The sequence below is a fragment of the Canis lupus genome, chromosome 2 (genome assembly GCF_003254725.2).
Source record: "Canis lupus dingo isolate Sandy chromosome 2, ASM325472v2, whole genome shotgun sequence".
In the NCBI taxonomy this organism is placed as follows: Eukaryota; Metazoa; Chordata; class Mammalia; order Carnivora; family Canidae; genus Canis; species Canis lupus.
In genome coordinates, this window is record NC_064244.1 from 52,062,970 (window position 1) to 52,207,148 (window position 144,179).

The 144,179-nt window shown below is 44.3% G+C and overlaps 1 protein-coding gene and 1 long non-coding RNA gene across 17 annotated transcripts; one reads left to right on the forward strand and one right to left on the reverse strand.

Moving 5' to 3' along the window:
* Positions 1–24,605: 24,605 nt before the first annotated feature.
* PIK3R1 (phosphoinositide-3-kinase regulatory subunit 1) lies at positions 24,606–105,624 on the forward strand. 7 transcript variants are annotated; one of them, XM_025447655.3, is made up of 17 exons: positions 24,638–24,758; positions 26,045–26,172; positions 33,982–34,704; positions 79,356–79,448; positions 79,883–79,957; positions 84,806–84,937; positions 85,762–85,963; positions 86,165–86,244; positions 97,106–97,208; positions 97,888–97,986; positions 98,088–98,268; positions 98,473–98,598; positions 99,303–99,445; positions 99,646–99,822; positions 99,920–99,988; positions 100,573–100,743; positions 101,294–105,624. In XM_025447655.3, the coding sequence occupies exons 3-17, from the start codon at positions 34,368–34,370 to the stop codon at positions 101,481–101,483; spliced, it is 2,178 nt and encodes a 725-aa protein (XP_025303440.3). In that variant the 5' UTR covers positions 24,638–24,758; positions 26,045–26,172; positions 33,982–34,367; the 3' UTR covers positions 101,484–105,624. The 7 variants fall into 7 exon arrangements, with proteins under 7 accessions (XP_025303441.3, XP_025303440.3, XP_035569820.2 ...); XM_035713927.2 differs by having other exon boundaries at positions 26,045–26,151; XM_025447656.3 differs by lacking the exon at positions 26,045–26,172 and having other exon boundaries at positions 24,606–24,758.
* LOC125753927 (uncharacterized) lies at positions 34,665–44,594 on the reverse strand. Of its 10 annotated transcripts, none has more exons than XR_007406871.1 (5): positions 39,919–44,594; positions 38,773–39,356; positions 37,734–37,818; positions 37,122–37,466; positions 34,665–35,332 (listed from the first exon to the last, which is right to left on the reverse strand). It is a non-coding gene; the product is annotated as an uncharacterized LOC125753927 (long non-coding RNA). The 10 variants fall into 10 exon arrangements; XR_007406864.1 differs by having other exon boundaries at positions 37,734–37,958; XR_007406868.1 differs by having other exon boundaries at positions 34,762–35,332; positions 38,783–39,356.
* Positions 105,625–144,179: the final 38,555 nt, after the last annotated feature.

Genomic DNA, 144,179 nt, shown 5'->3' on the forward strand with positions numbered 1-144,179 from the left:
CCGATGTGGACATCCGTAAAATCCCTTTTGCCAGATAGCATTACATGGTCACACACAGTGGGAAGGAATCATACAAAGGGGTCTTTAGGGGTCATCATAAAATTCTGTCTGCCTCATGCAACAGAAAGTTCTCACCTCCCAGAGTAAATGATATCTGGAAGATTGCTGCAATGAGCTGTGGGAAACTAGAGAGGCAAGTCAGCCTGGTGGAATAGATAGAGTTGGCATAAGGGAAGAGGTCCAGTTTGAGCTGATTGGAAAGAATGACTAGGAATGCAACAGGGAGAGAAAGGCCAGGCTCTTTGGCTTACATGCACCTGTTTTATTTTTTTCCTTGAGGTCATGGACTGTGCCTCCCTTGGAGACCCACTGCCCTAAAAAATATTAGACAATTAGTGAAACCTGAATGTTGATCTGATATTTAGGAGTCATTAATTTTTAAGAGTGATAGTGATAGCATGGATTTTTAAAAAGACTATATCCTGGCAATACATATAGACACATTGGTAAATGGAATCATAGGTCTTAAAAAATTAAAATAATAAAATTTGATTTTGAAAAATATGTTCAGGTCTTTGAAGATAAACATGTGTGCATGTACCCTCAGCCTACATATATCAGTTGCACAGGCTGTCAATTCTTCTTGGCTGTATGTGTTCCATGTAGAATCACTGAACGTTGGAACAGTGGGAGAACGTTGTGTCATGTACTCTACTACTTTTTTTTTTTTTTACATAGTGGGTAGAATTGAGGCCAGGGAGCTGAAATGACTTTGCCTAAAGTCATATAGCTATAGGCAGTGCTTAAACTAGAACCAGAGTGTGCTTTGGGCTCCACTTCTCTGGTCCATAGCATAGTGTTGTTTGAGAGTTCTGATTTTGGAACCACACTGCCTGGGGTCAGTGCTTGGCCCTGCCACTTACTAAGGGGGTAGGGTAAATTAATCTTTCTGGACCTTGATTTCCCCATCTGTTAAATGGGGCACAGTAATAGCATCTATCTCTTGGATATAAACCACATGAAAGAACATCATAAATGTACTGAGTGCTGGGTCCATCCTACCATCTCCAGCTCATAACTCACTACTTCAATGGCATCGATTCTTTTCCCATCCTGACCCAACCTGGAGCACCTCTCAGGAGTCTAATAGTCTGGTTACATCCAGTATGAAATAAATCACAATCTGTCAACCATCTATCTATATCTGCTCCAGAAAAGAATCTCTGCTGATGATGGTATGGGAGAAGAGAGTCCCTAATTTTACTCCTAATCTTTCTAACCTTTAGTTTTCTCTTTTTGCTTTTCCTGACTGTTGATAGATGCTGAAGGAGCAGGGTTCAGTGTTCTCCTCTTTCTACCCGCTTAGTATTGAGATTTGCCACCAGGAAAGGATCAGATAAGCTCAGTCAGTGGCAACTTGCTGATAAGGCTTAACCGGTGACCTCTGCTCTTAGCTGCATTTTGTACTTTTACCAAAAGTTAAAGCCTAAACCAAAGGATCTGTAATGTTACAGTTTTAGTATCAGTTAAGAGTGGGACAGGTTTGCATTTTCGTTGTGTTTTGCTGGTGTGAGATAAGGGACTAGGAAAGGGAGGAAACCCATGTCTTTCTTATGAATACAGGTTCCACGCCCCAGGCTGGGATGGAGCTAAAGCTAACTAGGTGAGCAGGTAGGAAAGGAGTGTTGCATTTTCCCCAAGACTTCCTGAGGCAGCCCAGCTGGGGTAAAAATCAGCATTGCCTTCGGGGGACAAAAGGGTTGGGGTGGAAGGCAGATCTGCCAAGAAGCAAAGACTTTACTGAGAACAAAAAAGCATGCATCATCTCTAAAATGCCACAGAAGAACAGAGTGCCCCATGAGTGACCTTAGGAGTGAGTCCAAACCCAGAGGTCACACCCTTCTTTTACTTGAGCTTGGTTGGTGCAATGGGACACAGACAAATGCAAGACTGCCGAGACACTAACACTCCTTTTTCCACACTCTTGGTACTTTTGGACTTGGTACACTGTCCCAAGAGTTGGGGGGTGGGAGTTGGGAGATACATTGGCCTGTGTGACCAAGAGTTGGTTGGACTCTGGAAGAGCACCGGAACTACGGCCAGGTCAACACAACAGCCCACATGGAGTTCCATCTGTACTTCCTTGTCACACAGTTCTCTGGAGATAGGAGTAAGTGGACCCATAGAAACTGGAAGACTAGATGTAATAGCTCATCTGCTAGAAGAGAAGACCTAGGTCAAGAACCTAGCAGTGACATGGAAGGAGGGAAGGGTGAGGAAGCAGAAGTTTATGTCTTCATGTTGAGGGGCCCCAGAGGTTATTAAAAGGCCTTATGCACTTTCTACAGACTTAATAGACACATGTTTTCACACCTATATGCCACTGCTTTTCCAAATGTATATGGGAGCTATAGATAGTATGGTCATGTGATTAATATCATCCCTAATTTATAAGTCCTTATTTTATCAATGAATACAGCTCCTATCTTATGGGGACCTGTGAAATATTTTTGACTTTCAAAAGAGATTCTTGTTCTTGAAAATATATGAAACATTGGGCTGTATCATTGCCTCTTCATGACCACTACCATGGGCTTCAATCATGCACCAGGTTTATGAATACAATCCCTTTGCCTACCACTTCCACCACCAGAGAGTATCTATTAGGTGTCCTGTTTGGAACATTGAATAAAATAAACGTGTCTGTTAAAAATTTCCTTTAAAATATCCCTCAGTGTATTTCTATTAAAGAAAATAATTTCTATTTTTCCCTTGAGTGAATTCACGGAACCCATCTTCCCTAATTCATCTTTCTCCATATATAGATTTGGAGGCAGATTCTTTTGGATCAGATTGAACTCTGCTTTATGAATCTTCCCTCTCCAAAAAAAAAAAAAAAAAAGGCAAATGTGACCTACAGGAAAGATACACCTAAGTAATCCGGGATCTTGATAAGACATTAAAAGTTTGGTCCTCAGATTACTAGTTAAATAACAGTTCAAGGTCAAAGGCACACTGCTGATTTTGTCCATTTTTTCCCCCACTAAAGTAAGCTGTCAGACAATTTTTAGTGACATTGCTAACATGGCGACAAAGTTGTTGTAATTTTTGTAATTTATGAAAATACACTATAAAATACTTAAACAAGATGGAAGTAAACAAAGTGGCCTCGTTAGTCCGGAGACAGAGGTGATTAAAATTTTGTGTCTCGCTGGGTAACAGTTGTGCTTACTTACACCTGAGGTTATTTTATTTATTTTTATTTTACAAATACTGTAGACATCAAACAAATGTTATGTATGTACAGGGTAGAAATGTGTAGTGTGCAGTGAGTTTGACGTACACCTAACTCCTTTCCTCCATCATCTTTGTCCTCCTGTTTATCATCACAGAGTCAGTTGCCCTTTGTGGGTTTTTTGGAAAATGATTCCACCTCATCTGAATTTTTCTATAATTCCCTGTAATGAAGAGTAGATATTGTGTGTATAAGTCATGGGCTTACTCTGTACTCCCATGGCCAATTCATCTGTTCTGGGCCACGGTCACCTGGTACCTTGAATTGAAAGTGGACAAGGCATAAGCTGTGTGTTTCCCCAAGAAAGAGGAAAAGTTGTTATTAGCGTCATACCAAGATTGGATTTTGGCTGTACCATTTATAAGCTGCATAATCATACTGAACAAAGTACTAAACCTTTCTGACATGCCTTTTTCTCTTCTGTTAAAAAAGAAAAAAAAAAAGAAAAACAACAACAAAACCTTGCAGGGCTGTAGTGAGCGAGGATATGAACAGAGTACCTGATGCCATTCCTAGCACGTGAAAGCTCTCAGGAAATGAGAGTTATTGATAAAGGTCGCCCTTGGCCCTGATCAGGAGAAGACAATCTCCTTGGTTGCACCGAAGTGCAACTTAGATCAGGAAATGAGAGTCATCGGGGATCCCTGGGTGGCGCAGCGGTTTGGCGCCTGTCTTTGGCCCAGGGCCTGATCCTGGGGACCCGGGATCGAGTCCCACGTCGGGCTCCTGGTGCATGGAGCCTGCTTCTCCCTCTGCCTGTGTCTCTGCCTCTCTCTCTCTCTCTCTCTCTCTCTGTGACTATCATAAAAAAAAAAAAAAAAAAAAATGAGAGTCATCAGTAAGTGTGGCCCTTGGTCCCGATCAGAAGATAGTCTCCTTTGGTTGCACCAAAGTGCAACTTAGATCAGGAAATGAGAGATAAAGTTCGCCCTTGGTCCTGATCAGGAGAGGACAGCCTCCCTTGGTTGCCCCCAAGTGCAGCCCAGAGCTCCCTGCCCGCAGCCCCCTGCCCCTCTGACCCAGGTCTTTAAGGCTCTGTGCGGCCCCTGTGCCAGCCGGGGTGTTTGTCGTCGTTGTCCCCCCACCCAGGAGGCCCAGCCGCATCCTGCAGCCGCCCGCAGGGGAGGGACACGGGCCAGCCAGGGGCAGGCGGGCGGGGCACCTGGCATCTGTCGCCTGTCCCTAGCCGGGATGGCCCAGGCTGGCCCCCGGGCGCCCCACCCGCCGCTAGGAAGGGTCCACGGAGAAGGTGCGCCCGTGGCCGAGCCTCAGGCCTTGGGGGGGGGGGGCTGGGAAGGTTCAGCCCCATCTGTGTTTGCACCCCGACCTCCAGTCACGATGGAGTGGCTTGAGCCTGGCTCCCTCCTGGGCCCCAAAGCCTGTTCTCTGACCCACGGACAGGAGCGAGTTGAGTACATACCTGTCCCTTTGCTTTTGCTGGTGTTGGCTCGCAGGGCCCCGGGGAGGATACACTGGGGGGGGGGCGGGGGGTGCCGGGCACAGGCCTGGGGACACCAGGTGCTGTCTCTCGGGGCGGGCCTCCTGAGGCTCGGCGGCCCTGGAAGCCACCCCCAGGAGAAAACCCGAGGGAGACCCCTTAGAGTAGATCCGAACAAATGAAAGGACGACTGGAATCCCTAACAACACAGAAGTGCTTGGAAGAAAAAGTGGGGACGGGGAAGATAGAGGAGGGAACCGTGGGAGTGGGGTGTTAGTGGGGTAAGACGGGTGAGCGATGGGCACCTGACACCTTACTATGCTCTTGTCCATGCTTGAGAATTTACAAAGTGAACGCATTAAAAAAAATACTACAGTAAAATGCCCCTGTGGTCCTCCCTTCTCTCAGGCTACAATGCAAAACGTGGGTTTTCTTTTCTTTTTTTTTTTTTTTAAGATTTTATTTATTTATTCATGAGAGACAGACAGAGAGAGACCAAGACATAGGCAGAGGGAGAAGCAGGCTCCTTGCAGGGAGCTCGACATGGGACCGATCCTGGGACTCCAGGATCATGGCCCACACAGAAGGCAGGTGCTAAACCCATTGAGCCACTCAGGGATCCCTGGGTTTTCTTTTAAATGTCCACTCTGTTCTGTTTCTGATATTTTCAGTTATCTTTCTTTAGCATGTCAGAATTTGGGTTTTTTTTTTTTCTGGTGATAGAAAAGTATGTTATAACTGTGATAAATTGAGAAATGCAGAAAAGAAGTGTAAGGAAGAAAGTGTAAGCCCCATGTCCTTGAATTGGTGTTGATTTTTTATGTATTTCCGTTTCTGTCTTCATATATGCGCACATACACAGATAGAAAGATATTTTCAGTATACTTAAGTGGAATCCAATTCTCCTTAACTTTATACCATGCTTTTTTCCACTTTTGGTGACCATTTTCCACACCATTAGATATTCTTCAGAAAATCACTTGTAAAAAAAAATCACTTGCAAGGACTTGGGAATATTTTTACCGTATGTGTCTTGTCGCCAGAAGAAGTTCAGAACAGAGTTTTATATATACCATGTCATACTTAAACAAAATCAAACAGGATTTTTATAACTAGCGATCACAAGGAAATTTATTTTGCACTAGATAGACGGCCTTCTTCAGAATAATTGAAGAATTGTGGCCAGATTCAGTGGAGTATTTGGCAACTACAAGTAAATAGTAAGAGGCCCGTTTTTCAACCTTCAGATGTGCTCCAAAAGGGAAATGAGAAGAAGGAATGAAAATAGAGCACAAGGGTGGGGTGTGGATGTGAAGAGCAAAGGCAGAGACAGGAGGTAGTGACTCAGCTCTCGTGCACATCCGCGGTCTCAAGGCCTTGCAGCAGCGGAAGTGATCTTGTCTTTTAATTAAGGACTGTAGAAGCAAAACTCAAAAGACTTCAGCAAAAATCACAAATATTAAGAGGAAAAGATATATTACATATGAGAAATGCAGAGGAAACAAAGTGATGGCAGGCAGACGCAAGGACAGGCCCTTCAGCAGCGATCGAGCACCTGCTACACACCTGGCCATCGCTGGGTATGAAGACGGGTGCGTCAGCCACAGGCTAGGGAGGACTCTGGATAGAAGGGAGCCATCTCAGCTCCGCGTTGGAATTGCATAGGGAGAGAAATGGTTGAAGTCCAGTCAGAGCCCGGCAGAAGACCAAAGAGGTTTCACAGAAGATCAGAAGGTCTCAGGGAGAAAGCAACTTTGCAGCCAAGTTGAGAAGAATGAGACCTCACAGCATAGGAGAACAGATGTCACTGGGGGACTTTGCACACTTGATTAGCAAAGAAAAGCAACTGTATTTTAAAATGTTTTTTCCTCATGGGCTTAAGACCCAAAATTATTTGAAACAGGTATGCATGTATTTATTTATTTGTATTTATTTATTTATTTATTTATTTATTTATTTATTTATTTATTTAAAAAGAAGTATTCCTGAAACATTTTGCACTGGATGGACTTTGATATTTCTAAGTATATTTCGATTAATAATGGGACTTGATATTTAAAGAAGGCTTATCGTGTATTTGTTGATCAAGATGACCCCTTATTTTCTGGGCTGTTTTCTCATATAGGACTTTCCATACCATTTGTGGTTCGTGCTACCATGTAAACAGATGTCGCCCCACTTGTTCCATTCGTTAGTTCCAAGCACAAAAGGACCCTGAGTTTTATGTTTATTTGCTGCCACCTTCCCCCCTATCCACACACATGTGCTTACTGTGCTCTTATGGTGAGTATTAAAATTCAGGTGACCAAAGGGAGGCCCTCGTACAGGCAGATATGGCCAGAGTGAATGCAAAATTTCAAACATGAGCTTAAAAATAAAGTTTAGTTTATTTTGAAAACCCTCACACTTGCAAAGCTGACTCAGTGTTCTTAAGTCTCAGGATTTTTTTTTTTTTTTTTTTAACGTGTTTGCAGCCTCCCTCGACTGACGCAGTGACTGTTACAGGCAGGCCAGGGGTATAATTACAGCTTTGCAAATAGAGAACCCAAAATGAAGAGGTGAGGTCAGCTGCTAGCTGCTGTGCCAGGTGGGCCCCTAAATTGTCACCTGTTGAAATGGAGCTGTTTTTTTTGCAGTGACTAGAAGCTGCGTCCTCAGCAAGCTTCAGGTCCATCAAGTCACGAAGCTCTCTTTTTTAGGAGATGCCTCATGCTCCACTCACCACTTCAGTTAGAGCACTTGACCCTTGATGGTGTTGAAAATATCTGTGCATTTATGATGGGAAGATCATAAATGATCTTCTTCCGTGAAATCTATCTGAAAGGGTAGGAGGCAGAGAGTCTATTCTTACCTTCCTGTATTTTTCCTCTGATCACCAGGCCAGAATGTGTTTCACTGTGGTTAGAGTAAATAAAGACTCAGGATGACTTTTTTTTTTTTTCAAACAAAAACAAAAAAATCAGTTGTCCTGAGGAGCACTGATAATATGAAATAGTACAACTGTAGTTGTTATTCAAAGGGTCATCTTGATTTCACACAAAAAATAAATAAATAAAATTTTTAAAAAGGGGTCATCTCGGTTTCAATTCTATTAAATGTTTGTTTTTCAGAATATAGTGTTCCGTGGATCTGTTTCTAGTTTGAGCAAAGACTACTTTTCAAGGCTATGTTTTTAAAAAGACAAAGATATTTTAGAGCGTTGCATGATTCCATTCACGAAGGTTTTAGGTCCCTTGTACCGTTGTTCTTCCTCTCCTTAAGTGTGGACTTCATACCCACTGGAGGAGCCTCTGGTAGTAGAAGTGTTGCTGTGTAACTGCGATCTGGATTAATGATCTCAGGAGTGATTTGGGTGAGGATATTGTTCTGGGTGCTATTGCTGCATAACAGATCACCCCCAAACCAGTAGCTACCACTACCCCTTAGTTCTCCCAGTCTTGGGGGCTGGGAATTCAGGAAGAGCTCAGCGTGGGCAGGTGCCAGCGCTGTTGCAGCCTGGTCCTGGGGAGGCCTGCTGTAACCCAAGCTGCCCTGTGCTCGCTCCCAGGCCCACAGTTGAAGAGTCCCCTGGGAGCCAGCAGGGGTGGTAAGCAGAGCCCTTCCGTCAGCATAGCGGCCTCAGGAGGGTAGTCAGACTTCCCACGTGGTGGGAAGTTTCTGCCACGGTGATTGTCCCAGAAGAACCTTCCATCCTTGCCTCCGCCACAACACAGCATCACTGCTGCAAGACTCCTTTGGTCACAAACGAGTTGCAAAGATTGGCCCCCTCTTGTTGCAAGGAATAGCAAAGCCATTATTAGGCTGCCCTCTGTGGGCTTCTGTGTTTTTCTCTGAGAATAACAGCTTAGTGTGTATTATCTTAAACGGTAGCCTGGATCCTCCTCCAGACCCCACAAGTTTGTGCATCCAGAAGCTAGTGTGGGTCTGTGTTCTAGCAAATGCTCCAAAGTATCTGTTAAACTAAACAGAGGGCCGACAAGCTCAGAACCCTGCCATCCAAATAAAGAAGTGACTTGTGGGCTACCAGCTTTTTACCTTCGATAAGTTGAAAGGCTTATCAGGCCGATAAAACCACCGTAATATGGAGATAACAGAAAAGCATGGGTTTTTAAAGGTCAAAGAGTCACAGAAATCCTGTGGTCCCACCCTTCCCCCCACCCAGGCCCTTCTCATAACCCCTTCCCCCTCTCTAGGCCCTCCTCACACCACCTTCCTCCCCCCTCTAGGGCTACCTCACCCCACTCTCCTCCTCCCCTCTAGGCCTGCCTCACCCCCCTTCTCCCCCCCTCTAGGCCCTCCTCACCCCACCCTCCTCCCCCCTCTAGGCCCTCCTCACCCCACCCTCCTCCCCCCCAGGCCTGCTTCACGCCACCTTCCTACCCGGCTAGGCCTGCCTCACCCCACCCCCTGCCCCCTCCCAGCCCTCCTTACCCAACTCCAGTTGTTCAGCTGAGGTCCTGGGAAGTTAAGTGACTTAACTAAATAACAGAGGTAGAGTGTCTATTTGTAAATGCCAGCCATTGCATCTTTTCCAAGATAAAGATAAAACATTTTGTCCGTCATCAGTCAGGTTATGACTTTATCAAAAATGGGGGGGGGGGTGACTGAGGTTTAGATCTTTTTATATATGAGGCTGAGTGAGATGAGCCGAGAGGCCTTTCCTCCTCAGCCTTTCTATCCATTCTGTTGGTCAGACAGAAGAAGGTCTCAGAAAGATGGCACCTGGGAGCCATGAGACTCCCAAGTCACCTTCTTCAGATACAGGTCAGAAAAACCAACTCTCTGGCCCTTTCCTCCTGTCTTCCAGGAAAATCTTGTCGTTTCTACACTGGGGTGTTGCTAAGTCTGGAAGGCTTCCTGTGATTTACAAAACTGCCCATCAGGAAACGGAGATGTCCCTGAGCCTGCATAAATCTGTGACAGGGGCCTGTGGGATTTCCAGGGGTGACCCCATGTGGTCCTGTGATGTGGTAAGACACCAACCCAGCTGTTGTGGGTCAGGAAGGCAACACGTCAAGCCACCTTTTTTGCATCACAAAGGTGCAGTTTTGTCAAGAAGAACAGCATTTTTAACATCCCTATTCAGTAACTTAACAACGGAAGAAATCACACCTTCTCCTTTGAAGTTTCTATGACTTCCCTGAGCCAGAAAAGGCTCTTACTGCCTTAGCCTGTGTCAGGCCGGGCCTTATCGGAGGCTCTTCCAATTTAGTAAATTCCGTAAATTCCATATTTACCGGGCAAGACGAGTGATGGAATGAGGACTTGCTCTTAAGCTAATTCCATAGGCCGGTAGATTCTGCTTTAATTCATGAAGTCGCTGTTTGTGGAAGTCACAGACTTAGAGTGAGTGTTCGTACATGTTAATTCCCCTTTTGTTCCCCTCCGCACTGTGTAGTCAGTGACTCATGCGCACAATGTCGAGTGTTTCTTTAAAATCCTCTGAATCTTGGTTAGCAAGAAAAAAAAAGTCATGCATTTGGCCTCCCAAAGTTGCTAAGCCAGAAAAAGCTTTATTAAGGCTTTCTCTTAAGCTCCATGCCTTGGTCAGGGATCTCCGGAGAACAAATAGAATATATGCCTGTGCAAGAACTAGACACTTGCATATGTATACACACACACACACACACACACACAGAAAGACATTTATTTTTTATTTATTTTTTAAAAGATTTTATTTATTTATTCATGAGAGACACACAGAGGCAGAGTAAGAAGCAGGCTCCCTGCAGGGACTCGATCCCAGGACCCCGGGATCACGACCTGAGCCGAAGGCAGATACTCAACCACTGAGCCCCCCAGGTGTCCCTAGAAAGACATTTATTTATTTTTATTTTTTTTAAAGATTTTATTTATTTACTCATGAGAGACACACACAGAGAGAGAGAGAGAGAGAGAGACAGAGAGAGAGAGAGAGAGGCAGAGACACAGGCAGAGGGAGAAGCAGGCTCCATGCAGGGAGCCCGATGTGGGACTTGATCCTGGGTCTCCAGGATCATGACCTGGGCCAAAGGCAGATGCTCAACCGCTGAGCCACCGAGGCGTCCCCAGAAAGACGTTTAATATAAGGAATGGCTCTTGTGATTATGGAGGCTGACAAGTCCCAACATCTGTGGTCAACAAACTGGAGACCCCAGGAGAGCCAGAGATTTAATTCCATTATGAGTCCAAGAGCCCGAGAACAGGAGTATAGTTCCAGGCCGAAGCCCACAGGCTAAAGACTCAGGAAGGGCCAGCGTTACAGTTTGAATCTAGGGAAAAAATAGCACTCCAGCTCAAGGTGGCCACTCAGGAGGAGGAAACTGCCTCTTACTGGTGGGAGCCTTTTTGTTCTAGTCAGGTCCTCACCTAACTGGATGGGACCCACACATGTCAGAGAGAGACAGTGTGCTTTACTCAGCCTACCAATCCAGAACACCCTCACAGACCCAGCCAGAATGACGTTTGACTACCCCACGTCCCAGGCCAGCTGACATACAAAATGAACCATCACTCCTCTGACAAGTGCTGGTCAAACTGGAATCGTAGATGAAATTTGCATGGTTGTAACAAAAGTGATCTTCTGGTTAAAAAAGCACGTTTTATCAAAATATGTAACATATCCAGTTCTCTGAGCCTTCGGGTGTCACCGTGCACTCAGCACTTCCCATTCCAGAGCACGTGAACAAATGGGATGCCCCTTGTTCGTGTCTCTGGCAATGCATTTGCAGTGATCGTGGGGGGGGTCAGAAGGAGGGGGATGTTCTGTGTCGCATGTTGCCTCTGTGACGCTCCAAGACAGGGGTGTTGGTGAAAGCTTTCTGTCTTCACTCCAGAAGCTGACAGACATGCCTGTAGAGGTCCTACGGGTCATGGAAACGTTAGCACAGCTTCATGGATAGTCTCAGCAGTGACATTCCAGTGCACAGAGTTGGGAAGCACACCATCTGCACAGTTACGATTTATCTAAAATTCAGAAATCGTCAGTGTGTTGCACTTTGATCACATTCAGAAACCGGTAGCTTTTTCCCCATTTGACAGTAGACGGTTTGGCTTGCACGGTGGAAGATCTACAACTGCAGATCTGTCAACACAGAAGCAAAAATGGGGAACCTTGCGGAGTTCTTAGAGCAGGAACAAAATTATAAGCACGATGGCTGAGGAAGGCTCGTGTTAGCGAGAATTCATGCTTCTGTTGGCTGGAGTGCGTATTTTTTTTGTCATTACCATGATAAAGAGATGATATAATCTTATATACCTGCCGTGAGGCAGGTTTTGTTATCGTCCCTATGGTACAGTCTGGGAACAGAGGCCTGGTCGTGTACCTGATTCTGAGGTCACACAGCAAGCAAGGAGCAGAGCTACCTGCAGGGATTCGAAACTGAGGAGTCCAGTTTCACGTCTAACTACCAAGCGAGGTGTCCAGTGGGGTGATTTCTACCTTTGCCACCCAGGCAAAGCCATGTGGGCTCCAGTGACCCTGCAGGGCTGCTGGGCAAGTGCTCCCTTTTCCTGCTTTCAGGACATGCTTCTTGAGCCACAGGCAGAGGTCTAGGGGGACGAAATGAAAGCCCAGACTTAGCAGAGGGCAGAGGCTTCTCCTGCAGTCACCTGTCCTCAGAATTTTTCTTACACCCCACCCTCATCCATCATGCAACCTGCCCTCAACCACATGCGCCTTGGAGTATTGTATTGTGCATTCCACTCAAGACTTGGGCTATGCTTTGAAGTTTTTGCTACCTTTGTATCAAAAAAATTTTTTTTTGCGCAGAATTTTAATTTCCACAGCCAGGTAGCCTGCTCTGAGTAAATATCCCCCTTCTCTTATTGGTCTTCATCCACATATCAAGAGGGGGCCCTCTCTCACAGGTGGAGTTGGGGGCTGGGGATGGCGAGGTGAGCGGAGCAAACGTGGTCTCTGCCTCCACAGAGGTTAAATTCTGCTGGGGAAGCCGAGCAGTGCTCGCAGATCATTCACACGTCGTAGAAAGAGGCACCGTGACTAGGGTGTAAAGGAAGAGTGTGCTGAGCCCAGAGTGGGGGGCTGGCCTAGCCGAATATTCCAGGGGAGCCTTCCCGGAGGTGGTGGTACATGGTGCAGCTCTGGGGAGGAAAGGGGACGCCTCAGAGGATGAACCTGCTTAGAGGCCCTCTACCCAGGCAGGAAGGAGTGTGGGGATTTTGAGGAACTGAAAGAAGGCCCGCGTGGCCGGAGAACAAAGGCTGGGGACGTGGCACAGGGAGAGGGAAGAGAAGTCAGCCAGGCCGGAGACTGCCCGGCCCGTGGTAAGGATTTTGGCCTACACACGCAGAGTGGTTTCCGCAACTCTGGCTGCCCATCAGAATCACCTGGGGAGCGTTTTAGAAACACTGACCAGAGAATCTCATTCCAGAAAATTAAATCCAAACTCCTGAAAGTGAGACCTGAGTGTAGGTTTTTTGTTTGTTTTTTCATTTTTAAAGCTTCCAGGTGATTGGAAATCATGACCCTCCACTCGTGGATAAACACAAGGTGTTTAAAAGAGACCACGTGTACCACGTGCTTTTAGGGCGAGAGGCATGTCATCATAGGATCGATGTTTCAGAAGCCTTCCGGGGCTGGGACCCTGGGGTTGGGAAAGCTGGGTCTGCTCTCCAAAAGAAGACAGGGCGGCCTGGGGGGCTCGGTGGTTTAGGGCCGCCTTCGGCCCAGGGCGTAACCCCAGGGTCCTGGGATCGAGTCCTGCCTCGGGCTCCCTGTGTGGGGCCTGCTTCTCCCTCTGCCTGGGTCTCTCTCTCTCTCTTTCTCTCTCTCTCTCTGTCTCTCATGAATAAATAAATAAAATCTTTTAAAAAAGAGAGAGAGAGAAAGGAGCTGGGTTCCGTGGCTGCTGGGTGGCGCGACTTTGGGTTGGAATAGCAGCAGTGGAGCTGAAGAGACAGAGGTCGATCGGTAGGCGAGTCTGTTGGGTGCAATGCGACGCCTGGGGCTGGCGTGCAGCCCGAGGAGGGAAGCGGTGCAGGGGCGCGGCGGCTGACAGCGGGGTTGTCCTTAGGCCGAGCAAGAGCCAGAGCCACACCTGGTCTGAGGGAAGGCGGACGCGGGCTTCGGCAGGTGCAGGTGTCGGCTCCTTTCCTTGCTTCTCTCTCCTCTGGGCCTCCCCACCCCTTGCTGCTTGTTATGCACTAAAACGATGGCAGCAGGAACATCAGGAAACTACGAACCACTGAATCCAAGTCAGTGGCTTGATGGATGGGCCTCGGATCGTCCTAGAAGCAGTTCAGGGACCCACAGCCGAGCCTTCCGAGTGGATTCACGTTTCCCAGCAAAGTTGTGGCCCTTTCCTCTCCTCGGAATTGTCCGCGTTCCTCCGTCCTTCAGGCGTCTGGTGCCGCCCGACAGAAACCGCAGCGGAGTGAATGGGTGACGGGCACTGGGTGTTATTCTGTATGTTAGTAAATTGAACACCAATAAAAAATAAATTAAAAAAAAAAAAAAAAGAAACCGCAGCCCAACAAGCTTAAATAAAAGGAACATTTTATTCCAAGAGGCTATAGATGCGTCACGCAGGTTACAGAGAGGAACTGGCAGCCGGGTTCCACGAAAACCTAAAATCACAAACTGGTGACTTTAGGGTCTCTCGTTCTTCCAATCTGCTCTGGCCTCCCTTCTCCTCACAAACTGATCCCAGGCCTCTTCTTGTCACACATGAAGGGATCAGCAGCTGTTGGCTTGTCGGTCCCTTGGTTTAGAGCTCAGACTTCAGGGAAGCTAATCTGACTCTCATCACAGACTCCAGAGTCCCGGGGAAGGCACTCGCTGGCTCACCTGCGGCTAGTTGGGATTGGCCCACGTTGACTCATTGATCCCACGTCACTGTGGTTGACATGGGTGCTCCTGGACTAGTCCTTGGGAACCGTGGTAGGACTAGGGATGGCAAGTACTGGAAAAGCAGGGGCTCGGCAAGTAGTACAGGTTGGCCACTACATCCCAACCAAGGGAATGAACCACAAGACGGAAGCGAAAGCAGTTCCAAACAGGTTGATCATTTTTACGAAATATTCCATCTCTCTAGACTGCAGTTGTTACTGGCGTCTGAAGTTCCCGAGATTTCTAGAATTTTATATTAGATAGTGATGAACGTCAGGAGACTGGTGTATTATTTGGATTGTGAAGTTTTGAGCTGATTCAACAAAGCAGGGCACTAGCTCTGAAATCATACTGATTTTAAAACTATCATTTGCATTTCTGTAGTTGGATAATTATGTAGCACAGCCCAGCTCTTCTGATTCTCCTCAGTATCTCCTTAACGCTGAGACTCCCCAAAGCCCAAAGAGAAGCAGCTGGAGTTGAGCTTTCAGTCGCACTGGGGCAAAGTATGTACTTTATTCCCTAAGAAATAAAGCAGAACGTGCTAGAGGAAAAGTCATGAAGAAGCTGGTTTTGACAGTGCGTTCTTTGGAAGCTCCAAAATGAAAATGAGGTCTGAGCAGATTACTGGTGATGAAAATGATCATAAATAAAGATCTTCCATGAGCTTTCTTATGAATGAGCGTCGAAAATGACTAGGAAATAACCAGGCCCAGTATTTGCATTCGGACTTCCTAGGGTACGGCCCGCTTTGCAGACCCTATACTTCATGTGTTTGTGACCTTTGGAATTTCCCTTCAAGAAATGTAAAGTTAGGACTAACCGAATAACATGGTTAATAACATTTATAAACTCCTTGATTCTTGACTGTCCAGTAGGCAATTTCTGTTAGTTGAGCGAGAAGTCAGGGGCTGGGAGTACAGGCAGGCTTGAGTAGCCCTGCCTGGACTGGCTCCTGACAAGGCTGTGAAGTAGGTGCAGTTGGCCTTGGGTGGCCTTCCTCCTCCATCAGCAAGGACTGTGTTTGCTCCCCTTTGGCCTCTCTATACTTCCCTTTGGCTTCCACCTACTAGATGGTACCTGTAATTTGTTCCAGTCTTGTTCTTAACTCATTTTCAACTAATTGCTGCTGAGGTGTTAATTGATAATTGACAATTATCTCAGACACAGCAGAACTGTGTGGTAGAGATTCAGATTCTAGACCTGGCTCTGCTGTTATCACTCAGGGTGGGCAAAATTTTTCCTGTCCCAGATGCGTCTTCTCATCTTTAAATCAGACACGAAAGAATTAGATTGATGCTAAGCTGTCCTCCAGATATTCAGTTGTTGGCTTCTATAACAAGAGGCTCCAGGTGTACTTAACATCTTTAAAAGGTGTGAGATGGACAGTCCTTCTTCTTCCCCAGGGTAATTCAGAACAAGGGTCAGCTCACTTTTCTGTACAGAGCCAGAGAGTAAATATTTTAGGCTTTGTGGGCCATGTAGTCCCTGTTGCAACTATTAACTGTGCTGTGGTGATGTGAAAGCAACCATAGACAACTGGACTTGTTTACACAAGCAGGTGTGGCTGGAGTTGGCCTGCAAGGTAACGACGTAAACCCCCTAGTTTAGAATAAGTTGTCTGGAACCAAGTTGCTTGAGTTCAAAGCTCATCCCTCCCAGCTCCCTAACCTTTCTGTGCTCCCCAGATGCCTTTATCTGTAAACAGTGAGAGAAACGATACTAGACATACCTCCTAAGGTGGCTGTGGGGAATCAACGAATTCAGATGTGCTGTAAAGCACAAGGCTCAATTTATAAGTGCTGTTAACTCTTATTGTCCTTCCTCTGTTCCACCTCATTTTGTGTTTCTGTTGATGAGCTTGGCCCAACAACCTCTTCTGCAGGGAGGTGATCATAGGGCAAGAGCCATTCACCTGCTGGGGGAAGAAAGACCTATTCTTGTAAGGAAACTTCTCTATTCTTGAGCTTTCTGGTGGTGGAAAGTCCTAGATACAGCTAAAGCTTCTTACCAGAGCAAAAGCACATCAACGTGGCCCACCTCAGAGTAAAAGCTCTCGTGCTCACTTGTATGATACTGCTTTGAATCTAGACAAATGGCCTTGTAGCCTTCTGCAGGGTAGCCTGTTGTAAGCCAGGGAGCCTCATGTGAGGGAGAGAGTGAGCTTTTCAGACTTAGTAACCCTGGGATTTTAGTATTGCACAGGGATTGGTGAGGGAATATTCCCTGAATGAGAGGAATATTAGGATATGATTTAAATGAGCTCCACCATGGATTGAGGCACGGAGGTATGGTGGGCATGTGGGTGTGTGTGCTGACATTCATAGTTGGGTAAACAGCTTGGGAATGGACATGTATCTTTTTTTCTCATCAAATTCAGTGATTTAAAAAATAGCAGGTGCGGGGGGGGATGACTGGGTGGCTCAGTCAGTCAAGCATCTGCCTTTGGCTCAAGTCATGATCCCGGCCAGGGTCCTGAGATAGGGCCCTGTGTCAGGCTCCCTGCTCGGTGGGGAGTCTGCTTCTGCCTCTCTGTCTGCCCCTCTCTCTCGCTCGTTCTCCCTCAAATAAATAAAATCTTGAAAAAAAATAACAGGAATTGCCTCCACCTTTGCCACAGAATTGTGTGGTCAAGTATCTTACGGCATTTCAGGTTTGAAGAAGTCCTGCCTTAGGTTGCATCATCAGCCTGCATAGCTTCTCCGGCTTTTCAAGTGGCACAGTGCCTAAGTTATGCACAAGATTAGTCATCTTTACAAGGGCATTGTTGACAGGCCTGCCAGCATGTATACGAACCATAAATCTTTAATAACTCAACAGTGCCTATTCTATTTGGCCAGTATTTACCAGGCACTAGCTAAACTGGATTGGTACCAGTGAGGCCACAAGCTACCCCAGTGAGGCCTGCGCCCAAGTCAAGGAGCCTTAGGTACTTGTCACAATGCTGTCACTCAGGAGCTGGTGGCTTGGAGCATCAAGTAAATTTATAGCACAGAGTAGTTACCCAACTTCTCTAGGCCTCGGTCTCTGTATCTGAAAAGGAGAGGGGGTACGCTAGAAGCAGCAGGCTGCTCTGTGATTCAGGATTACCCGAGGAGAGAGCTCGAGTGGCCCCAGAGGTCTGGAATTCTGTGTTGATGAACCCAAATCCTCTGGGAGCTCTTCAGAGTTTCTCTTTGATGGGTAGTGATGATAGATGAGTGGATAATCGCAGTGGAGAGTTGCCTCGAAGCAGCCTGTCACAAATTCAGGATAAGGTGTGCATTAACGGAAGGGGGAGGGATACTGAGCACAGAGGCAGCAAGAACCATAGTCCTCAGGCGGGAGGCCCAAGTGGAGATTTGCTCCTGCTACTGGGACCTGGGCCACATCACACAGGCCTCGAGAGTCTGTTTCTTCATCTATAAGACAGAAATTGTGATGCGTGCTCTGTCTGCAACCCAGGGCCAGTGCATCATATTAAACGATTCATGGGAAAGTCCTCTTTAAACGTTGAAATCCAACACAAAAGCCATCGTAAGCACAGCTCCCTTCATAAAACGGAAAACAGAAGACATTAGTGGCTAAAGAAACCGATAACCTAGAAAGCATCCTAAATCATGACTGCTCATCCATTCCTTCAGGATGCATTTTATTCATCACCGAGGAAAGGAAATCCTTGTGAACATTATGATGTATCCACCCAGCAAAGACTTGGGGTGTTAAAATAAAAGACCGTAACCGATTTTAGAAGGATCGGTCCTGTCAGAATGCAGCCTTACCTGATCTGCAGTGTTTTCTCTGTCTACACAGCTTGGCAAGACCCAGAGGCAAGGCTGTGGGCTTGGAGCTGGCGTGGGGAGGCTGATGGTAATGGGTTTCCTTTATTCTGCGAGGCTGTCTGAATACTCGGGCTAGGCTCTGTCAGAAGCACTGACAGTTCTGGACCTCCTCCAGTGGAGGGAACAAAGGCTAGGGTTTCTTTTGAAAAATTCTTTCTGAGCAGTGAGATTGTCCAACACAGTTCCCTTGATAAAGGGCTCATTATCTATCGGTATGACTTTGCCCTTAATTTTTATGCTGGCAGGGCCAACATGAGCATATTTAAGCAAATCCTTTTACCCAGACAGCTGTAATAGCACCCTTGCAATTTGTGCCTGCGCTCAAAGCTTTGGGTGTGGAATATCCTCAACCATGGGTTAAATTTCCAGTTATTCGAATCAGCAAAAAAACAAAACAAAAAAACCCCACTTTATTTGCTTGCTTCTCATTGTATTTACACTTGTCACTCTTCAAATGCAAGCTCAATTTTCAAATAAAAAAAATAGAATGTCTCAGGATTGTTTTCTTAGCTCTACTGGCACATGCTTATGGATCTAAGTGAGTTGCTTGTATTGGAATACGGTGGCTCCAGAAGGTTGAGGAAAAGTGGCACTCAGAGAGAGAAATCTGTTGTTAACAACACATGATGTAGCAGCGTGTGTGTGTGTGTGTGTTTCTTGTATGTGTGTCACGGAGAGAGAGACAGAGAGGGAAAGCCTGTAAATAGTGGTGAAGAAAATCTTGTATCAACCAAGTCTAAGCAAGGTGATTCTGTTTTAGTGCCTAAGAGGCAAGCCCGGAGTGTGATGTTAGTTCAGGGAGCTGAAAGCTAGGTGTCCCGTAAGCTCTGTAAAAGATTTTTAATCAAAGTGAGGTAGCTTCACAGAGCCCATGCCAAGGAGTGTCGGGAAGGCAGAGGAAGACAGCCCCCAGGAGAAGGTTGCTGGGGCGGGAGGTATAGACGTGCTGCTTCCCAGGGAGGGATGGGAGGTATACTCCGCTGGGCGCCCAGGACATTTCAAGGAGGCTTTCCAAAGCCGGGAGGAAATATTCCAGAGTTTACACTGAATGTTTCCAAGGCTCATCCACATCGTGACATGGATCGGAGCTCCGTGCTTTTTTTATGGCCACGTACTATTCCATTGGGTGCACATATACCACGTTTGTTCATCTCTTCTTTAGTTGACGAACACTTGGGTTGTTTCTGGCTTTTGGCAACTTTCTGTTTGAGTCTCTTCTTGTGGTTTTAATTTGCATTTTTCTAATAACTAAAGATGTTTAGCTTCTGTGCTTGAGTTTGTCATTCGCATATCTTCTTTGGTAAAGTGTTTAAATCTTTTTCCATTTTAAAAAACTGTGTTGTTTCTTTTCATTAGTGTGCCGTGAGAGCGCTAATGCATTCTCAATACAGGTCCTTTGTTGGATATACATTTTGTAGATGTTTTCTCCCAAGATGTGGCTTTTTATTTTCACAGGTGTCATTTGAAGAGCACAAGATTTCAGCTTTATTTTAAAGATTTTATTATTTATTTTGAGAGAGAGAGAGAGAGCAAGCAAGCAAATGAGGGGGACAGTCGGAGGGGGAGAGAGTGTCTCCATCAGACTCCACACTGACCGTTGAGCCCAACGTGGGGGCTCAATCTCATGACCCTGAGATCAGGACCTAAGCCGAAACCAAGAATTGGATGCCCAGCCAACTGAGCCACTCAGATGCCCCCAAACATTTCAATTTTGATGAAGTTCAGTTTATCGTTTTTTTTTTTCCTTTGATTGTTGATGCTTTCTGTGTCCTAATTTTTAAGAAATCTTTTCTAAATCAATACCCTCTTTTAGGAATTTTGTAGGCTCTGAAATTTTTAGGTCTTTAATCCATTTCCAGTCAATTTTTTATATGGTGGCTATCAGTACTGAAGTTCATTTTTCTTTGCATGTGGTTGTCTCATTGTTCCATGCCTGCTGATGTTTTAGCACCAGTTATAGACTGGCAGCCTGGGGGCCTTTCACTCTGTCCCCAAATCTGGCTCTGACTTCCTCAGACTCTCAGAGGTTCTTTCTGAATCACACTTGCATACTATTGTTTCAACAATCACAAATACAGGAATTTGTATTGCATTTCCTTGAATCTTCCAGCCCTTTCTCCCTTGCTGAGTGCCCACTATGTACCAAGCAGTCTGTTAGCTGCTGGAGTTACACAAAAATAAAAAGAAGCTGTCCTTGAATTCAAGAAAATAACTACACAAAAATTTGTTTCTGTGTTTCACATTTTATCAACTCTGAGATTATTATAGTGTAACCTTTTTTTTTTTTTTTTTTAAGGCCAGCTTCTTATTTCAAGGGATTTTGAGAGCAGATACTGAGTAAAATATAACCAACACTACTAATCAAAGTGACTCATTCAGTTGCATTTCATACTGGTTGACTTATTGAGTCTTCTTCCCAACAGTTTATGAGGGTTAGACAGGGATGCCCAGAGAACAGATGATGATCAGAGAACTTGGGGTACAGGTGATTATGATCGGGCACGTTCTCTGGGTACAATCAAGAAGTTGCCACTCTTTCTAGTACTTCACCATGGTTAACAGCTTGTTCAAGCTCAGAAACAACAGAACAGGAAGTATAGTACTGGTGGCCTTATGAATTCTCTGCTTGGAAGCTTTCCAGCATTTTTTTTTTCATGTTTCTTTTAGTATGTGTTTAATCTAGTTAACCCACAATAGTGGAAGATCTTAAGCTAAGTAATACAAGGTTTGACACTCCCCCACCACCACCCTACCAAGCATTTCAGTTACCAAGGCAGGAGAGAGGAAGAATTAAAATAATAGGCCAAATTTCTTAGTGTTGGGCCCCAGTGTGGCTTGCACAGGGATCTCACCCACTGCCCTTTCTCAGCGGTTGAGTGCCTGCAATGTTTGGTGCCGTAGAAAACAGAAGACTGAAAATACATGGGCCTGTAGACCAGCAGTTTGACTTTCCAACAAGTTAGTTGTCCTCTTGGGTGTCCTTTTTCTGATTGAGGTCCACTTAAACCATAATTGACCATAAACTGGTGGTCATCGCACATATGTGGCCTAACCTAGGTTTCAAAAAATGCTGAATTAATCACCAGCACTTAGTAATTGAGAAATTGCCAATCAGATTTTGGGTTTCCAGCTTCTCTGTGAGAATTAGAAGGTCTGCAAATCTGGGCTCACGTTCCTGTGTGGTATGCTAGTACCAGCTGCTTCCCATAAGCCCAGTCATTCGTGCTCCGGTCTCTCCCAGCTGGCTTTCCTGATGACCTTGCTACCTTGCTACCTGGGTCCCCCAGGGCAGTGGTTCTTAGTCCTGGCTTCACATTGGAACCACGTGAGGGACTACAAAGGCCACAATGATGCCTGTGTTCTGCCCACAGAGGTTTTGATATAGTCTCTCTGGGGTACAGACCAAGGCATTGGGATTTGTGAAAGCTCCCCAGGCAGTTACAAGTGCTGTAGCCAGATTTGAGGACCCCTGCTGAGACAGAGCATTGCAAACTTTAAATTGCACATCAGTCACCTGGGGATTTTGTTAAAATGCAGATTGTGGCTGAGTAGGTCCGGGATAGTGCCTGGGATGCTGCATATCTAACACGCTCCTAGATGGTGTCAGCGCTGCTGGTCTCTGGACGTCTTGTTGAGAAGTAAGGTTCTAAGGCATTTGTTGTATTTGTTTTATTTTACTTTTTGAATTCTAAACTACATCCTTGGGTTTAGAGTCTGAAGGAATTGTATTCTAGCCCTCACTTTATTACAGTAGCTGGGTGATGGTGGCAAATGAGGGTATCCTACCAGTCGACTTTGGAGAGGACACTTAGCTTGCTGTGGCTGCTGGAAGCCTTTCAGGGTGCTTGGGGGTCCTTGTCTCTCTTAGGTCTGACTTCCAGTTGCCAGTTGTATATGACATCCCTGTCTTCCTTTGGGAAATTGTACATCCTCTGACACCTTGAGCTCTTTGGTGGTGGCACCACCTGCCAGCCAAGCCTTTGGCTGCTACTGATGGAAGGGTGGTGTTTCTGGGCCCATTTGAGCATTTCCTTGCAGCGGATTTCAGCCTGTGTTCCCAGATGCCCTAGGCCCAGAGCAAAGTCTTCCAAACCTTAGCTTCCCTGAGACTACTGGGAAGGCTTATTTAAAAAGATTGCTAGGCTCCAGCCCCAGCATTTCTGATTCAGTAAGGATAGAGAAAATGCATTTGCAACACACCCCAGGAGAGAATAACGTGGATTGCACAAAGACCTTAGAGGTTCTTCTTGACCTCACCACGTGGCTTCATATCCCAGTTACATCTTGCAAGTCCAGATAAGATTTTATTCAGGAAAAAGGTTTACTTTAAAGTTTGAGTACTGGTGTTTTGTTGCTTTTTATTATTTCATAGAAATCGATGGAAAATGAAAATTAAGAAAGCTAATGTTAGTGATACGGGGGGCAGATGTCAATATGGATGAAACAAAGACTGAAATTACTGAGTTTGTCAAAAAGAGAGCCCCATTGTCCTCCCAAGGCACACTCTTTGGACTTAGGCTCTGTGGTTCAGTGCGATGGAAAATATTAAATATAAATTGCTGAAGACCATCTTTAAAAATAAAAAGGAAGGGACCTCAATTAAAGATTTCATGCTTTTTTAAGTTTGAGGGGAATAGATCCCCAACCTAACGGTACATAAGTACCTTTCCAGGAACTCATCGTGTGTCAGAAGAGGAGGCGGCTGGCAAGGTTTCTTCAGATGAAAGCCTAAAGGAAACTAAACATCACAGCAGTTACAGCTCAACTTATTGGGTTGGGTCAAAGTAATTCTACAGGGTGAGACGCTTCACTTATGGAGCGGAGGCAAACAACACATGAGGCCCTTCATTTCATAGAGTAGGTGGAAAGGCCACGGCTTGGGTGAACTTTTAGATAAAGTGGATTCTTAAACATGAAGGTAGCTCTCTATTTCTCTGTCTGTACAAGAGACCCGTTGGAGTTACAGAAAGGCCAGGACCCAAAACCTCAAGTAGGACTCACTTTCCTGTTAAGAGTGTGAGTCGCCTTTAAAAATGATTTTATTTTTGGACGATACTCAGGTTTCAGGATATTCTTTACTTCTGACACCCACAGGAATAAAAGCACCAAGTTCAGGGTTTGACAGAAGTCTAAATGCTTGTTAAAGAAAAAGAAAAAAAAAAGAATATCCTTGCAAGAAAATTAAGAGCTGTAGAAAGGGCTCAGAAGTGCTGATAGAGGAATCTGGGAATAGAGGTTTAAAAAGCAGACCCCTACCCAGCCTAAGAGTAAAGGGCAGACTTAACACAGGTTGTTGGCCTTCCACCTTGGCCTCATTGTTAGGTCTGAAACAACTTCAGGGTTTTTTGTTTTTGTTGTTGTTGTTGTTGTTGTTTTAGCAACTTAGTAATGATTCTTGGTGGAAGAACCTGCATTTGACATCAGATTTTCGGGACGTTGTAATTCCCGGGAGCTTGCACTGCCCGCACCCTGAGCAGCGAGAGGGGCCGCGGTCCGCCCGCCCGCCGCACATCTGCTGGCGGAGCCGAGGCTGGAAGGCACCGGCCGGCGCGCGCCCCCGTCCGCAGACGCTTCCCTGTCCGCGGGCCCGCCTGGCTCCCGGCGGCGGCGCGGGCTGCAGGGGCTCGCGGCGGGCAGCGGCGCCCGCCCCTCCGGCTCCGGGTCCAACCCTGCCTTCAGCCCCGGGCGCCACGGGGCGTCCCCGCCGCCGGCACTCCGCTGGGCGCTGGGGGCTCGTCTGCCGACGCCCCGGTTAGGGACGCAGCCTGCAGGTCGGGGCTCGTCCTCCACGTCCTCCGGGCCCGGACACGCCGGCCGCGGCCGTGGGGCGGGCGAGCGCGGAGCAAGGCGCTCCCGGCGGAGGCAGCGCGCGGCCCGGGTGCCCGGGGCATCCCCGCGGCGGGGGGGCGGGGGGCGGAAGGCCGGCGGGGCGGGCGGCAGGAAGGGTCGGCGGCGCCCGAGCTCCGCCCCTCCGGCCGCCAGCCCGCGGGCCCGCACGGTGAGTGGCAGCGGCCGGGGGGCGGCGCCAGCGGAGGGGGCGGGGCCGCGCGCGCTGATTGGCGGCGGGGCCGGGGGCGGGGCCGGCGGCGGGGCGGGGGCGGCGGCGGGGCGGGGCCGGGGCGGGCCGGGGGCGGGGCGGGCCGCGGGCGCTGGAGCTGCGGGCGGACAGGCGGGCGGACGGGCTGGCGGCTCGGGCCGCTGCAGCGGAGTCGGAGGAGGCGGCGGGCGCGGCGAGCGCGGCGGGCTAGCGGGTCGGAGGCGCCGCGCTCGGACCGGGGACGGCGAGCGGGTCGGGGCCGGGTCAGAGGCGCGTCGGAGGCCGCCGCCGCTGCAGCCCGGGCCCCCGCGGAGGAAGGAAGCCGGCCGGCGGGGGAGGTAGGCGGCGGCGGCGGGTCCGGGTGTGTGTGCGCCCGGGAGGGGGAGGCCGTGCGTGCGCGCGGCGGCGGCCGCTCTCTTCCTGTCACCAGCCGCCGCCGCTGCAGAGCCGAGCCGGGAGGGAAGCGGGCCGCCGGCCTCACGGGTTCGCGGCCCGGCCCTGCGTGCTCCGGCCGCCCCCGAGCTCCCGAGTCCCGGGCCCTGTTCGGCGCTGGCCCTGCACGCCGCCGGGCTCCGAGCGCCCCGAGTTGCGGGCGCTGCGGGGCCCGTCCGCACCCCTCCGCTCCCGCGCACTTGGGAGGATCCTTACGGTCGCCGGCTGCGGTTTTCCGGGGTCCTTCACCGAGGAGAGCGCGCAGCCCGTTGCCCTGGAGTTAGCGGCGGGAGCGGAGCCTTCCCCGCGTCCTCCAGCTGCAGCGGGGTCGCTGCCCGGGCCCTTCCGCGGGGCGGCGGGGGTCCCCGGAGCTCGCCCCGAGCCCCCGCCCTCCGGAGCTGCCGGCCTCGTCTTCCGGGGTGGGGGAAGTGCGCCTCGGGGCGTCTGGGGCGGCCGGGCCTGGGCCGGTCGCAGGAGGCTCACATCGAGCGGGGTCCTCGGAACTGCCCGGAAATCCAGCTCCCGGGCGCGCGGGGAGAGCCTGGAGGGAGCTGCCCGGCGCCCTGGAGCCGGCCGGGGAGGGCCGGGCCGTCGTGGGGGACCGTCGGGCCACCCAACCCTGGCATTCGGTCCCCCAGGGCAGGAGGTGCCCCGCAGATCCCAGGACAAAGAGCCCCGGGGAGCCCAGGCCGGCCGCTCCGCACGACCCCACAGGGTCCCCGGGATCCACACGCCGGTGGCCGGAATTCCAGCCCGAAATGCGAGGGTGGGAGTGGAAGGGCTGTCACACGAGTGCACAGCGCGTGTGAGCTGGACCTGGGGGACAGTCTTCGGCTTCCCTGAGTGCTATTAATATCAAAAAGGTCTCCCTCCACCCGTTAATCCCCGGTGGAGCTGCAGCACCTTTGGTGGTTTGAGTTTATTCTTCATCTGGGGGCTTTGGAAGCGACATGTTGGGTTGGTTTGTTTGTTTGTTTTTGGTATTTTTTCTATTTTCTTTTTCTGTCCCGTTCCTCTCCTCTTTGTCATTCAGTGCGAAGTAGGACTGGATAAAGCAGTTCCGGGTTTTGAGTGCAGCAGAAGACTGTCATTTCAGTGTAATGAGGTTCAAGTTTTTAGTTATGAGGCGGGACATTCGCCAAGCTTATTGACCCGGGCTTTTATGTTGGATTCTATTTTAATGTTTCATTAGCTTTGGGTCGCGTTTTGCAACTTTAAAGACGGGTAGAGAAGATGGGAGAAGACGGGAGAAGACAAGTTCATTTCTAAGGCATGCTGATACGGTAATGGATCTTCAAGGTGGGAATCATTGGGAATTTGGTGAGTTCTCCCCAGAAGGCCACAGATGGGTTTTTATCTTTAAAAAAAGAACCTCCTCCCCATATGGGTTTTGATAGGTTACACTGTTCTTGAAATAAAACAGCTAAAAATCAGTAGAGGGTAGTTTCTTAGAAACAGAAGTTGCCTACACTTGGGGGAGCAAGTGTTTTTCGTTGTTACAAAGAAAATACCCTACGATTAGTTTGAGGGGCGGGGGTGGTGTCCCTCAGAAGTTTGAGAAGGTGTGTTTGGTTCAGAATCAAGCTTTTTTACTGGAAAGGTCAGTAGAGGAAACTACCTGCTTTGCAGAATTGTTGGGTTGTGTCACTGCTGGCCTCTTCAGCTTTTATATGCCAGTTGCAGGTAGGTCGTAGATAGTGATCATTTTTTTCATGACAATGTGTATAGGTTTTTCGGTGATTGGAAGGAATATACCGGTATATCATATTGGCTTTCCAAGTGTGACGTGCTTTTGCTTTTTAACTTCCATCTTGATTTGGAACCTGTTCTTGTCAGTTGCATAACAGAACTCTAGTGTACACATGTCTATCTGCTCTTTTATCTGCTTTTGTAAAATGATATTATCACTGTGTCTTCACATCTGTGATGCTGATAGTGTGAAAAAGCACTTCACTTCCCATCAATTAATTGTCTTAACCATTTTTCGAAATTTCTATTTATTAAGATCAGGAAATCCCCGTAGCATAAAGTTACTTTTGGGGGACAGAAGTGATACAGATATGTTATAGTGAATACATATTCTGGTTTGGTAGTGGTGCCTTGTAGTATGTGTGCATTTATCTCCTGGAAATGCCGAGTTTTGAGAGTTTTGTATCTTAAATGCAAACATACACCAGCTACCCAAAACTCGTGTTATTAAAAGTGACCATACGTGTAATTATACTTTAACACGAATTCCGTGTAATTTTAAAGGTACCGTGTTGGTTAGAATGTCTTTTTTTTCTTAGGTAGTTCAGGGATCAGGTTCTAAAAAGATATCCACTCTGAAAGATTGTCCACTTGCTCATTAAAACAGGGACAATTTCAGTTCACCTTTTGTTGTGTTTGCATTTTGTGATCTCCAGAATGCATTGTATTTAATAAAGAGATGATGAATGAGCATATTTAAAGAAACTGATTTTATGGTCAGGTATGTGATAAAAAGCTGAGATAATGGTTGCATTTGTGGTTTTGTTTTTAATTCTCTCACCTGTGGGCATACACCATGCAGAAGAAAATGGAAAGTGCTTTTCTCTGTACGTTACACGTTTTAGACAGGCTCCCCACAGATCTCTCTGTTTGGAAGGGCACAGGGATTTGCCAGTGAACTCAAGAGAATGGAGCCTCTTAGTGAAGCTCTCAGAAAATGAGGTTTTTTCTTATCAGTGGAAGGAATGGCTTGTCAATTCAGTTTTTTACCTTAGAAGGCACAAGATAAATTCTATAAATTTTTAATCAGAAACTTGGTTGTAAGTAATTTTTAAAATATTCATATTATTTATTGCTTTTTTTGTCTGGCTCCTCCACCTACATCAGTGTAATTTCTTGCTATGCCTCAGCCATCTCTCTTACTGGAATTATTTGCCTAGAAGAATGGCGATTAAAGGCCATTTCACGTGCATTATGCCAAATGAGCTGAAAAATAGGCGACGTAATTACTCATAAACTTGTCTGGCTTATGTTAGTTTTTTTTTCTTTCCCCATGTATACAGTGAGCATAGCATAGTTTTTGCTGAAAAAAAAAATACTGCTATAAAAACATCTTTGGAGATTTTACCCTCCCAGCATTGTTTTCCTTAAAGTAAACCAAATACATACCCACAGGCACCGGTAGTCAAAATAGGTTCTGGTTAAGGATCACCCCCAGAGGGTACTGGCCGAAGTGTGAGGAGACTCCCCCAGTGTTCAAGAGTGAGTTAATAAAGCGAGGTGCCTGTGCAGGCAAGCCTTGTCCCTCCCCTTCCTGGCTGGACCTCATGGTCCAGACCCTGAACCCAGTGCCCCCCAGGAGCTAGGGCTGAAACCTCAGGCGGCAGCTACCTTTAGTCCCTGGAGGACCTTTTCTTTCCTCCATGAGGGCAGCTAGGGAGCAGCCACCTAACCCTGTTGAAGAGCAGCATTGGCCCCTCCCCTGTTTCCTTTGCCCTGACCTCTCTGGAGCCACCCCTCTCCCTGGGGCTCAGAGACAACTAGGTGGGCAAAGTCCACAGGCAGCCTTTTTGTCTCTCTTAATTCTGAAAAAGGAGTTAAAGGGACAGCCGAGAGTTTAATTTGGGGCTAACTTGAGGATTCCTTTACAAGAATTTGCAAGCTTTTAGAAGCAGTGCAAAAAAAAAAAAAAAATCCTAGCAAATATTTCTGTTTCAAATATGAATTGTATATTTGGCAGTAAGAGATGCTGGATACTAGTAGTGACGACAGTAGTAATGGTGGCAGTAATGACACAGCTGTGTGACATCAAGCAGATTGTTTAACTTTTCTGTGCTTGTTTCCTCATCTGCAGAATGGGGATGGTCATTGCAGTAAGGGTTCATTGAGTCCATCTGTGCAAAAGTCTTAAGAGCTGCGGCTGGCCCCTAGTAAACACTGTGGTAGTGTTAATTATATTAAGCTCTAATTATCAAGACAGAGCTAAGTACTTTACATACGCAATTTCATATAATCTTCCTAGTAACCCTGGGAGGTGTAGGTTTGCTTATTGTGTGTTTCACAAATGATAAAATTGTGCCACGGAGAGATCTGAGTAACTTGCCCAAGGTTAAAAATCCCGACAGGGATGGGGATGGCTGCCTGCATCTGAAGCTCAGTGCTTACACTAATCTTCTCATTACTTTAGAGTTGATCTAACTTCGCTCTAACTTGGATTTTTATGATGTCCAGGACACCGTATTTGAAAGGTGAAGGGATTTTTATTTTTATTTTTAAAATATTTTATTTATTTGAGAGAGAGAGCGCGCATGAGCAAAAGGAGGGGCAAAGAAAGCAGCAGATTCCCTGCTGAGCTAGGAGCCCAAAGTGGGCTCCATCCCAGGATCCTGGGATCAGGACCTGAGCCGAAGGCAGATGCTGAACCCACTGAGCCCCGCAGGTGCCCCAGAAAGGTGAAGAGATTTTTCAATGATGGTTTGGTTTTTTAGGACTCTGAATTTAGGCTGAGAGCCTGCCCTGGACTCAGAGCTAGCCTAGGGAGGATGGAGAAGTAGAAGGTAGGCAAGTGTGGGTTAGGGCCCAGGAAGCCTCCATGGTTTTTGCAGCTGAGATGTAGACCCAGTGTGTGCTGGGACCCAGTACCAAGCTGCTCATTTAATCACAGGAATAGAATCGTATGCTTGGAGTGAATTCCTGATTGATTTAAAGTGATTTAAAAATATCCTGTATCCCTGTCTCGCCACCAAGTTTGCTAAATCCTTGTCCTTTGTAAAAGGAGAATGAGTAAGTTAGCAAAGTCAGAGGACTTTTCAAAGAATTTGGTTTGGTTCTTTGCCAGAATGCCTGCGGGTTAGAGGGTTCAATTGAAAATTCACATCCAGGCCCTTGTATGTTAAGAAGTCACGGGTTGCTGATTGTCAGGCATCAAACACAACTTTATTCTGAGGAACAAAATAAGAATGGCACAGTATCTTCTGTGAAAATATACATTGATTAGTGGTGTGGCAGGCAGGCAGCCTTTAAAGGGATTGAAAGACTAGAACACAGTAGTTACCCTTAAAGAAATTTCTAACTGTTGCATGTGATGTTATGTAAGAGTAAGTTAGTTATTTGTTTATAAGATTCCTTTATCTCTTTTGTTACAATAACTTACATATGCACCAGCTTGGCTCCTAGATCCTAAAATCCACATTGCTTATTTGAAAACAGTGAATGATGGACGGGTGGGTATTAGCCACACACAAAACCCTTACTATGTTAACAATTATGTTGGAGCTAGGTGGAAGTAGTTCCTTGGACCCGTAAATGTAGCCAAAGAGATTGGAGGCATAGTGTTGTGAATCTGGGCCACATATATCCTGTGGACCTCGGTAGTTCAGGCTCCTGATTGATCCTGGGAGGGTTACGTTGCCCAGGGACTGGCAGTGTCTGAGGCTGCTGAGCCTTCTGCAGTCCTGGGGAGAACTTGAAGGTGAGAGGAAAAAAAAAAAAGGGAATTGGCCAGTTGTCTAGATGTGATAATTCTTGTGACTGTGAATTAATGCTTCGCGTATTCCCCTGTGGAGGAGCTGAGCTGTTAGGAACCGTGCATTCGGGGTCTGGGATATCGGGAGGGGGGCCTAAATGCCAGGAGGAGTACAGGTGGCAGAAAGCTTCAGCTCGGAGAGCAGAAGTGGGCAGGATTCCAGAAGTGGGCAGCCTTCCAGAAGTGATGTGCCCAGTATCCTCTCATTCACTAGTTTATAGACTTCGTTGGCAAGGAGGCGCTTTACTGAAGTCTCTTTGAAAGAAAAATTTGCATTGTCCAAGATACTGGGCCCTGAACTCGATGGAACTGCTGCCAAGTTGTGGTGGCTTTTTTTGGGCAGGTGTGTTTGTAAAAGAGCCACAAACACTACCAGGCCACCCTTACAGAGAGTAAATAAAAAGCAGACATTTAGGGTTAAGCTGAGGGGTCAGAAGGTGCAGGCAAAAGTACCTGCATCGTGGACCCCGTGGACCTACCTGGGCTGTCCTTGGTCATCAAAGCAAGGTGAATTTGGGCAGTAGATTCTGGTGATGGCGAAAGCGGTGGCCTTGGAACCCAACTTCTTGCATGAGAATTGTGATTCCACCTCTCCATTGCTGAGTTTAGTGATCATGGCCAAGGTACTAAATTCTCTGCACCTCAGTTTCCTCCTGTGCGAGGTGAGAATGCTGGTAGCACTGCCTCAGGGCTCTGCTGAGTATTGAACTTGCTGATACGCATGCAGTTCCTAACCCGCAGTAGGTGCTAATGGTTTAGGGGTTAGTACACAGGGCTCCCACCACGCGTTAGATGAGGATTGAATAGATGAGCACATGCGGCACTTCCATGATGACCACGGTGAAGGGGACAGTCATCGAGATGGGCATGTGCCTGCCTCCTCCCCGGCCAAGGCCTCTCTGCACTTTGCCACGGGACACTGTGCAGTCTCTGCCCAGATGACTAGTCAGCTCTCCATTCTCTTACAAGGTTGCTCTCCATCCACTTAGTTGGCACTGACTTTTGGCCAACCTTGAATTGTTTTGATTGATCTTCCGGGCCTTGACATCGTGGAGTCACAGAAGACATGAATGGTGTGTTCTTATAATCCTAGCATCGTAGAAGATGAGGGCTTTTGTTGATTTGGGGTTTTTTGTTTTTTTATTGTTTGTTTTTTAAAATCAGATGCAGGCCCAGAATTCTGTACGGGATTCCTCTCACACAGAAAGTAAGGTTCTCCTTTTAAAAACAGTGGGGGGTAGGAATTCATAATCATGTAGGTCTCTGGCACCTGGGTTGGGGATTGCTACCCTCCGTCATCGGGCTCCTTGTGGAGTCTTTTCTTTTGGGGGTGGGGCACAGGTTTAGCTTCAGGCTGACATCCACACAGTTTTCAGGTTTGTAAAACCTGGACCAGACGTGGGGCCTCTCCTTAGTGTAGTGCCCCCTGTTTAGGAACATGAACATCTGCACAGGTGTGCTGTGATCAGGGGCCCGGTGGTTGCCGAGGGCCTTGTAGGGGAGAGAGTAATTATGAGAGAGAGACAGGGAGGGGGAGAAGGAGGATATAATAACTCTCCATTCTGTTAATCTCACCAAACTGGCCCACTGGGTTGAAATAGAACAAGCCATAGGCAGCAGCTGGTGGAAAGATCTATCCAACCTACTAGTTGAGGATTTTTTTTTTCCCCAAAAAAAGACCTACATTGCCAGGAAAAGCTAACAAAAATTTCAAGGCAGATTTGGAGGAATTAAATTATTCTTAGGCATGTTGCCTGGTTTCCAGGCATTTAGGGATATGTAAATGTTCATGTTCTTCAGAGTTCTGTGTCTCATTTGTACAGAGTACATTAGTACTAAAAATGAGATTTGCTAGTTCTACATTTTTTATGTGAATTTCTGCAGTGGATGTTTGATTCAGGATCCATCAAAAGGAGAAGTTGTCTTCAAACATAATATAGTTTATTTTTCTAATACACCCTGCTGGTTGCTTTAGGTTTTGTTTTGTTTTCCATTTAATCTGATAATGAAATACAAATAGAATACTATCTCAAATTAATATTCTTACTACTCAGAAGTTTCCAATGTTTGTTTTTTGCTTCTTTTAATATTAACTCTCCTAGGAGTGTCATTGGACTCCCACAGAGAGGCTCTAACCACGTACAGTTCGGTACTTGACACTTCTGAATGCCAACGTCACTAGATGTGGTTGGATTTTGTGCATTAAGATGCATATACCGACAAGTTCCTAGAATACTAAACTGGGTGGCTCAGCGATTGAGCACCTGCCTACAGCCCGGGGTGTGATCCTGGAGTCTCGGGATCGAGTCCCTCATCGGGCTCCCTGCAGGGAGCCTGCATCTCCCTGTGCTTGTGTCTCTGCCTCTCTCTCTGTCTCATGAATAAATAAATACAATCCTAAAAAATAAAACCTAGGAAGCTCCCTTTGATGCAGCGCACTGATTGTATGTGGCCGTCGTTTATTGCTTCACTGCTGGGCTAGCTTAACTGGACCCTTTAAGTTGCTTTTACTCTCTACAATAAACCTAGGGTTGAGAAATGACCGGAGTGCAAAGCGTGTACATGTACACCCTGTTCTGTTGGCAGACCACGTGCTGACTTGCTCTCTAGCGAGTCTTTAATTCCTCTGTTAAAAAAAAAAAAAAAAAAAAAAGCAAAAACTTGCCCTACTTGTTTCCCCCCACACCAGGGCTATCTTTCCAGGGTGATCTGCAGCAACCATTTCTACTTCCTCTTCAGTTCCTTGACTCCTTCAGTTCTAGGGACTGTCCTCACTCACCTCTAGCCCGGGGTCTGCTGGTGAGGATACTGTGGTGGGCAGGGCCCCGGGTCACCTAGCCTTGCCTCAGTTTCCCCCTGCTGGAGGTCCCTTGCAGGATTTGGTCTTAGGGATCGCCTTTCACCACCAGACTCGTCTTACCCATTGTTCCCCAACATAGTGTGTCTCCAGACCTTCTCTTGGCTTTTGAGGTTGCATTCAGGGACCCCCTCCTCCGTGTTTGAGCCTTGAGCCGTCCTTGCACTGGCAGTGTTTCTTCCCTGTGAGTGCCCCCTCCACGCTGGCGGTTGCACAGCCTGGCCTGCCCTCAAGCCCCCCCAGGTAAGCTCCGGGTTGGCCTTTTGCACCTGTTGACTCCGGCGTGAGCAGCAGCATGCACACTCGTGCAATCCCTGTGCTGTCGTTCCATCCGTGCCCTTCCATACCCCGTGCTTCCAATGCTTGTGCTAGCTCTTCCTAGAACGTGGCATCTGCTTAGTCACCTCGGCCCCTGAGGTCGTGCCGCACATTCCGCTCCGTGTTCAGATCCTGCGGCTGGACGCGGCCCCTCCTGCCTCGGAACCCAGCAGCGATCCGGCCCGGCCTCTGCTGTTTGCCTGGTGTTCTGGTCCCCTGTGGGCCGTCCCCCCGGGGGCGCTGCCACGTGCCAGCACACCTCCGGGCCCTGCCTCACCTTCCTGGAAGGCAGGGACGCTCTTCCTGAGCCCTGTGTGTATACCGCGTTGAGCAATAGTGCGCTGGCCCGTGCGTGGATGCCAAATTGATTAAATACTTGTTGAATGGAAATAGAAATTCAGATTCACACAGATGGCAGAGTGTGATGTTCATTCATAAGTCTTGTTTTTCCTTTTGCTAGGTGAAGCTCGCGTGCGGAGTGACACAGTACAAATCAGACGCCAGATGGACAGTGTGACAAGAGTGTCAGAAAGGATTGGGCCTCGCTGCGAGAATCAGCCTGGAGGCCAAGTGTTGACAAGCTGCTGAAAAGGAAGCCAGTGGGAGGACTGTGGGCCGCAGAGGAAGTGGACCCCGTCTTCAGTCACACCATTGATGGAGGACAGATGGACAGCCGGACATCCAGTCACCTCTCCTCTTAAACCTTTGGAGAGCTGTCCTCTGTCCTCTACTGGACACATATTACGAGTCTTAACATCCTCTCTGAATTCACTTTCCATAGAAACGTAAGACTAGACTTGAGTGTGTGACCAGACTCTTGAGTTGCATGGTCGCAGGTTCGCAGACATGAGTGCCGAGGGCTACCAGTACCGGGCCCTGTACGATTACAAGAAGGAGCGAGAGGAAGATATTGACCTGCACTTGGGTGACGTCTTGACTGTGAATAAAGGGTCCTTAGTAGCTCTTGGATTCAGTGACGGACAGGAAGCCAGGCCTGAGGAGATTGGCTGGTTAAATGGTTATAATGAAACGACGGGGGAAAGAGGGGACTTTCCGGGAACTTATGTTGAATATATTGGAAGGAAGAAAATCTCCCCTCCCACACCAAAGCCCCGACCCCCTCGACCCCTTCCCGTGGCACCAGGTTCTTCGAAAGCTGAAGCAGACTGTGAGCAACAGCAAGGTCAGTATTAGCGAATGATTGCTTTGTGACCTTTGTGTGTGTGTGTGTGTGTGTGTGTGTGTGTGTGTTGCTGGATTTTTTTTTTTTTTTGAGAAGCCTGAGATTTGCGTCGGGCTGTAGTGCTCTGTGAAGAACTCATTTTGGCCACTTTATCTGAATTTATGTATGGTATATAAAAGCTTGATCAATCATGACAAGACTAGAAGTTTGTGGGGTAGAGAGTTGTAAGACGAGGAAGATGGTGTATGAGAACTTGCTTCGTGGGCGCCTTTAAACCCTGTTATTATTCTTGCCATGGAGTTAAACATTTACTACATTCTTCCTCTTGCAACAGGCATTAATATATTTAAATAATCACTTGGGGGAAAGTAGAGGGTAAGTCTAATGTTCATATATTTCACATTAATTTGATTTGTATGGGAAAATGTAAGAGCCATAAAGTGACCACAGGACTCCGCAGAGAAGAAAGCCTTGTTTTTATAACCTGGTATCTCCTTCTTGGTTTCCTCTCCAGAAACACGGTGGCTGAAGCTGACACCTAATCCTGTGCTCAGCATAGATGGGGAGACAGTTCTCTTCCTTCACGGGCAGTGTGATTCGTAGCATTATTGCCTCTAGTGTGCTTGGCCTTCATGAGAAAAGAAAAAAAAAAAGACTGATTGTTTTTCTTAAATGGGAACCACCTTGATTGAAAACCTGCTCCTTGTTTTTTATTGGAGCTGGTCCATGCTCGAGCTTTGTGCACAGCTGGTCATTTAAGGTTTTTCTGCTGTTCAGTGTCCCACAGAGACAAGCCCTTTGCTCAGCTTTACTGTTACGACCTTTGTTAAAATGCTCATTTCCTCATTAGTACATTTCAGGCTTTCTTTTGTCTTACGTAATTTTTTTCCCCCCTCAGGCTAAGAAAGGTTTGGAAAGGTAGGTTTAAAACAGGTGAGCCCGGCTGCAGTGGTTGCACGTTAAGTACAACCTGCCTATGGCATTACAGCGTATTTCTGGAAGGGATTCTGATACTATTATGCCTTCTTAAATGTTGGCTTATTCTAGCACATAGGAGTGAAGTGACGTGAGAATAACAGAGCAGAATGCAAGGATAAATATCTGCCTTTTGGCACTGAGTAATAATACGATAGCCAATATTTTGTAGAAGTTAAGTGTTCCTGCCTAGAGACACCTGAAGGGATGTGCTCTTTCCTCCCTGCCCGACCCTGAGGGGTAGGGGTACTTGTTTGATGAACATTATACTGTTACTTTATAAGTAATGTCCAAAAAATGTCTTTTGCTCTATAGCTGAAAAGCAAAAGTTACTTTTTCTTTGCAGGTTTAAGTCAGAAAAGCTTGACCACTTCCGTATGTGTAGTTCTGCACACCATTGCATTGCACTGAGCAGATGGAAAGTGGATACGTTCTTGTTTTTTTTTCCCCACCAAACTACATATTTTTAATTTGGCTGTTTTATTTTTTAAGTTAAAAAGAAAACACTAAAGTAGGCTAATTCAAAAGGCAAAATTACTTAATTTGTCCCAGAATACAGAAGATCACAGAATCCTACAGGTATCTGTGTTGGATTAGAAAAGATTAGTTAAAACGTGGAAAAAAGGGGGTATCTTGTCAAGATTAGTGACACAGAGATTAGGAAAAAATAGTTGCTAAGCAAAATTGCATTTGATAACTACTATTAGGTGTAACTCTCATTATAAGCAAAAGGATTTTTCTCTTTTTTCATCCTAACCTATTTTACAGTGCTTTCTTTCTCATGTGATATGGTGACATTTGAGATTTTTCACAGCCTTTTCTTTTTCCTTTGTAACACATGAAAAGGCAGAGTAATTGAAAATTTTTAGCAGAATTTAGGAAAGAAACCCATAATCATGTGTGCATTCAGGTATTAGAAAGAGTGGGCCTAAATATAAATGCGAAATTAGGAGTAACCAAAAGGCAGCATCGGCAGTATGGGCAGGTCGTGAGGGGAGCGTAGAACTGAACATTAGATTTTCTGGAAATGCTGGTCTTCCATTCTGCTTTAAGTAGAATTTGTCTGAAACGAGAATTCAGTAGCTCGTACTAAGTGCATGTCAAATTGATAAGGAAAATAGTTGTAAGGATGAATATGTTGGGACACTGGGATTCTGGTGTCTTGTGCCCACGTGGATGTTTATTTGGAGGCCTTCGCAGCGAGCAATTGTGGGACAGCAAGAGAAGAGGGTTCTTTTCTTACCGTAATTGTATTTATTCTTCAGCACTTTTTTACTCCCCTGACTTGATTTAGCCTGTTTTTCGTGTTAGACTTTATGTTACTTAGAAGGTCACCCCTGAGGCCTAAGGTCAGATGCAGGTCTCCTGTGGAGATAGTGTCAAATGGAGAGTTGGTGCTCCGCCCGCCCCCAGCGGGTGTGGGATAGATAGAGGGTGCTTACATGCCTGGGTGCGTGCGAATTGTGTGGTTCTTGGCTCCTGCTCTGCTAACCTTCTCTCTCTAAAAAGTGGTGACTGGACTCTGGCCGGAAGTGGACTGTGTGAGGGATTCCTCACGTGAGAGAAGCGTTGTTTCCTTGAATGTTCTTGGAGAGAAAGCTGTGAAGTTGAGCTCTTGAAACCCATTTGAAAATCTCCTAAACCTTCCACCAGCACATTTTGCGTAAAGTCTCTTAGGAAGCCCGGCCTGTCCATCGAATTGCATTTGTTCCCTGGACATTGTTGTATTTACTGGCTTTGGCATCCTTCATTCAGTTGGCCTGGACTGCGTCCCTCCCTATTTTGTGCTGGGAAGTAGTGATGAAGAATGAAATCAAGATTGAGAGAGAGCAAGCATACCTCGTCCTTCCTCCTTCCACCTCAGGGCTGTGCTCCCTTCCCCGCTCTGGGGCGGCTCTGCCTCAGACATCCCTCCGGCGACCTACCCTCAGGTCTGCTCCGACCTCACGACCTCACGACCTCACGGAGGCTGGCCCTGCTTACCTGTTTCACGTGGTGACCTGCCCCTCTGCGTTTGCAAAAGCATTTCTTACCTCACCTGCTGTAGAATTTACCTGACGGTTATTCTCTGTTCCCTTCGGTAGATTGTCGGCTCCGTGGTGGCGGGCATCTTGGTGGTTCCTCTGTTATCCCAAGGATCTAGAATAGCGCAGCAGGTTCTTAGTGGATCAGAGGCTTGCTTTTGAGGTTCATCCTCTAGCTATTACACAGCCCAGGTGACTTGAAAGGAGAGCCACGTCCTCTGGATGTGCAGGCGCCCAAGGCCCTAGTAGCCCATCCTGTTGTTAGAATCACAGTTGTCAGAATTCGCATCACTCGCCTCTGAGGACTCTTGCAGCCTTGGCCTTGACCCTTGCATACGGTCTACAAAACTATTCTACTCCAGCGCGTAGGGTATAGGCAGTTCTGCTAGTGGGAAAGTGTGCTGAGCTGATAGTGGGTTCTCTTAGCCGCGTGAGCAAAGTGATTAGAACATGTGTCAAGATGAGCGAGTGTCCTCAGGCACAGATCCTGTTCCCTCACCCCTCCTTTCATCTCCCTCCCTTTGCTTGGGGGCTGAAGTTGCCACCAGGAGTGTCGCATTACACTTTCCCACAACCTAGCGAAGCCCTTCTTGACCTTCTTTGGAGAGAATGTCTGCAGTGTTCTGTACAGGTGAAGGGTGTGCAAATTGGGTGTCGCATGGTCCTTAGGGGAGCCATGCTGTGGAAAGACAATACCCTAGCTCTTTCTGCATTAGGCTCTTCAGACCCTGGAACTCTGTTCCCAAACACACAACCCCATTCATCCCTGGTCCCCGTTTCCTCTGTATGCAAAGAAGGGATGGAGGTGGAGATGTGGGCATAAAGGAATGGAAGTGTATTCCTTTCTTTCATAAATAAGCCGTCCAGTGGGCTGTTGCTTGAGACAGTATTTTGTGATTCTTTAAAGTCATGCTAACGGAGAATATTTAGACTAGGGCCAAACTAGCATTTCATTACACAGACTCGTAACCATCTTAGTTTGTATGGAACACTGGAATCTGCTAACTTGAGAGAGCACGTAGGGATCCGAGTTCATACCAACCCCATCCCCCATCCACATACCCCTTACCAGCTCCCACCTCTGTCCGGACCCTGACAGCGAGTCCCAGATAGCTGGTTCCACACGTAAAACGTAAAGCACACAACGGATGAGGCCTGTTTTGAATTCCGATCACAATTCTTTCTGAGCAGAGAAAGAAAAGAGCCCGTAACCTGTCTTTGCTTTCAGGGTTTCTGCGGCCAAGTTATTTTTAGTTGCCACACTCAGCATTTGAGTCTTCTCCCTGGTTGTCGCTCCTCGTCTAGAAAGCAAGGCTGCAATAAATCACATATGTTGACCACACAGTGCAGTGGTCACCGAAGAGAGCGACGCGATCCCAAATCACACACCTTCGCTGATCCTCATGGTCCTAACGTGTATTGCTGTTGCTCAGCCATATAGTGCCTGTGGAAGTACTTTGCTTCATGAATCCCTGCTTGTAGGACTTCTGCTTTGGTTGAGCTCGTGCCTGGTCATAACGGTCTTCACCTTTTGTCCGACGTCAGTGAGACTTTGCTTGAAGTTGGAGGATCGTCCTGTTGAGCTCCCGTGGGTTGATTGGGTAAGCTCACCTGCCTCGGGTGCTCACTGCCTAGGGACCGGGGCTGAGGCTGCTTTGGTGAGAAAAGCGGGGCTGGTTAGAGGGTTTTTGAAGATAAAGGCCTCAGAGCCCTGCCATCTAACTGCCCCCTGGAAAAACTCATCAGAACACTAGAGATTTTTACCCAGGTGTAAAAATTTAAGCATTTGGCCTCTGTGTTTTAATATGACATGAAACACATTTAAGTTTATTTTATCTTCCCAGAAATGTGAAGAGCAAAGAAAGTGACGCTAACCATTTGCATGTCCTTGGTTTACTTGAGAAGGAAATTGATGGAGAAAAGATTCTCACATCTTTGCTGCTTTTTAGCTGAAAAGTTCTGCCCTGAGCTGGCTGGCCATGTTAGGAATTATAAACAAACCCTGAGGGAGGATAAGTAGGGAATTCCTCTTGATATCCCCAAACCGAGAGGGAGACATTCCTCCCTCCTTCCTCCAGTCTCGGTGTTTTTTTTGTTTTTTTTTTTTTTTTAAATTTAAATTCAGTTTGCCAACATATAACACCCAGTGCTCGTCCCAACACTGAGGGTGCCCTCCTCAGTGCCCGTCACCCCGTTACCCCAAGCCCCTACCCACCTCCCCTTCTGCAACCCTTTGTTTGTTTCCCACAGAGTCTCTCATCGTTTGTCTTCCTCTCCAGTCTGTTATTTGATCAGGAGTTGGGTTTTTTTTCTTTCCTGGATCTGTGGTGACAGTTGAGTTCAAGGTCCCAGATAAGACCTGCCTTGAGAAAGAGTTGTCTGCTATGTTACCGTGACCCGTGTCATTTAGAATCACAGGGCTATGGTATGGTTATATTTTCTTAGGTGAGATCTATGTTTAGATGATTTCATTCAGGCTTCTGGCGTTAGACATTTCATTCTGTGCTTTTTTTTTCCCCCAAAGTGGGTGTAAAGGGTCCAGCATTCATATCTGTACAGCCTAAATAAAGCCTTCACACCTCTGATTCGAACAGGAGCTCTGTTAAGCGGAGTAAGCCTATTTAATAGTTTCCTAGCAACCAAGCTGATGATGATGTTCTGATGAAACTTCCCTTGTCATAAAAGTAGAACTCTGTATTTCGAAAATGTTTCTTACTTTAGTTGTCAGTAGATTCTTTGATACCTTTGACGTCCGCCTTCTCTGGTTTCTAGGTGAACGCCGCTTTGTCTAAAACAGGAGAAATTCCGATTAATGAGCACTTCTCCAGTTAAGTCAGAGTTTGAGAAAATAAACAATTGAAATTCTTAAATTCAACGACAAACGGTGCCTTACATCTGCTAAGTAGCGTCCGAAAAGGGGAGGATTTTGTACCTCTGGCAAAAAAGAATACCAAATACGTGATGCCCATTTACATATCCATATTTTTCCTAGTAAAAGAAAACAGATGTTCGCAGTACAGCTGGCTGTTGCATATATGTGTGTCTTTGTTGCGAACAAATTTCCATGAGGAATGACATAAAATTGGTTTGAAGGCTGTAGTGGGAGAGAAAATAACTTGGTGTGATAGCTAGAAATGAGGAGCATAATTGCATGATGGATTATATCTAATGTTTTGAGGTCTTGGTTGATTTTATAGCATTCTGTACCAAAACAGTTCTTAGGCTTTCATTGAAACTAATCTAAATAGAGGAGGTCAGGGTGCACTAGAAATTGGCTTTATTTTCATTCCTTGGGTATAATTTCCCTAAAATGTCAAGTTTAACAAAATATTGTCAGAATACTTGATAAGTGTGTTATTCTTACTTACTAATTTCTATTAACGACCATGGAATTTATTTTTACTATGAGAATCCCACGCACTCCACGTTGTTAAAATGATCTGATAAAACATAGCCTCACAATTGAAAATAAAAACAAGCAGCAGATTTTCTATTCAGTTCTGTAGGCAGAGCTTTGTCCCAGTGGCTTTATGCCAGTTCGAGGATGGCTGTCATTTTCAGGAATACCTTTTCTGGACGCTGCATTGCTTGGAGGTGTTTGCTCACCTGCTTGCACTTGGTAGCATGTGCATTATGTGGTGCCCATAGGTGGTTCTAACCTGTCACCGTTTCTGATGCATATTGACGTTCTGACTGTGAATTCATTACATTGTATTGTGGGAGACTGTGTGTTAATTTGATGATCAAATTTGATATCAAGACAGTAAAGATGTTGGTATAAGTGAAATACAGATGTCTGTGATACATTTTTTTGAGTGGGAAATTCCACTCTGCTTTGCTTCTCCTAAATTCCTTAACCCGCCCCTTTGTTTTTTTTTTTTCTTTTTTTTTTTTTTTTTTTTACTTCCGTAACCCTTCTCATCCCAGTATTTTCGAGTTGTCAAATAAGGAGACACTGTCTCTTTTGAGTTTCGACTGTATTTTTATTTTAAACTTGCTGACACTTGATCAAATAAAGATTTCTCTATTCCTACTCGTAAGAATGGTTAAGAGACAAAAATCCAGAAACCCTGAGTTGTCACTACTAGTGTTTCCCCAGCACTTCAGCCCAGAAGCCAGAAGCAGCGTAAGTGGTGAAGGGATTTATGTAGAAAAACAAGCGAGGACGGTTGGGCAGACATGCTTGCGTGACCTCGTTGCAAGATCTGATGTGGAGGTCGGGCTGTGAGATCAGATGGGACTGTTGCTAATGAAAGTGCCAAATTGGTAGCTCGATTTTGCAAAACCACGTACTGTATGATCTTAAGATGCACTTCACCAGTATGAGAATTTATGCTCTCCCTCTGTTGGAGGCCGCTCCGGAATTGCTGACCGCTAAATGAGTTTGTGACTTCCAGTTAGACACCTTGCGGTTCACCAGTGAATTAGGAGATGTGCGTGGAGTAGCCTCCGTTGTACCACATCTGGGTGGTGTAACTAGACTTGTTGACATGATAGGAGCTCAGAGTTCCTAAGGATTTGTCTGGTGGGTGTTTTGTTGAATCCTCCAAGGTGGGTGGGTAGAGAGTGTGATGGTTAAAACGTTGGTCTGTTCGTGTGATAAAGATTTATTCAGAGCTTTTCAAATTTATGTGATAGAGGTATTAGAGTATGTGCTCAAGGGGTAACACGTTAGCGTAGGCATTGCCCAAGGCTGCATTGTGGGAAAGTTAGCTAGGTTGTTGGGGTGGTCATCCTCACCCTCCAGGCTTTACCCCGACAAAGGAAACTGCCCTAAGGCCCTCAGATGTACCACTGTCATTGCGAGAAAAAGTCAGCATTGGTTCCCACTTGTTGCTCGGTCTTGGAAGATTCAGTTGTCAAAATTATTTCAGGTTGTAAATAAGATAATCTATTGTGAAATCCACATCAGACACCACTGGGTTTATTTTTTTTTATCCAATTAAAAAAAAATAACTTTTCACGTTTAAGAATGTTGCTTCTTTATCAGTGAAGGGTTCACCCGAAATACATCTTTCTATCCCTGTGTCCTAATTGTAGAAACATAGTGGAATGTTTGTATCCGTACTCTATGATTTAAAAGTATTTCACAACATCACCAACTTGCTTTTTTAGGTAGTGAGAAAGTAAATTCCCCATTGTTGAAGGAGAAAGATTGATTCAGAAAAGTTAGAGCAAGATGACTGTTTCACAGCTAAATACTATTGATCATCCACTAAGGACCAAGGAATGAGATTTAGTGAATGTGGTCAGGATATATCAAAAGTATGTAGCATGGTCTTTGTACCACACTTGTCCAGAGTTGTTTTTAAATGTTGAGGAGGCGTTTTTCAAAATGTACCTTAAATTAACGAAATAAGTATCATCAAGGCCTTAAAATTAAAGAGAAAAAAAGGACTTTGAAAATGTGCAGACTTACTGTTTGCCACACATTTTGCTAGGCCTTTCGTAGACATTTTTCATTTGATTCTTTTTTTTTTCATTTGATTCTTATATCCACACTGCAGAGATTGCATTGTTATAATCATTTTCGAGATTAAGAAGCTAAAGCTCAAATGATTGTGTAAATATTTAAAAAGAAAGGGGGGTGCTCCCTCAGAGAGGCATTCAGAGGGTCCGGATCCTTCCAGCAGGCAGCTATGTGGGTCTTATTAAGCAGTCTTTTGTGAAGTTATCAGTTAACTGAAGAAAGAAGATAGTTTCAGCTTTTTGGGTAGTCTTTAATTATGCGTATCTTTTAAGTTTCATTGGCTGTTACATTCGTACAACCACACAACAAATTACCTTTGTTTTACATACGACTCTCCTCTTGGCATTTTCAAGTGTCTGTTAAGTATATTAAAGGGTTGAGTTACAAAAAGACTGACCAGGCCATGAAAGGAAGACAGTTTTGAGTACGTGTGTATACGCGGTTTTTGTTGGGAAGAAATAAAACTTGATCAGATCCTCAGAAGTTACATACCATCAATAAATGGTTTTCTTCCATGTCTGTTATTTTGGAAGAAGTTGCTGTCTGTTTCAGATGTTTCCCTGAATTTCAGATTTTCTTCTTTCTGACTTATAACTTACATCATTTTGATTAAAACGGAGCACAGGCTGGTTATTAGCTGTTTAAAAGCCAGAAAGCTGAGGATGTCCAGCATCCGAAGTAATGCATTTTGGCAGGTAGATAGTGGCTGCTTGAAATCCCTAAGTACAAGAAATCCCAAGTTGACTCAGATGAATCTGAAATCTTCAAGCTAGGCCTAAGGTCTGTCAGAGTTAGCAGTAAACGCCACTTTAAAGACTGGCTAAATGGCTAAATTCCTTTGAATGTCAAACTTTATTTCTCAAGAAAGTCAGTCACCGCCAAGTTTATAACATAAACATTGTGTTTCTGTTTCCAGAATTCCAAGGACAAGAGGGCAGATGAGGGCACGTGAAAGGCACAGGTGAATTTTATTTCTGGGTGTTTAAAAGGACGATATGACATTGCACGGGAGGGATAGTCTCTCAAAGGCGATGAGTGCCAGCAAAACCTCTTGGATTTTTTTTTTTTTTTTTTGGCTTATGCTTTTTCCCCTTGAAACATTTGAAAGTTTCCTGACTTAAAAAAAAAAGGCCTCTGCCTGGTGATCCTGACACCACCTCTTGAGACTTCTCCCTAGAGTTCCTAAGAAGGCAGAAAAAAAGCACTTCATATTCTCAAGAGTTAGGAAAACGAGAACTAGCAGGGAAAGTACAGTAAACTACATGGAGCTGGGTTTACAAACCCAGAGGACGTTCTGAGCACCTCTTAATAGGGGAGGCTCCCTGGCTCTCCGTCCGTAATTCAGAAGGAGCCTAGGCAGCTGTCCCCAGAATGCCCTTCTCTTCCTCTTTCTGATTTCCCCCAGTGGTGCTTTTTTATTCAGTGGAAGATCATAACTCAGAAAATAACCAGGTAGGGCTGAGGTGGTGGGACAGGGGCTGATCCTCTTACATCCTGAGAATCTTCCTTCGTAAAAGTAAAGTGTTGGAGGTGGGGAAGGGTTCGAAAGACATCTATTGACTGAGGGTTTGAATTCTGCACCATTCAGGGCCTGAGAAAGCCAGCCGGTGAAGGCAGAAGGAAGTTTCCTTCTAGGCTAGTGGAACTACACTGGAATGAAAACCACATGGGGAACTGGGCTGGGAGCTCTTTATCCTCACTGGCCAGCCAACTCTAGGTTGGAAGCCAGCACCTGGTGGATCCGGGGTAGCTCCCAGCAAACACCAGGTCTGGGTAGATTTCTCCTTGCTGAGTGATCACTAAACAGGAAAAGTACAGCTGAGCCTGCTGAACGGCATTACTCCATAAAGGAAGGGCGGGGGGGGGGGTGGGGGGGGGGGAGATCAAATAGAAGATTCGAAGGAAGATCAGACCTCCAACAGTGATTTATTACTTCGAAATGACACGGCCCTAATGAAAGAGGAGCAGAAAGCAGTTAAATGTTCATGAGTTGAAAAACTGATAGGATATCAGTTGATATGAAATGATATGAAATGGGAGTGGAACTGTAAAAAGAGTGATTGCAAAGGAATTAAAATTGCAATAGCACCTTAAAATCGATTTGAGAGACAGTAAGGAGTAGAGTTAACACAGCTAAAAATAAAATTAGTGTTGTGAACAAGCAATGTAGATAAAACTCTTCCAGACTCCAAAGAAAAAGAAAAATAAGGGAGAAAGATGATAGATACATAGAAAGAAGATCTTAACATGAGAATTGTTAAGTGCTAGTAAACAGGAAATCCTATCAAGTGAAAAAGAGCAACATAATAAAAATAACCTTGCATGCGTGTGTGCACAGTGTGCACATTTGAATGTGTCCTCCACCTCGTTCATAGGAACGAGTGGAAAGCCAGCTCTAGGTATTTGTGTGTGTGGGGAAAAGTTTAAAGTATAAAAATGTCATTAAAGCATCTAGTCATAATACCTAGTTAAGTACGAAGGAACAAAATTCAGGCTTCCTCCTCTTTTGTAGCAGTAAATGCCAAAAAGATAGTAGCAGAGTTTTGAGGAGAAAAGATGGTGACTTGAGAACTCAGGGTCCTGCTTCCTTATATTTGTTTTTTTATCTTTTTTTAGATTATTTATTTATTTATTTATAAGAGACACACACACACACACACACACACAGAGGCAGAGACAGGCAGAGGGAGAAGCAGGCTTCATGCAGGGAGCCTGACACCTGCTTCCGTACATTTCACATGGAGAGGCAGGTGAGAGATACCCTCTGATATCAGCAGGAGCTCAGAAAGAGAGATTAAACTTCCCATGTCACGTGGGAAAACTTAAACACTGCTTCTCATTTAACCTTTGTGATGAGAAAGGCGGAGGCAGATGACCTTGAAGAATAATTACCCGAAGAGTAAAACTCTAAGGTGTATATTTTCCAAATACCTAGAAATAAAATGCATGTTCCAAAACACAGACTACAGAGAAAGCGTGACAGTATGATTGGTGTGGGGAAAACACCTAACCTTGGAGAACATTTTAAAGGAATACATAGATACACATAGCTGTGTAGCTGGTATCTGTACACAAATACAGACGTGTGGGTTTATGTCTACCTATATTTGTGTGTTCAACAAATGCTAGTTCTGGGTCAGGTGCCCTGCTAACATCTTACTACATTAACTTGTTACTTTTCATAAGAATTCTATGACACTGGCCGCCTTCTTATGCCTGTTGTAAAGGAAAAGAAGTTAAAGTTTGGTTAATTGATAGCCCAAGCTTACCCAGCTGGGGGAGGAGTTGGGATTTGACCCCAGACGGTCTGCCTGTTGCCCCAGTGTGTTTAAGCAGCTGTGTCCTCCTGTGAATGGCCCTCGGGTAGGAGTGTCTGTGGACACAGCCCACCGGCCGGGAGGGCACCCCTGAGCCAAAGGCAGATGATCCCCTGGCTCGCCAGTGACCTGGGATGTGGTCTGGTATTAGGCAATGAGTTCAACATCCAGATTTTTCCACTTTCAGGAAATAGACCCAAGAACAACTCAAGAGAAATGAAGCAGTGGTGTGAGTTACTCTTCCTTTTCAGCAAAAGACCTCATCAGAACAATATGCTGGGAAGAGGTGATTAAAGTCACGTTGGAATCTCTGGGCCATAAGTGGTTAAAATAATACCCTTCAAGTTAGCACTCACAGGACTAGCGCCTCTCAGAGTGTTACACACCTATATATGTGACGTCACGTGTTTGTGAGATGACAGGTGTATGCATAAAACAGCATTCACACTTCAGGTTGTGCGTAAACGTGTCTGATAGCACATCATATAAAGCAGCATAGACAAGTCGTCGTAGATTTAGCGATACCAATGTACCTGTGTAATTGAGTTGGCTGATTGCACTAAAATCAGCTTTTCTAAAGGATTAAAAGCTAGTTGTAACTTGTACCCCACTAGCCATCATCAGACGCTTGTAGTTACTTGTACCGGTTATATCGTAACGGTCATTTGTGGTCTCCTCTTCCCCATCAGGGAAACTTGAGAAACCCAGTCAGCTTTAACATTTAGAGGAAGTTTAAACATCGGAGCATAAAATTCACAGTTGTTTAGGTTGAAACTCTGTTTCCTGTCAGACCACATCTATCCAGCTCTTGTGTGATTGGGATCGTCTAACTGTGGCCTGCACTCAGGACAAGTTTCACAAGATGAACCCAGTGTTTACCCTTGTTGTCTTTGCTGGCTTCCGGAGTCTGTGCATTGGACCCTGAGCCCTCCGCCTGTCTGATGGCAGTGTGGTCAAATAAGGGAATTTGCCTAATTACATAACTATTTTACTCCCTTAACTGCTTTTGGTGAATTCCAACTTAGCTGTTACATCCTTTTAGTACTTAGTATTTTAGTATTTAGTATTTAGGATCAGCTCTAAGGGTGAAAAAACTTTTTTTTTTTTTCTGGTGCGCATTGGGGAGGCCAGTAGTGTCAGTTATGGCCTGGCTCTGAGACTAGTTGCCTTTCATATACTCTGAAAGAGAAAGATGGGGACAGTTTTACAATGACCTTTTTTCCCAGAATACAAGAGCACTGTCCCTGCCACCTCTCAGGTAACACCCCCACACAATCCGTTTTCTAAAGCCCGTTTGAAATACAGCTGAAGCTTTTGCTTAAGAATCTCTTGATTGAATGAATCACTAAGGGACCATCTTTTGCCAGCCTCAGGTGCTATGTGGAGTTCACATTCTGAAATGTTTAAAATTCTATATCCTAGCAAATTATAGTTAGGAATCTCCAAATTATGTTATCTCCCATGTAATGTATCATTTGCTAAGAGAAGGAAATGGAGAAGGCCGGGAGCAATAATACTTCTACTAACCAAAGCTTAGAATGAAGGCAAAAATACTTTGCTTATAGGAGTTGGAAAGAAGAGTCCTTGACTGATTGGTTTAGCCTTTTCCCAGAAATTCATCGGACAAAATTGATATTTAATGTTTTAGGCAAAGGCACTGTAGGCTCTGATTAATCCCGTTGCCTTATTCTGGACCTTTCGTTTATAGGCATATCACTGAATTTTTTATTTGCTAAAATGGTTGTCTTTGCTTTTTTTTTTTTCTTAATACTACCCTTTTTAGTTCATTGCATCTGGTTGCTGCCTTTTTCTTTTCTTAAATACATGTAGGATGAAATGTTTTACCTCTGGAGTGAAAAGTTGGACATTTCTTCCTCATGATTCTGTGGTCTGCTGGCATGCGTTGAGCATCTGCTTTGTGCAGGGCACCATGTTGTGTGCATCACCTGCATCATCTCACTCATGGTTGTTTTCAGGTTGAGTCTCAGAGAGAGAGAAACCTGCCCAAAAGCAAACGCTAGTCAAGGGTAGAGAGCTGGGATCTGCAGGCCGACTCTGACTGCAGGGTGTGTGCCTTCCCAAGCCTGTGCTGTGTCCCACCCTCAACATGAAACAGAGAAGGAAAAGAACCTCTGGCAGTATTAACTTCCCCAGAGGCCACGTCATATTAAACCCATCACTGATTCTGGAAGTGCATACTAATAAGTAAATATGAGGAAGAAGTGACCTCTACGTTTCAAAGACAGCCTCACAACTCTATAATCTTGGACCATATTCAGTTGCCCTTGTCGTAATTTAAAAATCATAAAGCTCTAGGTGTTAAAAACGCTCGATTGGCTGGTGTCTTGTTTCTGTCAAGATCACGTATTTGAACCGTTTATCAAACCAAACACTTCGATGAGACAGTATATACAAAATCATCAGTGTCTTTAAAAGATTCCTTCCAACAAAGAGGGAAGACTGTATGAAATACTGTGAGTTCGAGCAGTGACCTCATTCCATCGAGGTGAAAGTATGGCGCTATTAGACCATCCATGGTTGGCATTTGAACCTAGATTTGGACTCGTCAAAAGCAATTACAACCTAGAAGAATGTCTGTGCTTTAATTCGGTAAAAGTTTAATCTTAGAGAAGAGATGGGCCCCAACTGAGAGTATGTGAGGCTGGATATGGGTCAGACAGCTGAGCCACTTGCTGCACGTGACCCCACCTTGAGTCTTGCTCAGAGAGCCCAGCAGTCTCACTTTGGTCCCTGTGGCATTCAGGAAGGCAGAAGAAAAGTCCTGAATGCTAGGTGATTCCATTAAACCATCAGGATGGATGTAAGATACAGGATACACAGAAAGAGGCCTCCCACAGTAGGCAGGCGTGTGGATGCCTGCCCAGCCCTGGCCTCGGACGTAGAGGTAGAGGTAAGCCGTCCTGCAGGTGATCCCTCCGTAGCCGTGTTTGGGAAAACTCGCTGCTGTGAGATGGAGGTGGGCTGGGCCGATGTGATAGCATGGGGATAACCCAGGGCTGAGCTGTGGCCAAGGATTTCTCAATCCTTGAGGCCTTGGGGTCTCCTCCTCACACCGACCGGTTTTCAGACTTACCCCCTCAGTTTCAGGGTATGCTGGGAGTGTGTCTGTGGGGAAAGCCCCTGGTTTGGGATCAGTCAAGCTTGCCAGAGAAAAATGGATCTAAACAGGAATAAAATTTGCTGACCCCGGGCTCAGAGGTCAACATTTTCATTTATGTTTTTCATGACTCATTTTAAATTACAGTGCTCTACAGATATAGAAAGAAGCCTTCCTCTTCCCACCCTCCCCCAGACACCACATAATGGAAAAAGCAAGAATTTTCTGCATAAGCATGCCCCCCCCCCTTTTTTCTTTTCTAAACAAAAAGCCTGTCTGATGGGACTTTTTTCCTGCCAGAATTCCCACTGGTCCACTGTCGCAATTTTTGCAAAAGACCATGATGAAAGAGGAAGGCCCATTTTGAGGTCTTTGCCTCTGCGTTCTGTGAAACGTGCTTGTGTTTCTGTTCTTGGTATCAGAAGAATGGTTATTTTGGAACCTACCACAGGCAAGTACGACCTGGGCTCTCTAACTTTTAAAGTCTGATTTTGATCGAAAAAAGATTGGTTAGCCGCTGTGAGGAGACACATAAAACTTTGAAAGGTTTTGATGTTTTGTTTCCTGTTGTAAAACAAAACAAAGCAAAAAAACATGTCCTTTCTTACGAACTCTGACTGGATGAGAAGATTTTCCTCAGAGAAAATTCATCTCTGGGATGAACCATCTATGTGGAGGTCATAACCTAGACCATTTTTGAAGGGAAGTTTCAGTGGATTAAATGAGGGCGGAATTTGGGAAGCTCAGAGTTCGGTTCTATCTACCACAGCTGTCGCTGGAAAAAAAACAAAACAAAACAAAAAAACCAACCCATTTTCGGCCTGGATCCTGGGCAGTCCCACAGTTGGTCACAGGCTTTTGTCTACACAAGTCACTGATGTCCCTTCACAGTGGAGGAGAGCGGTAGCCTGGGCCCACTGGGAGTTTGGATCAACAGGCCTACCTTTCTTTCCTCCTCAGATTGTTGCCTGAGAGAAATCTGTGTCAGCCACCTGTGGGCAGACACTCGTGTCCAGGGCAGCCCTTTTTTGGCTGCAGAGGCAGTTGGGTGTGTTAAACAGAAGCTGCCCGGAGACCAGCTCCCAGCCCAGGGCTTTCAGCAGAGAGCAAGTGCTCAGTTAACTGAGGTGGCTCCGCGCAGAAACCGGAGTTCCTAGCTGTGGGATCCGGGTTCTGGATCATCTGCCGTTGAACGGTCACGTGGACCGGAGTGGCAGGGGCCTGTCTGATTGAGACCATGTACAATGGTTCCTTAAGCTTCATGGACAATTGAGGAACTTCAGTTTCCTTTCTTCCTCTTGTTTACTTCCTGCTCTTCTAGAATCAAGTATTCTGGTCTCTTACAATGAGAAGATTAAACAGCTGTAATTTAAATTAAAGCATTAATTTGGAGAGTTCTGTGGCCGCGTGGATTCTGGATTCTGTCTTGACTAAGATGACACGCCTGTGGATTTGACAGGTGCATATAAGCTGGAGTGTGGCGTTTCGGGGGCACAGCAAAGTTCTGTGAATCGCTGATCCTTGGTGATCTTTTATTTAGACATAAAAACCCTTTACCATTGAAACAATTTGACTCAATTATTTTTTTCCCGTTTCTGGTTAGGTACAAGAGAAACAAAGCATCTGAACGTGAAACGCAGTTGTAAAGAGTACATATGCATGGGTCCAGGGCTAGGGGTGGAAAATTCTGGTCTTTCCTTCGTTGGGACTTAGTAGCAAGCATGTGTTGAAAGTTTCTTACCTAAATGGGTCTTAATTAAAGACTTTAGGGTGTATTGCTTTTAATTAGATTAGTAAGCTCCCTCAGTAGTCCTTGTGAAAACTTGTCCTCTAACTGCATATTTTATATCAAGGAAGAAGTTAAATTTCATGGTATGATGAAGAGTATTTGCTGTAACCATAATTGTAGCTCATGCTGAATGTGTGAATGCTGCTGTTCGCTGAATAGTGGACTCGTCAGATCCATGGTAATATTAAGTTTTCTCCCTTTGTTTTCTAATAACCATCCTAAGACGTCGTAGTCTTTCGGGAAATATCCATCTTTGAACTCAGGTCTCATGTGGCTGTCAGTGGGACTAGAGGTAAGAAATGATGTTCAACTGAACATCCCCTAAGATTCTGTGATATTTTATTGAATAACACATCCCATGGGTTTTATAGACAATTTCTACAGAAGTCCAAAGTAGTGTGCCGTTTGATCAACCTCCCTGCATCCCTTGGGCACGAGGAATTATTTTTGTTATTGAAGGGACAAACCAGGGGTGAAGTGACTCACAGTTAATTGCTGGATTAAATCAGGCATCCAAGTCCCTCTGCTTTGGGTTGGTTCTCTGAGACCCGGCTGCTGTCTTCAAAAGGAAGAAACCCATTTCGGTATCCTAAAAGAACATAGCGTGCAATATGTGATGTGTCTTACAAACTCTTTTTTCCCGCCCCCTTCAAAAGAGCCTCCTGGCTAGAGGAAGATTTTGAAATACTTTTTTTTTTACATGAGCAAATTCTTACTGTATTTCATAATTATTTATTGCACTGTAAATGTGCAACCGTCGTTGCACCTGTTGGAAAGTTTAGGAATTCTGATAAATAGGATTTTTTTCTTTGTTATTTCAAGTGGGTTGAGTATTGAATATGCTCAGTTGGGGTGTTTGCGGGCATTTGGAAGCTCTACAGGAGATGGGGTTTGTTACTGATGTGGGATCCCACAAGCAACCATTGCACTTTTGTTCATTGTCCTTTTTCATTGTTCTTGCTTACTTCGGATACACTTGTGAACAGGCTGGGCTTCGAACAATGCCCTTGTCTGATCGTTCGTCCTAATTACTGTGACTAATTTGCTGTGTGTCCTAAAGACAGTAACATACGTCACTTGGGTTTTCTCATCTGTAAGACTGAATTTATTTATTTATCTAGGTTTTTTTTTTTTTTTTTTTGGCAAGACCGAATTTAATGACAGTCTACCACACTGAGGATTTTGGCGGGGGCGTCATGGTCACAACTAAGCCCCTGAAAAATAGTTAGGCTATTAAAAATCAAGGGTTTGGTGAAAACCAAAAACTCATTGATTCACAAATTTTAAAAACACGTTTGGCAGACACACCAAAAAAGTTCTTGAACTTAATTGATAGCTTGAGATCTGAAGGAAATGAAAGAGATTGAAATTGTTCAGCCACAGGAAATAAGGACCTAGAGCCAATTTAAACATCTGAAAATTGTATGCGCCAGTGTTTTATGGAGGATAGTAATGAATTCTTTTATATTTTCTTCACTTGACTCTCCCAAGAAGAAATGAGACTAATGGCATTACAGGATTTAGCACCAGCAGTGATGTTGACCCATTTTCTGAAAGACATTCTTGACTCCTGCCTCCACTTACCATGAAGGGAGCAGTGAATTTGCCAGACACCTGTGTGCATGTTGCCTCTAACGAAAGACCACTGGCATATGCTTTGTTTCTTAAGACAGTGTGTCTTCATTTGCACTTAACAAGTCTAGTCACTTGGAAGATGTAGTCTGGTCAACTCCTGTATTCTTTTTACATTGTATGTCTTCATTACCTACACCATTTGGGGAGAAGCCAGCGCACAGTGTTTTATTTTTATTTTTATTTTTTTTAAGATTTTATTCATGAAAGAGGCAGAGACACAGGAAGAGGGAGAAGCAGGGTCCATGCTGGGAGCCCGACCTGGGACTCGATCCCAGGTGTCCAGGATCATGCCCTGGGCCGAAGGCAGGCACTAAACCGCTGAGACACCCAGGGATCCCAGTCCACAGTTTTAATGTGCCATTTGGATATACTCTGTACTTACTTACTGCCTTCCTTTGTAGTAATGACACCATCAAAACCATGCTGAGGAAAAAAGACTGATTTTGCTCAATCATTTATCCATTTGGTGTGTTTCTTATTGAGGAGATTGTCGGGTCTTTTTTCTTACAAAGCCAAAATCACAGTAATGTAATAATTCACAACTCTTTTGATTTTTGTGTTTAATAATCATTGAGTAGCTCATTAGCTAAAGACGTTCTGAGTCCTGACCGGAGGAGGGAGGAAAAACAATCTTTCTAAACTAGTTTTTTTTTTTTTTTCTTAAATAGTCTTAGCAATAAAGATTGCCACCTATTGGTTAAAAAAAAGAAGTAAAACTAAAAAACGTTTGCCAGTCTGCCAATCTAACAGGTAGTGGGTGTGATCAAAACACAGTTATTTTGATGGTGCTCTTAGCTGAGGTATTTGAAAATGTGTGATGAGGAACCCTTATTCAGTACTTTAACATTTTCATAGCCAGTGTCATTAAATCACAGGAGATCCAGAAGGAAAGAAAGTGTGCTGCTCTCATGGTCCCTTTTAAAAGCCTATTTTTGAGACTCTGAGAATTCTCTTTTAATTGAATATTACATGGATAGATGCATTTTTGATTAGACAAATGTTGGAGGCTTGATTTTGAAAATAGTTTTCTAACTTTATTGTTAGTTTGGGCTTTTCTTCAATCCATGCTTTGAATCCAGCATTTCCTGTCCAACCAAAATGGGATGGGCTTGGTGACATTGGCCTTCTGTGCCTCTAGGTGCCAGGATCTGTTCTTCCAGATCATGAGTGGTACATAGAGAGCACAGCCCTGGGTGAGATCATCTCCCCATAGTCACTGAACGTCAAGGTGTATTGATAATTAAACACAACAACAGCAAAGTGTGTTGTTTTTGTCTAAGTCTCAAGTGGCTACAAACATGGAAAGTGTTCCTCATAACAATTCTTTCTGCAATGTTAGGATGGATACATAGATTCAACTATTATGAGTACTTGGATTTAACTATGAAATAGTGGTGTTGCAATTTTTAAAATTATTAATGCTGTATCATCTTAAATCCACCTCTCCTCCATGTCCCCAGTAGCTAAACACCTTTCACATCTCGAGAAAATTAAAACCTACATCTTATCTGAGATGGTCTGTGTATGTATGTGTGTATTGGTGTGTAGCCTAAGAACTTAGGAATAAAGCCACCACTCTTCCTCTGTTGTAGCCTTACTTTTTGCTCCCCTGTCTGTCCAGGTTTGTAATTTAAGCCTTTTGATGTTAGGTAGTTCTCAAATAATTATTTGATACCCTTTGGTGGCATGACATACTCCGTTCATTGTTTTGGCTAAGGTTATTTACCACCAACCCCCCTCCACTTCGCATTGGGAACCTAGTACTGGGAAATTGGGAGGACCATATGTTATTTGCTTTAATTTTTATATAGTACACCTATATATGTGTGAGAAATAGATATAAACTGTTATAAAGCAACATATTGGTGAATTTAAATGAGTAGGCTCAATAAAAGCAAAAACCCAACAGAAGAGTGGTTGGAGTGAGTCCATAAGAAATCAAGAAACGTTTCCTGAAGAAAGTAAAATATATTTATATTTTCCAGCAGCTTCCTGTGGCTGTCAGCAGTAGGCTCATACCTAGCATCGCTGTGTAATTTGAAAAGTTGAGGTGGAGGAGAAGACAGCTTTGTGAACGTTGTCAGGGAATTTAAGACACGAGCATTTTATGTCAGAAAGTCCAAGTGCATTGTTATAATCAGGCTGTGTAATTTCCTTCTGTAAAGACCTGCCCATTTACCAGTAATGATACCTTCTTCTCTTCTATTTTTGTCCCTTCCTTTAGGAAAAGGAATATATGCTTACTCACTATTTAAAATTCAGAGTCATTTTCCTGTTCTGGTTGGTTTTCTTCTTAACGTGAACAAAGAGTAGACCTGGGTATATGTGTGACTTTGATGTCTCTTCAATTTCTGCTGTTCCCCCCGCCCCCCAACTATCCAACTTTTTATCCCCTTTTAAATTCTACTCTTTCGACCTTCACGTGTGTAGAGTGGTATCTCTCCTTGGTCTTTTTATAGTGTGTTTCCATAAAAGCAGATACACTGGGCCTTTTAAGTGCTGCCCAGACATTATCTACTCTGGCACTTAAGTGGTCCTGTCATGATATCCTATACTTCAACACATGGGATCAGACTATTTAATTTTATAGAATATTGTGTTGGGCAGGTGGATTTTGTAACAACCATCTCTTTCTCCAGTTGACATTGGTTAGTCTAACAGGCCGTCGTAGGAATACTGCTACCCTGCTTAGCTCCTGTTGCTGTGCTAGCACGGTAATGATTTAACCTCCCATAAAGCAGCATTTTAGTAGGTGTTTATAGGCATCACTTAGCAAGCATTTCAAGTACTCTGAATGGGAACTTCTGGGGGCGGGGGGGGGGGGCGGTTAACACAGATACTTTCTCAATCAGGCCACTATTTGAACATTGCCACACAGAAGGGCAGATGATGGACTATTTGGTGAGCAAATGAATTAATGGGTGAATATCCATGTCGGGCCAGTGACCTTAAGTTGTTTCCTTAGAGACCTAGAGATTCCTTGGGCTATTGTTCCTTGGGTGCCCTTGTTCACAGTCATTTATTACATGCTTAGCTCTATGCCAAGTACCGGGCTGGATACTGGGGTCACCATAATAGCTAAGTAATCTTCACTGCTTCCTGTCAAGCTCAGAACCCAGTGGAGGGAAGCAGGGCCTACCTGAGCTGAGGGCCACTGCAGCTGTGGGAGCAGTAGTGTACCTGGACCTGGGAAGCAGGATGGAGGTACCTTCCATCACCCTCTCCATCCACTTGTGCCTCCCGGCCCTTCCTCGGGTGGCTGGGGCTGCAGTGCCCCCTCCTCAGATTGTTGGAGCAGGAAGAGGGAGTGGGTGCCTCACACAGGTTCTGGGATCTCAGTGACAGGGCCCAGCAGAGGATAGCAAGGCAGTGGGACCTCCCCCCTCCCCTCAACACACACACTCTCTGACATTGCCAGACCTCCATCTCCTTTCACCAACCCCTTGTAGGTCCCGCTGCTCTGTCCGTACCCTTGCCTCTGACATCATTTGCCAAAGGAAGTGGGTTGGATTATTCCCATTGGTCTTGACAAACTTGATAGAGAAGAGCGTTAGGCTTCCATATCTATATACTACAATTTTTATTACCCATCATATCATGGAAATATGCCCATTTGTGGTCATCAAAAGTGGAGTTATTCAAAATACTTTGGGTGAACTGGACTTCGCTGGTCAAGTCCGGGGACCTGACCACCCTTTGGAACATCTCTGGGGTGAAATGTGTTCTGAGTTTTGCACAGTCAACCTAGAAATGAACTTTAGAAATATCATCCCTATGTAAGTTGGGGCCTTCCTGCATTGGTAACTAGCCAGGCTAGCAAAGCTTTGTTCGCTCTTCGATGTCCCCAGACTTTTGTGCTGATGCTTGGGGATTATGAATGGACTCTCTTGGAGTTCTTGAAGTTACTTACTGTCTCTCACAACCTGCTTACCGGAGCCCCTGAGCTAAAGGAAACCTAATTCATGGCCTGAAAGGTCTTCTTAAATTGAGAATGTGTGTTTACCTTATATGCATATTACTAAAATTACCCACTGCTCCAACAACTTGTTGCCTTGTGACTCCCCAAGGGAGAAGGGAAGTGAGGGAGATGATTCATTTCCTGACAATAATAATCAACTCTTAGGTTTTGAAGATAAATCTTTAATAGCTATCAGCATACAATGGGTTACTGCTATTGCTTTCAGATAAGGATTCCATTTAAACTACCTTAGGATTTTTTTTTTTTTTTTTTGGCCAGGGGGCTTCTTTAAAGTGGTAGGTGATAACTGGTTCTGTTGGTTAACCTTGCCTTTGTCATTAAGGAAGTTAAAGTTCCTGGATTCTAGATTGTATTTTATTTATTTATATTTTAAAGATTTTATTTATTTATCCATGAGAGGGAGAGAGAGAGAGAGGCAGAGGGAGAAGCAGGCTCCATGCTGGGAGCCCGATGTGGGACTCTATCTGGGGACACCAGGATCACGCCCTGAGCTGAAGGCAGACACTCAACCCCTGAGCCACCCAGGTGTCCCTCTACATTTGATTTTAAAATTGCTATTTAACAATGCATAGTGGAAGTGTATTCCTAATAAAACCTTTGCAACACAGCTCTGATTGCCATGCTGTGCATAAGATGACTCAGACTCTTGGTTCAGAAGATGAAAGGTGCCAACTAATTCTGAGTTGGTATTTCAATGTACTGTTATTTTTTTTTAAGTGATCATTTTAATAATGAGCGTGTCTTTATGAGACCTTAGGGTCCTTCAGGTTTTTTTTTTTTTAAGATTTTATTTATTCATTCATGAGACACAGAGAAAGAAAGGCAGAGACACAGGCAGAGGGAGAAGCAGGCTCCGTACAGGGAGCCTGATGTGGGACTTGATCCTGGGACTCCAGGATCACACCCCGGGCCATAAAGCAGGCGCTAAACCACTGAGCCACCCAAGGATCCCCCTCCTCCAGGGTTTTACTTGTTAGGCAGAAGTAAGGGGACTGGACATTTGTGAGCCATTGACTCATAGGAAGCACATGCACAGGTGCTGAAGTCCGTCTCCAGGTTGGGATTGGGTTGTGCAGAAGGGGGTGAGGGGGGGGGGGGGGAGTCCTGTAGGGCTGATGTATCAGCCACTGATTTCTGATGGCAGACCCAGCCGCAAAAGAAAGTCAGAAACTTCTCTTGTGAGCTGAGACTACAACTCCTGTCTGTCTTTCAAATCTTCCAGCCTTTTTGTGAGTCCGTTCCTTCAGACTGTATAAGTTTAGAGTCTGTCCTTGTCCACAGAGGGAAGTACCCAGTTGACAGTGTTGAGAGGGGGAGAAAGGGGTGAACGTGTGTCATCCGTGGAGGGACGCAGATCAGTTCCGTAGGCCCCGCCCGCTTCGGTTGGGACTTGGTGGTGGAGCCTTGGCTGTGCGCAGAAGGAACGGCTGACTTTGGAGATGTTCTGGTTGGATCAGGAGTCTGGGCTTGGAAAACACTGCCTCGAGTTCACTAGCAGGAATGAGGCAGAATTCAGGATTTGATGTCTTGAGACCTTATCAGTTGCCAAGTGTTGAGCAACCCTTCACATCTCCCTCATTGAACTGAAGAAGAGCTATGACTTGTCTCACGGTGAGTCCAGCGCTGATGAGAAAGGTTGGCTGCTTGCGTCTCTATCCTCCACTGTTGAGACTAAGACCTAGTCTGTCCGAGCCTACTCCACAGCCGTCCCGAACCCAAGGATCAGCAGAATTACAGGCCCAATTTCAGGCCGACTTGAGGAGGTTGTGTCTAATGATGGGCAAGTACCTACATGTGTCTTTCATTATTCCGTTGCCTTAGGAGATCCTGTTTAAGTTGGCAGATACATTTACTGAAAGCAAAGCTTGTCACTGGTGAGATTACTGATTTCACCAAAAAGAAAAAAAAAGTGGGGCGGGGGGGGGCGCGGGTGGGAGTCAGATGCCAAGGGAGAGGGAGGAGAATGTGTAGCATTTAAAAGTGCGGTGAAGCCATCAAGTTAACAAGAAAAAGTAGAATAAAATGTGGTTTCAATTTGCTGTACTGGGCTTGGGGTGATAATGTTTCACTAGTAAACGGGAGAGAAGGAGGGTGTGCGTGCGTGCGCGTGTGTGCGTGCTCTGAATTTTGGAATCCTAGAAGTTATTTAGAAGTTTTAATTTGTTTCATTCCCCCATTTCCATACTCTGAGAGTAAATTAGTAGTTTCAGGGTACTTGGTTATGATCAGAAGGAGGATGTGCAGATTCCTAGGCCAGAGGCCCCCCGCCTTTTTTGCGGAGAGGGGCTGCATTTCATTTCCCCGAAGCATTGGGTTCCCCGGGCAGAAGGACAAGTGTGTTGCAGGGCCCGTCCCAGCGCCCCGTGCTTACCTGTGTGACACCCCACTGCTATCCAGTGGCAGCTGTCTGTGTAGCACGGTGGCTCTGCAGTCGGCCTCATTCTTCTACCTTTTTGTGGCTCCTGCTTTTGTTTTTTGTTTTTTTCTCAGATACTATCTGACACCGTGCTTGGGGAGACAAGTGAACTATATGTCTGGCTTAAGTCATTCAGGGCAAGTGTGAACTTCTTGACCTTTCTCTCTTCTTCCTGGCAGTCCTTATTATTATCTGCGTTACTGTGTTTCCCCCTAAATTAGTAATATGCATTATTTTTCCTTGAATTAAAATTTTTTGACTACAGAATTAATGGTTAGTAGAATTTCTGTGCTTCAGAGCTTCAATTTAAAATGGGTCTTCACTTCTGTCTTCATGTTTATGCTTTGAACTGTGGTTCCCCAGTTTCCAAGTATGTTTCTTGACACTTACCCTACATTTCGGATGAGGATTTGTGGGTCCCATAGGATCGGAGCTGGATTCAGAGAAAGAGCCAGCCAGCAAATGGAATAATTCTGTCTTGTGAAAGGTTCCAGCCCTTTTAAACTAGACCCGGAGAAATAGAAAACAAATATTCTTGGGAAGAAAACTGGGTTTGTTAGTACTTGGCTAGAAATTTTAGGAAAGGAAAGAACATTTCCTCTGGCCTCAGGAGCACATTCAATGTGAAATATTACTGTTTTTAAAAGAGCTAAACTTAAATTATCTTTGGGTCATATATTTGACTTGAAAATAAATGGATCTAGTTCTTATTTTAAAAAAAGATTCAGAATCATCTTTTTAATAAAATGATAGACTGGAAAGTTAGGCAAGATGCTCTCACCACATCAGCTATTAACTCAAAACAGCTGGGACTTCGAGAGGTGTTTGCAAAATATCTACCATGAGACGGGAGATTGGCGAAATGTGGTACAAGTTAGTTCCAGCTGCACACATTTGCCTTATTAGAGTTCTTTATGGTAAATGAAACGCATGCTTGGTACATACTTGGGTGCTGTCCTGTTCTCTCAGCACTTGACTAAGCAGGTGGAAAGTTGATTTAGTCGGGGGATTACTGAAAACAATGAACTGTAAACCCATCTATGTCCATGCCAGGAGCTATTACATATCCACATTGTATCTTCCCATGAATCCCCCCCCTTTTATTTTTGCTGCTGTTTTTGTATTTTTACAACCTTTCCAGACCCTTGAGTGATTTTTTTTTTTTTTAAGGGTTTGCCATTTGGTTGCTAACATGGTAAGTAAATGTGAGCCTGCACGCTTGAATATCCCACAGCTCAGTGGACCAGTCCACATTTGAGCAAACTTCTGATGAGAGCTCTGCGAGCTCTCTGCTCTTCTGGCTCTGAGCAAATAGAGAGCTAGACCAGGAGAGATTTGTTGCTGACAAAAGAACAATTCTGCATCCTAAATCCCAAAGTGAACTGTGTAGGTGTTTTATTGTTTTGTATAGTCAACTCCCTTCTCTTGGAGCAGGGGCTGGAATGGAACCTGTAAGTATTTTCATTACTCACTGTAACCTTTTTTTTTTTTTATGATTTTAATACGATTTAAGAGAAGCCACCCTTGGAAGTGCTTAGCTATGGTTCATATCCATAATTATGTTTCTTGTAGGTCTTAAAACTTTATATAATACAGGGGAGTAGATTGCACGAGCACAGTCTTGCTTTTTTTTTTTTTTTTTTTCAATGAGGCAAATTAAGCAGCATCTTAAATTAAATCAAGGTTTCCTGAGGTTCTGGAATCTTTTTTTTTTTTTTTTTTGGAATCTTATTCCTAAATTTTCCACTGGGTAACCTTGAAATTCTCTTGCCTTTGTCCCTAGTTGACACGGATCAGGCCATGGTTCGTGCCACAAATGGACCTGATGATAACTCTGTGGCTAAACTTGCTGGGGAGAGAAATCCTTCAAGGGAAATAGCTCTGGAATGGCCTGCAACGCTAGTCGCTGGGTTGAGCCAGAAGCTTCTTAGAGGTTAACTCCTGAGATTTTCAAGTGAGCAATAGAATTTAATAGCATCTGATTTTCCGAGATTACCTAAGAAGAATCATTTCATCCCCTAATTCTCAAAGTGCTCACTTTTTAGTCCTTGTGACATTTTTGTCAGATAAAGATTTTTCCATGCTATGGATGTAGAAGAAATATAACCCACTCTTGCTGAAAAAGGAAAGGTAGTGCTGTAAAGGAACAACAAATGGCGAGTTCAAGGCTTCTCTGGGGTCTTTGGCAGTCTTCATTCTTGAGACCGGGCTGTGTGCAAATAGCATCTTTATCTGGTCGGCCTTTGATGGAGCCACATCATCTACTTCAGCAAGGAGGTGGTAAACAAATGTCACTTGTCAGCTGCTTCTTCAGGAGTCTCGTGAATCAAGCATGAGTTTGAAGCCATGCTCTGTGAAAGAGTCCTTGGGGGAAATGGGTTCATAATTTTATGAAGACAAGAGGGTTTGGGGGAAATGCCTAGGCCTGCTTGGAGTGAGCTGCATTCTTATTTTGATAGACAGCTTCGCTGCTCTCAGTATTTTTTTTTTTTTTTTTAAGATCCCAGCTCATTGGTCTTCTTGGGAGGGAATCAGGGCATGAGTGAAACCCACGTGTTGTGAGTGTGCAACAGCGCCTCTCTCTAGGATTGGTTGTCATTAATCGCTCTTATAATAAACTATAATACGCACATCCATAAATGTTCCTATGTCATGCAGAACGTTATGTATGCTTTGCACAATTCCCAAAAAGCAGTGATTGTTTGGAACTTTGGAACTTAATTTCGCATTAGAATGCTTAAAAAAAAAAAAAAAAAAAAAAAAACAACCCACAAATACATGGGCTTTGCAGGCTTGATAACCAAGTGCCTTTCTGGTGTGGTTTTAGGCTTTGTTTCCGAAGCACCTGGTTGCAAGTGCAAGGGACACAGAATTCATAAGGGCGGATTCACAGAAATCTTTAAAACCAAGTACTTGTTTATTTAGAATAGCACATTGTTCAAAACAACATCGATGACCCCAACTATATGTTTTCCTGCTGTATTTAATGTAAACATCCTGAATTTATTTATTGACCTGTGTCTTTCTCTACCTTTTTTTTTTTCTTGCTGTTCTCTTTAGGTGTCTCTCTCTCTAGTTTGAGGATCAAAAAAAAAAAAAAAAACCAAAACCAAACAAACAAAAAAACCAAAAAAAGTACAAAAAGCATTTTGCAATCTTTTAAGTGCTATAGAAATTTTAAGGTATTGTTGTAGTATTTCTTAAGTTTACTTTTGTGGTGTGAGAGGTTGATTGTGGTTGAAGCACAGTGAGCATGGCTGGTGTCCTCACTGATCCTTTGGTCTCAGCTTCACAAACTCTTTCATTGACCAGAGCATTGTAATGATCTTAATGAGACCCAGTCTAATGACTCATAGCAAAGTACTAAAGAGCCATATATGTGGGTGTGTGTCTTCAGAGAACATAATGCCTGGAATTCTCTAATTAGAAGAGTGTGGCTGGAGATCCTATTGAAGTCAACCCTGTACTTCTGTGTGATAACACATGAAACTTCACTGGTCATTCCTATTTTCACTGTGATGGTCAATCAGACCCTTCTGGAAGAGGCTGGTTTTTGAGCCTCACGGGGTTACCAGAGAGACCAGGAGGCACAAACAGTCTCATGGACCAAGGAGGAGGATTAGCAAGAGAGTGAGCTAATAGAGAAGAATATTGCCAACATGGGGGAAAGGTTTGGGAAAGGGAGATGGAGATGCTCAAGATCAACCTCCTGTTTCTCACTTTGGCCTAGGCCTGGCTCATTGGAGGTCAGGGCACGCACGCTGCCAGCTGTAGGTTGGTGACCCGCCAAGCCAGGGTTGCGGTGCCCCTGGCACACGTCTTGGGGTAGAGAGCCTCTCCCTCGGGGCAGGGGCACCCAAGGGGGCGGCAGCATGCTGGCTGGGGCCCTCTGGCCCTACCATGAGGTGTACCACCAGGGAGGAATGGTGCTGCGTGGGCCTCAGCCTGAGGTGGGAGAGCCAGGGAGGTGCAAGCTGCAGGGCCCCGCCAGGCCTAGCTCACCTGCACTGCCTGCCACTTTACTGCTTCAGCAGTTTGTATTATAGGAGCAAGTAAAGGGATTCGTAATTCCATGAAATATGGACAGATGGGTGATAGAAGGTGCTTCTTCATCAAAAGGAGCCACAAAGTTCCCTCTACCCACAAATTTCACTCCCTCGTGTCTACTGGAGAGTCTGGCAAAAGGCAGATAGAACTGAGAGACGGTGACCCTGCTGTACATGGGGCTAACCTTTAGTGATTGCAGTGGTCCCTATGCTCTTGGCTTACTGTCTGTGGGACGTCCCCAGAGGGAATGATACAGTGGCGACAGTCCGTGAGGATGGGGGAAAGGTGCCTACCGCATCTGAAATTCCTGTTCCGATACTACTTTTTTCCTGTGTCCTGCAAGACAGTGTTCTTCTTCCTTTGTTAAACAGTCTTTGTGGAACAGATTAACATTTTCAAACATTCACTGGATATGACCTGTTACTTGGGTTTTTTGTTTGGTTGGCTTTGGATTTTTTCCCAACACCCTAGTATTTTTTTGTTCATCAGTAATCCCGGAGTTATTTGTGTATTACATTCAAGTCCTGGGCAAGAGAAGAGCTGCTTCTTTTGGGTGTAAAAAATCTCAATGAAACATTTGCTCAGGGCTTACATTCAGTATTGTTAGCAGAAATACAGAACACATTTGCTTAATTATTTTATTGATTGAGAGAGCGCAGGTGTGCAAGATGGGTCGGAGGGGAGGGGCAGAAGGAGAAAGAGAATCTTTAGAAGGCTCCTATGTGGAGGCTGACTCATGTGGTTTGATCTCATGACCCCCCTCCCATCATGACGTAAGCCAAGTCAAGAGTCGAACGCTTAACCTACCCAGGTGCCCCTTGCTCAGTTTTTTCCAGACAGCAAGTCCAACTCCTAATAGTCATAGAGCACTTGAAAGGAAGGATCCTAGCGATGATAACCCAGTCCATATAGCTTATGTCCAAGAAAACCAGGTCCAGAAGGACTCCAGTTACAGAGGCCCCAACCACTGTTCATGAAGAACCTTACCTGTGCCGGGCACCCCACAAAGCACAAGGTGCAGTAATGAGCATCCCTGCTCTAGATACCGGCTTTGGAGACACTTCACCATTGAGGGGAAAAAGAAACGGGGATCATTTGAACCCAAGTCACAGCACTTCCAAAGTGATTGTTCAAATTGCATTTGCATTAAACTATAAGTAAGATCTCTTAATTAAGGATCTTATATAGGTCACAGTCCGTCATAAATCTCATCTTCAGGTGGTTCTCTTAGACCGAGAATTCTTGAACAGTTTGGGAGAAAAGGACTCATTTACCAGTGCATTCAGTGATCCCATGCTCTGCATCCCCGTAAGATGGATTTGGGACACATGCTGTGAATGACCTTCCCAAGCTGACATTCTCTTGGCAGTCTTAAGCTTCTTTCTTGAAACGCTGGTTTACATCTAAAATTAGTCTTTCTTTTTCAGCTGTTCAACACAGGCAGTGTGGACACACTATACAGACCACGCACTTCCTCCTGAGAGCGAATTTCCTGGGTTTCGTCGTCAAGTAGCACCTTATACCGAGTTGTGACCTGCATAGTCAAGTGCTAAAACCATTAAAATTGACACCTTGAAAGCCATGTTAACTTGATAAACTCTCAAAATGTCAAGTGTCTGATAAGGGCAGGCTCTTGTAAACCTCTCCTTTGAAACTCAGGCATGGTGACCCCCGCTACCTTCACACACAGCCCTCTCCCAGTAAGAGCCCACAGGTCTGGAGGGCGACACTGTCAATCTACGTTCCTGTTGCCTTTCCTAAATAATAATATTGGATTTGGGTACCTTTTCGCTTTGTATACTGTTATATAATCTGAGCTGGGAACTGTTTTCCACTTCTGGTTTCTGCCACTCATAAAAAAACATTTCACATTTGAGGAAAACAATAACCAGCTTTGACTTTTTAAAGGAAAGAGTTTTTCTTCCAGGTCCAAAAGGGAAGCAGAAATTTGAGCTGTGAAAGCCTTTTTTTTTTTTTTTTAAAAAAAAAAAGCATCAGTTAGGAGCTGGGTTTAAGCCTTACATTCCATATACTAGGAAAAGAATCAAGTTGTAGGACCCGGGAGCAAGCAGCACGGGTACCTACCTGTTAGAAGAGTGACGGTATTTAACAGAACAGGATGCCCTGAGATTGCTCCAACCTTGCCTGCCGCCTTTGGAAGTGCCCAGCCTGCACTTAATAGTGTCACCAACACAGCTGAGCAAAAATAGTTTTCCACTTTTTTTTTTTTTTTTTTTAATGAGTGGATTCATTAAATGGCGTGTTTTGGAAAGAGGGCTGCATCCAAGACCTTGAATTGGAAGATGCGGGCCTTTAAAAAGTAGCACAGCATGGGAGCATCTTACCAGGGAGAAAGCACCCTCGCTTGGGCTCCTCCTCCTGCCTAGACTGCTCCGTAGACCTCCCTCCCTCCACCCGGCTGTGTTTGTCTGTCTTGTAGCCAGTGTCAGACATGTGATCATTCGTGTAATCTTAGAAATGACATGATGGGGGCTCGTGTTGTCAAGACGTGAACCTAAGCAGACCTTGGACCATCTCCCTTAATAGCTGGACTGTGGCAGCCTTTCCCTGATAATGGCACTTTTGTCAGCTGTGGTCAGCAGACTGCCACACGGGGTGGGGGGAGGCGACGGCTGTGTCTTCTGGAGCGGCGCTGCCCTAGTGCCATCCCCCAGTCACGTGTCGCAGGCACACTGACCCGTGAAAGTGCGGCCAGCCCCAAACGGAGATGTGCTGGGAGCGTAAAACAAGAAATAAAGAACAGAAAATAGCCCATTAGTAACTTTTATATTGATTCTATGTTGAGATAATATTTTGGATAAATAGGGTTAAGCGACAGATTACATTTTCTCCTGTTCGTTGGTGCTGGTAATGGGGCTACTAGAAAATTTTAAATTACATGTGTGGCTTATACTTGAACGCTACCATTCCAGGGTATTAAAAGTTCTTCTGTCTCCGAATCCGAATTTCTGGAATATGTTCTACTTGGTGACTGTTTCTGTAAATTCTGTTCGGCATCTTTTCATATGTATCTGTCCTTTCTTCCAAAGTAAATGATCATCTGGTAGGACGCAGGACCATGGAGATGGTTGGTATCACAGTGTGGTTTTTAAAGATTTGGGGTGTTTGTTGGCCACCACGACTGGCAAGTTCTTCCCTCGCTGGGTAGGCAGAGGTCAGATAAGCTCAGCGTCTTGCACAATGTCATAGAATCGGAAGAAGACAGTAGAGAAATGGGCCGGTGCGGAGCAGAGTGGCTGTTCTTGATCTGGACAGCTCTTTCTTTTTTTCTAACTTGGTTGTCTGGCTCTAGGCGGTCCCAGTTGCCAGGGTGGTGGGCTGGGCTGTACCCCACACACACCCCCCAAAAAGATGCAGTCTTTAAGGAAACCAGATGCCCTAAGGGAATCTGTGAGCCAACACTCTATGGTAAAGAAGGATTTCGAGGGGTGCGGGTGGGGAGGGACCTTTATGTCTCAACGAGATGACCTCTGTCGGGGAAGTCCTGGCCCCGGGTGAGCCTGGACTAATCACCTGCCATCTCTGAGCCACTCCCGCTCTGTAACATGGAGATGCTGATGCAACCTGCCCCCACAGGGGGATGATTTCATTAAAGCAGCTTAGTGCCTGGTGCATTCTCTGTGCACCGTAGTAAGCGTTAGCGCCTCGGTACCGAGAGCCTCAGATGTGACGGGCAGCCCTGGCTGTGTCATTTCTGCCCCTGTTGGGCTGGGGATGGTTTCCTACGGCGGTCTCCGAATGCCTGAGGGGATGCCAAGAGTCCTGGGAGGAAGCGGATCCACTGCAGAGACCCGGGTTCGGGTTGCAGAGCGCCCACCTCGGAGTACCGTTACCCCGACGAACCCCTGGGCCTGCTTGGCCAGGGCCGTGTGTGCTCCCCGAGCGAGCCGGTTTTGCGGGGACACCCCCTTCTCCCCCGGAGCCCCGCGTGTATTGGTCAGAAATCGCAAGATGCCAAGCGGGGCTGCGTTTACACGCACCTGCTCAGGGGAAGTGCGTACCTGTGGCCCCGGGGGTCCGAGGTGCAGGCGGACGTGGCCCTGCCTGCACGGATCAAGTGACCTTGCTGTCCTCTGCCCTCCCGCCTTCCCCGTACCCAGTGAGACGGACGTCCTTGATGGAGCTGTTGGCGGGACTCCTGGGAAGGAGCAGGTGCCTCGAGCCGCATCCAGGTCGGCAAGTGTCAGCCCCTCCCACCTTGCTTCCCTTGGCCTGCCTCTTAGGTGGCCCTGTCCTGGTCGTGATTTAGGGACACATCGAAGAACAAGTAGGAAGCGGCCTCCGGTTCAAGCCACACGCCGGGAGGAGGATGTTGGAGAAATGTTCTCCTTCTCTTGAGTGTGATCACCTGACAAAGTCAAAGTTTGGATCTGATGCGCAGAGAGGAGCTCCAAAGAGATTCCCGGTCCCTCGTTGGAAATTGTATAGGTTGAGGTCGCCTGATGAAACGGAATTAAATTTTTCCATTTTTTTCCCCCATTCTTTTCATTCATTTAACCAGTTCGCTCCCCACCTCACCCCCCCTTACTTGAAGTAACTTTTTGCCTGCCACTGACAGGGTGCCTCCCTGTGACTTGGGTCAGCTGTGCCGTGCAATGACGTAATGGCTAAAGAGAATAGGGTTATTTGGGGGGTAATTCATCTTGAGATGTAATTCAGTGGTTTTATGTTGGCTCTGTGATTCCCTCAACTTTAACGTTCCAGTTAGAACTTTTAAGATCTAGAAATTAGTTTAGAATTACTTAGCTAAACCTTCTCACTTTACTGATATGTGGGTTGGGGGGGGGGTGTATTAAATGTTTTCTTCAAAGTTCCCAACCTGTTACTGAGCCTTCTAGAACTAATGCCCTCACCTGTTGCACAGTAGCTTTTCAATCGTTTTTTTGGTGTCATCCAGTTACAAGCATAGGTAAAGGTGTTTAATAGTTTTGTTTTTGTTTTTTTTTTAAGTAGAAGTCACAGAGACGATGCAATATGTTACAAAGCCCTTCCTAGTTTCTTCAGTAGTTTACATACCGTGGCCCCCAAAAGAATAAAACGAGTTTGTGGCTTCAGTAGGATAATGCAAAAAGTGACCAACAGGGGGAAACCTAGTACATCCTTTTGGAATTAATGCACTTAACTTCTAGCCCCTTTGAAAAAAAAAAAAATTACCCAAGCTCCTGTTGAAGCCAGCAAAAAACATCTGTTGTTTTATTTATAGCCTCAATTTCTAAGAAGTATATTCTATAGCAGATGAAAAAGAAGTTGACAGCTCATAATTCAGAGAGTCACTGAGGCCTAATCTGATAGAACAAAATGTACAAAACTCGCCCCCTCCTGGGGTTCAGGCCCTATCGCTTCCCTTTCCCCCGGAGACAGAAGTGGTGCAGGAGAGAGACAGAGCCCAGGTCATCAGGGTCTGTCGGTCGTGAGGACAGAGGTGGCCCTGAGGCAGGAAGGCAGAGAGGAGCCCCCCAGGGTGGGTGATGGCTTCTCCCTCCGGGGTGTCCCCCAGGGGCAGCTCCTCCTGCCCAGCATCGCACTCATTTCCATTCTGGTTTAACCCGCGTCTTCCATCTGGGAGCTTTTAGCAGTATGACATCTTCTAACTGTCACAGTGTGTTTTCTCTCAAGAACCCCAAGTTGTTGATCAGAATGGCTGATGGAACAGTTCCGTTTCTGGGTCCAGCTTCATCTTTTTGACTTCACTCCTTTTCTTTGAACAGGTCACCCTAGCTGGTTGGACATAGCTGCTTTCCCCCTGCTGACTTGTAAGCAGTTGCAAAATGCATCCACTCCTCAGATAGCAGCCGTCGATGTGTTTCTTTTTTTTCGTTTTAGCTTCTTTCTGAGAGTCTTTGTGGGAATATGGTCAGACTTCTTTCTGTAATTGATAAAGTCTTTTATATTTTGCTTCTGTTCTATCTTGTAGGGCTTCCTGTATATTTAAAACAAGGTAGATGGGTGTGGCAAAAGTAAAGTGTCTATGGCGTAGTACTATGTATCAACCTGGGTTTTTTTGTTTGTTTGTTTTTGTTTTGTTTTTTGAGAATTTAGTGATGGTGGTCCAACTGCTGCCCAAATTGACCCTTCTAAAATAGTGACCCTTAAAAGGAAAATTGCATCTGGCGTAGAAGTCCATGAATTTCTGTACCTGAGAGGTGAGTAATCTGCTCAGTTCACTGGTGATCAGTTAGTATATCATGAGCTAGGGACACTCATTAGCCCCCCAGAATTCATCACATTTATCAAAGGTAGTGAAAGCATACTGCTCCATTTTTAAGTTTTTAATCTAAATCCTTTACAAAATTATTAAGGATTGTGTTTATTTTATCTTAAAATTGCTAACAGTTGCTTTATTATAAGTGGATAGTTTCGTGTATCAGTGATTTTTTTAAAGATTTTTTTTTTAATCTGACTACACATTTTCTTACATGATTTTTTTCTGCAGTAGCTGAATAGGGAATTTTCTGTTCATTATTTTCTGGCCCCTTGTCTTTTTTGCTTTGTTTTTGTTTTCTTCCCAATACCATAGACAGGTAATCTTTTTCCTTTTCTCTCCCTCTCTGATCATGAGCACTTTAAGTCCTTTCCTGTACCTATCAAGTGTATCTTACTAAGATTTCCTTTTGGGATCCGTTGAAATAATAGTTACAACATACATGCATTTGTCAATTATTTGCCGGGCTCTTTCTCCACCTGATGATTAACCAGAATCGTCCATCTGTACCTTGCTGAAAGTGATAAGCTAGCCAGCTATATTTAGCTGAGTGAAACCTATTACATCCTTGGGGAAGAATGCGCTTAGTTTAGCCTTATGAGAAAATATTTAATAAATGCCGTCCTCAAAATATTTAGCCTGGCCGAGTGGGCTGGCAGGGTTTCAGTCCTGATAAAGCAGAGGTGATGGAGAGAAGCTGGCCCACCAGCCCAAGCTCACACTGAACACATGCCCCTCTTGTCATTAAGGGTTGTCATTGTGGGTGCCTCTTCTTGCCCATCCATTTCGATCCTTATCCTCTTCTCGTGGCTTTGTGACCCCCACCCCCTGCCAAATGGAGTCCTACAGTGCATCTCCCTGAGGAGGCACCCGAGTTTCAGGGAGGGTTTACTGCTGCACAGCTTTGGCTACTGTGCCTAACTCTTCTCAACCTGTTTCCTTAGCTGTAAAATGGAGGCAGTCACAGTACTTCACAAGGTCGCACAGATTAAATGAGATAAAACCCTGAGCACAGTTCTAGTGCTAAGTGTTAAGTACATGAGAGGTCTCAGTTATAGATAGAAGCAGCAGCAGCAGTACTAGTGTGGGTACTCGCGGTCCTGGTGGCGGTAGTATTTCCTATTCCTCTCCTCCTAGCGGGGACGTAAACATCGGAGTCCCCTTGAAATGAGACCAGGTGGGAGGAGCTTCATTGGGAGGTCAGGGGAACTGAGTGCTAGTCCTCAGCCCGAACTTGACCGTGGGACGTTAGCAGGTGCTGACCCGTGTGATCCCTGTCCCCACGCGCCACAGTACGCAGGTGCACGGGGCCGCAGGGCCTCTGCTGCTAATGTCTCTCTTTCGATATCTAATTAGGTATGATATCAGATCTGATTAGATTTGATAGCCAGCCTCCCCCCTCCCCGGGTCAGTCCCATCATCTGCGGGACGCCTGTTTAGATGCTGGGCTCCTGGGAGCTGGTGGAGGCCCTGAAGCTCAGGACATCTCGGCGATAGGTATTGAAGTGGGACGGTTAGCCGCTGGGATTCCCTCTCCCACAGCGATCTGGGGGACCAGCAGCAGGGGCTTCACGGGAGCTTGTGGGCTAGGCGGAGCCCTGTGGCACCCCCCAGATCCGAATCAGGTGATTCACAAGCACGATGAAGCGTAGGAAGCCCTGCCTTTGTGAATATTCTGACACATCTGGAAGGTTAAGTTTCTGAAGTCCCTATAGAATTCGTATCTGACACTGATTTTGTTCTAGACTTGGCCGTTTCTTTGGGTGTAGCGAATCGACATTTTGGTCACCTTGGGCTGCTGTGACAAAATACGGTAGACCGAGTGGCCGAAACAACAGACACTTACTTGTTCATCCCGGTTCAGGCAGTGGCTGGACGTCCGGGGTCCGGGACAGCTTGGTTGGGTTCTCGCAAGGGCCCTTCCCTGGCTTGCACGCCGTTGTGGCCTCTCTTCCTGCTCTCACATGGCCATCACGATGGCCCCGCTCTCGTGACCTCGGTTAAACTTAACTCCCTCTCCGAAGTCCCCTCCCCAGCTACGGCCAGGCTGGTAGTTAAAGCTCCGTCGTGGGGCTGGGGGAGAGGGCGGACGAGGCAGTGGTCGGGAGCAGCTGCTTTCTGCCGCCCACTTTGAGATGCTTCACGAAAAGTAAGACGGATTGATGGATTGATTGGTAATGAAACATGACAAATGTTGCTTGTGGGCACTCACTGTACAATTCTTTCAACTTTTGGTGTATTTTAAAACGTCAGAGAGCAAGCCCCAGCTCTCTGTGTAGTTATTAGAATGGAATCTGGGGTTCTTTCCTCTGATTTCCATCCAGGCTTTGTTAAGAGGCCGGTCCCACCCTGCTGGGCCAATCTGCCTCTTGGGCAGCTCCTCCCTCTTCTGGCACTTGCTCCTTGGTCCTGCAGCGCGTGTCCTGCTTTCTCGCAAGTTCCGTGAGGGTCCCGCTTAGATCAAGATGCTCCTTTCAGGTCTCCCATTTCAAACCGGTGATCTCTTAACGGGTTCTCTCTTCTGTGCTCTTTTCTGATCAGAGGATCATTAATTCTTGAGAGATGGGGGGGCCTCTCGGGTTACATGGGAAGACCCTGCTTTATGAATTTGAAACATTTTTAACATTTATATTTTTATGCATTTAACTGAAATCTGTGGTCAGATACCAGTGGGAGAGAAGCGAGTGGCTCTGCAGCTTCACCCGGAGGCCCTGCCTCCCTCTTGTTGCTGGAGGGGCTCTCGGTGCTTTCTGTTTAGGGTATTAATTACCCGCATTAAGAAATACCTTACGGTGAGGGAGAAGGTGCTGCCTTGCTTATCTGGGGGGAGCGCGGGAACTAGCGTTAGTCCGGGTAGCCGTATTGAGCAGGCCAGAAGGTACCCAGGCTCCCCACGGGTGGGATCAGGCATCAGGTATCTGAGTGTTGTGCAACACCATTATCATAGCTCCCCTGTAAATTAGGGAGATTTGGCAGCAAGTTCTGGCAAAATAGGTTTCTTTCCTTACTGGGACTGACTTGTAGGCTCCCAGGGTTGGGGGGGGCGGTGGGGAAACAGGTACAAGCTGAACTTCGGGACACTGTTTACAAGCCTCGCAACCTTGACCACATGACTTAATTTCTGCAAGGCTCAACTTCCTCGCCTTTGGAGGCGGGATAATAAGGGCTGCTAGGAATAAAGAAATGAAAGCCTGCATGGGTGTGGGGCTGTGACTCCCAGTGGACGTTCAGGGGTATCCAGGCCACACGTGGTCCAGCACCCATCCACGGTGCTGCGTCCTGTGATTTCCCTTCCCCCTTTCCCTCTTGGCGGCTGCTCAGCCACGCTTCCTGTGAAATCTTCCTAAGCCAGTGGGCCCACTTCCCCCAAAGTCCCAGAGACTCACCTGTAAGTGACACCCTGGGGTGTGAAGAGGGGAGTCTCTTTCTTCTCACTTACCTCCTGCAAACATTTTAATGTTTGCCGTACACCGTCAGTTGTCATCTTGGACTGAGACTCCAGTTTGGGTGGCGACACTCGTGATTCATGAGGCTAGCCTGGCAAAGAGGAAGTCTGATCTTGCTTTCAGTGATCTTTCAGCCCTGAGGTTCTAGCTAAGGTCATCGTCCAAAGCAAAGCTGTAATGTCTGCTTCTGTTTAATAAGATCTCTGCCTGCTGTCTGTGTCCTATACTAGGCTGTGGTCTAGAAACAAAACTAAATGGGCAGAGATCTCAGATCCCTTTCATTTGTTTTTAAGCTGTGGAGCAGAAGGGATAAGTGGGAGAAGATAAAGATATTAAAGACTAATTAGTTTAGGGTGTCTGAAGAGATTTGCAAACTTCCTATTTAAATCTGTTGACAGGTCTTTTCATTCCCTCTGACGACTTATCTCTGAAAATAATGTAGTTATGGCTGACGATTTCTTTCCACATAGATGCGACTCCTTTTTATTTTTTCCCCCCATACTTTTTTTTTTTTTTTTCTCCTCCCTCCTGAAAAAACAGTCCTTGTTTCTACTACGTTGGATATCATTCCAGCTCCGTTTTTCTTTTACGGTCAGAAAACTCAAGGATGATAACTCAAATACTTGATAGGGGAACAAGGGCAATATATTGAAAATAATGTGATATTTTAGGTAGGACTTCTGAATAGATCATTTTGTTTATGTAACGAAATAATCTTTTAAAAAACATTGAAAATTATTTTTGTCTCATTTATATTACTTTCTGGTCTTAAAAGTTGCCATCACAATTAAAAATCTATAATAGTGTAAAAGATTACATCAATAATTCTAAATTCATAACAGCTATCCATTAGTTTGTGCATTCTGCGTACTGGACACTGTGCCTGCCGTGTTTATCCGTATAATTCATTCAATCCTTACTGCGTTCATAATTATTCCCATTTTACAGATGAAGAAGCTGAGGTTCAAGTTAATTAACACGTCCAAGAAATAGACTCAGTAAGTAGGGAAACCAAGATTAAATCCCCGGTCTCGTTGGCTCTAAACCACGTGTGCTTTTAATAATTGCACTACTGCTGATTGAACAGGTGTGTTTCAAAGCAAAGGAAACCATACTGGCTTTGGCTTTGTTTTAGTTTTTTAGCTATACTGTCTCAGCCAGCGTGTGTTGGCATTGTGCCAGTAGAAACTTAAAAAGCTTAAATGTCAGGATATTAACCATTATGGACATAAGGCATGAATGTGCTTATACAATTTATTTCAGAAAAGCTTTGGGATTCGTTATATTTTTTTGCCCACCAGAATGTATATTTTTCATTTGAAATAACGAGAGAGGTCGTTTTCAGAGAGAAATAAAATTTTGATTCGGCAACAGTTAATCGACAAACATCTTGATTTAATATTGACCCACGCCTTGCACATACACTTTCTTTTCTGTGTATTTGTATGACATTTTAAAAGGTAAGTGGCAGTTTTTCATGTACTTCCAAGCTACTTCCATCAGTAATGAAATACTCGGCTTGGGCAGTCTCTGGAGTCCCAGAATTTCAGCTTAAACTTTCCATTCGTCCCTGCCAGGCACTGACTCTGAAATATCTTTTTTTATGGAGACCGCCTCCAAAAGGTGCAGCTGTGTGCTGGTTTCATCTTGCATTTTGTAGCGGCGTTGGCACCATTTAACGTGAGGAATGCCACTGTCTCCCACACACCACTGGTGCCCAAGGACTGTTCAGGCCTGTCCATGTTCGTGGTTTGGGAAGGGTCTGAGTTTGGCAAGAAAGCTCTCCTGTTCCATGTGATTGGTTGTCACCAGGGTTAAGGTAGAAAAATAGAACTAATGGAAAAGGCAGCGTCTTGATGTGTCATCAAAAATTCTTTCTACAGTCGGGGACACCTAATTCATTGGTGTTCCTATCAGTGTTGAAGGCTGGTTCCTCTTGGGAAACAGTCTGTGTCTTGGCTCTGTTACTTCTAGAGCCTTCTGCTGTTCTTTCTTCTTTCTCCTTAAGTAATACTGATTTCTTTTGGTGAAAACTGATCCCACTAAGTCAAAAACTTAGTGTTGGACTCTAGCGGGGGAATCTGCGTACTCATCCAGGTTCTTAAGGGTGGACTTGGCTCCCCAGACTTGCATCCTGGCTGCAGCAGGCTTCAGAGCCAAAAAGCATTCCTCATTCAGGTATAACAATTTGGAAGATGAAACCCAGTAACGATTTATAGATAAACATCGTGAGGGTCACACTGCGTCATTTTGTGTTTTCTTTGATAGTGACCATATATGATCTGTATTTTTTTTTTTTAGTTCCATTATGCTTTAGTTTATTGAAATATACGATGTGGTGCTTTATCAGGGACCTTTCAAAGAACGACTTGCCACATTTGGTAGTGCCTGGCAATTGTCATTTCCTGCTGGGATGTCTTAAAACGGCATGTAATGGAAAAGGAAACACTGACCTTGCGTACTTAATAAAATTAGAGGAATAGTTGATTTTATTTAGGATTGTTGAAATAATTAGTATTTTGCCTTGAGATACTTTTTAGATTTTTGATGTCGATTGATCCTGCAGCCTGAAGTAGAACATGTGAACTTTAAAAGACTTCTTGGGTAGGGCTTCGTGTTCCCTTATGTTTAAATATTTGAAAGGGGAAATGGACTGAATCACAGATTTTGTACTAGGGAATAGGAAATCCCTGAATTGTTATTCAAAAAATAAGGTTATAAAATTTCTCTTTTAAAACTTCCATTGCAAAACCTGAATCAGCTGTAATGATTCAGATGTTTGAATAATAGGTTGTTTTTTTTTTTTTTAATAATAGTTTATGTCAACATTAACTCTGTGGGAAATCCACTAGACATGTTACAAGAATCGTACCCATACCCTCTCTATGTACATCTAGCTTTGTCCTTGAGATTCTGGTGTCTCTTTGAGAAAAGTTCTAGTGTTGCCCTAGGTAGGTACCTGGTGGTTATCACAGTGCTTTTCAAACACTAGATGTGACTATTTTTTTATTTTTTATTTTTAGAGAGAGAGAGAACAGGGTGGGAGGGCACAGGAGGGAGAGAGAGAGAATCCCAAGTAGGCCCCACACCTGATGGCAGAGCCTGAGGCAGGGCTCGATCTTACGACCCCGAGATCATGACCCAAGCCGAAGTCAAGTTGGACCCTTAACCTCCTGAGCCCCCCCCCCCCCCAGTTGGACGCTTGGACGCTTCACCGCCTCTTGATGTAACAGTTTTTGAGTGAAACACATGAGATTTTGTAGCTCAGGATACTAAAGGTAAACTACCAATTTTTTTCTCCCAAGGAAACCTAGAAAAGTCTAACATAAGAAGATTTGACGTTTTTTTTTCCCTTTTTTCTTCTTCAAGCCAAAGGGAATACATAGAGAAGATGGAAACCCTGTTCTATATAGTAGCTGCCAGCCCAGTTCTAAAACAACTGCTGGGTGCATATTTCAATTGCAATTAGGTGAAATCTTTAATTATCAGTTAATTTAACTTTCAAATTTGCCTGCAGAAATGATGGTGTTGATAAGATTCTGGGAGGAGATAAACCTTTTATTAAGTAATTCCATTTTCAGTTGCCAACTTTAAAGATTTTTTTTTTAATTAAAAAAAAAAAGGCCCGAGTAAAATTTATGAGGGTGGGGACAGGGGGACGGGGCATGTGTGGCCATGTGGGATTGTGTATTTACTAGTTAATCTTCACCTTTTTGTATCTAGGGCTGTGCTCGCTAAGACCTGTAAGTTTGAGAAGCCTAAAGAGAGACACTACCGTGGATTCCAAACTAGTATTTTCTCCACACCGTTTCTCTAGCCTTGTTTTCCTCTTGCCTATGCTGATAGGACGATGCATATCAGTTTGTTCAGTGCAGAAGGCATTTTGCAGGGAGGACATTTTTGTGAGCTGATAATCTTCTGAGGCCAGAGGAAGTAGTTTATAGTTTATCAGAGGAAATGAAACGGTATATGCTCTTTTCACCTCACAGTGTAGCCTGATTTTACAAGGCTTTTAATGAAAAAGAGTAAATGAAACTTGCCAGACATCTGGTATTTTCAGTGCTTTTCAGCTGTGCTCACATTATAACGTCTAGAGATGTGGGGCATGTCATTGCTGGCTTTCTTACCGTGATCGCATGTCCTAAGACATAGTACTAACCCAAACTACATCACTAGCTCCACGCCTGGGCCTCCTGGTGGTGGGGGGGTGGTGAGGGTGGTGGTCGGACCCGGGAACCTGTCTTCCCAGCAAGTTCTTCAGGTGATCATGGGCTCGGGCAGGTGCGGGAGACACGGAAGAGATGTCACTCCCACTCAGCTCTGCGCCTAGTGACCGTCTAGAAAGTCAGTGGCCCGGCTGTCCCTCCCTTACGAAGTCTGTAATGTGTTCAAGTGATGGTGCCGCTGGAGAGTCACCTGGGAAGCTGCGACAGACTTTTCATGCCCTGAGTTCAGATCTCGATGAGCTCTGTGTCCAGATGCTCTGTCCCCAGGGATGGCTTTATGGTGGGATCTTAGTAGCCCAGAGCCAACTCAGGAATCTTTGGTTTGGTCTTGACAAAAACCTGTCCTTGCTCAGGCCATGGGGCTTTGCTCTCTCATACTGTGGCCGCTAGCACCGGTGGCTGTTTCAGCTGAAAAAAAATGCAGTTCATCAGTTGTGGTGTCTACAGGTTCAAGCACTCCCAGCCACATGCGGCTAGTTGGCCGGCCACTGCTTTTTTGGATAGCACAGCCAATAACGCATCTCTGTCGTCACAGAAGGTTCTACTGGATGATGCGGCTGTGGGATTTTCTTCCCCAAGCTAGCTCTCTTCCGTTTATCCTGGGTATTTGAGCGGCCAGTTGAGTTAGGTGGCCAGATCCCATGTGCCTGTCTCTCCCAGGGTGCACTGCGGTCCAGAAGGCTCTTAGACCACAGGGTTTAGGGTTCGTAAAATGGCGCAAATCATACTTAATTCTCTGAGGTTGACTGCATCAGGAATCTCATCTGTGATGACTCTTAGTATTAGGAAGGTGGGCTTCATTAAAGATCTGCTTAACTGTATGAGTCATCATAATCCCACCACTAAGATCTCACTGAAAATTATACTTAACCTTTCTTAAACTATACAAATATAAATTATGTAAGTTTAATTTATAAATGTAATTATATTTATATAAATAAATATAAATTATATGTTGCCTATTTATTCCTAGGTAAGACTGCACAGTGATGAACCTTAAGTGTCAAAAAGTTACGTATTGGTGGCTAATGTAAAGGCTGCACCTGTAGGTATTTTCATGTAGACTGTCCTTTAGGTGTAGTTTGGAGTTTGAGAAAAATGAGGTGAATATATTTAGCTCCCTCTTCTGGTGTATTATGAGATGGATATTTTTACTTCAAGTGGTTTTGTGTATTTTGGGAGCGACGCCGCAGTTATAAATGTGATGTTGAGGGCCGTTGTTAGTGTGCCGTCCAGTTCGTTTCTTCTTGTACCACTGCGATTGGTGAAACACGGAGCTGTCGCCTGCAAAAACCAGTCGGTGAAAGCATCACATGTTCTTAAGCTACCGACTGACCAGAATGTACCGACTGACCAGAATGTCAGCCAACGAAGGCTCAGGTGGCGGGGGTACACAGGGGCTTGATTTGAACGTTAACGGGGCCAGTGATCATTTGCAAGTGCCCTGCGTCTAAATATTTTAAAGTTATAAATCACGTGAACGGACTGTTCGGTCAAATCTGTTCCATCATCCTACCAGGGCAGTTACTCCTTCATAGTGAAGTTAATCTCGGTTTCTTGGGTCCCACGTTCTGCCCCAGAGGGTGGTGATGTGGGGAGAGTAGCCCACTTCCCCAGCCTCCGGCACATCCGAATTCAGTCCCACCATGAGCCCCACACATCCAGCCTGGGCCCAGGGCCCAGCCCCTGGGAGACCTGCCCTGGGGAGGACGGAGCTGGGGAGGAGGCTTGAGAGGCCAGTCAGGCAAGGAAGTCCTGGATTCCAGCTAAGTGTTCTGAGTGTGTCCCCGGAGAGAGGTGGGCCTGTCCTTGAAACTTGCAGGGAGAGGCCCCACGGGAAGAGGGCCCAGCACCGCGCTCCGTCTTGCTCAGGCCTGAGTTCGCTAGTGTCACAGCTCAACTGTTTTGCGTCTCACTTCTCCTCCCTGTTGCCTGATGCATTCAATCACCCCAATCGAATAACCGTAGGATTCTGTTTGTTTGCAGCCTTGGCCCTTCCGGATCTTGCAGAGCAGTTTGCCCCTCCTGACATCGCTCCGCCTCTGCTGGTGAAGCTCCTGGAAGCCATTGAAAAGAAAGGTAATCAGCGGTCGAGGGGCTCTGTTAATGTGTCATCGAGTCTTATTCCGGGGCTGTCGCAGTTTGCCTCTGTCTGTCGGGTGTCCATTAAATCCGCTACTTGCGAGCCAGACACACAAGCTCTCTGTCACCGCGTAGTGCAGAAATAACCTTGGTCCGATTTCTGACTCCACGGTAACATGTACTTACTGTATGGAAACTATTAAATGCTCCATAATTTAATAAATACAATTAACTTGCTCTTTCATGGCCAGATGGCTTTGCCAAAATCATTGACATGCCAGCTAAGATTAATAGTAGGGGTTCACTTCCAAGAATACTTGGTACACATCTAGAGTAGATATGGGATGGAAACTGGAATGTCTTTCTGGCAGCAGGCTCACAGGTTCTCCAGAGAGCTGTGTTTTGCATGCTCAGTCTGTTTTGTGTCTTAGGTCTGGAATGTTCAACTCTATACAGGACACCGAGCTCCAGCAACCCGGCTGAGTTACGACAGCTCCTTGATTGTGGTGAGTGTCGTGGCGCTAGAAAGACAAATGGGAAACACAGTCCTTACCTTTGGGTGTCCGATAAAGTGCAGAGTTCTAAGTTGGAGGGGCTCAGAAATCACGCACGGTTCCCTCTGCTCTACTAGGGTGACGGGGCAAGCCGGCACTGATCTTCGATGTCCGCGTCCTGGGTCGGGGTTTGTGTGCACGCCTGCCTGCAGGCATGTGGCCTGTCCTCATAGCCAAGAGCCTCTGGGCCCCGCAGGACTTGCAGAAGAGAGAAGCGCCCCCTTTGGGATTTCTCTGGCTCTGCCTACCGACCATCTTTCTCTGACTGTAGTTGGCTACGTCGGATTCATCTGGATCAGCTTAAAAAATATTTATGAGTCCGTGTCATTTAACAAATGTCTCTTCTGACCTTTCCCATTTTCCTCTCCTTTGTAACATTTTTTCGCTCTTCCTTTCGTGGTCATTTGCTCTCTTGTGCCGTGTTTATAGGAGGTAACATCACGGGCCTGTTGCCTTTGGTGGTGTACTGGTAAACCCAGCTCTCAGGGAGGCAGGGGGACCCTGGTTTGTAGCAATTGGCCACTTCCACGGAGTGAATATGCCCGCCTCGGCCAGTCTCAGGCTGCCACTGTGTCATCACTGAACCCCAACATGGAAAGTATTGAGCAGCAGGTGGCCCCTAAGAATAGGCCAGCTCCAGCACACCATTGGGTAAATGACACCGATTAATGCACCCAAGTGGTGGCTTCATTATTTGTTCCTTCTCTTTGCCAAACGGAATAAGACCACCCATGTGAATAAATACCCTGGCCATCGTGCCAGCAAGTATTATCTTCTGTATTAACTTAACTTGCAGGATCTTTCAGGTTCTTCATTCTCCCCCAGAATTTTTTTTTAGAAAGATAATTTAAAAAAAAAAAAAAAAAAAAAGATAATTTCCCACCTCACATTATTTTAGTTGAATTTGGATGTTGGAAACCGAAAGAACGAAACCAAATTTGGGAAGAGGCTCTTCTTGTAGGAACTATGCTCATGCGAAGAATGTAGTGGATGAAAATGTGAAGTTGAGGCAGCTCATGACAATTTCTAGAAAAGATGTTCTGGGAAAAAAAAAAAAAAAGATCCTATCTCTGTCTGTAAATAGTTTCACCTGAATTGCACCACCCAAGTGTTTGAAGTTTGAAAAAAAAAAAAAGAAATGTTTCAAACTTTCATTTTTATTTTGTGCATGGAAACCAGCCTCACACATGTGCAGGGCATGTGCCTTGGTGGCTGGATCTCCTGCCTTAACAGCCGGAGTAGGTCAGTAGGAGCTGACTGACAGAGAATTCTAGGTGGAACACTTGTCCATTACTTCTCACAGCCTCACCAGAGTGGTAAGGAAACAGTGAATTTTGTCCTTAGTTGCAATTGAGATACATGTTTTGGTCAAAAAATTGGTCACAGGAAGTGTGTAGACATCAGAGACCAGTGACACAGGAGTTATTTGAGAAATCGTGGTTAAGCTTTTAAATGTGACTGAATACAAATGATGCACTTCAGCTGTAGAAAACATCTTCGCATCACCTCTGAGATGGAATAACTAACCAAAAATCACGTCAGCAATGTATTTTGACAGTTTTTCTTCGCCATTGGAGATCAAAACCCACCCGGAGAAAACCGGTTTCACCTGGATTCTGTGTGATTCGAGTAGAATTTTGTGAGAAGAAAAAAGGGTAAACATCTAAATTTAGGAGTGGAGACTTTTTATAGCTTGAGGATCTTTCCGTCCATAAAAGTATTGTCATACCTTGGAGGAAGCATAAGTCCTACTTTAGAAAAAAAAAAAAAGAGAGAAAAGAAGTCATGGCTTTTAACCAACCTTGTAAGTTCGCAGTGTCTGGAAGGGGTAGATGTAGAGGACAACACCCACCTTTACTAGCACCCTACTATTTTGTTTCGTCTCCATATTACCCCTGTGATAGCCGTATTTGTCACTGCTGATGGCAAAGCTGGGACTTGCATCCAAATTGGTCTCATTCCAAAAGTCCTTATTCTTTTTTTTTTTTTTTCCATTGTATTGACCTAAAGTGAATTATTTTTTTGTTGTTCTCATTTGAATTTTCTCCTGATTTTAATTTTTATTTATTTTTTTTATTTTTATTTTTTTTGGTGGCTCTTACCCAGAAGCAGGCATTTTCTTTAAAAGTTCTCATTACAGGAAAGAGAAATTCTGTAGCTCTGGTGGTAGGGGTCAGCTGGACTGACTGGTGATTGTAACATGACCAAAGACCAGATCGTGCTGTTAGGGTCATATACAGGGTTATAGGTCAGCTCTACCTCATTTTTAAGAGGCTTTTCTAAGAGCACACCTGTCCTCTACTCACTAGATGCCAGTAGCTTGGTTCCTAAACTGTAACAGTCAGAAATGTCCCCAGACATGGAGAGTGGGGTGTGGGGTGTGGGGTGTGGGGCGGGGCACTAGACTTGAAAACTTCCACTGAGAACTTAGGTAGAGGTCAGCCGGGGAGGCACCCCCTGCCTTGGGGAGGAGGGGCGGGGGCTGGAGGGCTTGCTGGTCTACCTGTCTTGAGCTCACTCAGAGTGAGCTGGGACCGAAAGGCGGTGCGGGTCTCGCCCAGCTAACCTAAGTCCTCACTTAACAGACGTCCTTGGCTCTTGGAGGAGCTCACTAGGGAGGCTGTAACGCAGAAAAGGGGGCGTCCAGAACAAGTCAGGAACTCCAAGGAGCTTCAGAAGTTACCTTGGGAGAACTACAAACCAGTGTGCCGCGTCACCAACGCTCGTGGGTTTGTCGCGAAGGGGGCTTATCCCAAGACTTGAAATAAGATGATTTTCTTCGAAGGCGTGAAGCTCTTTGCCACACGCCTCACGCCTTAGAGAAGGGCTGGGGCGAGTCCCATCTCCCTGAGGACCGTGACAGCTCAGTCCTCGAGCATTAGGCCGGGGCCTGCGCGCGGGGCCGCGAGGGAGCCGCCCGGGCCCTGGGGACCCCCCGGCTAGTGGAGCGGGCCAGCCCGGCGCCGGCGCAGAGGGGCAGCGGGGGACGGCACGGCCTGCGGAACGTTGGGCATCTTCATGGTTTTTACCATCACCAGGCGGTCTTCTCACCGTCTTTACGCTGGAGAAAAAATTAGGTAATATTCCTTGGGCAGCGCGACCTAGTGAGTGAAGCCTCCAGGGCATGAAGGGCCCGGGCTGGGGGCCGTGGCACGTCCCTTGGCGGCGCAGCACAAAGCTCGGCTGCGCAGGCGCAGCGGGGGCGGCGTCACTTCCGAGGGGCCTTGGCGCTCGCGCTCCCCCCCCCTCAGTTTAATCATTCTTTTCGCCCAGCTCGTCAATGCACGTCCTCTACCACGCGCACTCTCCTCGGCTTCCCTGGGGTCCTGGGCTCCCTCACGCGGGCTGCCCCCCGGGGTCCCTCCTCAAGGCCCCGGTGCCCCAGAGGCCTCCCCCGCCGTGGGGCGCCCGCGGCCCTTCCGGCCCCAGCACCCCTCTTTCTGGGGCCACTGGGCCTTCTCCTACCCGGGCGCAGAGAGCACGGCTCGGGTTGGTGCCGCCCAAGGCGGGACTGTCCGACCCCTTTTCCCGCTGGAGGCTTTCCTGGACAGATGGGCTCATCCTGTCATTTTTCCCCCCAGAGATCTTTATGTATTTATTTGACACCGAAAGTGGAAGCGCAAGCAGGGGAGCAGCCGCTGAGGGAGAGGGAGAAGCAGGCTCCCCGAGCGCACCCAGGCCCTGAGACCATGACCTGAGCCGGAGGCAGACACTGAACCACTGAGCCCCCGGGCGCCCCTTGTCCCCCCTTCTGGGCTCGTTCAGTGCCACAGATGAGATGAGCTGTATCCTCGTCAGAAGACCCTGTCAGCTTTAGGGGCCTAAACGTTCTAAGAATGTTAAAAATATTCTTCTGGCCTATTTTTGAGATCGAAGGGTAAATCCCACCTATCGTTTGTTCATTCGCTCTGTTGAGCTAAATACCATGAACTCTGAGGTGCAGCATTTAGCAACGCAGAACTTAGGCAATCTCTGGATTTGCAGCCCCTGCATTCCTGTTGGGGTTTTCCGAAAGCCTTTACTGATTAGCCATCCCTGGACAGAGGCCTTCGCAGGGCACACCCGCCCTCCAGAAGGCCTGGAAATCCTGGGGGGCCACTGTAGGTTGCCAGGGCTGCCATGACCACCTGCCACAGCCTGGGGGGCTTCGAACACAAACCTGTCTTCTCACCGTCCTTGAGCCTGGACGTCCCAGATCACGGCAACTTTGGTTTCCTGCGAGGCCTCTCTCCCTGGCTCACGATGGCCACCCTCTCACCGCGTCCTCGCGAGGCATTCCCTCCGTGCTTCTGTTCCTAGGGTCCCTGCGTGCGTCCACGTTTCCTCTTCTTAGGAGGACACCAGCCAAGTTGGATCAGAGCCCAACCCTAAAGGCCTCATTTTAACTGAACCACCTGTTTCAAGGCCCTTTTCTCGAAATACGTTTATCTTCGGAGACCATAGGAGTTAGGGCCTCACCCTATGACTCGCAGGGGGACACAGTGCAGCTCCTAACGGGGCAATTTTTTTGTTTTTATTGTTGCCCCACAGTCTGGGAACATGCCTCTGGCATCATGGGCAGGAGCCATCACGCTCAATGCTCAGCGCTTGAGGGACAGACTTCCACAAAGAAGAATTGTTCTATTTGCAGTGCCAGGAACAACCGCTGTGAGAAGCACTGCTGATGAATACTCGAGAGTTTTATAGCTGTCCTCGCACTGCTGCCTTTCGTGTGTCACATTTAAGTCAGATGTTCAGAAAAATTGGCCCAACCGATATGTACGACATCTGAAATGCCTTTTTTAAATGTTTCTGTCGCAGATGCCGCCTCCACGGACTTGGAGATGATCGATGTGCAAGTCTTGGGAGACGCTTTCAAACGCTATCTTATGGACTTACCAAATCCTGTCATTCCAGTAGCCGTTTACAATGAGATGATTTATTTAGCCCAAGGTTTGTCTTCTGTTCTGAGAACCTCAAAGAGCATGTATTGGGATGCGGGGGTGCGTGTAAACTCTAGTAAATCCTGCATATGAAGAGTCACGTTCTAGGAGATCTTAGTGGGAACGGGCCCCCTCCTGGCACCCTCCCTCCCCAGTAGCGCCGGTTCGCCCCCTTACCAGGGCATCCGGAACGAGACCCAGGTCCTCGTTGGCCGAGGAGGACTGTCCACGGGTTGAGATGGCTAATTGTTGACCTTTTATCAGCATTAACAGAGTTCACTACGTCACTGAAGACCACTGTGTTCCAAGTGCCATCTTTGGATTCAGGGGAACCAGGGACCCGGACCCATGGGCCGGGGTGGTTCTCCTCATTTTCCTCGAGTGGCCATTACAAGATGTGTTGAGGGAAGAGGACTCTCAGGCTTAGGAGCTTATTGCTCAGTTAAATGCTTTGGGGACAGGAAACTGTGGTTCGTAACCTTCAAAGTTAGAACGAGTGATGCTTATCTGATGCTCCTCCAAATCAGCCAATCACACTCGAAGCTGCTCAATAGAGGGCAGATCTCAGCCAGCACACCCTGATCCTCTTGCGGTTTTTTTTTAACACCCAAGAGTTTCTTGCATTTCCATTTGACTTGAGATTTCTCCTTGCTCACAATGCCTTTTCTAATGAGAAGAGCAAATGTACTGTCCATTGCATCTGATGACTTGATTTAAAAGGGCTCGTTCTTCAGCTAGAAGAACAGAAATGTTCTGGGTGTTTGGTCACTGACATCTAGGAACAATCTCATCTTCCTTTTTTCTTTTCTTTCTTTTTTTAAAAAAACTCTGTAGAAGTGCAAAGCTCTGAAGAATATATCCAGCTGTTGAAGAAGCTCATTAGGGCACCTACCATACCTCATCAGTATTGGCTTACGCTTCAGTATTTGCTCAAACATTTCTTCAAGCTCTCGCAAACCTCCAGCAAGAATCTTCTGAGTGCAAGAGTACTCTCTGAACTCTTCAGCCCTCTGCTTTTCCGATTCCCAGCAGCCAGGTAAGGTAAAAGGAGAGGAGCATTGCATTTTTGGGTGATCCAAACCTGATGGGTCATTAAACTTATTCTAAGGACACTCGCTCACAGATGCATGTGCACCTTTATGCCCGACAGACACACTGACTTGAGTGTGTATAAGTGAATGTGAGTTTGTTGTGTAGGAGAAAGGTTTCTAATAAAACTCTTCTCTCCTTTCTGTAGCTCTGAGAATACTGAACACCTCATAAAAGTTATAGAAATCTTAATCTCGACGGAGTGGAATGAACGACAGCCTGCACCAGGTAATGCCTTCTGAACTGTTAAAATTCTCGTGGTTCTTTTTTTTTTCCTTTAGAATGATAGCTTTAGACCTTCTCTGAAGTAACATGAGTTTCTTCTTAGACTCGAGATCCATAAGGTGTTGCCTTGCGATTTACAGAAAAGGGGGGCTGAGCGGTAGTATATACGGTCAACAGCACCTGCATTTCAGTATCCGTGGGTTTTAGGTGATCTTAGTTTTAGGTGAGAGTTGTTGGGAGACCTCGCCCTGTCCCTCAGTTTTGATGCTTCCAGTTGTTGCATGAATTATGGAGCTCATTTTAGTTGTTGACGTTCTTGTTTTTCTTTCTAATACTTATAAAGTAGGGGATTTATAATTACTATATAATCTGAAGTATTTTGGAATGTGTTTTTTGGAAGCAGGTATGCTGAGAAACGTCTGTCAAAATAAACATTTTCAATAATGCAAGCAGTATGAGACCGGGGTGTTCGCTGCAGCAAGTTGGAGCAGGCCAGACACTTCTTTGAAAGCACCTTGGCATTCAGTTAGCCATTTAACAAAGCAGGAAATGTAGACCATGTTAGCAGTGGGTTTAATTTAAACTGACGTATTTTTTCTTCTGTGGAAAGTCTCAACAAACCCCACTCTGCTGTATACTTGTTAAAAATTAGCCACCAGAAGCTGGTCATTGAGAAGAATGATCAGGGCCCAGTAAGTGAAGTTCAAGTTTCAGGACCAGTAGAGAATGTGACTTGTGGTCTTAATTTATGCCTAGAATTAAAGTAAAACATCATGAATTCACTCTTTATTATAGGTAACTCATGCAAACTACCCAGCTTCTCCCTGTATAAATGGGCATGGGGACCCACGGATGCGCGTGCGGCCACGGGGAATTAAGTCATGCCTTTGTAGGTGCCTCACAGCCTGGCGTGGGGGTTTGCAGCCCGATGGGGCAGACCGAGAGGGACGGGCCTTGGGCTTAGAACCCACCCGTGTGCACGGCAGGATGGGATAGGTATTTGGAAGGGCTCCTGCGGCCGGGCCCAGAATATGGTATCTGGAGGTAAGAGAGGCTGCAGAAACAGTACGTGAGGGCACGTGTGGTATGTTCCAGATGTTCCAGGTCCCAGCCAGCAGCATGTTCAGGGGGGCTCCTCTGAACTGTAGGAGAATGGCAGCAGACACATCGGTCACCAGTGGCCTAGGGCTTTAGTCCAGGGGTGGCCAAAAGGTTTCATCTCACGCGACTCCTCGTTAATAGATTTGGGGACCCTGTGTTGGGGTTCAGAGGCTGCCTTTGGGCTCAATAGGAGAGATTCAGTGGTAGGTCACAAGTACCCTGTGCTGAGGGGACAGGGGGCGGGTGTGAAACATGACAGCTTTCGTGACTGCCCCTCTCCCTCAGCCTAGCCCAAACACCTGGATGGGGAAAGAGGCTGAGTAACAACAAAACAGGACCCTGGGCCAGAGGGCAGAGCCCTGCCTTCCACTTCCTTGTGGTGCGTGCGGTCTGTCTCAGGGACCAGGGACAGCTGAGCCCTGCTTGCAGTGAAGCGCTGAGGGTGGTCCCGGTCTCCTCAGACCCCCCACCCTTCAGGAGATGGGGACACATGGAAGCTTAAAAGCCAGCCTGAGTTTGGTAGATACCCACCAGTGGGAATCCGTATTGGAGTTTAATCAGTCTGACTGGTGAAAACTGGTTAAACGTCCTCATCAGTTTCACTCTAATTCCACCAAAAAAACAATATCAAAAAACTTTATTTTTTTTATTTATTTTTTTTACATTTATCCATTTTCGCTATGGACACTTAAGACTGCCTGCTAGGTCACAGACCCTGCTGCATTCCTCTGCCAAGAAACCGGTGTGCCAGTTTCCAAGGTGGGTTAGTCCCCCGTTGGCCGGGGTGAGTGGTAAACAACGCACTGAATGTTTACTGCTCCCCGTTTATGCAGCCTCCTCAGGAAAATTGCATCTGAGTAATCTCGAAACCCCAGGTTGAGCCATTTTTCCCTTTGTGCGGCATCTCTTAGCTATTCTGAAGAATGTATAGGCTCTTTGGGAGCCAAGAGATACTTCAGGGTATGTCTGACTTGTGGGAAAGGATGGAGGCCCTCGTCCTGAACACCTTTGTATTCAGGAACAGATTCACAAAAGTGATCGGCAGGACACGCCCTTGGGTAGAGAGATGATTCCTTAGGCCTGGTAGGAATCTGACATCTTCCTAGACTCCTCCGTCATTGCCCAGCATGTGCTGTTCCCAGAGCATCTCCAGTGGACGCTCACCCATCCTTCATTGGCAGCAACTTTTTGTCATGAATAGAAACGAGTACTTGCATGATTTGGGGGAAAGAGAGGGAAGCAAGGCTATTACGGGATAGACGGACATCTTTGGTAGCTTTTAACCTGCTAGAACTATGAAATGATAGGCAAAACTGACGATGTTTGAGGCGATGTGTCAATGCATTTACGTGAGACCATTAGCACACAGAATCTTAAGTATTAGGTGGTAGGAGGGTGTCTAACTATGAAGAGAATTGTAGAGATGTGGTGGGTGACACGAAGGATGATTGAGTAGATGGAAAAGGCTCGGAGGGAAAAAAATGGGACTTGAAATGGGCTTTGAGGAATTGGTACAGTTTGAAGAGGGGGAGAGGAAACAATATTTCACTTCAAGGAGTTCCAAAGGCTTAGTAAGAATACATTGCAGAGTACAAAAAGGATGGCTTGCTACACTAGATGTTAAGGAGTAAATGTTTTAAATGAAGAGTATCATAAAAGGCATCATTTTTGAGTTGAAAGCTTTGTCCCGCTCTTCCTTTGCTCCTAAGGAGACGGAAGCGCCCCCAGAAGTTGAGAGCATCCCTTGGTGCTGACCAAGCAGTGTGAGCCAGAAACAGGGTCACCTGTGCTGCAGCTGCTGCCTGGGGTTTGGGGGGGAACCTTCATGAGCAGTGGGGCTGCATGTCATGTCCGTTCCAAAGTCCTCTGAAGTTTCCAGTACAAGCCACATGCGGTGAAGAACCCCAGGGCAGTTTTTACAGAATCACCCCACAGAGTCTCCAGTCGATCTGGGTTTGAATCAGCTCTTGCTACTTATTTATTTGCTGAGTTCCTAGCAAGTAACTCAGCCTTTCCAAACTGTGTTCTAATCTGGGAAATAGAAATAATGCCTCTCCCCGGGATGGGTGTGAGATTTGAAGGAGGTGATAAGTACTGCACCTCAGGACCCACAGCCCGTCTCTACCATCGCTCAACTCTGGGTTTTGACCCACCTTCCAGAGGGGACCCCCTTCTGCAGCTCCCAGCACCTCGCTGCCGTCAAGCCCTTCTCGCCCCTGAGCCCATGCTGCCAGCCAGCCAGCCAGCCCAGCTGGGCCTCTAGGCGCCTGTGCGGGTTTCCCTGCTAATCTGCAAAAGACACACTCACTGAGCAGGTGCTGCTCCGTGGGTGCATTGCCTGGCGGGAGCAAGGTTCCTTACTGAGTATCATGCCCTTTCCCCTGTGTGTGGCCTGGTGGGTGGAGGCACCTGGGTTTCAGCAGCAGCTCCCCCGGCCACGTGGTTCTGTGCAGTGCACAGAATGCACAACCACACAGAGCAGCGCATAGCAGTGCCGTCGACTTCATCTCACAGGTAGGTCGTGTCCCTGCCCGAGGTAACAGTGATCATGCCATTCAGTAGGTTTATGCCCATAAGACCTGGTCCTCTTAAACTTAGCTTATTCTCTAGTTTTTCCTGTTATTTTCTGCTCAGCTGCGTCGTTCCTCAAGGACACAGGCTGCTTCTCCCATTGAGCTCCTCCTAGCAGTGAGCGAAAGCAAAAGATAACAATCATCCAAATGAATTTTTGAAATTTCTTTGACAAACTAACCAACTTTCAAAGAACTTTGGCACACCCACTCATTTAAAGCATCCAGCAACCCATGAAGCAAGCATCTTCCCTCTGTGGAGGGAAACTAACGTTTGAAAGGTTAAACACAGAGTCACGAGGTTCTCAGAACTTGGATAGGTCTGCTGTTCCCTTTGTTACAGAAAGTCTTAAAAATACCGAAAGCTGAACAGCAGGTTTTCTTGAATCATTAGGTGTTCTGTTTACCCTACTGATACTCAGGTAGCTAAAGCAGATTTCTATAGGGCAGCTAAGGTAAAAACAGGACCATTTAACACAGGCTGGCTCTGAATGAAACCCATTCTAAGTGTATTTACATATTTCAGATTTCATGGATATATTCAGAAATATTAATGCAGCATAATTGAAGTCTAATATTGCACCCTCAAGCCCAGAGTGGAAAATAAATGACTCTTTCTCCCTCCTGCCCTTCTACACCTGTCAGAGTTAATGTTTAACCACTGGCGCATTGCAAAACATTCATCCTGAAGAGCCCGATTCATAAATCTTGTTTTAAATGCTCTGGGCTTGGTTTTCAACCAGGACTAAAGCAAGCACTAAGGTAGAGGGAAATGACTTTCAAAGAGTTTTACTTTTCTCTGATTTATTTTTTATTGGGTTTAAAATGTGGTCTGACATTAGAGGGTTGTTTCAAAGGTGAGAAATGAAACCTTGAAAAAAATGCATATATTTAGATGGATAGGAATAAACAAAGAGGCAGGCCACACTGGGTTATAACGAAAAATAGGAAGTTTTATTGGTGCTCTGATAAAGAAATGTATTTCAGGCTGCATATATATTGATGGGGTATCGGTCAGCTTTTGTTCTCACGGCACAGCCTTCACCTCCAAGGAGGACAGCATCTGAGAGGGAAGGCAGCGCTTCATTCTGCTAAGCAACGGTCACACCTTTTCACATAGTTTGTAGAATGTATCCTATGGAAATCTGGGTTTACTTATAAATTCAAGTGAACCTTTTCCTTCGTGCAGTGTCAGAGCACTGGATGTAGACTAAAGAATTTGCATCATACTGAAAGGCCCTCTGTCCTAATTTGTCTTAAGTTAAAATTATGAAGGGAGGCATTCATTTAACCCTTGAAAATTTTGGTTCTTTATTTTTTTTTTCTTTTCACTGCAGTTTTTTTTTTTTTTTTTTTTTTTTAAGAAGCTGTGTGGTATGAAAGCTGGTTGGGGGAACACTCACTATCTGAAGTCGATTTGCACAGTGTGAGAGTGTTAGTCTGTACCTTTCGAACATATTTGCACAATTTAAGGATATTCTCTGCCTTGATCACACCTCCTGAGAAACAGAATGTGGCTTGTTTTCACCCCTGATATTGAGCTTTACAGAACTTTGAGGAAAGGACACGTAGTAAGACGTACCGTTTCGAAGAATCCAGAGGTGAAGTTAGTTTTCAAGTATGTGTTAAGTTCTCCAGTGTGGCTGAGTGTTTGGGTCTCAGATACATGCTGAAATTAAAAGACAGCTTTTTTTTTTCTTTTTTTTTTGAAAAGCATTTCCTACATGGGCATGACATCTGTACTTTTGATGTATTAGTTATTTGAAATGAATCCTAGGTTTTAATTTGTGTGACATTTTGGGCATAGGGGGAAAAGCCATGAGCCACGCAGGAGGTTGAGCATTTTCTCCCAAGGAGAAGGTACTGATTCTGTTCTACCAGCAGAGGGCTCCCTTTTTAAGCTAATGAAGAAGCGCGGCCACTTGCCCATCACTTTTCAAAGCCTAAAACTGAATGGGCAAAGGACTCCGCTCACACTTTCCGTGATATTCTAGAACCTCTATGGTAGAGGATCATACGTATTGTGAAAACCTTGCAGCAAAGTTTTCTAATCTGTTTTAAGACTTGCTTTCTCTAAGTTGAGGTTGTACTGCTTTCCAGTGGACGGTTTTGCTTCTGAGATGGAAAACACTCTAGAAAATGGGATCATCTTGGAAGGTTTGGACATGAAACATCATGTAAGTTCAGACAGGTGTGCTTTAGAGACAGATGTTTCCTTGGTTTCTGGCTTTAGAAAGACAGTTTTTAAAAGCAGGGCTGGAATCTACAGCTGAGGGTGCAAGGGTGTTTTCAGAACAGACCGAACATCTCTGTGATCAGCAGGCAGGAGCTGGAAGATTCACCTAGAGACTCTTCCTTTCCATCAGGAAGTAGGTTTTATGTGCTCTTTCGGTGGCACCAAAGGAAAGTTTGTAAGTCCACTTTTATTGTGAGGTCGGTGCAGGTAACCCTCAAGCTGGGCCTGCCCGTGTGCGGTTGATGTTAACACCTAGCTCTTCCTTGAGCTCTGCATGGGACCATGGGTCACCCTCCTAGGCAGAGTCCGAGGGTAAATAAGATAGAACCATGTTCCTTTATGGGGAATTAGAAGGTAGTTAAAAAAAAAAAATACAAGTAAGCTAAAAATAGCAAACAGAAGAAGTTTTGTTCTAGGTGTGAAATTTTTACATGTGGCCTAAGAGTAATTAACTTCGGTTTCACTTGTTAATGTTAACTTTCTCTGGCAGAAGGAAGTGAAGACCTGGGCCAGTGGGTGGAGAAAAAGGGAGTTTAGGACCAGACACCTGAAGGCTGGTGGTGGTGGTTCTTGCCTTGATCTCTTACAAACCACTGCACATCAGGACTATGTGTGTGTGTGTGTGTGTGTATGTGTAGCCCGAGGGATTTGCTTGAAGTGCTCTTTAGATTACTTTCTGGTTTTAGCGTGAGCGATTCTGTGATTTTACATTGTGATGGTTCTGGAGCTATTAGGAAAGCTGTCCATCTTAGGCTGATGGGAGTGAACATTGGCGTAGCTCAAACTTTGGTCCGGTGCCTGGCAAGTTTCTCAGGGGGCAGAGGTGCCCTGGGAAGGCCTCCCGTCCTTCTGGGCTCTCTTCCTTTGCGGCGGGCAGCAGTCACGTGGGCGCCGGGCAGACACACCTTTTCATTATCAAGACAGCCCTGTGGCCAATTAAATGTGAGTTGCCCTCGGGCCCATACAGGCGCCTGCAGCGTGGGCTCCTGCCGAGCCTTCCCGGGATCCCCCCCCCCCCCGCCCCCGCCCCGGGCCGCGCGCCCCCGGGGGGGCAGTCCCGGGCCACCTGCGGGGCTGCGTGTGTGAGCGCGTGGGAGGCGCGGAGTTCTGGGCCGTTCGGGAGGTTCAGGCCTTTACAAGCAGGGCTTTGATTCTATTTTTGCTGAACTAGCTCCGCCGCTTCCTGTGTCTGGCCGCGCAGCGCCTGCTCCTCGGGGCCGCAGCCGGGCAGGGAGCGCGTGTCCGGGCTCCTCCGTTAGGGCCACTTGTTAGCCCGTGACAACTTTGACTTTGCCTCGGGCTCCCCCCCCCCCCCTCGAAATCCCGAGCTCAGCAAATATTTGAACCTGCCCGGGTTAATGATGAAGCCGTGATCGTTATCTGCGAGCCGTGCGCCGGCCCCTCTCCCTCCGCCGCGCAGCGTCCCTGCAGCAAGCGCGGTCCCGGTGCCGGGTCCCCAGCCCGCGCCCCCCGCCGCCCCCCGCCGCCCACGGAGCGCCCCGAGCCGGCCTCGGGAGCGGGGAGCCGCGGGGGGAGCGAGGCTGCTGCCGGCGCCGGCCCCGCCGCGGGAACTGCAGACATGCACAACCTGCAAAGTAAGTTGCCCGGAGCCCCCCCCCGCCCCCCCCTCCCCGCTCCGTGCACGCGCGCAGCCGACCTCGCGGGTGTGCGTGAGCCGGAGTCCCATCAGGTGCCGCCTGCGGAGGGCAGATAAGAGCCCGGCGGAGACACTCCTCCCCGCGGGGGCTCGGCGGGGGGCGGCCACGGGTACCGGGGAAGGGGCGCGCTTGCAGAGTGCTCGGCGTGGACCTTGGTGCCGGGCCAGGCGGCTCGGGAGACGTGGAAAATCACCTGTCTCCCCGCGCTCCTCCCGGGCGGCTTGCCCCGGGGTCCAGCGGCGCGACCGCGCTGTGCCGCGGGCCCCAAAGGCAGGGGGTGACCCTCTGGGCTGTGAGCCTGCCCCTGGCTGCTTTGGGGGGACGAGGACACATTTGCGTTCAGCAGGAAAAAAAATTTTTTTTTTCTGAACCTTCCTGAGGACAGATCCCACCACCCCTTGGACCTGTGTGTGTGTGTATGTGTGTGTGTGTGTGTGTGCGCGCGCGCCTGTCATTTTGAGTTTAGGAATAGCAAAGTGTCCCCGGGAGCGGGCTGCAGGGGTTGGGTTGAGCCTGCCTTCCTCATTAATGGGGAAGATGAATTGGACCAGACGGGACACAAGTGAACGGAGCTCAGAGAATGCCTTGCTCTGCTCCACTCTTTTCCATGATTTATACGGTAGGTGGGAAGAGCCCGTTGACAATGGGAAGCGTACATTAGGCTCTAGTGAGGGTGGCAGGATTATATGCAGAAGAGCTTTAAGGAACTAAAATTAACAGATTTATAGGGGAATTGATTTCTTTACTTTACATATTTGCCAACCGGGATTAACAGTCCCCAGAGTGAGGCATTTGAGATGGAGGGAGAGAAAAAAAAAAAAACTCAGAGTGATTACATCACTCCCCCCCCCCCCCCCCCCCGCAGCATTAAGCCCATCTTCAGACTTCTGGTGCTGCTGGTGAGAAAGAGTTTGCAAATATCATTGCTTCCTCTACCCTCCTTTCTGAGGTACAGCCTCTTTCTCTCTGGAAGTTATAACTTACCTTGACTGGACTTTGAATTAGTAACATTAAATTTCTGCAGATAATATACACATCTTCATTCCTGTTAAGATTTTTCCATCATTAGCCCTTAAGGTTTAGTTTTTACCATGTTTGGTAGAAGGAGATTTTTCTTTCAATTGTGCTTTCTCCTGTGGTACGTTTGTAACAGTGTTTAAGTTCTGGGTTGTCAGTGCATTCTGTAGGAAAGAAATTAAATATCCAGAGTTCTTGATCTCTTCTGCCTTTAATACATACAGGAGGTACTTAAGGACTGGAAAACAGACCTTAAATATGCCATTTCCATGCATTTGTAAGATTTTTAAACCGAGGCATGATCAGGCTCTCTGTAAACCCAGATGCACTGGGGGAGAGGGGAGAAAAAAAAAAAAAGCTACGTGCTGCAGCATATCAGCTTTTGTCAACCTGCCAACAGCGGAGCGTACCATGCTGCAAGGAGTAATAAAAAAGGAATTAGAAAACTCACTGGTGGAGGAGAATAGTCAAATTAAACACCTTTTTGAAACGATGTGCATGTATACATTGCCATTCTAGTAAATGTGGGTTCTCAGTGAGGTTGGGATTGTGTTAGGGCTGGATGTCGAAGAGAAATGATGAAGCAGGAGTGGTCTGGTGACATTTTTCTGACTTGATTGGCTGGGGTGTGTGATGTAATAGGTTACAGTGCAGCCCCTTATAGGTTTTAAAATGAATTCCAAGACACCATTACAAAGAAAGCCGGACTCTTTTCTTATAACTGAGCTCAGCCAAGGAAACTCTCGCACAAATGTACAACACTGTTTGGAATATGGAAGACCTGGATTTAGAATATGCTAAGACAGATATAAATTGTGGCACAGACTTGATGTTTTATATAGAAATGGATCCACCAGGTAATACTGCAGTATTCTTTTAGAAAGCTAGTTAATTTTGTGGCTTTTTTTTTTTTTTTGACAACTACTGTAACTGATCCTCTTTCGATTTCTCTTGATTAACTTGTTCTAATTTAATAAAAATTAGCTTGATCAGAGCTTGGACATTACATGCTTTGCCTGTAGAAGCAAGCAGGTCAGGCTGTGTGTGGGGAATGCTTTTTCTTACTTGAACAGATAGGAATTGGATTCCAGTTTTTCACTAGTGTCTTTTGTTAATCGAGGTCCTTTGCTATTTGTGGGTTATAGTGTTGTGTGTCGTTCATACTGTTCCTGTAATTAAAATGATGCGTCCTTTGTGCTGCTTTTCTCTTGTGACAGTGGAGGAGGACAGTGTGGTACTTTGCAGTGATAACACTTGGTACTTGAGGGAACATGTAAAACCTAGCAGTGATTGCAACTCAGTCCTAGGTGACCTGAGACTGTTCTAAATCAAATGCCGAGACTTTGCCTGTTCTTATATTAAGATACCGGAATGGGAAAAGGAGTTGGCTTCCCATTATGCAGTCTTCCCCTTTATAAAATATTCTCGATAGACTCCTGAGAGGATTTTTTTTGCATGAAATACTAACCGTCCTTTAAAACTTGTGACTCAGAATTCGGTTACAAACCCTAGCCTCATTTTGCTTCCTCAATTGTAGTCCAGCACTAGCCCTGCTCCCAATTAAGAAATTCAGAAACACTGCAGTCTTTTATTTGTCACCAATTGGTACAGGAATACTGATTTGACATTGAGGAAGAGGGATAGGGTTTTTCTTCACTCTTGGCATAGAGAGAACAATTTATCCAAAAGAATATTAACGTGAATACTTAAAGAGATTTGGGTCACAGATGAGTTTCTTAAAGTGGCTTTTGGCAGGATAGTGCCTGAAATACTAAGATTAGAGAAACCCAATTCCTCCTCTTAAAACATATTGCTTGTAGATGAGTTTTATTACAGCAACAGCATTTGTGGAGGACAGAAACCAAATTTGTCTTTTATAATTAAATAAGAGGAGGAAATTAAAGCCAACCCATGTGGTTTCTCCTGCTCATATGTTCACGGTTTCCTATTTTAGATGGATTTGATCAGGCCTGAAACTTTAATATAACTAGAGCCTAGAAGTAGGAAATGCCGGGACTCTGGATTCACTCTGAAATTCATTCACATGGCCAACCCAGTGTAGTTGTGAATCTGTAAGCTGTTCTCTCCCTTCTCCACTTTCCTTTCTTTTTGATCCATCCTCTGTGAAAGATGTCTTTATTTGTTTAACAAAACGGTCCTGTTTCATAGACTTGTGAATTATTGCTCTATTTCACAGTATTCTCAAGAAACTTAAATTAGACCTAAGTATTCGACTGTAGCTGGTATTTGCAAACAACTTTTTCTTTCTCTTTCATCTGCAGCATTGCCTCCTAAACCACCAAAACCCACCACTGTAGCCAACAACGGTATGAATAACAATATGTCCTTACAAGATGCTGAATGGTACTGGGGAGATATCTCAAGGTAAGGCTACAAACACTCTTTGAGTTTTCGCTCGAGAGAGAGAATTCTAGTTTTAGAGCAAGAAATGCACCAGCATGCTAAGTTCCATTTTTAGGATATCCTCCAACATAAGCATGAAGCATAGTTGGTTGTCTTCCAGGGAAGACCAAAGAGGTCCCAGAGCACTGGGGGGACTGTGGGTGCTGGCTGCCACAGGAAATTAAATCCTCGACAAGTTGTGTTATTTGCAGAAAATGTCAGGGAAGCCCCCAGGGTGATGTGGCACTGTCTAAAGGTGGGGCCCAAAGTCACTTTCTGTTAGGGAGAACTTGTTAGGGTTAATGTTCTTGTCTGAGACACATCTTAAAAGGGCATCTTTATTGGTAGCTTTTTTTGAAGGGGGAGTAAGGAGTCCTTTCAGGGATCGGATCATGTCTTGTTGTGCTCATTTGTCAGTGTGTTTGGTTAAAAAATAAATGAAAACTTTGTCCCGCAGATAGACCATTACTGAAACAGGTAGTTTTTAGGTTTGTCTTTCTGTAATGAGGTGAAATTTGTAACATTTCTATATCAATAATACATGTGATCTGTAGGGGTGGGGGTTGGGGGGGCGATAGAGGAGCTCTGTGTCCTTTGTGTTTAGTTTGCTGTGAAGCTAAATGAAGAATCCTCAAGGTGAGCTTTGTTTTTTTCATTTCAGGGAAGAAGTGAATGAAAAACTTCGAGATACAGCCGATGGGACCTTTTTGGTACGAGATGCATCTACTAAAATGCATGGTGATTATACTCTTACACTAAGGTGAGTCAGGGAAGGTAGCAAAGGTTGAGGTGTGCAAGCAGACATTAAAACACATTTCTTTAGAGAAGACCGTAACGCCCTTACGTCTGTTGTATCCACAGGAAAGGAGGAAATAACAAATTAATCAAAATATTTCACCGAGATGGGAAATATGGCTTCTCTGACCCACTGACCTTCAACTCTGTGGTTGAACTAATAAACCACTACCGGAATGAGTCTCTAGCTCAGTATAACCCCAAACTGGACGTGAAATTACTCTATCCAGTATCCAAATACCAACAGGTAATCGAAACAAAATTCTCCTGTTACAGTATTTAGACAAGATACCTTCACAGCGTTGTGAAGCAGATGAATCCCATGTAATGAGATGTTAATGACTTTTTACTTGTGATCACAAAAGGACGGTTTGATAATGGCTAAAACATTGACTCAATACCTGATCGACTGATGAAGTTCTCTCTCTCTTCCATTCTCTCATTCTTCCAGGATCAGGTTGTCAAAGAGGATAATATTGAAGCTGTAGGGAAAAAATTACATGAATATAACACTCAATTTCAAGAAAAAAGTCGGGAATACGATAGGTTATATGAAGATTATACCCGTACTTCCCAGGTGAGTTTTCTGCGAAAGTCAGTTGACTCTCCAGACTCTTAGTTACTAGAATCTGAGATGTGTCCTTTCAGTTTCAAGAAAAAGGTCAAGTTGAGCTCCTGCTATTGGAAAAGATTCTGTATTTGTAAAACACTGTTGATTATTCATAGCATCTCTAGACCTTTTACATGACCCTTATAGGTTCCAGAATAATAAGTACTTATGATAATTGAAGAGGCTGCTGTGAGTGTCAAGTGGATTTGACGTGATTCCTGAGTGCACTTTTTAGCTCAGAAAACTCGTCTAACCTCTGACATGGAGATGGGACCGTTAGGCCCCGTCATAAAGAAGCAGAGGCTCCCTTTAAGTGTTTTCCTAGAGGCTTAATCTTCTCGAGGCCGCGATGTATCTAGGACCACCAGAGGGAGTAGAAGGCAACGTGGATTCCCTAAAATTGCTGATAAAGGGGAATGGCTTTTAAAACAGTGAAAAGTATAGGAGATTGTCAGGCAGTCTTCTTTCAGAGACTGGGAACATTCCCAAAGGAAATGTGAGCTTCTGTGATACTATTTTAATGGGTTTTATGAATTAGAGGCCTCGCTTGCTTACCAGAGGACTTCCATGCTAGATAGTAATAGCATCCGATGTCCCGACAGCGTCTCACAGTAACACCTCATCTGTCCAGTGACAGGTATGACATTGTCTTATTAACCATTGTGTTGTAGGAAATTCAAATGAAGAGAACAGCTATTGAAGCATTTAATGAAACCATAAAAATATTTGAAGAGCAGTGCCAAAGCCAGGAACGGTACAGCAAAGAATACATAGAAAAATTTAAGCGTGAAGGCAACGAAAAAGAAATACAAAGGTTGGTGAACCGGGAGGGTTGTCCTTGTGTGAAAGAGAATCAGAATCCTCTATCAGAATCAGAACTGTGGAAAGGCAATCTTGCTCTCTGTCCTTCGACGAATAATTAAAAACAACAAAACAAAACCACACGACAGCCCGAGGAAGCCTTCTTTACCTGAAGAGGCTGGTGGATAACCCATGCCTTTCTCTCGCCTACAGGATTATGCATAATTATGAAAAGTTAAAGTCCCGAATTAGTGAGATTGTGGACAGTAGAAGGCGCCTGGAGGAAGACCTGAAGAAGCAGGCGGCTGAGTACCGGGAGATCGACAAGCGCATGAACAGCATTAAGCCCGACCTCATTCAGCTGAGGAAGACGAGAGACCAGTACTTGATGTAAGTCCTGGAAGCTGAACCCCCCGTAGCGCCGCCGACGGACGGTTGCCAGAATTAAGGATAAATTAGGAATGAGTTTGCCTCCTCTGTTTTCCAGGTGGTTGACTCAGAAAGGTGTTCGGCAAAAGAAGTTGAATGAGTGGCTGGGCAACGAGAATACGGAAGAGTAAGTACTTACTGCAGGTGGGAGGGAGGCGGCCAAGGACTTTCCTTGTTTGAGGGAAAGGGAGCAATTGGACCAAGTTTGGAAGAGCCCCTATAAACTGTTAAAAAAAAAAAAAAAAAGGCAGAGTTTAGGGAAGGAGGACGCAGCTCTGGTTTTTCCTGACGAGGCTGTCAAGGGACACTGTGTCCTCCACGCAGGCCCTGAACATCTGAAAACTCCCAGTGTGTTTTGGGAACGATTAGGAGTGGGGAGAAGAAAGACAATTACAGTCAGTGTCGCCCTGAAGCTCAAGTATGGGTTTTGTTTGGATTATTTGCACGCTGGCAGTGCTCTTGGTCCGTTTCCTGATCAGAACTGGACAAACAGGACTGGTTGACACCTTCCTCTGGGCCCAGCTACTGCGTCGTAGTTCCTACCTAGAAAAGAGCAGGAGGGTGACTTACTGGCATTCTCTGCCCAGTGAGATCACAGGGCTGGCTGAGCTGGGGGAGAAGGGGGCAGGCCGGGGAAGCTGTGGGTGGGAGGAGGGCGGTGGGCCTGACGCCCCCAGCCTCACCCAGGCCCTCTCCCTCCCGCCTCTCTAGCCAATACTCGCTGGTGGAAGATGATGAGGACCTGCCTCACCACGACGAGAAGACCTGGAACGTGGGCAGTAGCAACAGGAACAAAGCCGAGAACCTTCTACGGGGGAAACGGGACGGCACCTTCCTGGTCCGGGAGAGCAGTAAACAGGGCTGCTACGCTTGCTCCGTGGTGTATGTATCTCCAGCCGCCGTGTGGTCAGCTCAGGGAGAGCAATGGCCAGGCCCTTGTGATGAGGGCCCCTGGGGCATAAGTAGTCTCCAGACGCGAAAGAGAAGTTTTGGATCACTGCTCTCGCTTCAGAAAAGCGAGTGTCCTCTAGGAAGGAAAAGGTTCTAAAAATACACCACCTTCCCTGAGCTCCCTTCCACTTAAGCAGAGCAATCATCCCAGACGCAGTCAGGACTTCTGGGCCCAGAGGACAGGAGAACAGAGGATAAATGCAAAGTTAAGGGCAGGCCAGCCTGAAAGACTCCTATGGATGCTTGGAGGAAGAGCGCAGCCCCCCAGCCCCACCTGCCAGCACATACATGCATGCGGTAGCCTGTCTCTCAAGGCCACCATGTTCGATTTCTCCCATTTTAAAGATGCAAAGACAGTGGCTCCGTGAGGCTGGGTTCCGGGCGCAGGTGGCTCAGCCGCTAAGTGCCCCCCGGGGGTCCTGCCCTGGTGCAGGACCAGCTCACGAGGCATTTGTTCTCTCTCCTTCTCTCGCCCCCGCAGGGTGGACGGCGAGGTCAAGCATTGCGTCATCAACAAAACAGCCACTGGCTACGGCTTTGCCGAGCCCTATAACCTGTACAGCTCCCTGAAAGAACTGGTGCTCCATTACCAACACACCTCCCTGGTGCAGCACAACGACTCTCTCAACGTCACACTAGCCTACCCGGTATATGCACAGCAGAGGCGATGAAGCGCTTGGCCTCGGATCCTTCTCCTGAAGTGCAGCCACCCTGAGGCCTCTGGAAAGCACAGGGCTCCTCTCCAGCCTGACCTGTAATTGAGCTGCGGAAACGAAGCCGTCTGCCTGCAGATGGGACTCGAGCTTCCGACGACCACAGAGTAGAGGGGGAGACACGCAGCCCAGCACCGTGCGGTGACCATAACGTTTCTACTCTGGAGTGCTTGTCCTTACTTTAGTTTTTTTTTTTTTTTTAACCCCGGTTTTTTCGGGGGGGTTGGGGCGGGGGTTTAATTTAAGCCACAACAACCCACCACACAAAGAGAAAAAGAAATGCAAAAATCTCTGCGTGCAGGGACAAAGAGGCCTTTAACCATGGTGCTTGTTAATGCTTTCTGAAGCTTTACCAGCTCAAAGTTGGGACCTTGTAGACCAGAGGGTGGACGGGCTCCAGAGCCCCGGCCTGGGAGCACTCGAGCCGGGCTGGTTGAGCCTGGGGGTTGCTGTGCACGGTGGACCCAGACACGTCGCACTGTGGATTATTTCATTTTCTAACAAATGAACGATATGTAGCAGAAAGGCGCTTTGGCTCACAAGAGACGTTTTGGGAGAACGTCGTCGGCTCGCGTACGTTCAGAGGAGGAGAATCTGTTGTAGCGGAGTGCCAGAAAGTGTGGTGTTTAAAACTTTAAAAACAACCCCACCAACAGAAAAAAACAGAGCTTGGACAATAGGACTTTCAATGACCTTCATTATATAAAATATGTACATAACAATGGATGACTGACTACTATCAAATAGATGGATTTGTATCAATACCAAATAGCTTCTTTTTCGTTTTGCTGAAGGCTAAATTCACAGTGCTATGCAATTCTTGTCGTTATCTCAGTTTTAAATGTACCTTCAGAATAAGCTTCCCCCACCCCAGTTTTTGTTGCTTGAAAATACCGTGTCTCTGATTCTTTTGGTTGTTGTTATTCGTTTGTGATTCTTTCCCTTTTTTTTTTAAATGTACAGGATGCCAGTAAAAAAAAAAATGGCTTCAGAATTAAAACTATGAAATATTTTACAGTTTTTCTTGTACAAAGTACTTGGCGATTAGCCCAAGGTTAAAAAGTTCATAACAGATTTTTTTTTTTTTGGACTAAATGTTTTGTTGGGCAGTGCCTGATAAGCTTCAAAGCTGCTTTATTCAATAAAAAAAAAAGAGAAAGATATATAAATATGACAAAGTATCGCTGAGTTCAACAATGTTGTTTTAAGACTCAAAATACGGTACCTGGTAATGTCTGTTTCATGAAGAATTGTGAACTTCTTGAATCTTGGGGGGGATGCAGCAAAGGGATGTACAGGCGGGTGGAGGGAGGGTGGCGGGATGGTAATGCACTTTCTCATGACTACAGAGAAGGGAGTAACTTCTAACTTCAGTCTTTTCCCACTTGGATCTGCTAGTTATCCTACATCCCTGACAAGCACGGACCCGCTGCGGCGGCAGGTCAGATACTTTAGGTCTTAGGGAGACAAAGCCAGCCTCGCGGGGCCAGGGGTCCCCACCGTTGTTTGGAACACTGATGTCAAGGTAGAGCCGCTGCCTTGAGAACACGCGTCTCTAACACTAGACGGCCCATCACAACCAATAAATGTTCATTTCAGGAAGCGCACGATCTGAAAAAATATTTTCCTCTGCACGTGTTTCACGTGCCTGCTCTTTTCCATTCAACTGAGATCATGGAGCAAACACACACGGATCGTAGCTGCTGCTGCTGCTGGGCTAGGCTGGGCTGTGGAGAGCTCGCTCGAGTCACGGCCGTTGGAGGAACCCTAACCGCCCCTGCAGGTCACCCGAGTCATTAACCGTACGTGCCCCCGCTGCTGTGGGGGAGAGGCAGGCCTCTTAGGGCCTCCCCTCGTGTGGGGCAGGAGGCAGCCGTCTCTCCCCGGCTTAACATAACCCATGTGGTGCAAACTGGCCGTGAGGCGGGAGCAACCGAACAGCAGTGTGGACAGGCCCAAGCCTGGGAGGGGGCAGTGGGATCTTAGGACCGCAGCTCTCCTCTGCCAGGGCTGACGCAGCCGCGGCTTTATCTCAGATACTGCGGGGAGGGCTGCTTTGTTTGGGTTTTCAATGTAGTTGCTCTTAAAAATTCCTCGGAAATAGCCTAGCAGCTGACTTAATCCACCGCAGAATGTATTTTTTTTTTTTCTTTACATTATTCTCTTCGTATCAAGCGCAAGAACCGGTCTTACAGCCAGACTGTCAGCCCTGAAGCCTGACTGTACTGATCTGTCTCCCTCTCATCTCCACACGGCCGAGGATTTCCCTGGTTGTGTAGTCCGTAAGTGTCAACTTTTGAAACTGTCCTTTCACTTCACACGGAAGCCCAGCGATGCTCTGATAGTAGCTTATGAACCAGCCTTATGCTGGTGGGAGGTTTTTTTGTTTTTGTTTTTGTTTTTTGTTTTTTTTGGTAGCCCATCCACACATGCTATTAACTCTGATTTTCATTGAGCATCTAAAGTATAAGATCTAAGATGTTTCATGCAAAGATAGTCTTATTAACGTTTTTTGGTTTGACACTCTTCCCCCAAGGTGGTGTGGTGTTCAGGCACCTGCCTTATTTTTGCATTTTGCAAACATAAAAATGCAAGTGGGTTTCTCTCAACAGCGAAGGCAGGATGCTTTGTTCCCTTTTACAGCGAGTGACCCCGAAGCTCTGATGTTAGGCCTCCGCCATGTGCCACTCTGAGTGCGGGTAGCGTGCCCACCGCATTCGTCCTTCTAGGTGTTTGACCAGGAGGGATCTTCGGGTTCAGTCAGTCATCTCCTAATAACACCAAGTGGCTGGTGAGTAAGAAGGGACACAGCAGAGGCACTCCTGATAACTGCTCTCATGCAGGCATCCATCCTCCCCACCCACGGTAGCATCCTCCACAGAAAAGCCAGAAGGCAAACGAGCTGCAGCAAGGCTCTGAGGGGGCTGTACCCTGGGAGCTCTGAGACCCAGTACTACACCCAAGAGAAAAATCCTAACCCCACGAGAAGGCAAAAAGCATGTTGTTTGCGACATCTGACCAGTTCGCGGCCCTTGAGCTATGTATATATGTATATGTGCATGGACTGTTTCCAGTACACCTTTCAGCCAAAACAGATCCACAGTCGTTGAGTTCAAGTACACAACCAGCACATGTCTAGTACAATTCTTGTGGATGTGTATGGGTGGGTTTTTTTTTTTTTTCCCTTTGAAGTGGCTTTGTTTTGTCTTCTAAAGGTGAACCTTTGCAAGTGAAGCGAGAAGTTCATAATTCTTTGGCTTTTCCCTGCTTTGTAAAGTTCCTCCTCTGGGTGAGCTGGTCTGGATGACTCGCTTAGCTTGGAAATCCTCATTTTCAGTGTGTCGAGTCGAAATGTGTTTGTGTGAGCTGTCACTGTGGGGAACCAAGTGCTTTGTCACATAGCTGGTTATGGCCTAGTAACGTGTTTGGGAGTCCTACTGATGTTCCTTCGCGGGAGAAAAAGTGCTGGTTTTAACACCTGTGCTTTTGCTATGCATGGTATCTAGTTGGAGAGCCGACCCTGAGAGTTGAGTTCAGGGTCTTCTAAGAAAGGGGCAGTTTAAAGCACAATGCCTCGCATGGGACAGAGTTCGAAATGCCAAATTCTTATTTTTCTACAAATCGGGTTACATAAAGTATTGGTATCATGAGTAGCCAGGGAACAGAATTGGGTTCATTGGCAACACTATCCAACTTCACATTAAACTTGTCACCATGAGATAGCATTAGCTGCCCAGGATGCTGCTATTTAAAAAAAAAAAAAAAAAAAAAAAGGAAAAAAAAAAGAAAAGGCAAAACAAAAAAAAAAACTCATTTATACGTGTGTATTTTTTAAAGCTACAATCTGTTCGATGTTTTTACAAATCTGTTTATATGACATTGTTAAAATAAAAGTTGGTCTTTTGACGAGAGGGAGGATGTCATGATCAGTTGTAATTTTGCCTTTACAAGGCAACTGGGCCGGGGGTGGGGTGGGGGGAGTGCACCTCCTTGACATTTTGTTCAAGCTGTAGATTCAGTGGAGCTACGTCTTGTTTTAAGTTGCTTCAATGCATTGTATTAGGTCTTCAAACAGAATAAAGATTGTTTTGAAACTTAAGTCCTGCGTTGGAATGTCCATCGTGCAGAAGAGAGGCTTCTCAAACGGCTTCTCTCGCCTCGTGCCCGGCCCGTAGCCTCCCCAACCTGGTTTGCATCCCATTAGCCCATTACTCCATTTCTGGAAAGCGAAAGAGACGCTAGGCGGCCCCAAGGAGGATGAGTTAGTGTCACCGGCAACATTTCGCCTGGTCCTTAATGATGAAAACCCGCACCTCTGGGCCATGTCCTGTCAACGCACGTCCCTGCCGCAGGGCCACCGCCTGGCCATCCTTTCCCCCGTCCACACCAGCCACCCCCAGACCTTCAGGATTGTTCTCGACACACTGCGCTCTGTTAAGGCAGCCACTGTCTGTCCCCGGCGGCAGGGCCGGCCACGAGGCCCTGGCCCACGTGCACGAGTGGGACACGGGGTATGACGTGCACTCGGGGAGCTAAACTAGACTCTACACTGAGGTTTCTCTCTGCGGCATCTCGTCGGCATGCACAAACCATTCTTAACGTGAGAGAACTTGCCTATTTGTCTTTATTGCCGAGCACGTTCTGGGCGGGGGGCACCTTGCCTGTATGCGGCACTCGTTGAACACGTGGGGACAGTGAGGGGCCCAGATGGGAAGGCCTGGGCAGTGACGGGAGTGAGGGGCACAGGATGCCAATCTCCACGGAGTGGTGAGGCCAATCCACTTCCTGCTGCCCTCGCCAGCCCCCCTCAGTTCTGCAGCACACGGAACTCTCTAGAACCCTCTGGATTCCAGGTCCTCAGTCTTGCTGTGGCACCAACTCTTGCCAGACAAACCCTCTCTCCAAGATTTCGGAGCCCCCCGATACTCTGCTGCTCAGCAGAAGCTTCTGGCTTCTGAGCTATACCATCAGTGCCTTGTTCCATTTGGATCTAGCCCAGGGGTGGGAGCAGCCTTCTGCTATTGCTAACTCTCCGCATCCCCTCACCAGTGCCTGTGGTTTCTGAGCTGTTCCATCACACAAGGAACCAACTCTCCTGATTTATTCAATCCCTTGAGCTAAAAGTTTTTTTTCCCCTGGTTGATCTCCAATTAATAAACCATCTACGTATCCACTGACCACGTCTTATACGTGATCCCATTTAATCCTTTCACAATTTTGAGGTTAAAGACCATGTCCCCATCCACCGTTCAATGATGTACTCAGATCATGCAACAGTTAGAGCCCATAGTGCAACACCTACGGGGTCTGACTCAAGCCAGAGCTCTCCACCCCGACGCCCTAACTGCCTTCCAATGGAAAGTCATGCTAGGACGTTGAGAAAAGTTAACCGGTTACTCTTCCTGATGGGAATCTAACCATGTGGTTCTCCATCGGTGGACCGTGCACACGTGGCCAATGGCAGGAAATGGCGTAGGTTTGCTTTAGACTGGCGGGTTCCTAATAGCATTAGCACCAGCACGACTTGGAAACCTGTCAGAAGTGCAGATTCCAGGTCTTCACCCCTGAACTACTCCCTCAGAGTAGGACCCAGCCATCTCTTTCAACCAGCTCTCTGATTTTAACACATCCTATAGTTCGAGGATCACTTCTTAAGATCACCTGATTGTTGAAATCGTACTACCAGTATTTTAATTAAAAGCCACCACCGTTATTGAGTGATGGAAATATATTTTACTTTGTTTTTTAAAATTTTTTATTTATTTATGACAGTCACACACACAGAGAGAGAGGCAGAGACACAGGCAGAGGGAGAAGCAGGCTCCATGCACCGGGAGCCCGACGTGGGATTCGATCCCGGGTTTCCAGGATTGCGCCCTGGGCCAAAGGCAGGCGCTAAACCGCTGTGCCACCCAGGGATCCCTATATTTTACTTTGTGATAGAATTTTCATTCATAGCATAGAGTCTGTATAGAAAATAGGCTGGTTTTCAGTTTCGGAAGCCTAGCCTGTTCTTAGCTATCTTTAACCAGCCGCGGCAACTTGGGCAACTCCACTCAGCCATCCAAGCCTCTGACTCCTTATCTGTGAAAATAAAGTTATGAGTCCACATACCCCCAGACGCTAGGGTGTGATGTAGTGGACTGAATGAGCCTACTCGCTCCCCTGGTTTTCCGTTTACCATGTGGCCACAGTCCTAACCCACAAGAGAACTGGCACCTGCAGATCCCCACAGCTGAATCACAACTGGCCCCTCGTGCTGTCAGTGCCCACGACCAAGAATGCATGAGCAGAATTAGAGTCCATGAACTAGCTGATGTCTTAAGGCTACATTTCAGGTGAGTCAAAATGTAGAAGACAAGTTCTTGACAACGTGAAAGGGAGTGGAATTTGGAAATGACATCTTGTTGATCTATCTAAAGCATGAGGACTGGGTCAGAGGACGTTGCCTACCAAACCCTGTGGGGCTTGGCAGGAGGCAAGCGACTGTGGTATGTGAAGAATGGATACTGTACCAGCCCATTCAACGTTTTTTTTTTTTTTCTCTCAACTTTCCCCTTAAGAAGTCTGACTAAAAACAAGAATTTTGTAAAGACTTAAATGTAAGTCTAGAAACCACAAAACTCCTAGAAAAAAAAAAAAACAAACAACAAAAACAGGATAAAAGCTCCCAGACATGGGTCTTGGCAATCATTTTTTGGATGTGACCCCTAAAGCATAAGTGACAAAGTAAATAATAAGCGTGGGACTATGTTAAACTAAAAAGCTTCTTCACAGCAAAGGAAACGATTGACAAAATGAAAAGACAATTTGTGGAGTGGGAGAAAATGCAGACCCTCTCTCAGATAAGGGGTTAATATCCAAAATACATAAAGAACTCAGAAAACTCCAGAGTAAACCCAAAGAATCCGATTTAAAATACGCAGAATGCCCGAAGAGAAATTATTCCTCAGAAGACAAGTGAACGGCTGAAGGCACATGAAAAGGGAGCCTATGTCACTAATCAGGGAAATATGAGTCAAAACCAGGATGAGCTAGCACTTCACACCTGTCCAAATGCTTATTATTAGCAAGTGACGTAACCAAGCCGGGGACATGGTTGGTCTTGTGAGGGGAAGCAAAGTCAGGGATGACCTAATGACCGTTCATGCACTGAACACCAAAAGCATCTTAGCACATGGGAGCGTCATGCTGAGCCCACTGCCCCTCCTCCTGGCCAGGGCAGCACCATGCCGAGAGATCTCCCCTGAGCTCACAACTCCTCCAGTGGAACAAGTGAGGCCAGCTGTGACATTCAGCCTCCACGGCAGTGGGGGATCAGTTCTTGAGAGCCCCTCGCTTCTGGTTTTGTCCCACAGAGATCACAGGTGATTCTGTAGGACTTAACCACATTAACCACCTGGGAATCTGATTGTAACCCTGAAAGGAGGAGGGGTTTCCCTCGACAGCAATTCCTACCTGTAGAGCCCAAGGAATAGCTCCCACCCAGCAGTTTTGCTCATCTGCAGAACCATGTCCAGGATGCTGTGTGACCAGGGAACTTGGCAGAGTTCAGGTAAGCCCAATCAGGGCCCTCAAACAAAATGGCTCTGCCAGCCCCAAAGTCTGGTCTGCCAGTGTCCAGGCAGAATGGCTGAGTCACGGTCCCAACCGCTGCAGATCATGGTCCGCAGGCCCTACTGACAGGACAGGCTGTGTGATCCACATCATTCAAGCCAGGAGACAGGCAGGTGAAGCTCATCACCCTCAGAGCAAACCCAGTGGCCCTGTTTGGTCAGGGAACCTGGGGGCACAGGTCTGCTTAAGACCACAAAAAACCTTGGTGGCCTTGGAGCTACTTCTCCCACTGCACGAGGCAGAGAAACTAATTCATACACCATCTTATCACTGAGTGCAACCTTCAGCCTGCCTGACCAGGGAACCTGACCCAAACACACAGGACGGTGCAGAGCCCAACCGTGAGCCTTGCTTACAGCTGGACTTGCAGAGGGCACAGGCCATGGCACTTCCTGTCTGCAGAATAACACCGGGTGCCTCTCCTGACCAGGATATTCAGTGTACAACACTGCCTGGTTTGGGTCTCCAAACAATGAGCCAGGTGGGCCCTAGGACCCAACCTGTTGCCCTGCCAGGGCAAGGAAACTAATTTACAGCCCCATCTACTGCTGAGTATAGCACCCAATCCGACTGTCTAGTAAGCCTGACCAGAAAATCTAGGCAACTACACAGCCCATCCTACAGCCTCATTTGTCCAGGAAACCAAAACAGCAGTCCTATCCAGCTGTTCTGTGTCATACCATCCCTCCCACTCCTCCTGATGACCTCGGAGCGTGAACAGTTGCCTCACCCCAAAATAGATGCTAATACCAGGCCCCATCTGCCCAAGAACGTTATCAGCAGACATGTCCCAAAAACCTTAGCTGAACTGACTAATGAAAAACTGTCTCTGCCAAAATGAACTAGCAAAAGCTGGGAGGGGAAACCACTCACTCAAATGTGCAGATACCAATGTAAGAAATCAAAGATCATCAAAAATCAGGTAAATATGATGCCATCCAAAGGAACTAATAAAACTAATAACTGTCCCTAAAGAAATGGAGATCTATGAACTGTCAGACAAAGAATTCAAAATAATCCTCTTAAGGAAATTTAATGAATTACAAGAATGCACAACTAAATGAAATTAGGAAAATAAGGCATTAACAAAACGAGAAATTCAACAAAGAAAGGGAAACCATCAAAAAGAAAAACAAGCCCCAAACAGAAATCCTACAGTGGAAAAATGTAATAACTGAAGTGAAGCATTCAATAAAGAGCTTCAAAAGCAGACTAGACCGTGAAGAAGGAACAAGCAATTTGCAACTTAAGACATTTGAAATTAACTAGTCAGAGGAGCAGAGAGAAAAAAGAATGACGAGTGAAGAAAGCCTACAAAATTCATAAAACACAAAGAAACATTATTCTCATTATGGAATCCCAGAGGGATGAGACAAGGAAAAGGACAAAAGGGATATTTAAGGAATTAATGGCTAAAAACTCCACCAAGATGAGGAGAGAAGCAAACATTCAGATCCAAGAGGCGAAAAGATCACAAAAAGGTTGAAACCAAAGAGGGCTACACTAAGATACATTATAATTAAATTGTCAAAAGTCAAAGACAAAGAATTTTAAAAGCAGCACGAGAAAAGAAGTTAACTCCAAGGGAACCCCTGTCCTAAGTTTATCAGCAGTTTTCTAAACAGAACGTTTCAGGCTGGGAGATAGTATGATGATATATCCAAAATATTGAGGGGGGAAAAAAACCTGTCAACCCAAAACACTATACCTAGCAAAGCTGTTCTTCAGAAATGGAGGAGGGATAAAGACTTTCCTAAACAAGCAAAAGCTGAGAGAATTCATCTCCAATAGACTTGCTTTACAAGAAATGCTAAAGGGAGTTCATAAAAACCTAAGGCAGCATTGTAAAACTCACTAGTGGTAAAAACAAACAAACAAACAAACAAACAAACATAGTCAAAACTGGATTCCATAATATGGTAATGGCTGTCATTCACTTATGATTCTAGTTTAAAAGTTAAAAAACAGGAATCCCTGGGTGGCTCAGTGGTTTAGTGCCTGCCTTCAGCCCAGGGCATGATCCTGGAGACCCAGGATCGAGTCCCACATTGGGTTCCCTGCATGGAGCCTGCTTCTTCTCCTTCTGCCTGTGTCTCTGCCTCTCTCTCTCTCTCTCTGTGTCTCTCATGAATAAATAAATAAAATCTTCAAAAAAGTTAAAAAACAAATACAATAAAATAACCCAAATACAGCTATCTGTTATTAGTTACACAGACTAAAACATATAAACTGTAACATCCGTAATCTAAAATCTGAGGGGAAGGAGAATAAGTGTAAAGCTTAGGAATTCTACTGAAGCTCTTAGTTTAAAGTAAGGCACTGTAGCTTTAACACATTTTAGGTAAAACTTGGGATAACTTGGAAAAAACCTGTCATAATTTTATGAGAAACCCCCAGGGAAGATGGCAGGGTAAGAAGATCCTAAGCTCACGCTGTCCCATGGATTTAACTAGATAACACCCACATCAGTGTAAATAACCTAGAAAACAGAGCAAAGACTGGCAGAGCAGATTCTCCACAGCTAAACGTAGAGAAGCGGCCACATCGAAGTGGGACTGTCCACAGGAGGGTAAGATGCTGCGGGGCACAGAGGTGAAAGAAATGGACCCTCACACCAGGAACCCTAGGCCTGGGAAACCTGCAAAGGAAAGACAACCCTCCGTAACATTTGAGACTTTGAAAATTAGGCCAAAATGCAGGAGTTCTTACAATCAGTGAGCTTAATGTCTGGACCTTTAAAAATCTGTAGTCTCAGCTCTGGGAGACCCAAAGGGCAAGAGAAAACTGAGTCCCTGCCCTTTGAAAGACAGCACAACAGACAGCCCTGCAGAAATGCAGCATAGAAGCAATAGCTCTCAGAGCATGTGCTGGAGGGGCAGGGGTTGTCCAGACATTTCTCCAAGAACAAAAAAGCTTTTGCTTCCCACTTCCCAGCCTAGATATGTGGACACCTACAGGAACCGGTGCAGCACCAATATTCTCCACCTAACTTGCTGTGATGATGCCCTACCCCTGCATTCTCCTGCAGACATGACCCCTGCAGCCAGGCATTTGGTCTAAGTCCCCTCCCATAGCAGACCTGTGAATATCTTGCTAACACTGCCCCCCTGCTCCCAAGTTTTCCTGCAAACCCACCCCCTCCAATGTGCCCTTAGCTGGAGCCCAACCAAACCAATGCTACAAGCCTGCCAGAGCAAGCAGACCCAACAGGGGCTGACATCACTACAGTGACTCCTCCCCTGGGGCAGGGAGAAGATATCCACACACATAGCAGTCCAAATGCAACCCCCAGAGTGGGCTCCTGGCAGGCATGGGATTTGACTGTAGGGTCTGCCCACCAATGAAAGCATCTCGAGGAATAACGATAGGGAAAGTGCCTGCAGTTAGTTCCATGCTATTGCATCTCTGGCCAAGTGCCTGACCTGACACAACTCAAGTCCACTGCAACCCCAGACTAGCCCACTAGCAGCACAGGAACCAAACCCTGCCCACAACAGACAAAGTGAGCATTGCAGATGACTGGACTGAAGGAAAAAGTGGCTTGGCCACAACAGTAGGGCACATGCAACACACACAGGATGCATTGCTGAAGTGCCAGGTTCTGGTGAGCAGGGCACTATAAGGACTCTTCTTCATAAGGCCACTACTTTCAAAGTAGGGTGGACAAAATGAGGAGACAGAGGGATATCTCCTAAACAAAAGAACAGGACAAAATCCCAGCAAGAGAGCTAAAGGAAACAGAGATAACTAATATGCCTGATAGATAATTTCTAGTAATAGTCATAAAGATACTCACTGGACTTGAGAATAGAGTGGAGGACCTCAGTGAGACCCTCAACAGACACAGAAAATACACAAAAAAATCAGAAATAAAGAATGCAATAACTGAAATTAAAAATACACCAAATGAAATAAATAGTAGACTAGAGAAAGCAGAAGAATGGATTAGTGACCTGGAGGACACAGTAATGGAAAGCAATCAACCTGAACAGGGGAGAGAAAAAGTATAATTTAAAAAATGACAATAAACTAGGGGAACTCAGCAACATCATCAAGTGTACTAACATTCTCATTATAGGGATCCCAGAAGGAGAAGAGAGAGAGGCAAGCAGAAAAATTATTTGAAGAAATAATAGCTGAAAACTTTCCAATTCTGGAGAAGGATCAAGGAGGCACAGGGAACCCATAACAAAATCAACCCAGGGAGGTCTACACCAAAACACATGGTAATTAAAACGGCAAAAAAGTTGTGATAAAGAGAATTTTTAAAACATTAAGGTAAAAGAAAACAGTTAGAAGGGAAATTCCATGAGGCTATCAGTGGATTTTTCAGCAGAAATTTTGCAGGCCGAAAGAGACAAAGAAGGACACTATTTAATCATAAAGAGAACAGTCCAGCAAGAAGATATAACAATTGTAAATATTTATGCAACTGATACAGGAGTACCCAAATATATAAAGCAGCTAATAATAAACATAAATGAAGTAATTGATAGTAATACAGTAATAGTAGGAGACATTAACACTCCGCTTACATCAATGGATAGATTATCCAATCAGAAAATCAGCAAGCAAAAGGGACTTTGAATGACACATTGAACCAGATGGATCTAACAATATTCAGAACATTATATCCTAAAACAGAATACAAAATCTTCAAGTACACATGGAACATTCTACAGAATAGATTACAAATTTCAAGTCTTAACAAAATCGAAAAGAATGAAGTCATAGGTGGAATTTAAGAAACATAACAGATGAATAATGAGGAAGGGAAGGAAAAATAAAATAAGATGAAAATTGAGAAGGAGGAAAACCATAAGAGATGCTGAACTCTAGGAAACAAACTGAGGGTCACTGGAGGGGAGGTGGGTAGAGGGAAGGGATAGCTGGGTGAGGAACATTTAGGAGGACAAGCGATATAATGAGAGCTGGGTGTTATATACAACTGATGAGTCACTAAATTCTACCTCTGAAACTTATTAAAAAAAAAAAAGAATGCAGTCAGACCATGCATCTATTCTGACCACAATGCCATAAAGTTAGAAATCAACCATAAGAAGAAATCTGGAAAGAACACAAATACATAGAGGTTTAATAACATGCTACCAAACCATACATCAGTCAATTATGAAATCATAAAAAAACATAAAAAAATACATGGAGACAAATGAAATTGAAAACACAAAAGTTCACAATCTTTGGGAGGCAGTAGGTGGTGTTCTAAGAGGGCAATGTATAGCAATTCAGGCCCACCTCAGAAGAAAAATCTCAAGCAACCTAACCTTACACCTCAATGATCTAGAAGAGAACAAACAAAACTCAAAACCAGTAGAAAAGAGGAAATGATAAAATTAGGGCAGAAATCAACAAAATAAAACTAAAGAAAACAACAATAGAACAGATGAATGAAACCAGGAGCTGGCTCTTTGAAAGGATCAACAAAATTGATAAACCTGTATCCAGACTCATTAAAAAAAGAGTGCTCAAACAAAATCAGAAATGAAAGGGGAGAAATAACTGACATCACAGAAATACAAAGGATTGTAGGAGATTATGAAAAATTACATGCCAACAAACAGATAACCTAGAAGAAATGGATAAACTCCTATAAACATACAACCTACCAAAAATGAAGCAGGAAGAAAGAAAATTTGAACAGACTGATAACCAGCAATAAAATTGAATCAGTCATCAGAAAACTCCCAACAGACAGATGTCTAGGACCAGAATCCTTCAAAGGTGAATTCTACCAATTATTTAAAGAAGAGTAAATACCCATTCTTCTCAAACTATTCTAAAAAAAATGGAAGAAGGAAAGCTTTCAAATTCATTCTATGAGGCCAGCATAACCCTGATACCAAAATGAAATAAAGACACCACAAAAAAGGGACGCCTGGGTGGCTCAGTGGTTTAGTGCCTGCCTTGGGCCCAGGGCATGATCCCAGAGCCCTGGGATGGAGTCCCTCATCTGGCTCCCAGCGTGGAGCCTGCTCCTCCCTCTGCCTGCGTCTCTGTCTCTCTTTCTGTGTCTCTCATGTATAAATAAATAAAATTAAATTAAAAACACCACAAAAAAGAAAACTGGAAGCCAATATCTCTGAAGAACACAGATGCAAAAACCCTCAACAAAATATTAGGAAACCAAATCCAACAATGTATTAAAAAAATACTACTCACCATGATCAAGTGGGATTAATCAATCAACATGATACATCACATCATGAAGAGAAGATTAAAAACCATATGATTATTTCAATAGATGCAGAAGGTTCAACATCTATTCATGTGATAAGAACCCTCAACAAAAGAGGCTTAGAGGGAATATACTTCAACATAATAAAGGCAATATATGGAAAAACCCACAGCTAACATACTCAACGGGGGAAAACTGAAAGCTTTGCCCCTAAGGTCAGGAACAACATAAGGATGTCCACTCTCATCAGTTTTATTCAATGTAGTACTGGAAGTCCTAGCCACAGCAATCCAACAAGAAAAAGAAATAAAAAACATCCAAACTGATAAGAAAGAAGTACAACAGTCACTCTTTGCAGCTAACATGCTACTATATATAGATAGATAGATAAATAGATATAGATTTAGATAGAAAATCCTAAAGACTCTACCAAAGACTATTAGGACTGATAAATGAATTCAGTAATATCACAGGATACAAAATCAATAACAGAAATCCATTGCATTTCTATAAACTAATAATAAAGGAGAAAAAGGAATTTAAAAATCTCATTTACAATTGCACAAGAAAGAAAAAAATACCCATAAATTAACTTAACCAAGGAGGTAAAAGACCACTACTATGAAAACTGTAAAACACAGAAGAAAGGAATTGAAGATGACAAATAAGAAAGATGTTTCACGTTCATGGATTGGAAGAACAAAGATTGTTAAAATATCCATACTACCCAAAGCAAACTACAGATGTAATGCAATCCCTACCAAAATACCGGAAGCGTTTTTCACGGAACTAGAAACATTTTTTTAAAACCATAAAAGACCCCACATAACCAAAGCAATCTTGAAAAACAAGAACAAAACTGGAGGTATCCCAATCTCAGATTTTAAGATACACTACAAAGCTGTAGCATCAAAACAGTATGGTACCAGCACAAAGAGAGAGACGGCCATCAAAGATGGCCATCAATGGAAAGGCCAGAAATAAGCCCGAATAAGATCAATTAATCTTTGACAAAGGAGTGAAGAATATGCAATGGGTGCAAGAAAGTCTCTTCAACAATGGAGTTGGGAAAACTGGGGAGCCAAATGCCAAAGAATGAAACTGGACTACTTTTAAAAATGTAAATATAAATTCAAAATGGATTAGAAACCTAAATATGAGAGCTGAAACCAGGAAAATCCTAGAAGAGAGCACAGACAGTAATTTGTGTGACATAGGCCATAACAACTAGGTATGCCTCCTGAGGCAAAGGAAACAAAACAAAAACAAAAACTATTGGGATTACATCAAATTAAAACCTTCTGCACAACAAAGGAAACAATCAACAAAACTAAAAAACAATGTACTGAATGGGAGGAAGGTATTTACAAATGACATATTCAATAAAGGATCAGCATCCAAAATATATAAACAACCAAAATAACATCAAAAAAAAATTAGTCCAATTAAAAATGAGCAGAAGACCATGTCTCCAAAGAAGACATCCAGATGACCAATAGATACATGAAAAGATGTTCAACACCACTCATTATCAGGGAAATGCAAATTGAAACCACAGGGAGGTATCACCTCCCATCTATGAGAATGGCCAAAATAAAAATACAAGAACAGCAAGTGTTGGCAAGGATGTGGAGAAAAAGGAACTCTCTTACACTGTTGGTGGGAATGCAAACTGGAGCAACCACCGTGAAAGACGGTATGAAGGTTCCTCAAAAAAAATTAAAAACAGAATTACTAGGGCACCTGGGTGGCTCCGGTCATGATCTCAGGGTCCTGGGATGGAGACCTGTGTCAGGCTCCCTGCTTATGAGGAGTCTGCTTCTCCCACTCCCTCTACTCCTCCCCTCTGCTCGTGCTCTAATAAATAAAGTCTTCTAAAAAATTTTTAAAATAACAAATAAAAACAGAATTACCATATGATCCAGCAATTCCACTAATTGATATGTACTCAAAGAATACAAAAACACCAGTTCAAAAAAATATACGCACCCCTCTGTTTACTGGAGCATTATTTACAATAGCCAAATTATGGAAGTAGCCCAAGTGTCCACAGATAGACGAACTGATAAGCAAAATGTGTTATTTATACACACACACACAGTGAAATATTACTCAGCCATAAGAAAGAATGAAATCTTGCCGTCTGCAACAATATGGATGGATCTAGCACAATGCTAAAGTGAAATGAGTCAGTCAGAGAAAGAGAAATGTGATAAGAAGTAACACATGACATCAACATGCAAAAAAAGACAGTTGGGTAAGAAACAAGGAACAATGGATCTATAAAACAATTAAGAAAATGCCAAGATTAAGTCTTTACTTATCAATAATTAAACAAGTTTAAAATATAGATCCAATAATAAACTGCCTACAAGAGACGTATTTTAGCCTTTTTTTTTTTCTACCAAATTTACTGTGTTTTCCACAATATGGTACTTCAGGACTTTTTAATGTAAACATTCTTGATTAACTAATTTTCAAAATAATGATACAAATTTAGCATTCTGGGATCCCTGGGTGGCACAGCGGTTTGGCACCTGCCTTTGGCCCAGGGTGCGATCCTGGAGACCCCGGATCGAATCCCACATCGGGCTCCCGGTGCATGGAGCCTGCTTCTCCCTCTGCCTGTGTCTCTGCCTCTCTCTCTCTCTCTCTGTGACTATCATAAATAAATAAATAAATAAATAAATAAATAAATAAATAAATAAATAAATAAAAACAAATTTAGCATTCTTCTTAGAATGGAAAACTTGCTTGGAGGTTACCACCTCATTCTTTTTCTCTTTTTCAAAAGTGCATCTTGTAGCGCCAGCTGCTTTTCTCGGAAGGAACGCTTGTTTTTTGACCGGATGTTATAGCTCTGTCGCATCATCATAAAGTTCTTCTGTATTTTAGCCTTAAAGACAAACATAAACTGACAGTGACAGAATAAAAATATGTATTTCAAGCAAATGGTAAGCAACAAAAAGCAAGAGTCGCTTGAAATATATATATTTTTATCTTTTCACTCTCAGCATATCTCCAAACGAAATATTTATTTTTATCTTTTCACCTTCAGCTTATCTTCTTATTTGAAGAAACAGCTGGAAACATACCTAACCTGGGGAAGGAAATAGGCAACCAGACTAAGGATGAAACCAAGACAGAAATTAAAAATAAAGAGGGAATCTTAAGAGCAGCAAGAGGAAAGCTCTTAGTTGCATACAAGGAAATGCCCATAAAGCTATCAACTGATTTCTCAGTAGGAACTTTGCAGGCCAGTGGGAGTGGCAAGATATATTCAAAATGCTCAAAGGAAAGAACTACAACCATGAATACTCTATACTTGGCATAATTATCATACAGAATTGAGAGGGAGATAGAGATTTCCAGACAGACAAAAGTTAAAGGAGTTCATCACCCTAAACCAGCCTTACAAGAAATGGTCAAGGGAGTGTTCCAGTCCAAGGAGGTGAGGTACAAAGACCATGAAAATCTACACCATTTTGTATAGAGCAATTCCTCCCAAGGAAGAACTGAGGGCTGACTGAACAGTTTCTGCTCACCAAAGACAGGCCACCGAAAAGATGGCAAGAGAGACAGAGACACAGTCCTGAAGGGAACCTTCGCCCCCAACACTGTCAACTGCAACGATGAGGGATAAGATTAAGAGACTGTGAGCAGATTCGTCTTCCCTGGTGTACAGAATAAAAGCTGCTGTTTAAAAGGACAATTAACATGTAAAGGAACCAGGCCTAGGACTGTACCAAAAGGAAGGGTAACTGCTTGTACTTCCTGTGGGTTGGAGGTGCTGGTGAGTTCCATGGTTTGTGTTCCCCCTCTAAAGTTTTTGATAGTGCCCATCGGAGCAGGATCTGGTGCCATAGAAGGTCTATCCCTTAATAAGCACTGGGTCCCAGTTGCCTGGGGGCATAGGAAAAAAAGGTATGGTTTAAAAGAGGAACTAGAATATAAAAGAGCCAGCCCTAAAAATCTGCCAAACAGTGGGGGAGCTGCTAAAACTGTCTGGGTCAGTGAGGCTGGTTTATGTTCCCTTCCTCTTATTAGCACAGAAAGAGGCAGGGTTCAGGCACCCTAGCCAGCCTACTTTCTCAAGGAGTCCCTGGCTTCTAGCCCACACCAGACTCAGCGGTCCCACCAAGGTGGCCTCAGCATGGTGCCCATCGGGACACCCACAGTCAGTCCTCAGTACAGTTCCAGCCATCCTGCCAAGGTGACAGGCTCAAAGCATACAGGAAAGCCCTAGGCCTCCTTCACTTCAGCTCTAGACAGTTTACCAGGCACTTCCAGCATACAGCACCCCTGGACCCCACAGCCCATGCCTGATTCACCTTCAGCTGATCCACCAGGATATCACCCTCATAAAGCATCTGGGAACCTCTGGCCTGTGCCCACTTTGGCCCCAGCTGCTCTGCCAAGGTGCCTCCAAGGTGCCAAGGTGCCTGTGCCCACTTTGGCCCCAGCTGCTCTGCCAAGGTGCCTCCAAGGCATTGCCCAGAATGCCCCATCTGTGCCCACTTAAGTTTCACCTGTCCTGCCAAAGTACCCTCTGCAGTGACAGCCCCTAGATCCCCCAGCTTGCTTCCACTTCAGCTTCAGCTGTCTGGCCAGGGCATCCTCCATCCAGAGAGCCCTGAGACCCCTAGCTTGTACCCATGTCAGTTCCAGCTCTCTTGCCAGGGCATCCTCTGAGCAGAGAGCCCTAGGACTGCATTGGCCCATGCTCACTTCAGCTCCAGCCATCTCGCCAGGGCAGCACCAGCACAAAGTGCCCTGGGAACCCCAGTCCCTGTCATCCACAGCTCCAGTCATCCAATCAAAGTCATCAGGCGCACACAACCTACACAGGGATAATTATACATAAAACCATTTCATCAAGTATAAAAAAATGTAGCTATCTCACCTAATTCATAGACACAGACATGAAGTCAAACAAAATGAGGAGACAGAGAAATACACTCCAAATGGGGGGAAAACACCCCAGAAAAAGAACTAAATGAAATGGAGATAACCAATCTACCTAAGAGTTCAAAACAATGGTCATAAAGATGCTCAGTGGAATGGAGATAAGAGTGAATGAACTCTGTGAGAACTTCAAGAAAGAGATAGAAAATATTGAAAGGAACCAGAGTTGAAGACTACAATAACTGAAATGGAAAATACACTAGAGGGAATCAATGGATTAAAGGATGCAGAAAAATAGATCCACAGCCTGGAAGAATGTAATGGGAAGCACTCAAGCTAAACAGAAATAAAAAATAATAATGAGAGTAGGTTATAGGATCTCTGAGATAATATCAAGCTAACAAATACCTGCATTACAGGGGGCCCAGAAGGAAAAGTGAGGCAAAGGGGAAGAAACCTTATCTGAAGAAATAATAGCTGCGAAGTCGGGAAAGGAAACAGACATCCAGGCTCAGAAAGTACAGAGTATCCTAAACAAAATGACCCAGGGAGGTCCACACCATGACATATATTAATTCAAATGTCAAAATTTAAAGGTAAAGAATTTTATTTTATTTTATTATTTTTTAAAATAAATTTATTTTTTATTGGTGTTCAATTTGTCAACATACAGAATAACACCCAGTGCTCATCCCGTCAAATGCCCCACTCAGTGCCCACCACCCAGTCACCCCCACCCCCCACCCACCTCCCCTTCCACCACCTCTGGCTCGTTTCCCAGAGTTAGGAGTAGCAGGAGAGAAGCAACTCGTTATGTACAAGGGAAACCACATAAGGTTATCTGCTTTCATTTTAGCAGAAACTTTGCAGGCCATAAGCGAGTGGCATGATATTGTCAAGATAGTGAAAAGAAATACCTGACAACCACTAATATTCTACTTGGCAAGGTTATTATTCAGATTTGAAGACGAGATGGAGTTTCCCCAAACAAACCAAAGTTAAAGGAGTTCATCACCACTTAACCAGCCTTCTAAGAAATATTAAAGACATTTCAAGTGGAAAAGAAAAGGTCATAATTAGAAGGAAATTATGAAGGAAAACAATTTCATGAGTAAAAGCAAACATATAGGAAAGGTATCATAGCAATCACTTACAAAGCTAGTATGAAGATTAGAAGACCAAAGTAGTGAAATAAACTATATCTTAAAAATTAGTTAATGGGACCCACAAAATAAAGAAAATAAATATGACAACATATATAACATGGAGAAAGGGGGAATAAAAATGAAGTTCTTTTAGAATGTGTTTGATCTTAAGTGACCATCAACTTAATCCAGTACACTGCTATGTACTTGGGATATTATATATGAACCTCGTGGCAACCAGAAACAAAAACACTCTCTAAAAACTACTGAAAGAACACAAAGGGTCCAAAGTTAGTAGAAGGAAGGGGAAAAAAGATCAGAGTAGAAATAAATGAAATAGACCTAAAAAAAAAAAAAGGAAGAAAGAAGAAAAGATCAATGAAACCAAGAGCTGATTCACTGAAAAGATAAACAAAATTGATTTAGCCAGACTCATTAAGAACAAAAGAGAGAGGAGACAAATAAATAAAATGAGAAATGAAAGAGAAGTAACACATAAGTACAAGGGATTATGAGACTACTACAAAAAAAAATCTCAGGCCAACGAACTGGACAACCTAGAAGAAATGGAGTTGATTTCCAGAAATATAGTCTTCTGAGGCTGCATCAAGAAGGAATAGAAAATTTGAACAGACCCATTACTGGTAATGAAGTTGAATTTAAAAACTTCCAACAAATGAAAGTTCAGGACCAGACAGATTTGCAGGAGAATTCCAGGAGAATGTTCTTTAAACATTTAAAGAAGAGTTAATCCTACTGAAACTATTTCAAAAAGTAGAATAGGAAGGAAAACTTCCAAATATACTCTAGAAGGCCAGCAATTACCCTAATACCAAAATCAGACAAAGACACTACAAAGAAAGAACATGATGGTTCAATATCCCTGATGACATAGATGCAAAAATCCACAACAAGATATGAGCAAAAACAATTCAACAATACATTAAAAGAATGATTTACCAAGATCAAGTGGTATTTATTTCAGGGATTCAAGGATGATTCCCTGTCCACAAATCAATGTGATACACCACATTAATAAAATGAATGATAAAAATTGTATAGTCATCTCAAAAGGTGCATGAAATTTGACATCTGACAAAATTCAATATTGTTTACGATAAAAACTTTCCAAAGTGAATTTAGAGGAAACATAGCTCAACATAATGAAGGCCATATATGACAACCCACAGCTAACATATTCTGTGAAAAACTGACAGCTTTCCCCTAAGATCAGGAAAAAGACAAAGATGCTCCCTCTGGCCACTTTTATTCAACTTAGTACTGGCTGTCCTACCTGCAGCAATCAGACAAGAAAAAGAAAGAAAAAGAAAGAAAAAAAAAAAAAAAAAAAAAAAGAGAAAGAAAAAGCATCCAAATAAAAAAAGAAGTAAAATTACCACTATATGTGGATGACAGGATACCATAAACAGAACATCCTAAACACTCCGCCAAAAAAAATTATTACAACTATTAGAAATCAGCAAAGTGGCAGGATGCACAACTAAAACACACACCTCTGTTCCATTTCTGTAGAATGATGACCAAGTAGGAGAAAAAGAAATTAAGAAAATAATTCCATTTATAATCACATTTAAAAGAGTAAAATGCCTAGGAAAAAATTCGACCAAGAATATAAAAGACCTGTACTTGGAAAGCTGTAAGACACTGATGAAAGCAACTGAAGAGAACACAATTAAATGGAAAGATATACTGTGCTCATCAATTGGAAGAATTAATATTGTTAAATTGTCCATACTACCCAATGCTCTCCACAGATTCAGTGCAATCCCTAACAAAATATCAATGGTATTTTTCACAGAATAAGATCAAATAATACTGCTATTTGTCTGGAACCACAAAGGACTACAAATACCAAAGCAATCTTGAGAAAGAACAGAGTTGGAAGCATCACACTTCCATATTTCAAACTATACTAGAAAGCTCTCGCCATAAAAACAGGATAGCACTGGCACAAAAACAGACACAGAGATGAATGAAACAGTAACCAGAACTAAGATATATTTTATAAACTAAGATATAACATTTATATGGCCAATTAATCTACAACAAAGGAGGCAAGAATATACAAGGGAGAAAGGCAGCCTCTTTAAGTGTTAGGGAAAATGGACAGCTACATGCAAAAAATGAAGCTAGGTCACCTTCTTACACTATATACAAAAAAAGTTTAAAATGAATTAAAGACCTACATTTAAGACTTTAAAGCTTAAAACTCCTAAAAGAAAACACAGGCAGTAAATCTTGGTCACAGGTCTCAGCAATATTTTTTTGCATCTGCATGTTCAGGCAAGGAAACAAAAGTGAAAATAAACTATTGGGACTCTACCAAATCAAAAAGCATCTCAACAGTAAAGAAAATAATCTACTAAATGGAAAGGCAACTTACTGAATGGGAGAAGTTATTTGCAAATAATCTATCTGATTAGGGCTTGTATCTAAAATATCCAAAGAACTCACACAACAGCACCAAAAAAGCCAAACCAAACCAAACCAAAACAAAAGCTGATTAAAAAATGGGCAGAGGACCTCAATGGACATTTTTCCAAAGAAGACATAGAGACGGCCAAGACACATGAAACGTGCTCAACATAACAAATCATCAGGGAATACAAATTAAAACCACAATGAGATATCACCTCGTACTTGTCGGAATGGCTAGTATCAAAACCACAAAAGGCAGCAAGTGTTGGTGAGGATGTGGAGCAAGTAAATCCTCATGCTTTGCTGGTAGGAATGTAAACTGGTGCAGCCACTATGGAAACGGTAGGAAGAGTCCTCAAAAATTAAGAACAGAAGAACCATATGATCCAGCCATTCCACTTCTGGGTATTTATCTGAAGAAAACAAAAAGACTGATTCAAAAAGACACATGCATCCCTAAGGTCACAGCAGCATTATTTACAATAGCTAAGATATGGAAGCAACTCAAGTGTTCTCAACAGACGAATGGATAAACAGGTGGTGTGTGTGTGTGTGTTTTATATTATATATATAAAAATGGGTATATATATATAATATATATTATATATATAAAAATGTATATATATAAACGAGTATATATTATATATATTATATAATATAAATATATAATGTATTATAATATATATTATAATAATCATTGATATATTAATAACATAATATATAATATATACCCATTAATATATATAATATATAATATATATAATATATATAATATATATATTATATATTATATATATACACACCCATTTTTAAATCAGCTTTTGTTTTGTTTTGGTTTGTTTATACACACACACACACACACACACACACACACAGGGGCATATTACTCTGTCATTTAAAAAGGATGGAATATTACTCAGCCATAAAAAGGAATCCATTTGCAACAACATGAATAAACCTATAGGATTTATGCTGAGATAAGTCGTAAACACAAATACCATAGGATTTCACTTAAATGTGGAATCTAAAAGAACAAATGAATCACCAAAACCAAAAAGACACTGGTTCATAAATACAGAGAACAAATTCATGGCCGCCAGTGGGAGGGGAGCTGGGGAGATGTGCAAAACCTGCAAAGAGGATTAAGAGATACAAAATTCCATTCATAAAATCAGTAAGTCACAGGAATTATAGTAACTTTATAAAATAATAGGTGGTAGCTAGACTTATCATGGTGACCATTTTGTAATGTTTTGGGATGTCCGATCACTATGTTGTATGCCCGAGATTTATATGATATTGTATGTCAACCATACTTCAAATGAAAAATATTGGAGATAACTTTTAAAACTTAAGAAAACAGAAATACAAAAGCCTAAAACTAATGGGATCCAGCAAAAGCAGCTTAAGAATGAAGTCCTAGCAATAAACTCCTAATTTAGAAGAAAGATGCCCAATAAGCAATGTAACTCTATGCCTTAAGGAACAAGAAAAAGAAATGCGCCCCCCCCAAAATTTTAAAGATGAGAGCAGAAATAAACAAAATAGAGATCAGGAAAATAGAAAAGATTAACCAAACTAAGAACTGGTTCCTTCCAAAGATAAAACAAATTGTCAAAACTTTAGGTAGGCTAACCAAGAAAAAGAGAGAGAGAGAGAGAAAGACCCAAGTCCACAAAATTATAAATAAAAAAGGAGACATAACTGATGCCACAGAAATACAAAGGATCCTAAGAGACTCCTATGAACAATTACATGCCAACAAACTGGAAAACTCAGAAGAAGTGATAAAATTCTTAGAAACATACAAACTATGAAGACTGAATCATGAAGAAATTCAAAGTCTGCATAAACCAAATTACTACTAAAGAAACGGAGTATCTCCCAATATAGGAAAATCCAGGTCCAGATGACTCCACTGGTGATTATGACAAATTTTAAAGAATTAACACCACTCCTCAACTCTCCCAAGAAAACTGAAGAGGAAGGAACGTGCCCAAAGTCATTTTATAAAGCCAGCATTAGCTTTATACCAAAGCTAGGGAGCACACTCCCAAGGAAGAAAACTACAGATCAATACTCTAGATGAATATAGACCCAAAAATACTAAAAAAAAAAGACCCTAGTAAACCAAATTCAGCAGCACTTAGACGAATCATTCACCATGATCCTGTGGAATTTACATGGAGGATGCAAGGACAGTTCAACATACACATCAATCAATGTGAAAAATATATTAATAGAATGAAAAAAATTATAATCTCAGCAGACACAGAAAAAGCATTGGACCAAATTCAACATCCACTCAGGATTAATGAACTCTTAATGAAGTAATTAATTAATTAATGTTTAATTAACTCTTAATGAAGCAGGTAATGGAAGGAACAGGCCTAACACAAAGATGCTAAATGATAAACCCACAGCTAACATCATACTCAATGAGGAAATGTTGAAAGCTTTTCCTCCAGGATCAGGAACAAACAAGGATGCCCAGTCTCATCACTCCTATTCAACAAAATCCCAGAAGGCCTTGCCAGGGAAACCAGGTTAGAAATAAAAAGCATCCAAATAGGAGAAGAAGGAAAGTTGTCTCTATTCATAGATGATGTGGTTTTATGTGTAGAAAATCCTAAGTTTCCACCGAAAAACTGTTGTAGCTATTCAGTGAATTTGACAAAATTGTAGGATACAGAAGTCAGCAGTTTTTCTATATGCCCATAACAAATTGTCTTGAAAAGAATTAAATAAAAAAAAGAAAGAAAGAAAAGAATGCAATCAATTCTAGGAGGGAGGAGTCCAAGATGAAAGGGGGAGGAGTAGGAGGAGGAGGAGAGACCTTAGTTTTGTCCCAGGAGTTCAGCTAGACAGCTGTTCATTCTTTCCGGACACTGGAGATCTAAGAAGCGAAGAGCTGCCTCTAGGATGGAGAGGTGGCCGCCGTCTGCAAGGTGGGGGCGATGTAGGGGAGGCCAGGTCGCAGGGGCAGCGAGCTCCTGGGAGCAGCTAGCGGGACTTCTGGAAGTCTGTGCCCATGGGGACAGCTGCCTGATAGGTGCTCAGGCAGCGGAGTGGGGGTGGAAGCCGACGTGGGACGGTGGCCTCAGGGTGCTCCGGGCCCCAGGATGCCGGGGAGGGGCCTGGGTGCGGCCAGGCTCCCAGGCACCAGGGCGGGGAGGGGCCCTGAACCAGGAGCCAGGGCACACGTGGCACAAGGGCTCCAGGAGCAGGGGCCCAGCAGATGACAGAACCAGAGTCCCCCTGCCCCAGGGGAGCCGCGTGCACCTGTGCGCCCAGGAGTCTAGAGTTAGGAGACTGGGAAGGAGGTCGCGTGCCTGAGATGGAGATGCTCTGTCCCCGGCTGGGTGAGTGGGGGTGCGGACAGTCGGAGACCAGGGAGACAGGAGGGGTTGCCTGCTTTGCCCTGGGGGTGCACCGAGGCTGGAGCTGGGGAGGCCGACGTTTTCACTCTCATCCTCTAAAGCTGCACGGAAAGCCTTCGGGGAACAAAGCCTCATAGAGATCCGAGAGCAGGTTACTTAGCCCTGCCGCCTGGCCAGGTGGCCCAGGTCTGCCCCGGGGCAGAGACACCTGAAAATCAGTGCAGCAGGCCCGTCCCCTGCATCAGCAAGAATATCCAGCCAACACCCAGCTGATCTATCACCGAGAACCCCAAACCTCCAGTGTTAGGAGACTACAGCATAGAGATCTCATGTTCTCCCCCCCTCACAGCATAGAGAACTCATGTCCCCCCCCCCACAGTCCTTTAGTCTTTCCATTTCAATTTTTTCTCTTCCCTTTTCCAACCAATTATTGTTTTATCAACTCTTTTTTTAACCTTTTTAAATTATCATTTTACAGTTACATTCTATCCTTTCATTGTATTTAATTTTTGTATACATGTAGATTTTTCTTTATTTACAGTTTTGGGATGCAGTTTCTTCTAACGGACCAAAATGCACCCAGAATCTAGTGTATGGCTCTGTTCTCTTCACTTGTCTGATCATATTTGCTTTTTCCCCTTTTTTTCTTTTGTTTTCATTTTATTAAAGTCTTTAATTTTCATCTTTAATTTTCAGTTACATTCTATCCTTTCAGTGTATTTAATTTTATTTTTGTATACTTATGTTTTTCTTTACAATCTTGAGACGTAGTTTCTTCTAACAAACTGACCAAAATGCACTAGGATATAGTGTATTGCTCTGTTCTATTCACCTGTCTGGTTAAATTCCTTTTTTTTTCTGGCTTTTAATTTTTTTACTTTTACAGTTACATTCTATCCTTTCATTGTATTTATTTATACATACATACACATATAAGTTTTTCTTTTGTTATAACTTTGGGATCTAGTTTTCTAACAGATGAACCAAAATACACACAGAATCAAGTATATTACTCTATTCTGTTCAATTGTCTGATTATATTCTTTATCTCTCTTTTTTTTTAAATTTTGGGTCTCTTCTGATTTGTTTGGTATATATTTCTCTGGGATTTTTGTTGCCATATTAGTATCTTTTTCTCTTGTTTGTCTATTCTTCTGTGGACAGAATGACAAGACATGAACTAACCTCAAAAAAGAGAACAAGAGGCAGTACTGACTACCAAGGACCTAATCAGTATGGATGTAAGGAAGATGTCAGAACTTGAGTTCAGAATAACGTTTATAAAGATACTAGCTGGGCTTGAAAAAAGCATGGAAGACACTAGAGTTCCTTTCTGGAGAAATAAAAGAACTGAAATATAATCTAGTCTAAATCACAAAAGCTATTAATTAGGTGCAATAAAAATAGAGGCTTTACTTGCTAGGATAAATGAAGCAGAAGAGAGAATTAGTGATATAGAAGACAAAATGATGGAGAATAAAGAAGCTGAGAAAAAGATAAACAACTACCGGATCAGGAGGGGACAATTTGAGATAGGTGATACCATAAAGCAAAATATTAGAATAATTGGGATCACAGAAAAACAGGAAAGAGAAGGGCAAATTATAGTAGAGAACTTCCCTAATCTGGGGAAGGAAACAAGTATCCAAGTCCAAGGGACACAGAGAACCCCCCTCAAAAATCAGTAAAAATAGGTCATCACCTTGACATATAATAGTGAAACTTGCAAATCTCAGAGACAAAAAGAAAATCCTGAAAGCAACTCAGGATAAGAAGTCTGTAACCTACAAGGGTAGAAACAGTAGACTGGCAGCAGACTTGTCCACAGAGACCTGGCATACCAAAAAGAACTGGCATCCTATATTCAGGGTGCTAAATGAGAAAAATATGCAGCCAAGAATACTTTATCCAGCTAGGATGTCATTCAAAATAGAAGGAAAAATAAACACCTTCCAGGACAAACAGAAACTAAAGGAATTTGTGGTCACCAAAGCAGCCCTATAAGAAATATTGAAAGAGATCCTTTAAGCAAAAAAAGAGCCCAAAGTAACATAGACCAGAAAGGAACAGAGACAATATATAGAAACAGTGACTTTACAGGTACACTTTACCTTACAGGTAACAATGTTATAGAAACATTGTTACAGGTAAAAAATGACAATGAATTAATATCTTTCAATAGTTACTCTGAATGTAAATGGGCTAAATGCCCCAATCAAAAGACACGGGATATCAGATTGGGTAAAAAAGCAATATCCATCAATATGTTATCTGCAAGAGACTCACTTTAGACCCAAAGACATATCCAGATTTAAAATGAGGGGGTGGAAAACCATTTATCATGTTAATGGACATAAAAAAAAAAAAAAGCTGAGGTGGTGATCTCATTTCAGGCAAATTAGATTTTAAACCAAAGACTGTAATAAAAAATGAGGAAGGAAACTATATTATAATTAAAAGGGTCTATCCAACAAGAAGAGCTAACAATGGTAAATATTTAAGCCACTAACATGGGAGCAGCCAGTTAGATAAGCTAATTAGTAACAAAATTGAAGACACACATCAATAATATAGTAACAGCAGAGGACTTTAACACTCCATCCACTACAATGGACAGGTAATCTAAGCAGAAGCTCAACAAGGAAGCAAGGGCTTTGGATGACATACTGGACCAGATGGACTTCAGAGATATATTCAGAACATTCCATCCTCAAGAAACAGGATACATATTTTTCTTTAGTGTACATGGAACATTCTCCAGAATACATCACATACTGGGTCACAAATTAGGTCTCAACCAGTACCAAAAGATTGGGATCATTCCCTATATAGTTTTGGACCACAGTGCTTTGAAACTGGAACTCAATCACAAGAGGAAATTTGGAAAGAACTCAAACACACAGCGGCTAAAGAGCATCCTATTAAAGAATGAATGGGTCAACCAGGAAATTAAGGAAGAATTTTAAAATTTCATGGAAACAATGAAAATGAAAGCACAAGTGTCCAAACCTTTGGGATGCAGCAAAGGTGGTCCCAAGAGGGAATTTTATAGCAATACAAGCTTTTCTCAAGAAACAAGAAAAGTCTCAACTATATAACATGAACTTATACCTAAAGTAGCTGGAGAAAGAACAGCCAATAATACCTAAATCCAGCAGGAGAAAAGAAATAATAAACATCAGAGGAGAAATATAAATAGAAATTAAACAAAAATAGAAATTAAAAAAATAGAAATTAAAAAAAAACCTGGAAGAACTGATCAACGAAGCTAAAGCTGTTTTGTTGTTGTTGTTGTTGTTGAAAGAATTAATAAGACTGATAAACCTCTGGCCAGACTTATCAAAAAGAAAAGAAAAAGGACCCAAATAAATAAAATCATAAATGAAAGAACAGAGATCACAACCAACATTGAAGAAATGCAAACAGGGATCCCTGGGTGGCGCAGCGGTTTGGCGCCTGCCTTTGGCCCAGGTCGCGATCCTGGAGACTCGGGATCGAATCCCACATCGGGCTCCCGGTGCATGGAGCCTGCTTCTCCCTCTGCCTATGTCTCTGCTTCTCTCTCTCTCTCTCTCTCTCTCTCTCTCTCTCTCTCTCTCTCTCTGTGACTATCATAAAAAAAATGCAAACAGTTACAAGAACATATTATGAAAAATTATATGCCAAAAAATTAGGCAACATGGAAGGTTTCTGAAATGAATGCTGAAACCTACAAATTACCAAAACTGAAACAGGAAGAAATAGAAAACCTGAACAGGCTAATAACCAGCAAGGAAATTGAAGCAGTTGTCAAAACCCAACAAACAAGAGTTTAGGGCTAGATGGCTTCCCAGGTGAATTCTACCAAACATTTATTTATTTATTATTATTTTAAAAGATTTTATTTATTTATGAGAGAGAGAGAGAGAGAGAGAGAGAGAGAGAGAATGAGAGGCAGAGGGAGAAGCAGGCTCCATGCAGGGAGCCCAACGTGGGACTCGATCCCGGGATTCCAGGATCAGGCCCTGGGCTGAAGGTGACACTAAACTGCTGAGCCACCTGGGCTGCCCTCTACCAAATATTTAAAGAATTAATATCTATTCTTCTGAAGCTGTTTCAAAAAGTAGAAAGGGAAGGAGAACTTCCAAACTCTTTGAGGGCAGCATTACCTTGATCCCAAAACCAGTCAAGGACCCTACCAAAAGAGAGAATTACAGACTAATATCCCTGACGAACATGGATGCCAAAGTTTTCACCAGAATACTAGCCAACAGGATCCAACAGTGCATGAAAAGGATTATTCACCACCACCAAGTGGGATTTATTCCTGGGATGCAAGGGTGGCTCAATGTGATATACTACATTTATAAAAGGAAGAACAAGAACCATGCGATCCTCTCAATACATGCAGAAAAAGCATCTGATAAAGCAAATATCATTCTCAATAGGGAAAAACTGAGAGCCTTTACCCTAAGATCAGGAATGCGACAGGGATATCCACTCTCACCCTAGTACTAGAAGTCCTAGTCATCAGTAATCAGACAACAAAAATAAATAAAAGGCATTCAAATTGACAAATAAGTAGTCAATCTCTCATTTTTTCAAAGATGACATGATACTTTATGTGGAAAATCCCAAACACTCCACCTCAAAATTGCTAGAACTCATACAGTAATTCAACAACATGGCAAGATGTAAAATCAATGCACAGAAATCAGTTGCATTTCTATACACTAATAATGAGACAGAAGGAAGAGAAATTAAGGAGTTGATCCCATTAACAATTGCACCAATACCCTAAGATACCTAGGAATAAACCTAACCACAAAGACAAAGGACCTGTTACTCTAAAAACTACAGAACACTTACGAGGAAATTGAAGAAGATGCAAAGAAACAGAAAAACATTCCATGCTCATGGATTGGAAGAGAAAATATTGTTAAAATGTCTATGCTACCCAGGGCAATTTACACATTCAATGCAATCCCTATCAAAATACCATGGAATTTCTTCACAGAGCTGGAACAAATAATCCTAAAATTTGTATGGAAGACCCTGAGTAGCCAGAGGAATGTTGAAAATGAAAACCAACACTGGTGGCATCACAATTCTGGACTTCAAGCTGTATTACAAAGCTGTAATCATCAAGACAGTGTGGTGCTGGCACAAAAACAGACACATAGATCCATGGAACAGAGAATAGAGAACCTAGAAATGGACCCTCAAATCTATGGTCAACTAATCTTCAACAAAATAGGAAAGAATATCTAATGGAAAAAAAGACAGTCTCTTGGACAAATGTGTTCAGAAAATTGGACAGCCATATGTGGAAGAATGAAACTGGACCATTTCATCACACCATACACAAAAATAGACCCAAAATAGTTGAAAGACCTAATTGTGAGACAGGAATCCTTCAAAATCCTAGCAAACATAGGCAGCAACCTTTGTGGCCCCAGCTGCAACAACTTCTTACTAGACACATCTCCAAAGACCAGGGAAACAAAGGCAAAAGGGGACTATTGGGACTTCAAGATGAAAAGCTTTTGTAGAGTATAGGAAACAGTCAACAAAACCAAAAGACAACTGACAGAATGGGAGAAGACATTTGAAGACGTCTTATCAGATAAATGGCTAGTATCCAAAATCTATAAATAACTTATTAAACTCAACATCCAAAGAACAAACAATCTAATCAAGTAATGGGCAGAAGATATGAATGGACATTTCTCCAAGAAGACATACAAATGACAACAGACACATGAAAAAATGCTCCAGGTCACTTGGCATCAGGGAGATAGAAGTCAAAACCACAATGAGATATCACTTCACATCAGTCAGAATGGTTAAAATTAACAACTCAGGAAACAACAGATGTTGATGAGGATGAGGAGAAAGGGGAACACTATTACACTGTTGGTGAGAGTGCAAGCTGGTGCAGCTGCTCTGGAAAACACTATCGAGGTTCGCCAAAAGCTTGAAAATAGAGCTACCCTACAACCCAGAAATTGCACTACTGGATATTTACCCCAAAGATACAAATGTAGTGACCCAAAGGGGCACCTGCACCCCAATGTTTGTAGCAGCAATGTCCACAATAGCCAAAGAGCCTAGATGTCCATTGATAGATGGATAGATAAGATGTGGTGTATACACAGTGTATATACACACACACACAATGGACTACTACTCAGCCATCAAAAAATGAAACCTTGTCATTTGCAACAACATGGATGTAACTAGAGGATATGGCTCAGCAAAATAAGTCAATCAAAGAAAGACAATTATATGATCTTACTCCTATGTGGAATTTAAGAATAAAACAGAGGATCATAGGGGAAGGAGGAAAAAATAAAACAAGACAAAATCAGAGAGGGAGACAAACCATAAGAGATCTTGATCATAGGAAACAAACTGAGGGTTGCTGGAGGGGAGGGGGCTGGGTGGATGGGGTAACTGGGTGATGGACATTAAGGAGGGGATGTGATGTAATGAGCACTGGGTGTTATATCAGACTGATGAGTCACTGACCTCTACCTCTGAAACCAATAATACATCATATGTTAATTGAATTTAAATTAAATATAAAATTTTAACTAAAAAAGAAAAAAAACGAAAAGTAACACCATGGAAAGGTGTTTTATGTTTTGAACAGACTGGAAACAACAATCAAATTAATGTAAGTAAAAGCTATTCGTGTTGGGGGCAAGGGAGGAAGTTTTACTATAATAAAATCTATTTCACCTAAAAAAAAAAAGAAATCAATTCTATTTACAATAGTATCAAAAACAACAAACTACTTAGCAATAAACTTAACCAAGGAGGTGAATAATCTCTGTTCTGAAAACTACAAGTCATTGATGAAAGAAATCAAAGAAGATAAAAATAACTGCAAAGGTATTGGTATTCATGGATTGAAATAATTATTACTGCAAAAAGCCATATATAGATTCAATACAATTCCTATCAGAACTCCAAAGGTGTGTTCATAGACATAGGGAAAAAAACAAAAACAATCATAAAACTTCAATGGAACCAGAGAAGACCCCGAATACCCAAAGTATGCCTGAAAAACAAGAACAAAGTGGGAAGTGTTGCACTTCCTGATCTCAAGTTGTGCTATAAGGTATAGTAATTGAAATAGTATGGTACTGGCCCCAAAACAGGTAGATCAATAGAACAGAACTGAGAACCCAGAAATAACCCCAAGGGAGACAAGTATACTCAATGGTGAAGAGACAGTCTCTTCAATAAATGGTGTTGGGAAAATTGGCTATGCAAATGGAAGAGAATGAAGCTAGACCTGTACCCTACAACACTCAAAAATTAACTCAAAATGGATTAAATATTTAATCCATTTATATCCATTAATATTAAATTTAATCCATTTAAACCATAATAATCCTAGAAGAAAATGGGAAAAATAACTCCTTGATGTGATCTTAGCAATGATTATTGGCTATGACACCTAGAGCATAAGCAACAAAATCAAAAGTAAACAAGTGGACTATATCAAACCGATATACTTCTGCGGAGCAAAAGAAAGTCAACAAATGAAAGAAACAAGGTCCGAAGTGGGGAAAAAATATTTACAAACTATGTATCTGATAAGCAATCAATATTCAAATATACAAAGGACTCACACAATTCCATAGCAAAATAACAATAATCCAACTGAAAATGCACAAAAGACCTAAATAGACATTTTTTTCCAAAAGAGATATATGAAGAGATAACAGGCACATGAAAGTACGTTCAATATCTCTAGTCATTAGGGAAATGCAAATCAAAACCACAAAATCACCTCACATCTGTTGGAATGGGCATTATGGAGGGGGGAGGGATAATTGGATGAGGTGGCCAAAAGTTACAAACCTCCAGTAATAAGACCTAGGAATCTAATGTATGACATGGTGGCTAGAGTTAACGCTATCTTATATATTTCAAAGTTGTTAAAAAAAAAAAGTAAATCCTAACTAAGAATAAATCCTAAGAGTAAATCACAAGGGAAAAATTTTTTTATGTATTTTTATGAGATGATGCATGTTAACTAAACTGCGGCAATCACTTCATAATATATGTAAGTCAAAACGTTGTACACCTTCAATGTATACAGCTCTATACGTCAATTATATCTCAATAAAATGAAAGAAATAATCCCATGGTGGTAGCTTAAGTGTAAATAGATGCAATTGAATGTTAATCATCTAAACTTAAGATTAAAAAAATGATAGTATTTTGTTATCTCTAGCTTGACACACCTGTCATAAATCAGCTCAACAGAAAACCACTAAGATGCTTGGGGGTAGGGGTGGGATGAGTAATCACCAACATGCTTATCTCCATTTGCTTTCCAGAAGGAAATTTAGAAATTCTCTGCTTTCTGTAGCACTCAATCACAACTGTCTGAGGCACGACCTCTGGCTTAGCCTGTTGTTAAATAAAAAATTCTAAAGCCATACCTGGCTTGACACATGTAAAGGTTTGGCTGATAGTACGAGAACAGGACGGTCAACCTCTAACTACCTCCACTCATCACCTTACGAGCAAAGTTATGAGACAGCTCCATTCATCACCAAGACTGCTTATTAGAATTATGGTTTTGACTGGAAGATATACCATACATTCCATGACTAACCTACTGGAATCAATTTATTTATGAGCCTACTTCAGAGCTCAGTGATTTATAGTCTAAGCCTTTCCAAACCAAAAAATATGGATAACTTCATCACAATGGAGAAAATGTGCTGGTCACGTCACTTCCTGCTTACTGTCATCTGATGAGAGGCCCCGTGACACATGGTCTGGGGGCTTTAACTAGCTTTGCTGACAGCGGTAATGATCTGTTTCCTCCGGCCAGTGAGGCTGAGAGGTCTAACGACGGCTTATTCACTTATTCATTCGACAGACTTCATGGAGTACCTATCCTGTGCAGGACCTTGTGCTTCCCTCTGGGAGCCCAATGATAAAGAAGACAGGGGGCTGCCTTCCATGATCTCAGTCGGCTGGTGAAGGCAAATTCATCATGGTGATAAGGGATAGAGCCAAGAGGAACGAAGAGTGAGCTTCAAGAGGCCCGAGAGAGGAGCTGGGCAAAGCTTCAGGGACGAGATACCTAAACATGTTACCTTGTTTAAAAAAATGAGCTCCACTCTTGGTCTCTCCTTGTCTTAGTTCTGGCTGCCATCACAAACATATCCTGGACTGGGTAAAGGAAAGAAAAATGACATGTATTTCTTAGCATTTCAGAGGCTGGGACATCCAAGACCAAGGTGTGGGTAAGGCCGTCTTCCCTCTGAAGGGTCTTCTCTTGGCTTGTAGGCAGCTGCTGTTGTTTGCTCAGGTGACCTCTCATTTGCCTTTGGTCTGCGTGCTCGCTTAGGTGGATGGGTGAGTGTGTGCTTGCCTGTGTGCCTCCTGCGAGGAACTCTAGGGAACACTCAGGTGTGTGTTTGTATACAGCACAACCTGAGTGTCTCCTTACTTCATCTGACTCTAATTACCCCCTAAAGTTCCCATTTCCAAACATCACATGGGGCTGGGGTTTCAGCAGATGAATTGGACAGAAAACAATTTTAGCCCATAACCTTCTCTCCAGCCTTCAAGACAGCTGGTATTTTTGTGGCAAAGCCATTGGGTTTCTTAATACAAGTGGTTTTGTTTTTTCTTTCACTACCATCATAGGCTTTATCTTCATTATAAGCTCTCCTCCCGAATTGAATATTCCTGTCAGTGGTTCCATCAGTTGACCTCACACCCTCGCTCCAAGCAGGCTGTGGTCCCCTGTGCGGGGACAGGTTGTGGGGGCCTCACTTGCTTCTGCTCAGCATCAGGTGTCTGCATGCAGTTACACTTTTTATTCTGGATTAGAAACTCTCAACCCTGCCTTCAGGTTAGAATTAACCTGAGTGGCTATTTAATAGGAAATGAGACCCACTGAATGAGAGCCTTGGAGGTGTAGATAAAAGAAGATAATGTTTAAAAATGCACCTGGAACATGACTGGCAACTTAAAAACAGAAGCTAAAAATTATAGTTGTTGGTAAATCTTCCTCATCCAGTAAGATTAGGTTCTCATATAAACTCTATCTACAACTTTTGATCTACTGTCATTCTTACTATGGGGCTGGAGATATGATAGACCACTCAAAATGTATCTACTTAACTTCTAAAGTATTCATTTCCACCTTACTGACTTCCAAAAAAAATGTTAGTTTTACTTTTACTGAATCTTAGATACACAGCATCAGATGACTCACAATCCACACCAAAATCACAGGTCCGTTGACTGTGCTATGATGTAACAATTCTGAAAAAAATACTGTATAACATTTTATTAAATGAGAATCACAAAATTTTTAAAAGACCAACAGAAAACAGACACAAAACAAATAGTGATGGAGGAGAGGGAGGGAGAAGTTACTAAAAATAAAGACAAATCCTGTCTAAGGAAAGTTCTAATACTTTGAGGAAAACAGAGCTTCCCATCAGCCAGGAAAAAAAAAAAAAAAAGGACTACACGTTGGTTTCAGATACTTGAGAGGAATCCGCCTAAGGGGTCTTTGTAAACGATAGTAGCTCCTACACAATGTTCTTGGTTTAAAAATATCTCAGAATGTTTCATATAGTGCTCTTATTCATACTGTGGCAGAAGCCGAGCCCTGATCTGGAAAGGAGGTTCTGTGGCCTGGCTCTAAAACCTGCTCGGGGTACTTGTATATTTCCTTGCACTCTTGGAGCAACACTCCCTTTGACATGCCTGAAAAAGCTGATCTGCAAGTTCTTCAAGAGGAAAGCCCACAAAATTGCAGACCGCGGCTCCTATGCTAGACTGTTCCAGCCAGAATCTCAGTGGTAAATCTCTTTCGCCACTTAACCTTATTTTTGGCTTGTAGGTAATAGAAATTAAGGCAACTTTTCAAGAGGTCCTTGTGACATTGCTGGCAGGGCCAAATCTCTAAGCTATGCGGAACCAGACACTGCCTTCTCTTATCTAGACATCATCTTGGTCTGGTCTGGAGCCCACCTGCACCTGCCACTACACTCTATTCATTATTCTTCCATGGGATTTCCTAGTTCCAATTCCTTCATGTTTTTTAAAATATGTCATCTCTTGAAGATAGATGTCAATGATGCATTTTAGCTAAGTAACACTCGTGAATCTCTGGAAGTATAGTATTCTGGCTTTTTCCTGTGGGTGGTGGAGGTGGGGGTGGGGGTGGTGAGGAGGAAAAAATGCCATCAATACATAGAACTTTTGAGAAATTTCTGCAAAAATGTGTGAAGACAGCATAGAATGGAAGGAGGATGGAAGGAGGTTCTGACCAGCCTATGATTAAAAGCATTAGAAGGAAAGGTGTCTCTGGCCATGAAATCTCAGCAGAACTCCAACAACGTATTTCCTTCCTCTTCTCAGTTCAGAGAAACTGAGGCAAGAAGTAAAGGAAGGCCAGGGCCAGGAGTCTGATGGAAAATGTTCAACCATGAGCTCTCCTGTACATCATTGAATATAGAGGACGGAAGGCACACACAGTAGCACACATCCAGAGACACCATGCAAAAAATGCCCTCCAGAGCACATATGCTAATATATAGAAAAACAACTGGGAAGTGATGGGTTTTGTGTATTTATTAGCTTATGGATTCATATGATTTAATTTTTAATGATACACATGATTATAATTTATTTGATGTTAAATTTGTATCATTTCATTTTAATAATAGCTGTGTATAACAACTAGCTTGCAAAATACAGCAAGTTGATTTTTGAGTCAGTTCCAGCATGCGCCTGGCAGTAGGAAAGAGCCTTTCTAATAGATATGTAGTGGCATCTCATTGTTGTCCTAATTTGCATTTCCCAGATGACATATGATGTGGAACATCTTTTCACGTGCTTCTTTGCCATCTGTCTATCTCCTTTGGTGAGATGTCTATGAGGTTTTTGGCTTAATTCTTAGTTGGGTTGTTTCTCTTACTGTTGGGTTTTAAGAGTTCTTTGTATATTCTGGATAATCCTTTACCAAATAAGTCTTGCAAATATTTTCTCTCAGTCTGTGACTTATCTTTTTATTTTTTCAGTGATGTCCTTTGCAGAGGATGTTTTAATTTTAATGAAGAAAATTTGAAATTTTTCTTTTTCATGAAGTCTAATTTATCAGTTCTTTGAGGGATCCTGTCTTTGGTGTTGTGTCTCTTGTCTGTCTTGATCTATTTATTTTTCCTCAGTGAGCATGGAATACCTGTGGGATTTTGAAATGTTAAAAGCCAATATCGGAGGGAGAACAAAAGTAGCACATTTTGATTGGGAGTGTCATAAAGGCCTATGGGAGATACTGTGAATCAAGGAGAGGAAAGTTTTGAAAGGCATGCAGTTTGAAGCAGGAAGAAATGTGTGGAGGTAAGAGAAAGTACGTGTGTATGCATTTGCTCCTGTTAATGCTCAGAGGGTTCAATCATTTACCTGAGGAACCACTGTCTGGATAACCATAGGAGAGTTTTCAAGAATCCAAAAGCACATTCAGATGGTGGCTTTCAAGTTTCTTCCCAACTTCATATCTTTGTCCTACTCTCGATCTGCCCATATATCGTTCATCTTTTGTTAATAGTGAAGACCATGTATGGTACAAGAAAGTCTTACTAAAAGAGACAGCTTCATGACCCTGAATTTTCCAGGGCATGCCTTGAGGTCCAAACTCCTTTAGAAACTTAAAAATCTAAGATAGTTTACTCCAGACTAAGCAACCCTGAAAACTTTCCTGAATCTAAAGGTCATTGTTTAAAGTTTTGATCTTCTTCCTGCCTAATTCTTATATCTTCTGCTAGGGGAAAAAAAAGTCACAAAGTGATTTTTAGTTCAAAGGTCTATTTAAAGTACTTAAAAATAAAATGAAAGTGCATATGCTATTTAGAGGCAACTTTGCTTCAAAGAAAAACCATTTCACAGAGACTTTTATTAATATTTAATACACCTTTGAAAGATGACATTCCTATTTGATAGGTGGAACATTTGGGTTCCAGAGGGCTCATAAAGCATCCCTATGATGACTTGTAAAGGGAGACAACATAATTAATATCTTATCACAGTCATGGTAATGATAATTACCACTGAATTTATTGAATGCTTTGTACTGAGCTCTATGTGCCATCTATGCGTTACCTTATTTCATCCCCCCCCCCCGAATTTACAGATGAGGAAGCTGAAGCTTTAATGAGGTTATTTATACAGAATGTTAAAAAAAAATCATGCAGCTAGTTTGTGATAGAGCTGGGACCCAAACCCAGATCATCTAAGACCAGAGCCTTTGTTTAAACACAGAAGCCTATAAGCCAATTATATAAAATGCCTTTAGCCATGTGTTACATCTTAGGGAACAGGCACCCACAACAGCCTTATCTTTAGAAGGTACAGATTTGGCGACAAGAGTAAACAGATTCTCGGTGCATCGACTCTAGAATGCCATTTGTCACCCATGTGCTACACCTCCATCCATCCAAGCACTTCCCATTGGCTCTGACTCCTCTAACCAGCCCTCCCTTGCCTCTCCACTCTCACTGGATTCACTTCTCACTCATCTTTCAGTATATGTACCTTCTAACACTCATTTAGCCTGAAGTTCTATCTTCCATGTCAGTTAGGAGTAATCTTCAAATAAAAGAAAACCCATATAAAAGTGGCTTCAATAAATATTACTAGAAATATAGAGGTAGGCAGTTGGTACCACAACTGTATCATCCATGTCTGAGGTTCCTTTCATGCCTCACTGCATAGAGAATTTTTGGCCTCATGTTTCTTGCTCCTGCCCTGTTTCAGCCATCAGATTCACAATCAAGGCAGGAAGGAGAGAAAGAAATAAGCCCTCTTCTTACACTTATCACTTTTATGAAGAAAAGGAGACTTTCCCAAATGTCTTCAGCAGAATTTTTATCTCCTTGGCCAGGACCGGGTGATTGTGGCTACCCCTCGCATCCACTGAGGTCAGGAAAGCAAGTACTTCACTTCTGCATCTGTAGTGGAAAGTGGGCCAAAAGAAATACTGGAATGGCTCCTGGGTCAGCCAGTCAGTGTGTCTACCATTGTGGCATTGAAGTCCCTCTCAGCTCTTTTCTTTAATCCTCTGTCATCCCCATGAAGATCACAAATTTTATGAATATAGAGTGATTTTAATTCTCTTTTCACTGTACCCTCCCTCACGAAGTCCTGGGGCACATGGTTGGTATTGCATAAATACCTGTAACATTGAATTAAATATAAAAAACATACCATACATATAAGGAGTGTTCTTTTTCTGACATTTTATTTTTTTTAAATTTTGAGACACAAAAAGTGAAAGAAAACCTTTGAGAAATTCTGTTGAGATTTGACTGTATTTCACTATCATGAAAAAAAAAATGCAATGCTCCAAGCAGAAGGAAGTTTGCTGAGCCCAGCACTTTCCCATTTGGCCACTTTGGTGGACAATTTCCATGGTAGCTGACCCCCTACAGAGCCTGAACGGAACACAGCACAGGAAATCAAACTTGTATTTACCTTTTGTTGGCTAAACTGTCTGCTGGGGTGGAAATTTGAAACTATTGGTTAAAGCTGAGCCTGTTACTGTTTCCATCTGAAGATAGGCACACTGAAGGCTGACGAGACAATATTGGCTTAGCATTCCTGAAGCTTTTCTGAGCCACTCACCCAGACCTTACTCACTGCTCCTTTTATGTATCCATGACACTTCCTTGCCTTTTCTTTTCTATCTTCTACATTACCTCCCTACTCACCCCTGCTCTCCCAAACGACCTTTAAAAAAACACATTTTGGAGTCATAGGTTCAGAGTACAGAAAGAGATCCTGGGCTGAAAGAAAGGCTGAATGTTAGCCAAAGTTATCATGTAAGCTGGAAGTGGTTCCAACTTACAGCAATATTCTCAGAACAATAAAGCTGATGACAACTGCAGTAGCCAGCTTACAAAATAGCCCCCAAGATGGTTCCACTGATTCTTGACCCCTGTTATTCATGGTCTTATGTGGTCCCTTCCACACTGAATAGGGCTGACACATGTAACTATGGGGAGGCCTGCATGAGGGAAGTCTGCTAGATGTCATGAGAAAATTTTAGCAAACCCTACTGAGAAGTCCATATGATGAAGAACTAAGGCATCCTGTAAAAACAAACAAACAAAAAAGGTAAGCCAGCATCACCTTGGCAGTCATGTGAGCACATTACCTAAGAAGCAGATCCTGAAGCCCCTCAAACCAAATGATGAGGCCCTGGCAACTGTCTTGACTGCAACTTCATGAGAATTCTCAAGCCTGAGCCATTCAGCTTAGCTTCCCCCCAAATTCCTGACCTACTACAATAGATGTTTATTGTTTTTGGAAGCCACTAATCCTAAAAGACACTATCATGCTCATTCCCTCGGTGTTTAATATTCATCCTTTAAAGTTCATCCTTATAACCACCTGATACAAGTTAAAAGGAACAGGTATTACCATTGATACTTTGCAAATGACCAGGCTCAGAAAAATGAGGGAACATGGCCAGGATCACATTGCTAATGCATGATGGCACCTGGCCAAGGACCCTGATCATTTGATTTCAAGTTTGGAATATTTTCTACAGTGGCCCTCTGTTAAACCAGTGGGGTGTGAGAAAAGTGACAACAGAGTTTTCATTTCATTCCCTGCTCCTGAGTCGTGAGTGGGTCATTGGAATAAGTACTAGACTGAGTATGTAGGACACAGTCAAGTTGACACCAGCCTCTCACCGGAATTGAAGATATTCACCTATTGCCATGGGCATCCTGAGCTCAGGAGCCATGCATGGTCCCTGAGCTGGGTGATGGAAATGCACACACTATCTCCAAACTAAATTTCTTTTCCTTCTGTTTCTCTAGCCTCAGTCTCCCTCTGGCTATCTTTGTTTCTGTCCAAAGAAGATTTTGAACTAAGGATGAAAAGATGATGACTCAGGATGCCTATTCTTAACTCACCGTTCCCATTAGAATATGCCATTCTTCTATAGTTCAAGAGCTTCCCAGCTACTTGGAGTAAAGTTTTGGGTAGAGAACAAATGTAGAAGAAATGTCCATGTTTTCTATCACTTCTCTTTCCATCTTCTCCCATCATAGCTTCTTTGACACTACCTCCATTTCCAGAAGATCCCTGGTTCCAGGAGATAGGAAATAGCGCTGGACCACTGGATCAGGCTGACACTTTATAAATCCCTGGTTAGAGGGCAGCTCTCAAGGCTTTGGATGTAGAACATGTTTCCCCAGCTTGGACTACAGCAAAGAGAGAAGGAGCGTGGAGATGAGAGCTTTAAGCAGCTCTGTCTGCAGGACAACGAAACGGGGATTTAGTTGAGCAGGATCTTAGCAAACCATGTCAGCCAAAGTTTCCTTTCTGCTGTTGGGTCCTCCCCTCATGGCAGGGAATGACCAGCCTCTGAGCTACTTGAGGCCATATCTCCCACTGGTCCACTAGGTCACAGGAAGGCTTGGCTCCATGTTTATAGACAGAAAAGGGGAGCAGAGATCTAGGGTCAAAAGGGACTTCTGCTTTCCTAAAGCCTTTGTATGATAATAGGCTTCAGAGTTGGACACGTTCTTGGAAATAATACAGCTCAAGCATTGCATTTTACAGATGAAGGGACCAACACTGAGGGGTAATGAGGAGCACTGGGGGTGGATGATGCACCCCCGGCTCTGTGTCTTATGCCGCTTCTATACCCATAACCTATTCACCTTGGCAACAGATAACTCACAATAGCTCTTATGTTGCCATCCTTCTACTTGGCACTCATAGTTTGGGGGTTGACCAGAGCAGAGTTTGGGAGTAACCTACCCTTAGGACCTCCCCACTAGCAACCAGCTCTAGAATTCTGGAACATAACACATTTACTAAAAACTCTCACTTCACCTCTCTGGGACCTCTCTGATTTCTTTATCTGTAAAATGGGTACAATAATAATAGTCGTTTCATACAATGTTAGAAGAATTAAATGGAAGGT

What these genes read in the sequence shown, in the direction of transcription:
- PIK3R1 (XM_025447656.3), top strand. Translation starts at nt 34,368, where the DNA reads ATGAGTGCCGAGGGCTACCAGTACCGGGCCCTGTACGATTACAAGAAG. An exon ending in GGAAGCCATTGAAAAGAAAG is followed by an intron (nt 79,449 to 79,882) that starts GTAATCAGCGGT and finishes TTTGTGTCTTAG; the next exon opens with GTCTGGAATGTTCAACTCTA. An exon ending in TGAACGACAGCCTGCACCAG is followed by an intron (nt 86,245 to 97,105) that starts GTAATGCCTTCT and finishes TTTCATCTGCAG; the next exon opens with CATTGCCTCCTAAACCACCA.